Raw genomic sequence first — 144,179 nt, 5'->3', positions numbered from 1 at the left:
ATACCCGCCACTCACCTATTACACAGAGTGACACTCCTGGAGATCCGACGTGTCATCTCAATCTTCCTCTTCAGCCCTACTCGTTGCTCTCCTCCACCCCCCCTCAGTTTGAGAAAACAGCTGGCACCCTTTGATGTCTGACTGGCCTCGCACTGGGTCACCTCCACTGCTGTATCTGACAGGGTATCTATTCATGCTGATCTCAAGGCGTTGAAATCATTTTCTATATGGCACCATGCTACAAATAACTATCATTGGTTTCCTGTGTTGCTTCCTGACACCTAGAAATTGATACCCCTCACCCTGGGACCAAAATTACAGAAACTGTTTTGACCACTTGGTCCATTGGACACCTTATTTATTATGATTGTAGCTTTGTGTTTCCTTTGTATTGGCTAGGATAATATGCAAATCATTACTGAACAGTGATGTCTGATGGGGCAAGAACCAAGTAGTCACATGATCAGACAGGTTTTAAACCAGTTTAGCCAGACTGTCTACACCAGTGGTTCCCAACCAAAGGGTTGCAGATTGGTACCAAGCCAAAGAGCCCTGGCTGCCATGCTGTGAGGAAATAATATGAAAAAAAATCTAAATAATTAGTACAAAACTTTGCATGCTATTTGTGTGGTAATTATCTTGATTATGGTCTGTCTGTACTGCATCTGTCCCCATCACTCACATAGGTACTTGATCTGCATGTGCTGTGTCCCTATTATTTTTGCAACTAGCTACCTAAAACATGACAATTAAGAGGAATGTTGTCCAAGAGTTTCTGAGTTTGGAACAAGTAGGGAAACTGAAAGGCCAAACATATGATATCATTTCCAAACATTTGATATTCTAATGACCTAACCTTCAGTCATGATAGACAGTCTGAATTAACATTCAGTATGTTCACATGCACTTACTGTGCGTAACCAGGTTACCAAGTTACATAGATAGTCAGAGAACATGTTTACAGTAGTAACCTGGTTACTGAAAATCTCTATTGACACACAGCAATAATCAAATTTCTCACCTACTCTGACCTTATTTTGGAACCACGGCTTTCTTTTTTGAAACAGCCGTGATTGGAGAGTCTGTGTCGGTCCTGGGGTGCTAACTTTCTCAAAATTTGGGTCTGTGTTTAGGAGCAAACTGACAGCGCAGTGAGAGAACAGGCAGACAAATAGTCAGACAGCTCAGCTCTTCCTGACCAGTGTGAAAGTGTGTGCATTTAACAAATAGTCAAATGTTCACCTAGAAACAAATCTATTTAGCCTAGAGGCTACTTTGTGTTAGTTTCAGATTCAGTCTGACTTTGGATGGAATAATTTTATATATTAGGATGCATTGTTTGTAACAGTCTCTCTCTTACTTTCCCTGTCTGAAGTCTTTGACTATGTCCATACTAATATGTTTTCATTTTAAAATGAAAATGATCTCCATCCACACAAGCAGTAGTAGCATTATGAAATGCAGAACTTAACTGCACAACAGCTCCAAGCATAGACAACAAGGTCAGCAATGCTTGTAATTCGTTATCCATGTTGAATTAACCACTGGTGTCAAGGTTGATGTCATCTGTTTTCTTCAAGAAAAGGGTCACATGATACGGGTGTGACGAATCAGGTAAAGACATATTGTGACCCAATCAGGAAGTGAACGTGGGTGTCTGCGTCATCGTTTTCAAAAGTCTTCATTTCCGCCTGTCCAGATGAAAATGCAATGCCTGAGTTTTCAAACTAAAACAGGTTTTTTTTAGGGGTTTGCAAACACCGGAGTAGTGTGGACACTGGGTGTAAACGTAGCAAGAGTTGTGCGTTTTAAAACAAAAACATATTAAACCTTCTTCATTCCCAGTGGTGTGAGAGTCTCTAATTCAGTAATCCAATACGCTTCAGGTCTCAGGAGGGCTTCCTTTAAGTTACCTCCTCGTCTGGAAATTTGAACTCTCTCAATACCAGTATACCAGTATGAGGTCGGGGATGTTTCATATGTGCAAAATGAAGGGCAACTGGACTGTCTTTGTTTGCATTTCTTACAGAAGAACGATGTCCTGCCATTCTAGTCTTCAAAGATCTGGTTGTCATGCCGATGTATACTTTACCACAAGTACACTTGATGAGATATATGACTCCAGTGGTTCTACAGGAAATTGTGCCCCAAATTTTGTACTCTTTTCCTGTTACAGAATAGAAGAAGGAAATGCACTTAGTTGTGTGTTGACATTGTGTGAATCAGCCACATTTGAAATTATCCTCTGTTAACTGTTGGGTTGGTTTAGTATAGAGGCAATCTGAGTGTACCAATATGTCTTTAAGGTTTCTTCCTCTACGAAAGGTCACCCTGGGAGGTTCACCAACTTGTGGGTCACTAGTTAGGATATGCAAATGTTTTTTGATTGAATATTTGATTTGCTCTGTTTGACTATCTAAGGACACATATCATGGAAGATTTGGCTTTTTCCACTTTTATTTTAATCTCCAGTATTTTATTTAATGCTGTGTTTAGTTTTTCATAAACATATCCTCTCTCCTTGAATCTCACCTTCATAATATCCACTTGCTGTTCTAAAGACTGGTGTGCTACAGATCCTTTGTAGTCTGTGAAATTGACTAATGGGGATGGCATCCTTAATATACTGTGGATGGTAACAGTCTGTTCTGAGAAGATTATTATGATCTGTGGGTTTTCGAAAGAGATCTGTAATGAGTGTGTTGTCTTGTTTGATTATACACAAGTCCAAGAAGTTTACCTTTTGAGAGTCAAACTTCAGCTTGAACTTGAGTGATGGACTTCTGTTGTTCAGCCATGTTGTGAAATCAAATAGTTTTCTGTTCACCATCTGTCCAGAGAAATATTTTTTTCTTTGGAATTGGATCTTTGGGGGACTTAAGCAAGTGGTGTGCATGTTGCTTACTACTATTGCAATGTTATTATTACCAATAGAAATGTTTGACATATCTGTGAGAATAAGACCTAAATTATACTAAACTGGACACAGACATATTATCATTTCATAAAGTTGCTATGGCAAAAGTGTTAGTGAACTGTTGCCTATCTTCACATCCACAACACACACAAGCCACTTCAGCATTCATTTTGAGTCATGTTTCTGACCACCTGGTTAGTCCAATATTCTCTCCTTTCACCAATTCAGGAGGGAAGCATCTGGATTTTTTGCTGCTAAATGCTCCACTATTTTCATCAACTTGTCACTAACTTTGTCTGTATAGTGTTTGGTGCTGAGCAGTTAGTGTATAGCGGTTGGAGTGGTGAGACTGAACCAAAACAGTCAAGTTGCATGCCATAAAACCAAAAAAATGAGCTGAAAGAGGCTAAAAGTCTCTGTAGTAATATGCATCAGGGCAGCTTTCAGTAATATGAAAAGCATCTCAGTTACATAGTGTTTTTGTTCTGCTACAGCTGGATGATAGATTTCAAGATCAAAATTCACTGAACGCTTATCGGAATATAAATACTTTACATTTCCATAATGAGTCCTGAACAACACACATAAATGCACAGTCAAAACATACTGTATGCCATCCAGAGCTCATTTCCTCTCATGTGAATATGCACATATGCATTCCTGCTCAATTCATCAACTTCTTTTCAAGGCCTCGGATTCTTAAATAGACCATGAACACTGTATTTCATGGCATTCAATCAATGCGGCACAAAATTATAATAAGATAAATTGGAACATTTTGAAAGCTGTATGAAGGTTGGCACAATTTGACCTGGTAGGAAAGATGCACACTTGATATTTATATGAACTTAAATATCTTTTATTGGTTCAAACAATAAGGCTTTAGCCCTTCAGGTTGATTTTCATCCGCTATCTTACTGCTGCCGCGGTCAAAAAGCATGAGAGGTAATTGACAGAAAAAACCCCACACACACAAGAGCATGATGAGGTCACCTGTAGGTACTCCATATTTAACTCTCAGGTGGGATCTTAAAATGTTTTGATTGTATGTCTGTTCGTGTGTGTGTGTGTGTGTATATATATATATATATATATATATATACATATATACACATGTGTGTATGTGTGTGGCTTCTACCAGAGTTTTTCTTGTCATAGCGGAAAATGTGACCCTTCGTGACCACACGTGCTTAGACTCACACACACACACACATGCACACACACACAAACAAAACAGCTGTGCGGGTGGGCCTTGTCATTAGTCCTGCTTGTTTTTCTTTTGATTGAGGGAAGTTGCATTGCGGTGCAACTCTCAATGCGTGTTTGAGAGTGAGTGTGTGTGCCATGTGGATCCGTTCTCAGTGTCCACTCGGCACTGGGACTAATTTGCATTCCTTTGTGCATGAATAAAGGACACCTATTCTGAGGACAGAGTTTACCAGCTGCTATCCAGAACTAGTCCTTATTAGAGCCCTGCTGTTCCTCTGAGAACGCCAGCACATGTTCAACACGTGCTGCCGCTCACACACGGGCACACAGCCTATACACACGCACGCACACACACACACACACACACACACACACACACACACTCAAGGACACGTGCACCCCCACAGCCATAATCTATTCATACACAAATGAAAACACACTAACACAGATGCACAAAAAGAAACAGACACACAATTTACACAGAGACACTTGCAGAGGGTCCAAGCAGTGATTACCAACACCAGTGGTAAATTTCTGCAAGTATCAATGGAAGGGCAAAGGTGACTGTCTCACACACGAGTGTTTTTTCAGATCAGTTCCATGTTTACACATTTAGTTTTTACTGTTTGCACAGGCTCAAATTTACATGGAGTTACAGGTAAATGCATCAAAAATAATGGTTGCAAGCAGTAGTCACTGTTACGTTTCCTAATGGCCTCATCATTACATTTCTCTGAATTAGAGGTAACCTGCTGTTGCTCAGTCAGAGAGGGAGGGTGCATCCTTAAATAAATAACAAGTGGAGCCAGTAAACAGGGTTACTCTCTGAATGTAGCTGTTGACAGAAATCTATCATATTGTCTCGGGACAACATTTTTCACAATCTTCATAGAAAGTCTCAAAATCTAAAATGAGACAGGGGGATGGTAAGATGTAAACACCACACAATTCCATCTACTGTGTTTAGGATTTCTAAGGAAAAAAACAACTTCATGGTCATTTTGTGTGTTGTGTGTTTACTGTGTTTTGACACAGCCACAAACACTGTTTAAATACTTTAACACTATGTTATCCATTTAAGAAATTCAAGTATAGAAACAGAAACTTGTTCAAGTATGATTTTAAAAAACACCTTTCAATAAAATAAATTTATGTGTGCATGTTTGAGGAAGATATCTGAACACGGTGATGGCAGTGGTCAGGGTGGCATGTGTTCATGGACCTTCTGATTTTTTCCCCTCAGGGTTGAGATTAAGGCTTCAGGCACTAACATGCATCTGTTCAGAAGAACTGCTCTAAAGCATCTGTGATTCCTTATTTTTCTCAAACAGCAGACATGTAGAGATACACAGAAAAAGACAAAAAACCTGATGGTTTACTGTAACAGCACACAGCAATATCTGGCAGTACTGTACATGATGGTAGTTTGTTTTGTTGTATGTAAGTTTTTTTTTCCATTAGCAGTACATGACAACATTCAATACAGAGTAGTTTAGTTTAGATTTTATTTGCACAAGTTATATTTGCATAGGTAGATAACATTCAGTAATAGTATTACTGTGGTCACAAATAACATAAATTTACATTATCTGTCAGATCAAATGATGGATTAGAGTTTTTGGGTTATCTATGTGTTTCTTCATATTAAAAAGTAAGCCCTGGTGGGCTAATGGTTAAAGTGCATACCACATAATTGCAAGGTCCATGGCTCAACTCCCGGTCACAGGATCCTCGTTGCATATCATACCCTCTCCCTCTCTCCATCTCTCTCTCCCTCTGTCTCCTGTCTCTCTCCACCAACTGTCAAATAAAGGTAAAAATGCACAAAAAAAAAAATCTTAAAAAATAAAAAAGTAAGTTGGCTACATCAAAGTAGCTTCAATAGCTCAATAATTTCAGGTAATGTATATAGTATATAATAATAACAGATGTTTCTTGTTTTCATATTTTGTCATTATTTGTGGACAGAACGGTCTTCAATGAAACAACATGATTGTCCTGTATTTGAAAATGATTTGCATTTATAATTAAAGTATACCAAATAGTAAAATAGGGATTTCTAGGATCAATAAGCTCATCTAAAAATATGCTCAAAAAAGCAAAATGCAAATTCCATACTACATACTTGTGAGTTTAGTAGCATGTTTACTCTGGAAAAATAACAGGAGTTTGCATATAAAATGTATTTTTCAGTGTGGTGATCATGGACTGTGATGAAATGCATAGAAATAGAGGCATGTTTAACAGGTGGAAAAAAATATCAAATTATAAAATATGTTAAAAAATCTCTGGAACATTTTTTTCTTTTTGCTTTGTTTCTCCAAGTTTTCAAAGTTGAAAGTGGCAAAGCTTCAGCTTGATTGAGATTTGGAACACACTTTCCTTTTAGTACAAAAAAGTCTACAGTACATTTCCTGCATTCTACCTGTGAAACAGTATAGTATGAAGATTGGTGTATTAGTGAATATTTAATAGCATTCATAGGGCCAAGGTTTGGAAATGCAGACAAGTTTACATCCTCTTTGCAACAGAAAAAAAACAGTGTTTATGGGAAATGCAGTTATCTGTAAAAATAATAATAATAATAATAATAATAATAATAAAGCACTACACATAGCACCTTTAACTCTTAATTGCCTGGGGATCATGAGGAGCACTTTATTATTTCATTTCAATGTGCTTGTGTAATGAAGAGCTGCAGTAGGGGCTCTATCAGTGTCACTTGCTGTCACTCCTCTGGATGTAAATGACACTTAAATTAGAGGATGATTTGGGGTTTAAAAGGAGAAACAAATTGTTCAATTTGGGGTAATTAGAACAGAGGATGTAGACAGTGACCAGTGTGGCCTTGGCTTGAATACCTAATTACAGAGTAGAAAAATTATCCAGCTCTCTCTTTAAAATTATAGTCAGATTTAATAAACACAGCACTCTCACCATCATCTGAGCAGACTATCAATTTGTATATTTTATGTTGCTGATTTAAAGCATGTACTTCAATCCTGCCTGTGCTCATATATCTATGTGTGTGAGAAGCGGTAGCTGATATTGCGGTCCGTATAATGTGTTTTTCAGCCAGTATCATCCCACTATTGTCCTCCTTTTCTTTATGCCTTTCTTTTCACCAGTTCTCCTTTATCTATTTTGCATTAATTGTATCTCTCTTAATTGTTCATCTGTTAAATAGAGAGTTAGCATGGTGCACAACAAGTGAGGGATAACAATGGGACTTCAGAAATGTTGCACACAAGCTAACGCTCAAGTACACTTCAGCACGATCACAAAGTGCAGTTTTTAGTGCTTGATTAAAAAATCATTTTAAAAATAAAAGATATGCTAATTATGTTATTATTACATGTTAAACAGTTGGTTTAGACATGCTGGTTGCTGAAAAAGGGAAGATAGCGTATAAGCGAGTAAGAGCAAACATAAAAAAGAAAAGAAGTAAAAATTTACATTTAAATTCTCTCTAGACTGCCATAGTGATGGGGGTTGGGGTCCTTCTTTTGTTCTCCTGTTTTGAATTTTTCCGAAAACATTGTTGAACTTTGAGGTTGTGAAGAACGATAGATGTTAGCGAGCCACTGAGTTGTGTGGTCAAGAAAGAAAATAAAAACACTTTTCCGAACTGCCCGAACCTGCAGCACCTCAAACTGTTCATGCATCTCTCCAGCCAGCCCGTCACAAAAAAAGACAATATAGGTCGAAAATTCAACTTGCAAAAATGACCTATAATTACTTTTGCGCCATCTAGTGGCCGTAGCAGTTATGACCTGGGGAAGTGATGCAGTTTAGATGACGTCAATACAAGGTGACAATTTACCTCATTAGAAGGAGGTGGGTTGGGTTGATGGCTGGATAGTTAGATGGCAAAAAGTGGACTTAGCTGCAGGAGACCAATGTTCACTTCCAAATTCCAACCGCAAGAGTCAAGTTTCCAACTATGAGTTGGGACGTTTTTTTAAAAAACATAACAACGATTGTCAGGGTGTATGCTGTTGCCATGACGGCAAAGTAAAAACCGAGTTTCAAGGAATCATTTTAACCCAAACCATGAACTTTCCCTAACCCTAACGAAGTGGTTCTTATGCCTAAACCTAATCAGACCTTAACCATAGCGTTGTCACACCATAAAACATAATTATTTTTTAATAGTGATTTGTAACGGTTTTGAAAAGTGGCATATTATGGGTTGTTCTGAAAACGCTCTTATGGGTTGTTCTGGAGTGCGGGTACAATCGACCTATGTGGTTGTTTAATTATGAGGATGTGTTGCCCCAGCACAACATCTCTAAAGGTCAAGAGGTCTGCAGCTACAAAGACGCTTCACCAATGTTTTCTGCGGAGGTCAGCGTACATGACAGAAAAGTGAGTTTTTCTGTCTTGTTTCCACAGAAATCATTTCTGAAAAAAAAATTAAAGGACTTCTGAGAACTTTCCACATTGAGTTATTGAAAGCTTTTTCTCATACAATTGGCCTTCTCAGAGTTAAAAAGAGTGCTCACAGGTCAAAGAACAAATAGATACCAGTAATCCACAGCACATGTCTGGCTGCTTGAAGTTTCCCTTGTATTATTGAATATAAACCATCAAATAAAAGATTCAGAAATTTGTCTTGACAGAAGGAATCGGAAAAGAGATTATTACCTTGTGGCAACACCAATGCTGCAAAAGAATAATTGAAATCCCTCAATCCAATCATTTAATTAAAAATGATCTTTGAACTACCACTGAGATGATAGAAATGAAAAGTAGTCATTGAACCAAACCTAGTCTTCTATTCATGAGCTAAAGGTGGTATGGGACTGCACAGTAAATAGGCTGTTTCCTCTGCTGTGATTTTTTTTTTTACCATTACTCCGATTGTGGGATACTCATAGCTGAGAGAGGGGCTATGTGATGGAGTATGACCGCTGTCACAATACAGACAACAGAAAGGCTTGGTGAAAAATGTAATTTCCCTCTGTGGAGCCGCAGCAAAGGAGGGTGGGGGTGGGTGGGGGGGTGAATAGACCCGGCAGAATTATTTGCCTGCAACTACTAGAGCTTGTGGTAATTACTATAATGATGTCTCCAAGTCAAGGCAGAGCCAGTGCCGCGATCACACAGAAGCTGATCAGAAAATAAAATTTCAGGGGGCACACAAGGCAGCCGCAGTCGTCTTATTAATGTATGCTAAATAAGGTGAAATGACAGAAAAATCCTGTTTGGCCTTTCATAAATATACAGCCAGGTAGACAGCTTTGTTATTGTAAATATTCTTAAAAATTATATTGCAATTTGTAGGTTACATGTTGATACATGATGATTTTGATATCTTCTTCAAATTAAATCACTTGTACGACTGATAACATGATTACAATGCAGCAGGGCTATAGCCTAGACATTTGGGGTCATGTCTTATGAATTTTTTCAGGGTATTGGGTCGGGGTTCAATTATGTGAGAAGTTTTTATTTAACAATTACACACATATTTCACATGCTGGGTTAGGGTTACAGTTCTTACATCTTTTTAGAATAAATTGTTTAGAATTTTGACTGTTTTAGGCACAAACATTAAAAAAACTAAATTAATTAAGTTAGAATAAAGGGTTTTGATGTCTACCAGGATCACAGTGTTGAAAAAAGTTTTGACACAGCATATTGATGAAAGTAATTAACATAAAATATAATCGAAAACAATTAATATAAAGTGAGAATTGTATTTATTTATGTATTCATTGGCTAGTCAAAAATTCCTAATGGGGTGAAGTCTTTGGACTCATGAACTTAGTATTTCTAAAACCCTAACTACAACCATGATTGCCATTGAGGACAGTTTTCTGGCAATTTGTGAGTTTTAGCTGTTTGTGTAAACAAAATTACACAACTATGTAATTCCAGTGATTTTAGATTAAATTTGACTACTTTCTGAGCCAACAAAATAAAAATAGAATAGGTGAAACATTCAAATCCACCAAAATGTTACTATTAAAATTATGTTAAATTTTCATTGTTATGCAGATGACACCCAGTTATATTCATCTGTTGTGCCAGACAATAGTGAGGCCCTAAATCCTTTGATAAATTGCCTCTCTAGCATTGTACAGTGGATGAGTGGTAACTTCCTTAAATTAAATGAAGACAGTACAGAAGTTCTTATAATTGGTATGCACAGAGAGAAGAAATTTTGAGCAGGCTTGGAAATCTGGCTCTACAGATTAAGCCGGAAGTTAAAAAAAAAACAAACAAACAAAAAAACCTGGATGTTATCCTTGACTCTGAACTGAATTTTGAAAGTCATAACAGCATTACATTACAAAGATAGCTTTTTATCATTTAAGAAACATTGCAAGAGTCAGACCATACATAAGATGCTAAGAAACTGACTCATGCCTTTGTATTTTCACACTTTTTTTCCTTTTTAGGTTTTTATTGTTTATTGTTTTTTATTGTTTTCCTATTTTTTAAATATCTGTCTTTTTGTTTTTAATACCTTTTCTTGTAAATCACTTCGAGCTGCATTTTATGTTATGAAAGTTGATATATAAAGTTATTATTATTATTATTGTTGTTATTATTATTATTTAATCAAATGTCTGTGGCTAACTGTTAGCTAACGTGAACTGTCAACTGAAAATTTAAAGTACCCTTAGATTTTGATGTAATTTCAACAAACCATTGGCATGTCACCAAAAAGCACATGAAATGTATAGTAATGTAGAAATGGCTCCAAGTATCTCATCTCTCAGTTTTTATGAAAGATATTTTATTTCAATTAGTTTGGCTAAAGTTAATGCTAGCTAGCATTAGTTATACTCATAAGATGGAAGCTATGTGGGTTATCATTCATTTTACTGATGACATGAGTAATATTAGTCAAGGAAAAATGAATATGTTATATATTATATTATCAAAATAAGCTGTAGGACTACTAACGCTGCTTAAAAACATACATACAACTTATAAAATTCAAGCTGATAAATGGTGTGCAAACAAAGACCTGACTAGATAACTATTAGTCAGAGGTTGACAAAACTGTAACTTTTCAGTTAATAAATCTGATTCAGTTTTCTGTGTTTCAGTGTCTATGTCTATGTTTTTTTCAGACTGGCAGAAGAATGCTGCCCTTCTACCACTATTTCCCACTTACCAATCAACCTTACAACAACAATAATTTTTCACAGCCAGTCATCAAATAAGCTATGAAAAAAGCAGTAAATCCTCACATGGATGAATGTTAGGCATTTCTTCTTGAAAAATGACCTCAACAATTAACTGCTTATCAAAATTTTTGAGCATGTTGGATTTTGATGTTTATCTATTTGCATTTAATTCATTTATTACTTGCCTGTATCTGTGTGCCTTCAGGTGCTTTTAAAGAAAGAGAAGAGACTCTTTAAAAGAACTCTCCTTTGAAGAACCCTTTTGTTTTAAGAGGGCTCTTCAAATAAGAGTTGTTTTAAGAGTGAGGACAAAGACATTTGGGAGCGTGCAGATATGGAAGCTGTAACATGCAGAAACTAGGCTTCTCTGTGGAAGACAGTAATCAGAAAACAAGCCTTTTTGAGCAAAAGTAATTTCTTTGTGACTATGCAACTGGCCCGAGAAGACATGGTGGACATGCAAAGACCGTAGGCTGCTGATATGCACAGATGTTCCCCCTCATATCCACAAGCGTGTGACCACAGTCACTGGTTCGCCCTCGCCTGGCGCCCGCTTACGCAGCTTGCCTCTTGGTCCCTCCACATTACACACACAGCCCTGTTTGATTCTGATGGGTCCTGAAAGCCAGGAGACATACGTAGCTGTAACAACATCAATGCGCTTCGCCAGGTTTTCAAGTCAGGGACATGTCTTATTATAATTACTACCTATGTATTATTTATTTTGCTCAGGAGAGACAAATCGTCATGGTGCTCTTTGGACGGTTTCGTGTTTTCCTCTCCTTCCTCCCTCCCTCCTTCTTGTCCTCCTTTCCAGTCCCGGGAGAGAAGAGAAGACCACAGTTTGGGAAAAGGGACAGGGTGAGGACGGGGGGGGAATGGTGGGGGCAGCAGTGATCTGCAAATCATTTATTTACATTTGGCATCTGCATAATGAGGCAGGGAGCCAATGGCAGCCTTGGCTGGCTGGAGACAGGGTGGCATGCCTTCAGTTTTAATGGGCACACTGAGGAAACTTCCAATCCTTCTTGACATTTCTCATAGCGAAATAAACGTGCTCTGGGTCAGAGTGTCTATTAGGAAGATAAGAGACGAACAAGTCAATTATACTTCAATGACTGCATAGCCAGGGGACCTCATTAACATGATCAGGGAGGTCCATGCTGCAGCAGCCCTCTCCTGTGTGTAGCTCCTGATTAAGTTGTGGAAGAATGACATGGCCCTTTTTTCTCCTGCTTTATGTAGAAAAAGATAGAAAAAACACAAAGACATAAATATATTCAAACATATATAAGCAAGTACAAACACACACCCATAGATGGATATACATATACACACAGTGGCACACACACACACACACACACACACACACACACGCACGCAACAGACATCGCCAGGACACAGTGTCTGGCCAGCCAGCCAGAAATTGTTGACACATTCAAAAAAGTGAGAGGCACACTCCATCAGGGGTTGTGGGGAGGTTTTATCTGCTGATAGGGTCACGGAAGTGGATGCTTTGGGAAAACATTTGTGGCAGGGGATGTTGCGAGCTGTCATGCACAGCCTGGACGCATGGCCTTGGGTTGCAAGTGGAGGGTGGGTGTGGGGGGTAGCGGGCGGGCGGGGCACGGGCTGAGGCGGAGGCGCGGGTTAAAAAAAGCAGAGCCTGGGGTTTGGTGGGCGGAGTGGTGCATGTTTTTTTTCCCCTTTTCCTCTTTGCTGGCTTGTTTTCTCAGTGAGGACACTGCGATCTGTTGACGTTGATGGGATGAGTGCAGACAGGGTACAGGGAGCATGGCTTGTCTTTTCTAGTGCTTGCATAGTGTGCATCATATCCAGCCACAGCTTGGCTAAGGCTCTAATTAATTAATTTAGGTGCCTATCTGGACCAGTGGGAATTGATCACCAGTCATCTTATCAGTGACAAAAGTGTTCGCTACTTTTCACTGAAAGAAATACATTTATCCATCCAACACTTACAGCTCCACATGTAGTCGAACATGATTTCAGCTGTTTTAGAACCATGATTTATAGGTATTTTTAGCTTTTGTAAATGTATTTGAAAATATATATGAAATTAAAAGCAATACAATTTTCTTGTTGAGCACTTGCTGGCAATTTCAGTCAGAGTTACTAAATGTTAACATTGGCTGAAACACCTTCTTTGAGCTTTGAAAATGCTTTGGCTTGTTGTTTTGTCACATAAATGTTGAAATTCTGTGATACAAATTGTCCTCTGACACTAGTTGTACTTAGAAATGGACCTAATGTGGCTATGAGATGGATCTAATTTTGATCAAACAGCCAATTGGCATTCTTATCAGAATCAAGCTTGTTTGCTGTAATTTTTGATGATCTTCTTTGGTTTGAATACCTCAATGTGTGACCATGAAGAAAAGAGGAGAGGAGACAGTAACAAGCCTTTGTCCACAGGCACACCAAGCACACACAAAGGCATCCCACTAGGAAAGGTCCTGCACATATCTGCTCACATACCTCCATTATTGCTCTCTGAAACATGAATGATTTGATTATTTGATGACAGCTTATTTCTTAAATCTGTTTCGGCACCATATGTGTCTAATATGCGGTTCGCTCGCCATATGAATGCCTTGCCCTGGGGTCTGTGAGAGGCCAGTGCAGTTTTCAAACCTGGAGGGAGGATTGGCTTGTGAACTCAGACAGGCATACCGCACTGTGCAAAAGCGCAGCGGACTGAATTCAAGTGCATGTTCAAGGAACAATCTTCCTATTGCTATGCATCTCGTGTTCTCTCTCTCTCTCTTTTTTATTATGAATTAATAATCCTGCTTAAGGCTATACGTGCTGTTTTTAAATATCTTGGCCTGAGCCAAACCAACCAAATCAAGCAGAACAAAGCCATGGAAAGACTCTTTCATTATTTCCATTGCCTTCCTGAGGAAGTATTCTTGTTATCATAATTGGTTCCCCAGATTTTTTCCTTGCAGGAATTTTAAAACATGAGAATGCTTCACAACTCAAACTAAGTTTAACCAGCTTTGCAACCTGTGTCTCATCACTCTAATTGGCTCTTTAGTTGATCTGACTGGATGACAGTGATGCCCTGCATGTAATAATGTCCACAGACTTCAAATTAATTTAATTAATTTCTACTTCTTACAGAATGTAATAATTATTCCATGCCAAGGAGTTTTACTTTTTTTCAGTCCTGATGCAGAAAACAAATGCATAACACTTTGGTGATTGGATGTTTTCATTTTTTATGTTTTATTTCATATTTTATGTTTTAGTGCATTTTTAGTGGAACTATCTATATTTAATGTGGTTTATTTTACAGCTTTCAGTGATGAGCCATTACATATTATGAAAATCTCAATAAATACTGGATGCCAGGCAAATTCTGAGTTTTCTGCCGCAATGTGCTTCAATTGAGGTTGAGTTTTTATAAAGATTTGCCATGTTTTTACACATACACCACCTAACAACAGTTTTGCAAATCATCCTTATGTACAAATACATGGCAACACCTTAATAAAAACCAAACTTGTAGACTGAACCTTTAAAATTGTTGTAGTGTTACTCATGCACAGATTTTAACTGTTAGCAGCACTAAAAAGTTAAATAATATTTGAATAATGTAATTCATCCGATAATAAATTGTGTTTTTGTGTACTGCGTCAACACTCAGTTTGTGTATTGCCTTTTGGCTTTAAGAGTCACTGCTGATGAACGCAGCAGTGCAGCTGAAGGTCATGAAGGTCAGAACATCGAGGCCACAGAGTTTCTCACTCTAACGAAGGCCCTGTATAAGGATTGTCCGTCACTGCATCTTATTCACACCTTGTATTAAGTAGTATAAGTATAAGTAGTAACCTGACCACTCACCATTAGAAAACACTCGAATGCAGGGATATCAAATGACTGAAATACAGAATCCTACTGAACTGGAAACTGAAAGGATTGGTTCTAAGTAATGCAAATGACCTCAGGAGCAGTCAGAATCATGTAAACACATTCATCCCTATTGAAGTGTGCCATACAGTGGAGGGAATTGTATAGTGGTATGGACAGATTGCCTCAATAATTAAGAAATTGCAAGGCAAATGGGCTATTCTGAATATTTTTCTGCTCTCTCAAAGAACTTTTCCAACAATTGAAAGATACTGGCCTTGCTAATTCTCCACTTTTGAATAAAATCAATTTATGAGCTATGAAGGATGTCATACTGTGGTCTTGGGATACAAGTCTTCCTTTATCTAACTGCAAATAAGCTGCACCACCGCTTCAAGGTTTGTGCCACAACAAAATTTCCAGAGGAGAAAACTACAAGGGCACATTCAGATACTTATTTTTTTGGAGGATATTTTAAAATTATTTTTAAATATAAATAGACATGGGACAAAGAAAAAAATTAAATATAAAAGTAAAACAAATACATTACAGCCCAAACCATATCATATTATCCTCTTAACCCCACCCAAACCAACCTCTCCCTCAGACTATTCTGAGCAAAACAATACAAACTACTGGTAACAAATAGCAAGAATTCATAGCACATTAACAATTCATACTGAGAATTCATACCAGAAAGTTATCAACTAACATAGAAACACAAGGTAAGAAAAGGAAGTCAAAGGACGAGAAGGCAAATAAACAAACAAACAAAAAACCTCAAAACCTCCTTCCCTTTTAAGAAACTGTACTAAGGGATTGCATATTTCCTTAAATGCCTCCTTTTTGTTTCACAGTATATATGTCATTTTTTCTAATGCCATACAAGACGCCATCTCCTTAATCCACTTACCTACAGATGGTTTATTTCTACTTTTCTAATTAAGGGCTATCAGACTCTTTGCTTGCAAAATACACATGTTGATAGGCACATATTGGCCCTTTTTTATATATAGGTCCTTAGGGTATAAATTCATAATAAATACTCTGGGTTCAAAGGGGAGGTGTACTGAAACCAACTGTGCAATAGTATGAGTATGATCTACCTCTTTCCAGAGACTCTTTATCAACCTACATTCCCATAAGCATTTTGACAGGTGTAACATATGTACGCATCAGCCATTTCTACTGATTTGACTCTTTTCTCCACGCCTGTAAAGTTTTCTCTGAGGAAACTTGAGATCCTTTGACTAGAAAATGATAAAGGAAGGAAATCAATCCTTTGTGGTAACAATTCTTTAGTGTAATTTCTTCCAAGGAGGAGAGGACAGGACATTCATATTTTTGTTTTTGAGCTATATATATATAAAATTTTATGTTGGAATTAAAAAAAAAAGTCTTTGCTTTGTAAATCTAATTAAGCTGACAGTTCTTGAAAGGACATAAAATTCCCGTCCTTTTATAAATCTCCAATCTTTCTGATGTCACTTCTGAACCACATTTGAAAACCTTTATCTGATCTTCCAGGTATAAAGTCTGAGCCTCCCTATATAGGGCTAAATTAGGAGAGGAGTTGATGTATGTGCATGTATTTCTGAATGTCGTACCATACATTTATCATATTTAATACAATTGGATTATATGTGAATTTTTCTTAAAACCTTCAGTTTTAATGAATATAAATATGAATGTAGTGGTAAATTAGCATTTCTCTAACGCTATCCAACCTGAGACATTATGCACAGAAAAATAAAACATAATTGTTTGTAGCTGAGTTGCCCAGTAGTACCACTGCAAATCTGGAAAGTCCTCCCCTGTCATAGTGAAGGCACGTCTTTGGTGTTTGTTGTTCCATATAAAATTTCTAAAAGCTTTCTTAAGCATTGGAAATACGTATCCTGGGGATGGAGGTATATTCTGAAACAAATATAGAAACTTTGGCAGAATATCCATTTTTAAAATATCAATTCTGCTGATTAAAGAGATTGGTAATGTCATCCTTCATGCCAGGAGTTTGGTAGCCTGCTTCTAACACTGGTTCATAATTAGTTTGTGCTATATTATCTATATAAGGGACAATCTTAGTAGGTTCCGAAGAAGGTGAAACAATCGCATATTTTAAATTGTGCCACATTCTGACAAGGATTTTTCCTGTACCTTTCATTTAATAACATGATGGAAGATTTATTACTGACCTTGTATCCTGATATTTTCCCAAAGATTGAGACAATATTTAACAATGATGGAATTGCCAACAAAATTCATAAATCGATCCGTATTTAGCTATAACTTAAATCAGCTCTCATCTTATGTAAAATGTATATCCTATCATAACTGTGCAAGAGTTTTTAAGTTAAACCATTTTATATTTAACCCAAACCATAGGAAAAAAAAATCAGCTCATTCAAGCATAAGAAAGGTTCCCTATCTGGGAATAATTGTCCCACAGCACAGATATAGCCTATTTTATCCATTTAAGAAGAGTCACTAATGCAAATAATACCTTAACATATCTTTCGATAGAGAAAATCAAGAATCCATTAACTTAAAAAAGAGGGTTTCTTCAGTATTTAGCAGTTTTCCCAGATTACCGAGATTCAGTGCTGTTTAGCCCTACGCCATAGCAGTTGTGGCTGTGGTCAAAATTATTCAGATACTTGCACTTCCAACAAATTCAGTTTGAAGGTGTCATGTAGGTGAGAGGAGGCAGAAGAAAAAAATGAGTCTGCATAAACGTGTGTGTTGACATTGAGAGGGGTTTGAGGTTTGCTCGCTGGCATTCTTTCTGGCCATTTAGCCCTGCTAATAGCCTCTTTACCATGCCAAATCACGCTTCTCTCCAAATATTTAGACCTAAACTCCCAACATCCCTTCAAGCGACAGAACACGCTCTTTAATTGATATACTGTGCGTCCCCAAACCTTTGAATTTGGAGGAGGGAGGAAACTGGTAAACTGGTGTAAATAGAAGAACAAAAGACTACAGCATTTATCTTCTTCTCTGCGTTGCTGGTGTCATACTGAATGTCCCTGCTCCCTCAGATCTCTGCTGAAGAGACAGTGCTGGCTGTGCCCTAACAAGACGTACAGTTATGGTTGACTTCATTCCTCTCAGGTCTTCTCACCAAGGCGGAAGAAAAAGACAGAATTTATTTTTGAGGAGCCTCACTTTAGATGTGATAAGGAAACACGATAAACACTTTGTCGGTCTGGTTGTTCATCTGACGTGTAAGAAATAAACATGTAGGCAAAGAAAACTCAGATGTACAAAAGACAAAAATCACCAGCAGGAATTAATACGCTGCCTCTCTTGACACAGACTTTCATTTGGATCATCGGCTTGTCTGTGACTGTTTCACATTGCTTATTACTGTGGTGAACTGAAGCATATAACATTCATCCCTTCAATAACCTCTGAGCCATACGAAAGCTGTTATGTTTGGAACAGAGCACAGCACGTGCGCCACTATGCTCTCTCACGGCAGGTTATTTTACTCTGCCGCTCCAGCATAACTAGATAATTAAGACATTAATTTAGAATATTTTGAAGCTCAAAAATAATAGTAGTTTAGGAGGAATATGGCTTTTGTTTTGATATTATTAGTTTGCTTTTCTGTGTATGGTGTGAAACTGGCCAGTAGAAATAAATGCATAGTGTGTAATTAGAATATGGCTTCTGTTAAATGCATGTTGACTTCATTGCTCTTTCTGAAATAATCTATACAACTGTATAGACCCTGCTCTTGTAGGGTGGAGTGTGGGGCATGCCATACATTTCAGTCAGCCATACATATAACATATTACAGCCACTTGAAAATAGATTATCCCTTCAAGGTTATTCTATTATTTTCTTCATGATTTCCAAGGTTATTCCAGCCCACAGTGAATGGTTTTGAAGCATTTGATTTATGTATCAAGGTAATGCAAGATGATGTAAATATCTACTGGGACCAGTAAACCATTTCTCTCTCTCTAGTGGGACAGGATCCCTACAAATAATTCTCTTCTGTTGTTCATAGGACTTACAATATGGCTAATCTTCCCCAAAGACTTTCCCTTTATTTTACCATTACGCCCTAAATTTACCAACTTATGCTGTGCAGCCAAACTAGTTTTACATGTATTTAGTCATAAAACCAAATTCAAATTTTGACCTGATGGTGGCACTACATGAAAAGTTAGGGCGTCACCGAAGTCATTACAATTCATTCTGTTGGTAACATGAATGCTAGATTTCATGGCAATCCATACATCAGTTGTTGAGACATCTCATTCAAAACCATAAATTCACCTCATGGTGGCAATAAAGAAATAATCAGGGGATCACCAAAGTTATTCAGATTTATCCTCTGGGGACATGACTGTCTGTCAAAGATGATGTGCCAGCAGATATTAAGATATTTCACTGGATAAGTGAAAACTTTGACCTTATAATGATGTTAAATGAAAAGTCATTATTATTCATCATCAGAGCACCATGAATGTCTATTAAATTTCATGGCAATATATCCAATAGTTGTTGAGATATTTTAATCTGAACCAAAGAGGTGGACAGACCGACAAAGCGAAAGACCGGCATTGCCATACCTGGAGCCACATCATGTGGCTAAAAAGAGTAAAACTGTAAGTAAAGGGGACAAACTTGATGCAGCATTAAATTCACTTAACTGAAATTACATTTCACACTATTTGTATTTCTTAAGTTAATCTATACTGAGGTGGAAAACAGTTGAATCTTCTAAAGCTCAAGTCTGCCAGCTCTTCCTGGTTCTAATTTGTATTTACTATGTAACATTGGTATATAGGTTTGAAAATGGTAACTTGTAGATCTGTATTTTGTAATAAACATTTCCAGAGAGTTAAATGTACTTAATTTTCAATGTGTTTAAGTGTGTGTATTGTGGTGAGCAGTTTGTCCCTGCACCATGGACCGCTCCTAAACATTCATTTGCCCCCTGAAGGCAAGAACAGGTCACAGTGTCAAAATGCTCGTTTGAGGCTAAAGGCCTGGTATTATTTTCACACTTTTCCACGTGCTGGCTAATTGACCATAATTGCCAAATTAACTGGTCAGTAATTTAATTTTAATTATTCAGGATTTTTTTTCCTCATCTTGTTCCTTCACTTCCCTCCATATTGTTAGATATAAAGACAGGGCCTGTTAGGAGTGTCATGTTCAATCAAGAGGACTGGGACGGGACCCAATTAATATCATGAGCTGAACCCTCAAAGAGAAAAGAAAAAAGTGAGCCTAACGGGGACATTTCCTCAGGACATAATTGAATCTGATTACATCAGTTTTAATTTGAGCACGTTGCCCTGAGGCTATAAGTTTGTCTTGAAGGTAAATGTCCTAAATTACTGACCATGCTCTTATCCTAAACTACTCACCTGTAAATGTCCATCACATGATAGTGTTTATTCACTATAACTGGCACAGCAGGCCACTGCTGAATTGGTGACAAACATTTGAATACCATTGATGTACTCTTAAAAAGCTGGTGATACTCTGGAGGAGTACTGAAATATTACAATATTCATTCATTTGACCCATTTTAGGACCAGAGATTGTTTGAACCAATAAAATATTCTTAAAACTGTAGTACACTGAAATACTGTAACAATTAATATTAAAAAATGTAAAGGGCCAGTTCACACAAATGACAAAAACAAACAAACATTTCAAGTACCACCACTGGTATATAGACACACAGATTTGTCTGGTTTTATTTGTCAGGGTTTTGGGACTTCTGCTGCCAGAGGCATCTGCCATCTGTGGACTAATCTGAGTAATGCTGCAGAATAATAAATTAAAAATACAAATTTCCATGCTCCTCCATTGTATTGGTGTGGTAGCAGATGTCTCACCATGGACATTTCAAAACGCTGGCAAATAAAACAAAAAACTATTGATGGGTTCCATCAAAAGTAAATGAAAAAAATGTTGTTGTTTTTGGGTTTTTTTTTAAATACCTTGAGCTTCTAAAAATACTCTGAACATACAGTAAGAGTGTTTGAATAAATAAAAAAATATAAAGTCAAACATTTTATAGATGTTACTGTAAATGCTAATATTATATACTTTAATCTATTCTCCACACCTTGCTCACATTGAGTGTCAGTGGTAGCTAGAGCCTATCCCATTATGCACTGCAAACACTTCACATATTATGTCTGTGATCTTCATCAAAACTGGAGCACTCAGAGGAAACTTTACTTATTCAAACACAAGTGAGAACACACAAACTCCACACTCACTGATAAAGACTGAGACTCAAAGCAATGACCTTCTTATTGTACATGTAAATGTAAAGTATTACTTAAAACCTTGCACTTGCACCACCAAACACCCTGAAGTGCTGTAATAAAACACCTCTAGTTAAAAAACCCACATGGATTCAGTAAATAATAAGTCCAGAAGTGTGAAGTTTGTACAAATGCTTTTCTTCTGGGCTTCCAGGCCTGAAGAGCTCTCTCATCTCCTCACCCTCCCACCTCTCACTCTGTCTGTCACTCCGATAGCCTAATAGCTCTTCTCTTCCCTGGTAGTCCTATGAGGATCTCTGCGCCGTGGACCTTCGGTTCACATTACCCATGGCTAGTCCAGACTCTTGAAATTGTAACCTTATGATCCTCCAGGCCAAACTTAATGGGACACCAGAGTCCCAACCCGCCCCAACCAGCCCACTGGATTAGTGCTACTCGGATCTGATCACATCCAGACCCATCACAGAGGCCCTTCAGACCAACTAACTGCAAATCTGAGGCGGCACCTCTGGGCCTAGGACCTGCCTGAGTTTACCCATAGCCTCAGGTCATGTGGCCTTACTGACCAGCCTTGATGCCCTCAGGGAACTGAAACAGTAGCAGCAGAGAGGCAGAGAGAGGCCGACCGACCCAGAAAGACCAGCATGGTCAGACACATGATGGTCACATGATGACCCCTCCCCGTTTTCAGTGGGCAAAGATTCTGACTAAAGAACATCTGGAGGGCATCGCCACAAGCAGTAAGGGGAGGGTCTTAGTTTGATGTAGGGCTGGTCAACAGAGGAAGAGGAAGGAAGGAATTAAAGACAGGCAAATAAGGAAAAAAAGAGAAATAGACAGAACAGGACAAATTGATAGATAGAAAGAGAGAGATCTTTCTAAAAAAAGGTCTTGGTTGTGTTCCAATTAAGGGGATGTCAAATGCTTTTTCTACACATTTAGAAAAGTCTGCTCGAAAAATACACGATTTATGACACAAACACTACTGTTTGAGCATATGAACATTTGCTAAGCCCTGCTCCCTTAAGCCAGCCTCAGACTACAGGAGTTTTAAAATCCTAACCAACAACTTGCTGTAGTTAAGCTCTTCTCTCTGCCCGTACGGTTAAGATATGTCTTGAAAGACACGTTATATAGGCAGTTGTGTTCTTGCCACATATCGACAAGCCCTTCTTCCATCTCAGCAGTCCAATGCACCCGTAGAACAGCTTGTTGTTGTTTCTTCATGGTCGCCATTTCAAAAGTCTTCTCATTCACTTCCGTCTCCTTGTAGACTTGTCTCTCTCATTGGCTATTGTGGTCTCACTCAGAGAGTAAAGTAAGTTAGTTTAAATCCTAAATATCAAATATGTTTTAAATTATCAGGGCGGCCCCAATGAGCCTGTGAACAGTTCTGGAAGTTTAAAATCGGATTTGACCTGAGGTTAAAGCTACATGTCCCAAGCAAAAAGTATGCATCCTCACCAGTTGATGATTCATGTAGGAGACACAGAATTAAAGGTGCAGTATTTTTGTATTGCAGTTACTGAAATTCATTCAATAGGCAGTATGATAAGGAAAAATTTAATTTCACTAGATTATTTAGTTCTGATATAACCTTGTCTGGATGCTTATCTTACAGAAAACCTTTTGTTCAGAAAACAGAGGCAGATATCTGAGCCTAATCTTGTGTTTGGGAAATGTAATGCTAACTTGGGTAATGGTTGGGCTGGGGTTGCTGGAATGTAACTTCCATTACTTAACATGTAACCCCAAAAAATAATGTAGTAAACTGATGATATGCTGCTTACCTCCGACAGAAAACGTTGTAGTAGAGTAGGTAGTAAGCAAATTAGCTTGATGTGGTAATTTGATGTTAAAGCAGACAAATGAACCACTGTTTCCCTGCTGCTTTGAAAGGTTAAAGACACAAGCCTCCAAACTCTGCTGAATATCACTACAGCCTCACATTCACTTACATTCTCACTGCTGCAGCATGAGGAGAAGTCCAAAGCTTGACGTGTGCTATGCCTGTGCTCTCTGAGCTATGATTGGACAAGTGCTGTTGTGAGGAGGAGTATAGTGAATGGTCAGTCAATCAGGAATTCCCAAAACCATTTCGTCACAATCTGAATCTGAATTATATTATATAAATTGAAATATAAATCTTCATGCTGTTTTTATGTTGTCTTCTTGCCAAGGTCTCAGTGACACTTTCACTTTTTTAAATAAAGGAAAAGAAAATAGAAAAAGAAGTATCATTTAAGAGCTATTCCTGGGATTTAGTAATGTAATTCTATGAAGTTGCAGGACAAGAGACAGATTAAAGAAAGAAAAGTCAACACAGGCCGAGTTCAACACCCATGTTTTTCAGACTCCACTTAGACTTTTTATAAATATGTACTTTCCAATATTCATGATTATCACACATAGCCACATACTGGTTGTATCATATCTATAGTACACTGGCAGAAGTTGGAATTCGATAATTGCAGTTTATTTTCACCTTTGTTTTACAAGTGTTTTTTCCGAACGTCTGTCCATTTCACTGACTTTCAAGACAACCTGTCTGTGAAGATGAGCAACTGCATCCGTGAGACATGTGATACCACAAATAACCAGCCCATGGCTTTGAAAACAGGCTCATTGTACAAACAAAGACAAATCAGAACAAGCCTAGGAGCCACTTGGTGAGAGAGAAAGATATATTGATAGAGTATGGAGACAGAGAGGAAGAGAGAGACAGAAGGAGACATGGCTGAGGCTCTTCATTGCGCATGAGAGGAAACAGAGGCAGATATCTGAGCCTAATCGCAAAACCCACTTAAAGAACAGCGTCAAAAGAATTAGGTCCATAACATCAGAGCTCAGCGTAATGGAAGCCAACAAGTTGACAGCGAACTAGTGAATTTGTGGTGGGCACACAGCGGCTGAGATATCCGGCAAAACTTGTATGTTGACTAGTCTTTTATCTGATTGGATTACTGTTACTTAGCCCATACACAGCCAAGCGTGAGTAACGCAAAGCTCTTTTTTTAGATTGACTGCCTCCCTCTCTTGTTTTGTTAAAGACCATGGTGGGTGGAGGTGATGGATGGATGTAGACTTAGTGACCTATATGACGGACATTTCCACACTCGTCATTTAAAGGACGTATAGGCCTCATTTGGAACATACAGGACTATTATATCTCTGATTTCAGTGCCTTGAGGCTGATGTGTGGGGCACATTGGTACCAATCAACATGAGGGTTAAATGCATTAGTGAGCTGATGCATAAACATTTTAAAAGCTACTCTATCAGATCAATGCTGTGCATCATCTGAGTCATGTTGGCTAACATGTTTATTTACAAATGTACAGTTGTCTGAAGTTAGTGGTTTCAGTTTTTTGTTTTTTTTTTCATTTTAGTGCATCCAAACAACATCCACTCTGAAAGCAATATTAATAAGAGCACCTGCAATTTGAGAACCAGTCAAAAATAAATAAATAAAAAACAGACATGTTTGAGATTACACTCGATAACGTTCACTGCTGCAACCTTTCATTTGGAACACACTCCCACCTTTCAACAGATAAAGCTTTTCTTTTTAAAAGCCCACCTCCCTATTCATTCTCTTTGTCATTGTGAGACAACATGGTGATGCTAGACTGTGTTTTCAATTAGGTTGCTCGTTGTTTACAGGTATTGTGCTTGGGGCTGTTGGGCAAGCGTAGCCTGGCCTCCAGGCCATTGTGCCTGCTGACAATAGATAATGAGCTATCCACCCATATGCAGACAGCAGAAGACGGGCACACTTATACACACACATGCATGCACACACTCAAACACATATACACACACACTCGCCCACACATGCACACACACACACACACACACACACACACAGTATGATTTTACTAAGACAGGGACACAAACACTCGGACAGTGTTGGCCTCAGTTGTCGATCTATTCTGCTTGTGTAACCCCCATAATTTTATAAGAAAACAGTCAAGTTGAATTATAGGGTTAATATTGCTGTTTTCAAAACATCGCGTAGAGAGTGCTAGGTGCCTGCAGAAAGGGTCCATATTCAGCTGAAGTCAAAGGGAAAACGAAATTGGAGAGAGAAAAACGGAGAAGAAATACCATGGATGTATTGTATATGTATGAAGAGCGAGATGTAGCACTACCGCTTAGCCTTGCAGCCAGTTTTTCCCAGTGGTCACTCGCTGTATTGCAGTGAAAAATCCCCCTGCAGGGGACCACTATTATAAAAACTGTTGACAGGACACCTCGAACTGCAAATAAGGTAAATTATGATTCTTTCTATTATGAATTTTTTGTCACATCCTACCTGGCCTTTGTGTGTTTTTTGAACTCTTTGTGTTTTTGTGTTCTTTGGGGTTTCCTGTGTTGCACTTCTGTTGAGTCCTTCTGGTCGTATGTTTTGCTTGTTGTGTTTTGTACTTGGGTTTGTGTTCGTGGTTATTCTTGGATGGGTTAGTGTAGGTTGCGTTAAGAGTTTGTATTTTCTGGGTTTTGGTTTTCTCTTGCTCTGTATTTCCCTTGTGTGTTCATGTACTCCTCCTCACCTGCCCTGCATTTGGACTCATTAGCCCTGCCCTGCTCTGTTTTCCCCACACCTGCCCTGTGTTAGCCTCGTCAGCCCTGCCCTGCTCCCTGTGTTTCCCCAGCCAATCAGCTCCCTGTCTGTTCACTCCCCTCTCCTTGGTTCTCCACCCATCTCCCCACCTGCACCTCATCTCCTCGTTAGTTCAGTTACTTTTTAAGTCCTGGTTTTCTGTTCAGTCTTTGTAAGATCTTTTTTTTTTGTTTGGTTCTGTTTTGCCCTGTTCGGTCCTTGACCATTTCAAGATTAAGGAGATTTTCATGAACTCTGCATTTGGGTCTATTCCTGCTACCCCACATGACATTTTTGATCCATTGAGGTTTTATATTTGTAAAACTTTCCTCAAGTTGAGACAAGCTATTTAAAAATCTGTGATGTCATCATGTTAAGTATTGTAATTTGATGGCACCCTTACTCCCTGTATTATGGTAGACTGATGTACTGCGCTGTTGTATTGTGTAAGGTTTATGTACAGGACATGACGTCCAGTTGTTCAGTCTGTTAACTACGGTGACGAGACGACATCATGACTCTCCATACCAGCTTGCGCTTTATTGTTAAATAAATATGCCAAGAGGCTAAAGATGACCCGAGTATGTTCTACTTATCATGCATACGCAGCAGAGGACTGCGCACTCCAGTAAAAACCTTAACAGGTTATGGGCCCAGGCAGAGTTGGACACAAGATAACATGAAGTATAATGTGAAGTATTACATGGAGCTTCTATGGACTATGTGAGTGAACCAGCTTGGAGATGAATGAACAATAAAATCTCGGAAGAAGTTTTGCGCAACGTATAACGTGAAAGTCAGTAAAGCTAACAAGCTAGTTAGTCAAAGGCCACAACAAAGGACAGAATGGCAAGCAGAGCAATAGGAGCCCTAGCACCCCAGCTTCTCTTCGACAGATCTGAAGATAAGTATGGCCTCTGGGAAACAAGGTTCCTTGGCCACTTACATATTTTGAAGCTGAAAGACACTATCCTAAATGAGCCAAGTGGCAGTAATGAACAACAGCCAGCTGAAGCTAGAGAGAAAAATGCATGACCGCTATGCTGAGTTAATCAGACTGATAGATGATAAAAGCCTGTCACTGATAGAACATAAAGCAGCTGATGATGGCAGAAAAGCCCTGAAAATCCTGAAAGAACATTATTCTGGAAAAAGTAAGCCAAGGATAATAAATCTGTACACGTCGCTGACCAAGCCACACATGGCAGACAATGAAAGTGTTACTGACTACCTCAGAAAACATCATTATGGCTCTGAAAGATGCAGGTGAAGCTATGAGTGATAGACTAATTGTGGCCATGATATTAGGTGGCCAGAATCCTTCAAACCTCTAGCTGTCCATGTAACACAAAACGAAGATAATGTTACATTTACAGATTCTACAGATTCTACAGAGTCTACAGATAATGTGATAAAGACACATGTGACACAAGGTAAATGTCCCACTAAGACACATACTGGCAACAGAAAAGATGGAGATGCCAACGTGACATACTATAGGTGTGGAATTAAAAGTCACAAAGCAAGAAAGTGTTACAGGAAAGTGTGGTGCAGTTACTGCAAAAATAATACACACCAAGAATCCCTGTGCAAGAAAAAGGGAGGACAAGACGACGCCAGAAAGATTGTAGAAGAAGAAAAGGACAACCGATATCATCTCTTCAAAGCTAAACACACAAAGAATGAGAGACCACCAGACAACGTAAAAATGAAAGGCATCATGGTGGATGGAGGAGCAACATCCCACATCGTGAATGACATAGAAAAATTTAAAAGCTTTGATGACACCTTCCAGCCGGAGACCCATTCAGTGGAGTTAGCTGACGGCACCAAATGCAGTGGGATAGCACAACGAAGGGGGACAGCGATGATAAATCTACTAGACAGCGCTGGATGACAGCACAGAGCACAGCTACAGAATGCACTGTACATGCCCTTCATACCCCGATGACATATTTTCAGCGGCAAGAGCAACAAATGGAGGAGCGACAATCACCTTCAAGAAAGGAGACAGTCGCATGGTTACCAAGGATGGTAGCAGGTTTGACATCCATGAGAGTGGAAATTTGTATTACTTGTCAACTGTTCATCCAATGTAAACAATGCCATGACATGCAAACTTGGCATGAGATTTTAGGTCTTTGTAATTATGAAGATGTTCAAAAGTTGCAAGGTGTAGTGAAAGGCATGGAGATAAAAGGAAGTGCAGTCAGGCCAAATCAGTTGTGTGAAGTATGTACACAGGGAAAATTCACAGAAACAAGAAATAGGGAGCCAGACACAAAGGCTAAGAAACCCTTAGAATTGGTTCACACTGATTTAGCTGCCAACAACAAGCATAGAAGGACACAAATATGCAGTCTTTTACAGATGACTATTCAGGTACCATGTTGGTGTATTTCCTTAAGTCAAAAAGTGATGCTGTGCAGGCTACTGAAAAATTCTTAGCTGACATAGCACCTTACGGAGAGGTAAAGTGTATTCGCTCAGATAACGGCACTGAGTTTACAAGCCGAGACTTCCAGGGACTGATGACCAAAAATAGGATTAGACATGAGACGCCTGCACCCTGTTCACCCTACCAAAATGGCACAGCGGAGAGAGGTTGGTGAACCCTCTACAACATGGGCAGATGCTTACTGTTAGATAGTAAGTTGCCAAATAAGCTATGGAATTATGCGGTGCAGACAGCAGCCTATACGAGGAAAAGGTGCTACAGCAGGCGCACAAAGAAAACGCCATATGAGCTGTTCACAGGCAAAGTACCAAACATATCCAAACTGCAGAAATTTGGATCAATGTGTTTTGCTTACAAGCAAGAGAAAGGGAAGTTAGACTCTAGGTGTGAGCATGGTATTTTTGTTGGCTACGATAAAAAGAGCCCAGCTTACCTAGTGTACTATCCAGACACAGAGAGAGTCCAAAAACATAGGTTGGTGAAGTTCACAAACAAAACAGTCAATGAAAAAGGAACACAAACATCTGAGTCATTCATAGAATATGAAGATAGGGAGGTACACCCCAAGGTCAATAACAGTGAAGAAAATGTTGATGATAAAATGCAAAATGTACCAGGTCAGGAAATGCAGAGTGGTGTTTCTGGGATTTTACCTGAACAGACTGAGAGTACACAGCCAGGTAGTCACTGAGACTGTGAACAAAAGGAACCCACAAAGAATTCGAAAGAAACCTGCGTATTTACAAGAGATTGAGACTGAGGATACAATGGACAAACTACAAACATGTGTGGACTCTTGTTATAGAGCAATATGTGACATTCCTCAAACTTACCAGGACGCCATAACATCAACCAAGTCAAGCCAGTGGAAAAATGCCATGAACGAGGAGATGCGATTGCTGGAGGAAAACAAGACCTTCAGCCTCACCCCGTTGCCACCAGGCAAGCAAGCAGTGGGGGGCAGATGGGTCTACGCATTAAAGACTGACATAGATGGATCAGATAAATACAAAGCAAGATTTGTAGCGAAAGGCTACAATCAAAAACCAGGAATCGACTACGAGGAGACATTCTCACCCACAGCTGACATGACAAGTATGAGAGTGATCATGCAATAGGCAGCGCAGGAGGATTTAAACCTTCATCAGATGGATGTTAAAATTGCCTGTTTGCACGCACCAATTGACTGTGAACTCTATATAGAGCAACCAGAAGGGTATGAGAAAAAGTCAGAAACAGGTGAAAAGCTAGTATGTAAGTTGCAAAAGTCTCTCTATGGTTTAAAACAGTCAGGAAGAAATTGGAATGCAATGTTTCATACATATCTGACTGAGAATGGTTTTGTACAGGATCCTGCAGATCATTGTGTGTGTATACAAAGGAAAAACATAACGAAAAGGTAATATTACTTGTATGGGTTATCATTGCAGCTAGCAACGAGAATGTACTCAACAGTGTAAAGATGATGCTCACTGAGAAGTTTAAAATGAAAGATCTGGGAAAATTGAAGCATTTTCTGGGAATAGATTTTAACCAAACAGATGGTCAAGTTAAAATGTCACAGAAAAAAATATGTGACAAAAATATTGGAGAGATTTGGAATGCAGGATTGCAAGTCCAGAGAGACACCATGTGAACCAAAATTAGAGTACATAGAAGAGGCTGAAAAGATGAAAGAGCGTAGAAAGTACAGAGAAGCAGTGGGAAGTTTAATTTACTTCTCCACATGCACTAGACCAGATATTACTTTTGTGGTCAGTAAACTATCTCAGCATTTTGCTGAACCTTCAGAAGAACACTGGAACACAGTAAAACATGTCTTCAGATACCTCAAAGGTACAGCAGAACAGGAATTATGTTTCAAAAGGAGTGAGACAGAGAAACTAGGTCTCAAAGTGTATCGTGATGCTGACTGGGCATCGGATGCAACAGACAGACATAGTACATCAGGATATTGTGCCAGTTTGAGTGAGGGAAGTTCTCTGATCTCATGGAAGACAAGAAAACAAGCAACAGTAGCACTGTCTACTTGTGAAGCAGAATACATATCCTTTAGCATCAGCTATACAGGAATGTATGTACTTAGAACAACTACTCAAGGGTATATACAAATATCAATATGCACAAACAAAGGTGTACGAAGACAGTCAAGGTACTCTAGCACTAGCCAAAAATCCAGTCAACAGGCAAAGGTGCAAGCACATTGACATTAAGTACCATTTCATAAGAGAGACTGTAAACAGTTTAAGGGTAACTTTGGAGTACTGTTCTACTGTTCTACTATTGTAATTTGATGGCGCCCTTACTCCCTGTATTATGGTAGACTGATGTACTGCGCTGTTGTATTGTGTAAGGTTTACGTACAGGACATGAAGTCACCACGCTCCAGTTGAGCGCCAGTTGTTCAGTGTGTTAACTACGTTGACGAGACGACACCATGACTCTCCATACCAGCTTGCACTTTATTGTTAAATAAATATGCCAAGAGGCTAAAGATGACCTGAATATGTTCTACTTATCATCCATATGCAGCAGAGGACTGCGCACTCCAGTAAAAACCTTAACACATCACAATGTAAAGTCTGTGCGCCAAGCGGGAACTTGCGGGTGAGGCCAGTGGGAGAAACACTACTGTGCATATTTAATGGGCCACGCAATGCGGAAGCCAACCCGGACGATAGAAACTTTTCTGGCATATGAGCCAGGTGAGCAATCCTTACTGGACTGAATAGGCACCATTTTTGTTCCGGTATCCAGCTCTTATAATACACAAGATACTGAAAACTATGAGTCCAGTATACCATTTTTTTTTTTTTTTTTCTACGATTCTGAAGTCATGACCCAATTTACTCTGCCTCTGATTGGCTAGTATTCATTGCATTCTTTTGTTGGGCGAGTTAGGTTTAGGCATGAGGAGTTAGACTGGTTAGGGTAAGGATATCAGGGTAAGCCAATCAGAGGCAGAGTAGGGTGGGTTTATGACTTTGCCATCCTAGGAAAAAAAAATGCGTCCAGTATGCAAGCTACACACAGTAAGAAGAAAGAGTTCTTTTACTACTTAAAAGTTGATGTTAAAGGTGTTCAGCACAGAGGTACCGTGTTTCAGTACTTTGTGGTTCAAAAGAAGGTTATAGAAGACCAGAATTTGATGCGTTTTGATGATTATTCTCCAATTGGTTTTTTGTATGATCGATTTCTAAGAGAGGACGACTGAGGATTTTTAGCAAGCGGGAGGCCATGGGTTTGGACACAATGGATTCTTCACTTGGATTACAGATAAGCTATAGGGGGGCCCTAACAGAACTCAAACTACATAGTTGACTGGAAAAAAAACTTATTAACTTGACTGAATGGAACTACACCTCAAGAAAAATGAAATTTGCATCCAAAGAGGAAATAAACAAGGACTAAAGAAAATGTAACACTGCCCAGGTATTAACAGAAACTGAAGGGCGAACAATTTAATTCCTTTTCTTTCTGGTTTGGTATCTGAATAAGAGCTCTGAATGAAAGGGACAAATTTAAGTTGCTTTGTTTTATTATTAGGGGTCTATATTTTTTTTCATTTAGCCAATCTAAGTGAAATGTGTGAAAGATGGATTTTGGGGGTTTTTTTGGAATAAATTTATTCTGTCTATTATCACAAAGTAGTATTTGTGTCTTACTTATCATCCCTCACTAGAGAGTGAATGAAGAGAGGCAGCAGCACTGGCAAGAACACAGCAGTGAATCAGATACATAAAATGTTATTTTCTCATTGTTTCAGTGGTTATGTTCTGAAGCACAAATAAACATATCCACACCTCCGCACAACCCTGCGGGTAAGTGCCTCATTGGTGAATTTGGTGTGAATGCAGCCGAAGCACACACTTCATCCCGTCTGCTGTGGCCTCCCTGCTGTGTGTGCGTGTGTGTGTGCGTGTGTGTGCGTGTGTGTGTGTGTGTCCTGCCCTTGGTCAAGCAGACACACAGAGAGCAGAGGAGAGAGACAGAGACAGTGATGTAACCTGGTCTCTACATCCTGACCTCTGCAGATAAATACACCACCACACACTTTTAGTGGGTCATGAGTGATGATTTAGAGGGATTATTTTTGTATGAGTCTATATGTTGTTTTTTAGGAAAATCCTTCATAGTAATCCTTTAAGATGCTGGCGTATAGCTATTTAATTGGTTTTTAACCTATTCTAATATAACAAGTAGTTACACTTGCACCTTTTTTTCCATGAAATACTGACCTGGGCTACATCCTCTGAGCATTTGTGTGGAGATTTGGGTTTGTAGTGGAGGAAAGCAGGGAGCATTCAACACAAGGTCAAGAGCCTGATCAGGTGCTCTTAACAGGCCTGTGAGACATTCAAGGATGAATACAACACATGAGTATTTTAAACAACTTCTGTGGTTACTCCAGGATTTATGTTTGTAAATTATATTTGGATAGTTTACTGTAGAGATACAGTAGCTGCATCACAAATATTGGTACAACTGTCTAGCTTCATGATGGTGGTCCACTGGAGAGTTTCCATTTTCTGGCCACCGTGGAAACACCACAACATTGTCATATTATCACTTTTTAAATGGAAACTTCATTATTTTTCAACCTGGATCCCTATCTTTTTGTGTCTAAGGACCATACAGAGAAATAAATCTTTTTTCTTTACCCTTTGCTGGATCCGGTCTGTTTGTTGAGAGTTGAGTTTTTGTCTAAATCAGCTAAATATTCAGCCATTTCGAAAACAACTCAACTTCCCTTCAGAGCAAGATTTCTCCTTGAGCGAGACTTGGTTAGACACAATAACAAACAGACCTGATTAGGCAAAATGTAAAGAAAAAACATTTTATTTCTCTGTATGGTCCTTTCCATAATGTTTTCAGACACCAATAATAACAGTCTGAGCCTGTCAGTGGCAAAAACAAGCACTTTAGTGGATGTACATTGACGGGGCGCTATTGCCCCAAAGGATTACATTGCAGCCCATTTTGCGGCTGCTCAATACTGGACCAGTTTCAAAAATTGTTGTCTTCATTAGTCACTTAGACACAAAAATATTGGAAAATAGGGTCCAGGTTGAAAATAATACAGAAGTTTCCCTCTAAGTGTATAGAGATGATATAGAGATGGAGTCGTGTTTCTGTCCACCTGATGAATGTCGGTTAGCTTTGTTTTGGTTTCCACCAACTCTTGAGGGAAATATTTGGCATTTAGCTGCTAAATGCTTCACTTTGTCACCAGCTAGTTGCTTTGTCTGTCTGCAGTTTGCTGATGAGCATTTAACATACAGTATGTGTTTGGTCTTTTTTGTGACAGAGGTCACTCCTTGTGACCACATGTAATAACCTGTTGGAGTTGCATTATGGGATATCCAGTGTCCAGTTTTTACTTGTACTTGAGACTAAACGTTAAGATATCTCAGCCTCTGCTGCTTTGATTTTGATGATCCTTTCTTAAATCTATCTCTTGTGAGTCCCCCAACTTTATGCAAGTGCGATACTAAATCACTAGAATGCCCCTTTAATATGCAACCATTAGTCATCTTTCAAAAAAGAGAAATTGGCCTCAAATCCAAGGCATTCAACATTTGTCATTTAAAATGGACGCAATGTTTCCAGCATTCATTCGGTGCAACTTTTACACCAGACTGTCACTGTAGATGATACTGGGATGGTTCAGAGCACTGTGACACATTGATCAAAAAGAAAAAAATACACCCTTTGTAGCTTCTTTAATTTGTCTGTCAGGTGGACAAACTCAGGCAGACCCTTGAGCGGTTAAGGAGATAACACAGCAAGCGGATTTACATGCCGCAACTGATGAAAAAAAGGGGCCACCTCGCTCATCGTGGCCACATGAAAGGGAACCTGGTTATTAATGGACAAGGAGAGCACTGGAGGCTGCATTACCATCACATGCACCTCGCTGTCCTCATTTATAATCAGCAACACACACATTGAACATACGTACGGCAGGATGGACACGCACCATAGTCACACAAGCTAAGAGGGACAAACTACTTTCTATACCCATAACAACCAGAAGCTGTTATTGCCTCTCACAATTAATTAGGCAACTTATTGAGCTCAAGATGCAATATGCATGTTAATTTAATGGGTTATGTCTGGTTTCAGAAAAAAGGGAAAATGCTTTGATGTTCACAAAACTTGGCAGTAAATCACTGGCAGCAAACAATTACAGAATTAATGAAGATCCAGAAAACAATAGCAAAGGCTATTGTTGCAAATACATGCATGTTAATATCTTAAAATGCATGCATGTTAAATTTGATTTCAGCCAACAGTGTGCCTCTGAGTATATTCAGGCTTATTATCAGTGCTCTCTTACTGGTCTTGAGTTCATCAAGTGTGTTGGTAGGCTTACCTGTCTATGTCAATCAATCAATTCAATTTATGTTGGACTATATGTATTTGAAACTTTGAACATCCATAAATAAATAAAATAATACATTTTAACAATGCATTAATTAGAGTTTTATGATTCAAACTGCATATACAATTATAGATCATTTCTTCATCAACCTCTGACATGTGGGAACATTTAGTGCAACAATCATACATCATGTATGGTGTAACCCAAGTCACAAAGAGTGAATAACACAGAAGTACCTTAGCCAATCAGAACACAGGTCCACAGCACCATAGCTAGGGCACAGCAGTCAGGCTAGACCATAATACATCCATGGGCTAGACAACTTACCCTAGTCAGACGCTGGGGGACACTGAATGTTGTCAAATCAGAATGATAACAGCCAATACGTCGCTGTCAGCTCTTAGGTGTGTGTTAGAGAGGCACTGCTCACTGAAACCTGCCACGTGAAAGAGAGGAACTCCCAAATTGGTGAGTCCCGATAGGAATAAATAAATAAATGCTGCGCCACAAGGTGCTAGCTCAACTAAGGAAAATCTGCTTTGAAATATAGTTATAGAGAATTTAATTGCTCAATGTCAGAGAACAGAAGACCACGATAAGAAAAACTGCCTGTCAAGTTTACATTGTATAGTTTTAAAAATTCACATAATTATAAACTTTATTTATAATTAGTATAAGTATTTTGTTGAAGTTAAAGGAATGAACCGTTCCTGACAATTCAGAAAGACAATTGATTAATGATCAATACTGGCCATGTCAATGACTGCAGGTCAGCTTTTTTGAGTTGATTTGAAGTTGATGGCGAGCCAACCCAAACGAGACCTCAAGATTCCTGGATTTCTGAATTGAGGAACCCAGAGACTCTGACTTTAACCTCCTTTTGAATTGACTTGGAAAAGACACTTAAATGCATTCCCTGTGACTGTGGAAGGGGTCATAACCATTACTGACTTGAGTGGATGGACTGAGTATTTACATTATTGATAGGGTGTATTGTGTACCTTAGTTACAGTGATTTTGTTATTGCTGATACTGTGAATAATGAACTATTGTAAAGTTGAACCAATTCATGGAAGTTACGTAGTTTATATGGGATAGGAAAAATATTGTGATGGATATTGTGTTTTCATATTTTATTATATTTTCAACAGCTCTTTGTCTCACATGTGGTCATTAAATACAGCCTTTTGTGCCTCCTGTTCAAGTCTAATATCTTCTAAATCTGGTCCAGTGTAATTGTAATCTTTACTAACTCTACTCATTATTAATTATTATTAGTATTAATTTATTGTGTTACCTCCACTACCAGCAGTATCAGGAGCCATGTGCCACAAAAACACATTTTCATTTCATTTTCCACATGAAAACTTGAATCAAGCATACTTGCTTTGAGTCCACATGTAACTACATTTGAAATGACAGCTAAAATCAGTTGGAAAATGGGAAAACAAATCATATCGTGCAAATGTTTCAATCCAGGGTCATTAAATAATGCCTTTGGAATGACTTGTTTGCATGGTGGAGCAGAAGTGAGGGATTTAGGTCAGATGCAAATGTCTTGCTTGTAATATTTTCAGCATGTGTTGATCCATCTGGAGCTTGCAGCAGAATAATAAGCACAAGACTGGCTAGCATGTGCCGACATTCAAAAGGCGGCAAAGACATGCTCAACAGCTAAAGGCAACGTACTGGGTAGCTTAACTAAACTAGGCTAAAACATGTTAAATTTCCCCTTTCTGAATTTTTAGATGCAGTAGGTGAACAGAATATTTTTCTTAAAGACCAAAAATATGGACCTATCACTTGTTGAATTTTGCCTAAAATACAGGTTCAACTCAGCAAACCTACATGTGATTGCTCGCAAATGCTACAAAGTGGCCTATTTTAGTAGAACGCACTTGTTTTTTTAGTGCAGGGAGCTGCAGGGAATGATGTCTGTGTTCCCTGTGTTGCAACAGAAATTAATTAAACACGACTTTGGGTCGTGATCACACATGTCACTTTAGATTTCAGTGCAAGAATCCCACACTGAGCGCAAGGCCTCATCTAATTATGGAAAAGTTGTCAAGGCGTTGGCGCTCCTGCTTGGTATCTGCGCGTGGTACCCGCCCGAGAAACAACAGGCTGTCGAAAACCTGCGCCCACCACTGCCTCTCAGGCTAAAACCTGTGCGACGTGCAGGCCTCACGAACTGTCTGCGAAACAGAGACGTCTCTCTAAATTACTCACAGAATCATACATGAGAACAGCAGAACGGTATGAAGCTGCTGAGCAGAGGTGGTTTTGTGATAATAGTCCTCATTCAGTCCACCACCAGCCAGGCAGGGCGCTGAATTTGCTGAGAAAATAAAGATTGCTTGGTTTAGCAAAATATCACAAAGTACTACAAAAGCTTGTATATTTCTCGGAACAAAGACAAAAGGAGGGAGGTCAGAGGTTAGGGTTGTAGCTGATAATGTGCTGCTCAGGCACACTTCAGATTAGAAAATTTACTGTTTTTAAATGAAAGTGAACATCCACACCATGCTACGCTAAATACCCAAGCCATCTTTTAGTCAAAGCTAAAACTTTAAGCCTGTATTTAATGTCAAGCTTGTATCAGGTACCACAAATGTCAACTGTAAACATCCAGTTTAAAACTCAAGAATTTACATCGAGGTTCAGGAATCATGAAATTAAAATTATATTGGACATAAAGATTTGAAGATGTCTCCACAGACAGTAGAATGCATGTAATGTTCACTACATGTTTCTCTCTTTAAGATAACATTGCTTGATAACATTGCATTATTGGATATTTCAGTCGTTTTTCTCCCCAAACAATCAATAAGTTGTAAAGCTGCACTGATGAACTGGAAAAGCAATTCACAAACACAATGTCTGATTTAATACAGATCTGCCATAAAAGGTATGTTAAGAGGAAAAAGAGGACTGCATAATAATATCAATCTTCCATTTAATGTAACAGTGCTTTTTAAAGGTTCATTTGTGAATATTCTGATAAGAACTACCTTGTTTCAATTTTTAAACTGTAGAAATTACAATTTAAATTGAGTTGATCTCTAGAGCTATTTAGTAGATGCTGGTGTGGTTATACAGAAGGGAAGCTTTACAATGTACAATAATCTGGACATACAGTAGGAGCACAAGGCCTGATTATACTGTGTCCTTTCCATATAGTATCAGCAAGATGCAGAGGCATTATGGATTTCAATAATGTCACTCATCCAACACTCTGCTTTACTGCCATAATGGCTACTGTGAAACTTTGATTCTTGTTGGCCAAGTTGTGCGTTATAGCTATTCAGCAAAGCTTCAGTTAGAGTGAACGGGACAATCATGAAAAGTGGAGGCATTGGATAATAGTTTATTCTTTCAGGGAGCTTTTGTACAGTGATCTTTTTACACCGACATACAGCCAACCATCATGAATAAGTTTATTTCAAAAGGCATAGAAAAGTTGCATGTTGGTTGCATTCTGTTCATTTTTACTGGTCGTATTCTGCAAACAATACGTTTCAACTCTTCATGCACCCACCTTTAGCACAGATACATATTGCTCTTTGTGAGAGAGAAGTTGAGCACCATATTGGTGTGTATCTGCAGTCCAAAATCCTTGAGGTGTAAACTGTTTACAATTTAAGAGACATATGTTAGACAATAGACACACTTTTAAAGCATTTTCAAATAGTTAAGAATCCCTTTATTGGTTATATAGTGTATTTTCCAAGGCATGTGGCTCTGTAGGTGAAAACAAAGTTTTTATACAGTTTCACTAACAGATGCTTCAAGGTTTTTTTTAACAGAAAAACCAATATAAAGCATTATTTTTGTACTTATTTTATTTATTCATCCTTGTACTCCTTATAGCTCAGGTTTGACTGTTGTAATTGTTAATTTAAAAAAGTCACAATAAGCCAAAAAGTTATGGCAATAAGATACATACAATAAAAACCCAACATATTACAAAGCCTTTTGAAGACAATTATGTGTAAACAGTAAAATTGTGCTTGGGTTGTAAAAATGGCACATTTTTAAACATTAAATGTAGTTAAATAGCTCCCAGAGTTTATTCTTTGTGTGATCTTTGTTCTTGACTAATGTGTATATATAGTACACCAGCTATGGGAAATATAATGTTACCATAATTACATTTGTTCCATTTAGCTTATTACAGACAATTATGTTATCCACATATAGAGTTCAGTTTTCATCATCATTCACTGGCCCTATCATAGAAAACGTAAGAATAACACCAGTTTAAACAATTTTATGAAATAATAGCTGGTTTAGTGGTAATAATTAAAATACCAGGGTATTATTGTGTGTATTGTGTCATTGTGTGTCATTATATTGATTCATTAGCAACACAAGTTTCCTTAAACTTATAGGGAAAGGACATGATAGAAGAAAATGTGCTGAGGAAGGGTGATGATGATAGACAAATGCATTCAAATCATTATTGTCACAAATGTTGCACTGGTGCCCTTTCAGGCCTTTTATGATCTCTGCTCAAACTACATATTAGAGCACCCTCTGCTGGTCTTCTGGTCTGAGGTTGTTCTTCTGCACAGACCTGAAAATTTCAGCTTGTCCACCAAATGAGAGGAGCATCACGGGGAGCATCAAGGGAGTCAAAGTACACAGTGAATATTTGAAATATCTTCACAGAGAAGATATTGAGACCCTGTCATTTAAACACTATAATTTTATGTAATGTGTTCACAGCTGCGACATGCCCTAATCTGAAATATTTGAGCTGGATTTATTGATATGTTGAATCAGCATTAGTCATGAACAGAGAAAGTCATCAAGCTCAAATAAATATGAAGTCTTCAAAATGCAAAGTTGAGTAGCAAATAAGGAATTGTGAGAGCAGAAAGACAAAAAATGTAAACAAAAGGGACAAATTGTGGGTCCTGAGAGGAATGGAAGTGCTGCTGTCTGATCTGTGCTGCAGTTGCAGGATGCTAGCAGGACAAGCTGTGTTGAAGTTGGTGGTCGGGCAGATGGGAGAGGGGTTTTTTGGGCTTATTAATGTCAGACAGGCGACGGGGAGGATGGGTAAACAGTCTCACACAGGCGACATTCCCTCAGGGACTTTACTGATTGGCACTGATCACAAGGTCTCAGCAAGGTGCCATTTAATGTGAGACTGTAAACAAGGTCAGAACGATGTCGAGTTACAGCTGCCAGTCACCCGGCCTGTCTGTGACCAGCAAGGTGCCACAACGGGCTTCAGCATGAGGACAGAAATCTAGGTAGAAGATACGAATACAAAGTGTGGTAACGTCATCTGCAGTTTTTACTGAAAGTCAGCATTAGAAAAGGAGCGCACGTTATTGGTGACATGCAACCTAAAGGGTGACATAACTCAAAAATCTTAGACATGGGATTGTCCAGTAAAGCAGAAATATCTCTAACACAAAGTTGAAATAAGATTAATTATTGTACACCTTTTATTATACTGATAATACCATTTACAGCTGATGGCTGTAGACAGCTAACTGACAACTGGATGGTGCTGACATTGAGACATATTGATCATCATGTCCGAGCAGCAGTTGCCCAGGGCTGTTTTTTGGGCAATTTAAAGGGAGCGTGATGCAAGGAAAGTGAGGGAAACCAATGTTTCTCTCAGAGTCCTGCCTGGGGCGGGACGCTGAACGCTGAACACTGACTGGTCCGGTTTCTTCTCTATTGATTTCAGACTGGGATGGGCAGCGGGCCCGCCAAGGCCTCTGGTAGTGACTGTCTGGTCAGTGATCGATTAATTAAATCATCCTCAGTTTAAATCAGACAACACCAGACAGACACAAAATACACTGTTGGAACATACTAGTTTGATTCACCTGCTGCTTCTATTGTGGCCTGCTTGTATATTTGCACACATATGTTTGTGTGTGTGTGTGTGTGTAACTCTATTTGTGGGTTACTTCTACCATAATCAATGTATAATTGCATGAAAATGAAAATAACTGAGACTGCTATTGTGTTATGGTTTATACTGATTAAGACTCACAAGTGTTAGTTTAAATGCCGTCTATTATCTTCTTCATAAGAGTGACGGGCTCCGACATTAACACAAAAACATCTGTCAAAGTTGCAACAGTTTGGGTTATTTCACATGAGGTTTCTGTATTTGTGTTTTTCTCTGTGATTTTGCAGCTTAGCAACATTTGAATCATAATCTGATGACGGTTGACATGTTGTTTGGTCATACGTCAATCAAATGTGATGAACCACACCCAAACACTACTAATGAAGTAGACTGGCTGAGAGTGTTAATACATTTTGGACTTGAATTGTTGCTTAAGAATCTTATGTTGTAGAGAAATACTTCTTAGGGGTTTTAAAATTTGAAATTTGATGATAAAAAATCAACTGTATAAAAAGTAAAACACAAATATACATATGCAGAGTTTATAATAAGGTCACATAATAAGTAATTTGCTAATTGTATTGCAATTACATAAGTTGACCTGGTGAGGGAGCTAGAGCACCATATAATGCCTTTCAGACACCTGGCTTCTGGTTTGTCTTTCAAGACAGTAATATGAAATCAAGGCAAATGGTGCCAATGGGAGACTAAACATCGTCTGTAAGTTCTGTTTCACACAGATGACAAAAAAATAGCACAAAGATTCCCAAAGTGTACGTCAGTAAGAGGAACATCTGTGAGACAAACTGACAAATATCTTTATCCAATATTCCAATACTCACTGCATCATTTCCTTTTGTCAGTACAAATGTAATAATCAGTCATGGAAAACATTAATCAAAAACATTTTTATTTCACAATGAGTTTTTGGATATTTGTTGACACAGTCACAAAGTAACTCCCTATTACAGTACAATTAAAAGTAACCTGTGAAGGATTTTCCCTATATATATATTATTGCAACATGTAATGTGATAACAGCCATTAGTGCAATATTTCATAAGTTCTGCAAACTGCTATCTGTTTCACATTTCATTAACTTCCCTTTTGTCTGTACTTTATATATTATGAAATATTTAATAACTTAATTTAGTGAAGTGCATTGCTATTTTTTTGGGGGGGGGGGGGATTACAAGACATAAAGCTGAATACCTCTTTCATAAGGCCCAGCAGAAGCATGAAACATCACTGGTGAACACTATTGGCTCTTTTTCTTCCAGTAAAATGTGTCGTCATCATTAATTTCACAGTAATATATTAAAGAGAAAATTCTACACACATCCTCTTTCAAATGCCAACATCACGTCTCGTGGTGATATTGGACGTCAGTAGTTATCTTGCCCCTCGAGGGCACGTTCTGTCTCTGTCAAGTGAATTAAAGTTTGCATGACTGGACCACCATGCTGTCCTCTGGCCAGCGGTACGAGTCCACAGCAAACTCGTCATAGTCAGTGCTATAAACAAGCGAGTGCACATATGCTTCTTTGTCGGACGGTTCCGGGCGAAGTGTCGCCATGTTGTGCTCATAGGCGTACTCAATGATCTGTAATGCACAAGTTTTGGACAGTTACATTTTTTGCAGCTTCATTTGGTGAAATATCTGTAATCTAACCAGTTAAGAAACACAATCCTCTAAAAAAATCAACTCAAATTGAAATGATGAAAGAAATCTAATGTTCAGTGTGTGTCTGCTGAGCTCTCACCTTGACTGCCAGTTTGAGAGAGACATCCCTGATAGAGCTGAGAGGAGGATACAGTCTTCCCTCAGCGAGGTCCTTCTCTGTCACCAGTTCAGCAAGAGCCTGTGAAACAGTAAACTCACAGCTCAGGTAACAAATGATAGAGCAGGATATTCAATAACATGCTTATATGTGCTGCACAAGTCAAATTTACTGCTCAGCTAAATGTATGAACTGATGCAGAGAGGCCGGTGGTCTGAAGAGAATTTCACATTTTGGCTCAGAAGATAATTAAAGGATTATAGGTGAACCAAAATGGGAAAAAGGAATTATGCAGGTTTAAATATGGCGGAGGAGATTATTATAACATATAAAGTTTCAAATATGATCTCAGAGATCAGCCTGACGGTGGCATTAGTGTGCTCGTAAACATGCTCAAGTTCTTCATTTGTTTATAGCTATTTGTTGTTTTTATACCCACTTATATAGTAACAAGTCATCAATAATCTACCCTGAAGGGCTCAAGGCACACAAGGTTTTCATTCTATTATGACCTGAAAGAGTTTGGATGACAGCATGAGTGATTGATGATGTAACTCGTGTAATGTTCATGTGTCTGTGGTGTAAATGCCAGTGTGTTACCTCTGCTGCAGTAAGGAATATTTCTTCAGTGATACATCGGACGGTGCAAGCGGTGACGCCGAGGCCCACACCAGGGAAGATGTAGGCGTTGTTTCCCTGACCGGGGTAGAATGTCCTCCCATCAGGCAGGGTGACAGGGTCAAATGGACTGCCACTGGCAAAGATGCCCCTCCCCTGCAGCACAAGGTGGTATAGTAATGTATAAATGTATTGTTCATCCATTTTTCAATAGAGATGAATGACAGAATTTGTTTGTAGCCAAGTATGGTGATATAACGAGACACCAGCTGTCCTCTGAGTACCTCTGTTAATGTGTAACACTGCTCAGCAGTGCATTCGGCTTTGCTCGTCGGGTTGCTGAGAGCAAAGATGATTGGACGTTCGTTGAAAGACGCCATGTCCAAGATGATCTCCTCAGTGAAAGCTCCAGGAACAGCTGCCACACCTGAGACAGAAAGTCATCAATATGCAATATATTCCATATTTTCTTTTTCTTTTTTTCTTTTCTAACTTTTTTCTAACTTACATCTTTGAACTTTAGATATATACAACATTTTGGGGGTGTTGTCTTCAGTAAATGACTTTGCGCATGACTTTAAAGTCTCTCTTAAAGTCTGAGAATGTACTATCACCCTCTCCTTTCAACAATCACTTGCCATAGGCAGCACCGAAGATTTTTTCTTACTGGGGCTACTGTACTGGGGACTTATTTATTTATTGTTGGGGCTACGGATTTTGTGGTAAATACAGGACTTTAATACTTGTGATATTTGAAAGTCAATTTCTTGTGTGCCTACTGCGCAAAAAAAATATTCAGCACTCTAATCTGACTGGAGAATAGAACCCATGTGTGTTCAGTAGTGACAGCAGCTGCTGAAAACAAGAAGAGAATACATACTTTAGGTGTCCAAGTGAAGGCCCTTAACTTTAATCAAATTGTCAGTATATACTCATCAGTGTATTCTTAGGTAAGTGTGTATGTGAAACTGTGTCTTCAGCAAGAGGCACTTTTATTTATGTGGGAAATACAACAACTATAGATAAGAGATTTTATACCATTACTGTAGAAAAAGTGGCTCATATTCGAATCATTAAGCTATTTTGCCACTGTGAAATCACACGGTGTGAAAGCTGCCTGTATTTTGTATGAACTGCGTAAGAAGACATGGCCATAGAAGCTACCAAAGGTGTATTGCCGACTGTCTGTTTAACTTGTGACCACTTAATGTACACAGTTTCTTCCTGTTTCAACTATAAGCAACCACGGATGCATTCAGCCAACGGTCACCAGTTAACAGGGCCACTCATTAATCTGAAACACCGACCAGCTAACATGGCTAACAGCACTGCCAGGAGTGGGCAGCACTGAAGCTACTGTAGCTTGTCACAGGCGGTCTGCCTCCGCTATCCTCTCTCTTTCTGCCTGTCTTCAAAGTCTCATTTTCATAAGTTTCTTCCTCTTGATGAGGTCGTTTGATGGTGAATGTATGTATTTTATAACACTGCTAGCAAACCAAAGCTAACTCAGCAACGTGAGCAACAAACAGTAAATTCATCCATGTAATTTCAGTGTATAGGTTATAATGGTAATTTGGGACACAACTGGACCAGATAAACTGGAGAATGGGACAAAACAAGCAAATCAGACATGATTTGTCAAAAAAATCTGTTAATTTCTTGTTGAGACTGCCGTTGGGCTTATTCTAATTCTTGGTGGGCTATGGTGAGGCTATTTTCCTTCCTGGGGCTAATGCCACGTTCATGTCATATGGAGTGGATGTTCAGAGACGGGAAAGATTACCATTTTTACGATTTGCGAGCGTTCATGGCATCTATTATTACAGAGTTGGTGGAATGAGGCTTAAAATACTATGTAGTGACAATATAACACGATATCCACTTTCATATCTTGAAACTCCAGTGATAACTCTGATATGACATGAGCCCCACCCAGTGTCATCTCTGAAATACAAATCCTTTTAACAAGCAGTTGTGAAAATGTCAAACTGGATCTTATGATCACATTAATGCTTGATGTTTTACCAATGATAGCTGTGGGTTTCAGGTCCTTAATCACATCTCCCAGTTTCTTCATCTGTGGGTGCTCATGAGCAAACCTCTCCTTCTCATGAGTCAAGTGGTCTCGACCCTAAGGATTTGGAGAGAGCAGAGGAAGAGGAGGACATTAAAGACCATCTGTGGAAACATCAGACACTTAGGAAACATGGTTGAGTTTTAAGGTGTGGAGTCTGTGTTTTTGCTCACAATTATGTTTAGCACTGACATTTCTCATAAGTGCTCATATTGGCATAGTGACATAAAAGGACCCAGACAGAAGAGATGAGGAGAGTGAAGAGGAGAAATCGAGGGATGAGAAAGACAGTTGATGCTTGGATAAAATGGATAATGTGAACAAACCAGAGGTATAACAGATGCTAATGTTCAACCTCTGGAGAGCTTTTTGCAGTGAATCCAAGGAAAGACCTCAGTCATATAAATTAATGAACCATGGCAAATTAGCTCCGATGGCAAACTGCTCAGGAAAATCCAACCTCAGATATTCCTAACCTAACCAATCTGTGATGTTTTGTGCATGTCGGGACTTGTTTTTGTGATTAATTCTTTTTTCTATTTGCCTTTTCCACTCTACTTCCTGCAACATTTTTTGAAGATTCCATGACACATAATAGCAACTCTAACATTATTGGAATGTTTATTCTAGTCAGATCACATTAGTGTATTTATGTGTGAATGTGAACATGTGTTTGTACGTGTGTGTGTGTTTGCTTTATTTTATTAAGACACCTTGACAATGAGGCCCTTGGAATCAACCATCCAGATCCTTTTCAAACACTCCTCCTTAGCCAATCCCTCCTTCTCCATGGCCATGGCGATCAGCTCAGCAATCCCCATTGCTGCCTGCAAGAAGAGAGATGAGCTGTTCATAATGACTTCACACCAGCTTTGACAGCTTTAGCATGCCAGTTACAAGCAATTATCAAAGGTTGTGTGATCCTAAATCACAATTTTTTTTATTTTTATATTAGTTTGCTCATATACACATCTTAAAGAAAGCCTTGAGTAATGACACTACAATAAATATAATGTAATTATAAACTGAAATCATTCCACTGCATACAAATGCAATATGGTAAAACATTTTCTTAACAGCATTCAGTATGTTCCACCACCATTAATGGTCTGAATCTCTTGTTAGAAGAGAGAGCATGTTGAGAGCATGAGCAGCTTTTGAAAGAAGAGGAGGAAAAAACAAAAAAAACACTTGAAAAACCAAAACAAGCACACCCTCACTCAACTCAATACACTCAGGGGTTTCACTGCTTTAACCTTACTTGGTCTGGTATGACCTGGTACGGTCTGGTATGGTCTGGTCTGGTCTTGTAGCAAAATTTAGTTAGCAAACTTAATATAGACCTGTTGTGTAACTGAAATTGCTGAGACAGTACACCATTATCAAATTACCAAATGAGGGAATATCTTTTTGAAGAAAGGTGTTCATCCCTCCAGTAGAGTTCAGAGACTTGTAGAATCAATGCTAAGGCGCACTGAAGCTGTTCTGGCAGCACGTGATGGCCCAACACCTTACGAAGACACTTTATGTTGGTTTTTCCTTTTAATTTGTCACCCATCTGTATATATAGCCCTAGTCCACCAGGGTGCCATTATGCTACTACCAAAAGTTAAATAGTCTTCCTTTAAGTGTGCTACACCTACCTCCCCTGCACCTTGGAACACTATAGTATGGTCACCCATTTTGCTCTTGGTGATGCGGAGGGCAGCCAGGAGTCCAGCTACTGCCACTGCAGCAGTACCTGAAGGAGATTATAAAGCAACATCAAATGACAATTTTTTTGGTACCAAAATTTGAGTTTTTCCTCAATGACTGTGTGTGTGTGTGTGTGTGTGTGTGTGTGTGTGTGTGTGTGTGTGTGTGTGTGTGTGTGCGGAGTTACCTTGGATGTCATCATTGAATGTGCAGTACTTGTTGCGGTACTTGCTCAGCAGACGGAAAGCATTAATGTTTGCAAAGTCTTCAAACTGAATCAGGCAGTCCATGCTGTACCTGAAAACAGAAGAGTTACATTTAATCTGGCTGAACCAACAGAGAGCTTGAAAAGACTGGAAAAATAAAGGAGATAATGAGCCTAATTATTCTAAAGGTGAGGGATAATTTGATAAACTTTAGTGCACAGGCCGACACACAGGAGTACACACATGCAAGCAAGAGCATCTGCTTTCAAAGTATTTGTTTCAGTCCTGAGGAGGGTGCTCTCCCACTGCACTATGCAGCACAGGACGAGAAATGAAAAGGGGTGATGCTGGCTTGTCTCTAGTTTCAAATTAAATAGAAAACAAAACACTCTTTGGTGGTTTTGGGTTTTGAAGTGATAATCAACGTTACAGAATGCTGCACACAGTTTTGTTTAATAGACATTTGACAAGCAGACACCTGTTTCTCCAGCTCTATGACAGCACCTCACAATGGAGTTTCAGTGAGGGAGGTCAATCCACAAAAGAGCAGAATCACAAAAACTCAAAATTTGAAGGAAAGAACACAGAGCCCACCCAGTCTCCCAGTAAACCAGCAGTGTTCAATTTTACAAGATGTTCCTAAGACCACCCATCATATATAGTCAATACAGCAACACAGGAGCCTATGCCAATAACGCCTTATACAACAAAAATAAGCTCAGCGTTATGAGTCTGTAAATTAGATTTAGCAGCGACAAGGAGGAATTCCAAGTTCCCATGGCTTTCAACAGATGGAACTTTTGTTCAGGAATTTATTGGATGTTTGCAGAGCAACTGCTGCTCTATCTCCAAGATGAAAGCCTGGTGTTCAGCAGTAGAAAAGGAAAGAATGACCGGGTGAAGGTGAGCAGAGTGATTCTGACTGAAAAGCTAATGGCAAATAGATGCAAGAAAAATACTGCATATTAAGCTAATGGAGATTTTTTACAATGGCTATTGTATACAGCACCAGTCAAAAGTCTGGACACACTTTTTCATTCAAATGTCACTAGTAGATTTGATCAGCTGTAGTTATCTAAACAAACTAAAGTTGAAAATGCAGTCTCAGGCTGACTTTTTAATCATTCCGGCTGACTCCAATGAAAACAGAATGCCAAATATTCAATCGATATTCACATGATATCGTGCCAGATGCATGTCCCAGGCAAAAAAAGAATCAGCATTCTCACTGGTTGATGATTCATGTGGAAGGCGTTTAAATAGAAAAACAGCATTGTTCTCGTATTGCAGTAGAGAGCTAGTTAGACCCAAGTAACCTAAGACCTAAGGCCTAAGTATTATAAGGAATAATAGAAGATCAGACTTTTTCTTGTAATGTAGCGTAACCCTATTTGGCTGCATGGCTTACATACTTGGACAAGCAAGACAGAGGTCAGATTTTTTCATTGTTCGCAAGAGAACTTACAACTTACAAGAGAAAAGGCTTTTAAGACTAACTAGTGTGTTTGCAAACATAACACTATCTCGGGTAATGAGTTTAGCACGGGTTGGTGGACTGTAAACTTCTCCAAATCCAATAAAGAGTGAAGCGAGCAGACAAACACACAGTTTAATCCATTCCCTACAATTTTGTTGTTTTTGTTTTGGAGAGGCTAAAAAAAGACACTACCCATTAAACTCTTTATATTACCTGGTACTACAGCCCCATTCACAGCACTTCAGCATGTAGAGAAATTTAAAGCTTGCCTGCTGTGACTAGTTATGGTTGCTACCGTTTCAGTGGGGGGTGGGGGGGGGGCGGGGCGGGGTTAGTGCATAGTCAGCTGAAGAGATCAAACAACTTCAAGGTATTCTGTTTAAGGAAATTCTTGTACAAATTGCATTAAAAATAAGATTAATACAATACAAGCAGGAGATATGTGGGATGACTACGTTGATGTCCTTTGGATGATGTGACACTATAGGTACCACATACTTAAGCAGTATAATTTTATGAAGTCTTTTTCTCAGCTAGAAACAATGAGAGGAGGGCGAGGTTTGCTGAAACCTGTATTAAAAACACCAGAGCTCATGTTTCAGTGAGTTAGCGACGGAGGAAATTGGGGACAGGCCAAGCAAACACAGCAAGCTGTCCCAAAACCCCCACACACCTGCAGCGCTGTCAGTTAACTGAACAGAGAGAGGTGAAATCCTTCATCACATTTGTTTTTCACAGTTGAGGTTGCTTGCTCTCTTTTATGCTTTCCTTCAGTTCACTGCCGTTTATGTGGAACTTGTGTTATTTTTTCAGTCTTTTCATAAAACCCCACCTCATATCTCATAGGGAAAAGGAACCTCGTTTGCACTGTTATTGTACAACTCTCTAAAGTGGTTTCCCACTTGTTACAGTGGCTGCTAAACTGCTTAAATCTTCAGCTGCAGGACGATGAAGATGAGAGGAAGTGAGGAAAAAAAAAAGAAATGGAGGATGAGAAGTGACCTGAGTTCAGCTGTAGTAAAACTTAATGTCCTGATGAGAGAGTGCCATCACTGGGTCAGTGTTTATCCTTCCTTTGCCACACTGCAAGACACCAATGCCGAATACAGAGACTGACAGCCTGGCTGACTTTCTGCCAACACAGCAGTGGTGTTGAGGGGAGAAATGTGTTTTCTATCAAGCAGAGAGCAGTACTAAAGCACTGGGAGCCTGTGCGAAGAGGAGGAATAATGAGGCAAAGAAGGGAGCTATAAACTTTTCATTGTGTTGGGGCTTTAGGAGACGGAGACAGGCGAGGATAGATGTGGCCTTGCCCTATTGCCAGTGCAGTGCTCTCTGGTATGGTTTGGTGCAGCTTGCAACTGGAGAGGTCACACCAGTTCATGCAGAACCAATCTCCTCAGGCCTAAAGTCCAAAGAGGTGGATGTGAGAGTGCATGAGAACACAAGAGTCATGCTCACATGCTGCAACTATTCTCATCATACAGCAAAGACAGGATTACAGAATGTGGACTGTCAGACATTGAATTCATAGTTTTCCTTCAGAAAATTGACAGATGAAAAAGATCAGAGACTTTTTACATGACTTGGAGAATGACTGAGCTGTGAATACACACGTATTTATGGGTATCCACTGACCATAAACTACAGAGTGACTATATGTGGTTGTGGGGTTGCAGAAAGAAAGGAACATCTTCCCAATTCAGTAAGCTCTTTGGTCCTTGGCCTGAGCCAGTAAAGATAGGGGGAGTGTTTTACACAGTGTGTGTTTGTGTATGTGTGTGTGTGTGTGTGAGTGCACTGCCTAGAACAAAGCTCTTCTTGGAGGCCATTTGTGTTCGTGGTCCCTATTCTGCCTGAAAGTCTGTTGTCTTTCCTTGACGACCTTCTGAATGGATCGCCAAAATCCCACAAAGCACCTCTTTGCCAGCTGAATAAAAAAAACCCTGGACAAAGAAGCAGGATTTGCTTTTGTATCTAAGCTAAAGTATCAAGGGCAGTAACCCAAGCAAGACAGGGCACACCCAAAAGATGAAAAACACAGACCTTACTCCTGACTGTGCTGTCAGAAATGTACTAATATCTGAACAGTGGACAGAGAACAGACTCAGGGAGAACAAGAATAAATGATTGAGAGAGCAATTCAGCTCACATAAAATGTACCGTAGTTTGCAATAAACAAAATGCCGAAACTGTTTTATTCCAATGTATTTTATTTAATATCTTAATTGATACAGTAAAGGGTAAAAGGTAAAACAGATAGATTAAACCGGAGACTCCTATCATGAGTACCTATGCCATAGGTTTGATTGGTGGACTGTAAATAAATTATTTATCCGAACTTTGTTTATTTATTACTATTACAAATTATACATTTTTAGAAGTTTAAATTTACACAAATTTGGCAATGAGTGCATTATGATTTCAGTCTATAAACCAAAGTTCAGGACTGGTTGGGACTTCAGTCAAGACTTCAGTCTTGTAACTGTAAAACAGTCCCATCTCTCATGGCTGTTATGAAAAAAGAAAAGAAACTATCTAACCCTGCTGTCTAGATTTGGCAGTGAGATCACTTTCCGTCTCTTTGTCCAGTGCTTTGTCAACAGCAGTGTCTGGTCGGTGAGCTGCGAGACTGAAAAGGGCCCGGTGGGAAAGCGCTCATATCTGTCACTGGGATGAGAGAACAGGCAAGAAATATGCTCCCTACACCTGCTTAAGTATGTAAACAGTGACAGTGAAAACCCAGTGCAAACTCTGATAAAGCCACTCAGGTTTCCCACTTTCAGGGAACAAAACAAATGAGACAAAAAATACATGATGAGATTACATTCGATTTCCATTGAGACCACAGATTAGAGTGGGGACTTTAAAGTTTTATCCTCTTGTGAAAGGCAATCATTTTATCTTTTTGTGTTTTAGAACAAGTTTGAAATGAATGAAAGAGGTCTGGAGGTTGTGAAAAGCAGACTGTGACCTGGAGAAGGCATGGACTGAAATATAGCCGGTGACATAACAGATGATATCATCAGCATAAAAATGGATGCTGTAATGCTCATTTGGGAAATATTATTTATTTATAGTAAGTAGCAGGGGGCATAATGTTGATCCTTGTGGGACACCATCATCAACCATCTCGAGACTTAATTCAAAACCATCAGCAACAACAATCTGAACTGTGAACTAGCTGTGAACAATTATCGAACAGCTCATTTAAATGCTTGTTTAATCATTTACTGATAGTAAACCTATTTGTCCCACAGTGGGAGGCATGGTATATACATTCAGAAAAGCATATAAAACCAGCCTCATTGTTTCACTGCAACTCTACACGCAACCTCACATCTACTGTTTCTCCTTGTGTTGTTGATTTGCAATTCGTCACCTCCTCATTATGAGCTGCAATTCCTCCCCTGTGAGCATATCATCTCTTACACTAATGTAACATTTTCCATTACAGCACCAGTTTCCACTCATCATTATTCATTCACATTAGATGATCATATGAAAGCAGGTATTCTAATGGATAGATTTGCACACCTGAAACCTCTGGAAACAGAAAACAACCAGACGGGCAGCCAAGACACTAGTCAAACCTTTTCTGCCATGAGTCTGTTAAAACTATCTGATCAATGCCTCCAGAACAACAGAGCTCCTTTGTGCTTAAAACCTTTATTTTTATGTGATTTATGACTTGCCACAATAATATGGGTGTAGAATGAAAGAAAAATACTTAGATTCATTGTTTTATGGAGCAGTACTTACTGTTTTTTGGGGGGGTTTTTTGGTGCTCACTGCCAAACCAGTCCAATATATTGAGTGTAAATGCTTGTGACATTACTATTAATGTTTGATAGTATGAAAAAGAGAGATGACAGGCATTGTCCCATGTGGAAAATCACTCAGACATTTGGTGTTATGTCTGGGCCAATCTGTAGGACGAGGGAGTTAACGAGTGACCCAGCTCCTTCAGGAAATGTAATCACTTCATCTGAGACTTGATGAAATCTGAATTTCCAGCTAATAGGAAGTAGGTGTATGTCATATATACTTCCGGCACTGAGGGGGAGACTAGACACAGAGGAGAAGGAGTGAAGTGTTTTTCTTTTAGTTGGAGTGCATTCATGAGGGCCACAGTGAGCCAGGGAGGACCTCTGCAAAGAAGGTCACAGACAAGGGTGCTCTGTCCAAACACAGCTGTCGAACCTGTGTGCATATTCCTGTTTGTGTACACATACAGGCTGTCTGTTAACCGCCATCCCCACGGGGCTTCAGGGCTGAGGCCTTAATAAATCCCCAGCCCCCCTCTCGCTCTCCAGAGGGCCAGCATCTCTCAGCACACATTATTTCTCAAATCCCTGAGCCGTCATTAATGACAATGACGCATTCTGCATTCTTTCTCCTCTCCTCTGTTACTCCTTTCATCCATCCATCTATCCGTTGGTCTGTCTGTTCCTTATTCTCTCAGTGCCAAGAGTTTAAAATAGTTGATGGCATTCCTGTAGTCTTTGTTTGCTACTCAGATTTGTATGGGAGAACACACTTTCTGTCAAATACTGTATAACCATTTATGACAGTAACGGTTGTGACATCATGACACAGAGTTTTGAAAGTGACTGAAATGTGCTTCAGCTAGTACGTAAAGCACATTTTTGCTGCCTTAAACAATACTTTTGATGGATTGCTTCAACATAAGTTCGACAAATACTTTAAGTACACTTCCTTTAAACAATAAAGCTGACAATGTTATATCACCACAAATGGCTAACAAACCACTAACTAGCCAAAGCCTGATATTGCTAATTCTTCTGTGCCATAAAGCTCCACTGCCACATCACTGGACTGGGTGACATGTTCCCTCAGTACAATGAACATGGTTACTGTAGTTTATTTTGAGGCAGTGCCACACACAGTACACCATCCTGTTGCTGTTAAACACTCAGTAGAGCACCAAATGTGCATTAATCTCCAGCTGAATATAGTCCTCCACAAATTTAGAGTGTTTGCTGAAACCTACAGTGCCCAGCTTTTAATACTTAGCCTTTTTCAACAATGAAAATATGTAGAGTATTTCTGACCTATTTTCACACAATTACATATTCAGTAGAAAGGAATGCATTTGGGGCTGAGTGGCACGGACAGGGTAGAGAAGTAAGAAAGTAGTGAGAGGACAAATATATTGTTGGTTTTCATTAAATTTGTTGACAATATGAAAAATATAGAATGTCTTATGCTTTAAAGGGATAGTTTGGCATTTTGGGAAATATACTTATTTGCTTTCTTGCTGAGAGTTAGATGAGACGGTTGATGCAGCCCTCATATCTTAGCATAAAGACTGGAAACAGGGGTACTGAGATACCGCTTGTTGCCTGGCAACCTCATGGTGACCAGAATCCATGAAGCTATACTCGTCAAACACATTACTCCCTGTAAAACCAAAAGTTTATATTTTTAGACTCGGTTTTTGTATGGATTAAACAAACTAGATACAACATGTTAATTTATTAGCTGTGGAGGTACTGGAGGTCAAATGATGGTACATTTGGACAGAGCCAGGCTGGATGTTTCCCCTGCTTCCAGTCTTTGTGCTAAGCTAAGCTAACCAGGTACTGGCTGTTACTCATATTTAACAGAAAAGTCATGAGAGTGGTAGTCTTCTCATCTAACTCTGCAAGAAAGGTGAAATCCTTTAACATATTTTTATTCTGAACACTTAGCTGGAGCCTAAAAGTGTCACTGGAAAGTTATTGGTTTAAATTCCAGACCAGCTGGGAAAATTCTGCAATAAAAACTGTAAAATTGCACTTTGCACACATGTGTTGGGGATTTCTCCTTGGTTAAAATATGGGTTCAAAACAGATTCATGACACTAGTGAAGCTGAAAGCATAAAGGTAACCAAGGGATTTAAAAACTGCATGCTCCTACTTATGTAACTAAGCCATATTAGAAACAAATAGAAAGGCATTTAGAACAAAAAAAAAACGCTGATGTGTTACTGCTATGTGACTTAAAGCACTGCTGCTCTGTAAATTACTATTTGTGTAGGGTTTTCAGTTCCAGCACATCCCTCCAGTTTCATCATCACCTTTGCAGAGAAATCCAACAAAATTGCATTTGGGAATTAAATGTGATGAAATGTGACAAAATGTTGAGCCTTCGTTCATCCTTCTCAAAGTGTCTTGGGTGTGTTTGGGAACTATAAGATTATGAGATAATTCATTTCTGTCTGAAGACAAAAGCAGAAGACAGCACCTGTTGACTATATTTTACTGGAGAATGGGCCCTGGCCTGAAATCAAATGCGCAGTTGCATCACTAACCATTCAGTTTCAGCTAAGAGGTTTTCTTGAATGGTGGATTAAAAAGGTCTCCAGGCTTCTGCTTACTGATGATGAGTCAATCTGGAGTATTTGAGTTCATGTTTAGTTTCTTAGAAAACTAAATGTGAATATTACTTAAAAGACTGTAGAGCTGTAATCATTCATTCAATCTCTGAGCCCATAATTATTCATTTTCCGCCAATCTGGCTGCTTTTGGGAAAAAGCATCGCTGTTCCCTGTAGTTGAGAAGCCACCCGGTTATTAGAGTCATGGCTTCCTGTTGCCAGCTGGAGGGGGCCCAGACCCAGGCCTCTCCCTCTGGACTCCGGTCCCTCTGGGTTAGGATGAGGCTTAACCAAGCCCATGTGTGTGTGGCTGTGATGGTTCCATGACAGAGAGGGACACAAAGACATGTCTGCATGCAAGCAAGTCAAAGGTATACACAAGTTTCATCAAGGTCAGGACTGTAATAAACTCATAAGGTACGAGCCCTGAGGGACAGTACATTACGTGACTCATCTAATTTCATCCCAGAGAAAAGGAAAAGATAACATCAGTGTACACAAACCAAATGAGAGAAAATATGGAATATTACACACTTGAATACCTTGCCGTGCTTCCAATTCAAACAAGGCAAAGCTAACCTCTTATTGCGATCCAGGGTTTAGCATGTCAACATGACATCACAAGTCTGAATTATGCATCCACTGTTCTTGGGGACTGGAACCACTGGAGTCAACATAGATAAAAAAACAGACTCTTCCACAAACCATGACTCCCCCACTATTCCTCCAACTATCTCAGTTTACATGATCATATTCTCAATGCTTGATCAAGTATTACATCCCTAAATATCCTGTTTCAAACAAATAGAGAAGCAAATCATCTCACCCCTGAAGAATGTCAACTTACGTGAACTAATAAACAAGTCATATTATTGATAGATCGTTGACAAATTCAGAAAAGATAAATTTATGCTGCCAAGAGTTAAACTCATACAAGTGGTACAGTTGTTGACAGTTCAACAGTCCTCTGAATAGCTGGTTAGCTGTCCTCAAACATCTGTCTAGAGAGATTCATGCCAATGAAATCAATAGCTCTGATGGTTACCAAGACACTCTGATCACTTTTCAATGAGCCGATGTTGCCATGAAACTATTACCGGTGACTTACGTTCCAGACCCATGACTCCCACAAGATTTGGCTGCATCATACTGCAAGCATAACAATGCTAAACTGCTTAACATGTTTTCTTTTAAGAGCTCCATGTGCTGTCTGTACTGGAATTACAATAACAGATTGCCTAAAGGAAGTGGGCAAATGATGAATTGAAGACCAATACGATCATACCTGTCAGACACAGCCTTCATGAATTCATCCAGCAGGTCATCATAGGCCTGGCCTCGCACTCTCTTGTGCCTCAGCCCGATGTAGAGAGGATCATTCAGCAGCGCCTGGAAAAACACATGGAGGCAGAGGGAAGATTGACAGATGTGAGACTCCATGTTTCTACAAGAAGAAATGTTTAAAATCTCACAGAAAGTCTGTAATGTAATGCAAGTGAACTGCAAACAGACCACTAAATTTACCAAACTGTGCTTACATATATTTAGACTTCATTATCAACCTTTAAGACTTTGAATTGTATCGCTCTTGCGTGTCAACTGCACTGTAAAGCCTTTTTATGGAACCTCAAGTGAATAGGGAACAAAATTAAGACTTAAAAAGGGCAGTCCTGGAGTTTAGTATTGCACTTCCATAAAGTTGTGGGACTGCGAGAGATCCAAAAACACTGGATCCCTTACTTCCCATAATGCAACTCAAAAGCATCTCTTTATAAAATACTTCCTGCCTGGTAAAGATCCAGAGGCCTGTTTCACTAAATTTGTGAAATGCAAGCTGTGACTTCCAACATGACATAATTTCCTCTCATGTTCATTTGAACACATTTTACCAATTAAAAGGAACACCAGGGCATGCAAGAGGACTGTGAGGCTTTTTTTTCTGCAGGTAGGTGACGTATCTTGTTCAAGGATCTTGCAGGTGCATAATAAAAAAACCTGTGAAACCTAAACCTGTGGGCAGCGTACGCTTTTACATCTTTATTTTGAAACAACCTTGTTAGCCTTATTCTGGGAGAAAGGTCAGAGGTCAGTCACTCTATCCTTAAGATTCATTTAGCCCTGTACTCTCCCGCCCACTTCAGTTTACAGGCCGATGACATCAGGGAATCAAATTATTGTATTGTACTCTAAAGATAGATACATCAATGATCAATCTATCAATTAAAAAATGAGGTGTGTGTACTTGTGGATCTCATGCATGCTCATATAGAAAAGAAACCCCTCTGTACCAGGAACAACAGAAGAACTCAGGGAATGAAACAGATTGAAGAGTCTGTGTCTGTGCTTTGTGTCTAGTCTTGACATTTGATAGATGTTAAAATTAAAGAGAGAGGAGAGATATATACAGTATATGAGCACATCCTCACACAGATGTACCCGTGTCTCTGTAGACCTAAGACCTCTGCTATAATGTGAACCACATGTGTGATCCGACTGCTCCTGTTAGTTCACACACAATCTGCAGACACGTCTTCGTGTACAGCAAACCATTACCCTGATGCAAATGTTGTTATTTTTACTGTAATGTCAATCACTTTCACGTGCTTTATAGGAGAGATCACCATTACAATGGATGTGTGCATTGCTTCATCTCTGGTAATAATGAACAATTGGTAGTAGGTATAATTTTACAACATTCACAGCTCATACATTCCTAGAAAACAAAACATTTTCTGGCTTTATTCAATAGTTATTTTTCTCTAACATTTCCGCCACTCCATCAGCCAAAATAGAGGAAAGTTCATTGAGTTTCTACAGGTGGATGAATGAGAATGAGGAATGTAAATATGTGACTATAGAGGTTGTAGCAAACAAGGTTGGGGCACTGTTTTTTACATTTACATCAACAAAGCAGTCCCTCAAAGGATGAACTAACACTCAGCTTGAAGGGGATGAAGGAGGAGCACCAGTGAACTTTGACCTTTGCACCACAGTATTTTGAAGAACGAGAAGGATGCAGCAGGGAAGTGAGAAAATTAAGAACAGAGGTTGATGGGAAGGTGTGTGTGTGTGTGTGTGTGTGTGTGTGTGTGTGTGTGTGTGACACAGAGATGAAGAAAGACTGATGAATTAGGTGGGAGTAAATGCCTCCTAGCATTGATAGACTGCTTACAGACTTTGATTTAGGCTGTCTGTACTTATTTCATCAGATGTTTGACATGGTGCACCTGCCTGACATAACATGGCTGTGTCTCAACCGTACAACAAGCAGATAGATAGACTCACAATATTAACTTTGGCTTCTAGGGAATTTCGATCCCAAAGGGTGGAGAGCTGTTGTCATGCCTCACTAAGACAGGCAACTTTTACTTCCCAGAGATTTTGACGATGGATAATTACAGGGTGCCACTAAGATGAGCATGACTTGGAGAAGGCAGCAGCCACCTTTCCATGGCAGGGTCAAGAGCTGCCATGTCCAAGAAGGTTTATTTAAAATGTTTATTTAAAGCAATATTTATTTGAAGCTGATGTCTCATTTCCTGGCAGGCAGTTAGTGGACAGTAATAGTCAGGGGATGGCTAAATTAAACTTACAAAAACAAGAAAAACATTTGCATTTGATCCCACAAGAAAGTGGGCAGATATTAGAGAGAGGGCTTGGTGGTAATTTCACAAAATGATGCATGCAACAGCATGTGAGGAGAAAGAACAAAACTGTTGTAAGAGTCATGAGAAGTTGCTCAGCTCTGCGGTGGAGTTTCATCTCATGCTGCTAATGTGTCTTCAATTGGAAACTGTGGGACTAAACTGCCTTTGGAGCTGCACTGTAAGTGACTTGTTCACGAAGGAGATTCAAGTGGACTGACCTCGTTGACACTGTGCTGAACTGTTGACATGAGTTGTCGTTGTGTCCCAGATTATCTACTGTTGATTGGATAAGCTGTCCTTTGTGTTGTACAGCCCCTTTTCTATCAGAAGGGATTAGTCCTCGTGTATGGCTTCACAGTTCATGCCTGCTGGAGACACAGAAGCTCCGTTTTCACCTTCCACTTGCACCTTTTTCCGAACCGATGACTGTTAAAGTTCAGGAAAATAATATATAATCTATGTTTGTGGCGCTAGACTTTTGATGAGAGGGTATAAAACTCAACTGTCTGAGCTAAGAATATAACTGCAGCTTTTTTTAATTATGAATTAAAGAAGCAGTAAAACGAGACCAGAGATCAAGACTAGCCTGGACCTGTGAAAGCCCACCCACTGCACACACACACACACACACACACACACACAAACAGCATATTGTCCAGGATGACATCAGTGGCTCTTATTTCAGCATGAGTAAGTGTGTGTGTGTTGAGGTTACGCCAGGTGACATCAGGCCCAGGGATACAAAGACAGACAGAGTCCAGGGAGATAACAGAATGCTGCAGTAAAAACTGGACTTCCTGCTAACGTGTTTTGAAGAAGAAAGTTTTTGTACATGCAGCGTCTCTGTGCTTCTCTCCCTGCAGATACATCTGTGTCTTTTATATGCACTGTATGTGAGAAAGAGATAAGAGCTGTCCAGGTAGTGAAAGTTTATTGCTGTGTCTCACATGAGATTACACAGCTGCCACATTCCTCTGCAGAAGAAATAACGACTAAAGAGTCGCTCGCTTCATAAACGTCTTAAACCAAACAGACATTTCACAGGCGTTCAGCCTCCTCATGATCAGATAATGGATTAACGGAATAATGTGACATTTTGAAAATTGTTTCCTTTCTCGCAGAGAATTAGATGAGAAGATTGATACCACCCCCATGTCTGTATAATAAATATGACGCTGGAAACAAGCACATAACCTCCCCATAAAACCACTAAGTGTTGTTTTAACACTTCTTTTTTTTATGAATTTTTGTAGGGGTGAAACAAATAAAAAATAATGTGTTAATTGGTGAGCTTTAGATGTGTTGTTAGGTGGATATTGTTACTTTTGGCAGGACAAGGCTAACTGTTTCCCCCTGCTTCCAGTCTTTATGCTAAACTAAGCTAACTGACTGCTAGCTCCAGCTACATATTTACTGCACAGACATAAGAGTGGTATCAGTCTTCTTATTTAACTCTTGGCAAGAAAGCGATCATAATTCTGACTGTTTTTCATATTTCACATATATAAAAAACAGACTTCAACTCTTTATGGGCCATAATTTGATTAAACACAATATCTTACACAAATGATGCAGGCATATAATTACCCACTAGTGTATTAGCTAGTAATGATCACTAATCTAATCTTGATCGTGAGGTCTGCCTGCCTGCCTCTCTCTCTACCCCCATATCCACTCAAGGACAAATATAATCCCATAATAACAGTCATTTTAATAATTATCTTGAGCTACTACTACCTCCTCATAGCCTCCTACCCCCATCTGTTCCTATCATGCCTTCACAGTCAGGGCTGCAGAATGAGGCGGGATACCAAGGGGCAGTGGGCTAGTCTGCCTCCCATATGAAGCCAGTCACTCCACATGGCTTAAGACACATACACACACAGCCGGTCCATTTATCCCATTACATCTCATTTAGCCTGTCATCTCTTTAGAATAATAGAAAAATGGAAAGTCAGATACAGCCAGGCGGACTACAGTAAAATCTCTTTTAGAGCTAGTGTCTTAAAAGTTGCAAAAGCAGCAATAGTACACATGCATATGTGTGTGTGCTTGCAGGCAAGTTTGTCCCTGTGCATATGTGCAGCAGTCCTCGCCTTTTTAAGATATGCAATATGACATAGCAAATGCATTTCCAGCAATCAGCTGCGCTAAAAACAAGGCTTACCTCGTCTGTTGCAGGCCATATTTTGGCCTTTGTCATGGCTCAAAAACTGACATCAATGGAAAAGTTTGGTCTCATCTTGAACTGGAGCATCTGCTGATTAATTCCATACCCGGTATGTTATGATCCACTAAAGTAAGGCAAAGAAAGTCAATTTATGATTTTATTGTTGTTTGCACTAATGACTATCCTCACATTGCTGTGCTTTACTTATTTTTTAAATAGCCTATTTTTATTTTAGATATTTTATATGGTCTTTGGGTGAAGCAGCATAAATGACTATGAGGGGGATACATTTTTGTCCCCACAAGGGATAAAAATAACTCAGCAGAGGCAGGAATATATAGACCAGAGGGGGGATAATCCCCACCATCCCCCCCAGCAAATCAGACCTTACATACACTGTGAAGCGTCTGTGAAGCGTCTCCAGCTACAGTATAATGATTCACTCACTGAGTGCAGGATAGCAGGTAACCTGTCCTAAAACCACAAATTGTAATTTTATATTTATATAACATATTAATTAGTGAGCTTTAGACATGTTGGTTATTGTATTTCTGAAGACGGGCAAGCTGTTTCTCACTGCTTCCAATCCTGATGCTAAGCTAGGCTAATCACCTTCTGCCTCCAGCTCTGCACTGAACACACAGAACAGACAATGGATAAGCATATTTCCCAAAATGCTGAACTATTCCTTTAACATTTCAACATATTCAAAGTTACAATTGAAGCCCATCAGTGCTACTGCTATGGCTACTGACTGATCATCCATGAGCTCTGCATCATGCTCACTAACACACACACACACGCACGCACACACACTTCCTCCTCCTTTGGCAGCCGGTATAAAGCAGATTGAGGGCACAGGCAAGTATTGATCAAAGACTCTAAGGCAGCTTGTTAAAGTTGTATTGTGATGGCCATAAATGTCTAAAACTGCTGTCATGCACCCAAGAATCCAATCTGCCACTCTGCAGATATTATCACCCTAAACCACACTCATTCAAACAGAGCAGTAGACTCAGCATGGAAACTTAGAATGCTTAGAGATGCCAGTACAGGAAGAGGTCAAAAGGTAGAGCTGCAGTAAGTCTGCCTTTAAAGATAAAGAGTTGAGGTGGAGGACTTGGATGAGTGGGAGACAATTTTGCTCACTAAATCCAGTTCCACGAAGAGGACTAATGTAATATCTTTTATGGGCTTTCCGGGAAGAGTGCAGTGTTTCTTTATTTATACTAAAAAAGATTTCTGCTGTGAGCCCGAGAACTTTGATGAAGTGTGTAATGGGTAAATGCTGTCTGAGAGTGACCCAGGCTGTCCAGGATGCCACTAACTGCACAAACCTAATATTGGTCCCTGCCCAATCTAACTATTCTTCCATATTCTCTCTGCACCTTACATTTCTGGTTTTCTTTTATTAGAAAACTCATCCAACCTCAGAAACATCACTCATCCTTAATCTGCTTGAGACATGTCTTGGATTGAAAATGAACTCCAGAGTCTGAGTCATCTGAAGACCGTCTTGGAAAATAAAGGACTGCTCCTGACAGGCTTTGCTTAGCTGTGTCGGGCGCACAGGCATCTGAGGCTGCCACGCCCTTGGCCGAGGCCGACAAGACATGGATACAGTACACAGAGAGTTGTATATAGAAGTGTGCACAGACTATTCTTAGTCTGTTTAGGGCTGCAGACACACGTGCTGCCCTGCCCGCAGTTTGGATCATCTGTCCAAGACTCAGAGAACAGGGACCATAGGTGGGTAACTACAGCTCTGTTGGCTGGCAGAGGGGAGAGGTGCTTTCCCAGCTGACATCCATCAATGGAGCTGCTTACCTCACTTATGTGAAGGGTGTTTCCTGGTTGTAAAGTGTGAGATTTGTTTTCTTTTTCTTGGCTAATTTCTGAGGCAATGCCTACCTGGCTACACTGGATTAAGAGAATTTCCCAACTGGCATATCATGTACTCGTGGCATGTTAATTTGCTGTAGCAATATTTTGAGTTTCAAGGTCTGGGGCAGTGGAGTTAAGTGGTCAGCAAGAAGACTAAGCACACTTGACCATTACTGCTTGGGGCAATAATGAGCCAGTTGCCCCACAGGGATAATTTCCAGCTTCTCTGTAGTTACTACTCTATCTCTGACCTTGATGTGGAAGATGAGAAAGAAAAAAGTAACGCAAAACAAAAAATAATACAAAAAAGTATTCAGTGTACTTCTTATCAGACTAACAAAAACTACATTACGACTAAAAGTTCTACACTCCAACTGTATTTAAAGTTCAACAGTTTGGAAAACACACTTTCTCTCTGAAAAAACATGATGAGAGTATCGTGCCCTCTCATGTCTTAAAGGTAAACATAAAGCTACAGCCGGCAGCCAATTTGATTAGCTTAGCATAAAGACTGAAAACAGAGGGAAACAGCTAGCCTGGCTGCGTCCAAAGGTAACAAAACCCGCCTAACAGCACCTATAAAGGCCAACTACTTAACATGTTCCATAAAAACTTAACAGCACCAATAAAGGTTCACTAATTAACATTCTATAAAAACCTAAGTGTAAAAATGACAAATTGCAGTTTTATGGTAGACTATGTAGCAGACTAATTCTTGGCCAGGTGAGTAACCTCAAGTTGCTTTGTGTACATGTTCAACAAACAAAATATTAGGTGTTAGTGAGCTTAAGAGGTGTTGGAGCTGAAATAAAATGAGATGAAATTGTGAATACCTCATACTTAGGTAAGCAATCTGAATCCAGCACAGGAATGCTGGACTCCGTCACTACCAATAAAAACTACTCCACAGAGACATAATTACTGAATGGCTGTTGCAGAGAAAATGTTGAACATAAATGAACGTAAATAGTATCAAAAATGGGGTTTGGATTTTTTAAGCATTATAGCTTGTAATATGTAATGATGACAATCATTCCTCCTGTTCATACTGACCATTAGAAGATCCCTTCATAATGTACTTACAATATAAGTGATGGGGACCAAAATCCACAGTTCTCCTGTGCAAAAATGTATTTAAAAGTTTATCTGAAGCTAATATGAAGCTTCAGCATCCAAATGAGTCAAATCAAGTAGATATCTTTCAATGTTAGTCTTTTTAGTGCCAAAGTCTTTTTTTGTTATTATACTTCCACTGCAGCTCAATAGTTAAACACTGTCTGAGGAAACACAAAGAGGGAATTTGATGCTAAAAAGACTGTAAATGTGGCAGATATCCACTTGATATGACTAACTCAGACTGCTGAAGCCTCATATGAGCTTCAGATAAATGTTCACATGCATTTTTGCACAAAATGACTGTGTGGATACACTGTGGATTTTGGCCCCTATCACTTACACTGAAAGCACATTTGAAGGGGATCTTCTAATAGCCAGTATGAACAGGAGGAATGATTACAGCGAGGAAAACCTCTTTTACTGTTCATATGGACACAAGACTGTTGTTTTAAGATGGACTTGAACAATGATGCACCTTATCCTTTAAAGTTCTGTAAGTAGTCTGCCGCTTATTTTGACTTCAGCTCTTACCTCGTTGTCTGTGCCCACATCCAGCATGACAGGCAGGCACTGCTGTGGCGGCATACCTCCACAGGCTGTGTAGAGGGCCAGCTTGCCAACTGGGATGCCCATGCCATAGGAGCCCAGGTCTCCCAGTCCCAAGATCCTCTCTCCATCCGTCACACACACGGCCTGTCAATCAACCAAACGGTCAGCCATCAAGTGCAGAAGCCACACCAACAACCTTAATCATCAATTGACCAGAAAACTGTGTCATGTTGATTAGAGGAAATCAGAGCAATCTTTTCATAATATTTAGATATCACATTAATAATAATCAGATTAGATTTATTTAAATATGAGATAAATAAAACAGCACTGTCTCCATGTCCTTTTAACTCAAAACTTTACCAAAACAAGTCCACCCAGCTACCCAGAAACATGTTTTTTTCCTCAGAGTAAGCCAGGCCCTCCTACACACTCCTGGATTTCCACTCACTCCACAGCATGAAAAAAATCAATTGTGTAACACTTAATATCGCCAGCAGAAGCGTTTGATTTGAATTTGTTTTTCCACAATCAGTGTGACGCAGATAGATCTGGCTCAATAAATTTACAGCCTTGTTCCTCTCACAATCTAAGAGGGTTTAAGAGTGTCATTAGTTTTCCCACAGGAATGTTTAAAATGCCTAATGACCATAATTTAACACCATTAGCAGCTTCTTTTTTTAACTATGACTCTGTTAATATGTGACAGAAAGGCTGCCAAGGCTTATCAGTGGATGACTACCTTGGCTCCCATTTGCCCTCTCTCTATTGAAATGTTAAAAGTAGGGCATATTAGGTGAATTTACGATAAGACCACCCTGACAATGAGAGGCAGCATGTCAGCGCTCAGGTAAATGCCCTGCTGTTGACAGCTGTGAACAGGTGGCTGAGGCTGCAGGTATATTTGACATGCCAGGAATGCCTGCTGGTTTCGTCATTCTGCATATGACTAGATTATGACTTGCACATACAGTACTTGCTCTATACACAAGATTAAAAGAATATTTCAGGCTTTTGGGAAATTGGCCAATACATCAGGTCAATTTACCCTTACAGTGATGAGAACCGATACCAAAATCATCCACATGTCCCCACGAGATCACTGCTACATTCACTATTGTGACTGACTATCTGGTGTAAGGTAACTGAGCTTTTAGGAATAAAAAAATAGAGTTTTTTATCAACATTAAATATAAATCAAAAAAGCTAGCCAGGGTTATGCTTTTATCCTACAGTGTTTCTATAGTCAACTGCCTTCAGTTCACAATGTAACGAGTAAAGTACTGATAGTTTAAACGGAATGCTCAGTCATTTTAGATAACTATCTTCAGTACTTTTTTAGCCACACTAGCGAAGTGGTTCTAGCAATGGAAATGTCAGTTGGACTGAAATATCTCAACAACTAGCCCCATTATCGGGTTACAATTTAAAACTGTTGCATACCTTGATTTATGCCAAATACCTGTAATGGCATTCCCATCAGCCTCGGTTGTATTTTGTGTTTAGCACTAATTAGCAAATGTAAGCACGATAACACACTACTAAGAGGACGATGAAAAACATTAAAACCTGCTAAACATCAGCATGTTAGCATTCTTAATGTGTCCCAGTTAGCATACTAACATTAGTATTTAGCTGAGTATTTAGCTATGATGCCAGACCACATCTGTGTGTGGAACCTTCTGAGTGTGAACTGACCTGCCTCTCTTGCTTCCAGCAGAATTCATCTAATTAAACTTTGACATGTGAAATCGTGAGGCTCTCCTATGGGGCTTTTTTTCGATCTAGTCAGGAGCTTTTAATTTGAGAGCATGATTTATTGATTTTACACTCAGATTTTATAATTCCTCCCCTCAAACCCTGCCCTTGCACTCAAATAGCCCCTGCTTGCATGCAGCTTTGCTCGGCTTCCACTCAAACTGTATTTTCGCACTATGATATATTGTTGCTTACACAGATTTCCTGCTCCAGCTTCAGCCCTTCTCCTTAGTTAGTTGCCTAGCAACAGTGTTCACGTAACATAAAACACTTGACAGCCAAAAAAATCTGAATTTTTTCACATTAAAATTTGAAGGAAGTAATAGCATCATTAAAATAAAAAACATAACGAGGTCCTTGACTTTTGCGATCCGCTAGACTCACACTCCTGAGTCATGAAGGTGACGTCGTTTTCTCCTTTAGCACACCGACAGGAGGCTGTTGGGCTAAACGACTACTATTATATGTAACTATTAAGTAAAAGAAAACACTGGTATATACATTAACTATGCTTTTATTCCAAAAGTCGTAAAGAAAGACACATACAAGGAGGCAGAGATCACTTCATTGGTCAGCACTACATCTGCCATTCTATTGGTCGGGGGATTTTGACGGGGTTGTTGCACAAAAAATCTGAGAGCAGAACAGAAATCTGAGAGCAGACATTTGACGAGCGCACAGAAGCAGTCTGAGTGTGAGGGGAAGGGCTGAAGCTGAAGCAGGAAATCTGTGCAAGCAACAATATATCTGAGTGCAAGATTACAGGTTGAGCAGAAGCAGAGCAAATCTAATCAAAAGCAGGGGCTATCTGAGTGTGAGGGCAAGGTTTTGAGGGAAAGAATGACAAAATCTGAGCGTGAAAGCAATAAATTATGCTCTCAAATTGAAAGACCACACTTGAATAAAGATAGGAAAAAAGCTCCAAGCTTCCATTGTTCTTTGAGAGAAGGGTTAGGACTGACCTCTCATTCAGGAAATAATGAAATATTGTTGGATACGACATTACTCTATGAACTCCATTATCATAGTAATATGTGTTGTTGCTGGATGTGTTGTGCACTTCTATTGCTTCACTTTTCACTTTTTTGCAAACAATTATTTTGAAGTTTGATGTGTTTCTTGTATCCTGCTGTTTATTTTTGTGTGTAAAAAAAACTAAACAATATGTATATATATATATATATATATATATATATATATATATATATTATTTACTTGAGACATGATTAGTTTTGTATCTTTGTCCTCAACATTTATATTGACCAACAGGCCAAAAATTTCAGGTATTGTAAGGACTTTTGATTCTGCATAAAGAAAAACATAGATAGACTGAATCTGTAATGTGGGAGTGCTGCACCAACATGAATATTATATTATTATTCCACAGTTTGAGTGATATGATTTACCCTGATGTCCTTTTCTGGCCAGTTCTGGAGCAGTGAAGCGATGTGGCCACGGTCATGAATAGTGATGAACAGTCCCCTGGAACACAAGAGTGACAAATAGAAAAAAGTTAGGAGGTGGGTGCACTGGTGGCCTAATGGTTAAGTAGCATACCATATAATCGCAACTTCCACGGCTCGATTCCCAGCTGGGGGACCCCTGTTGCATGTCACAACCCTCTCTCCCTCTTTGCTTCCTGTCTCGCTTCACTGATTCTCAAATAAAAGCAAATAAATTAGACCACACATTTTACGTATTTAAAAGGTTTCCTGTCGTGCTCTATTATCTCAGCTATCCAATAAAGTAAAATGTCACTGAAATAATCTTTGCAAAAACAATAGCAACACAAGAATTCAACTCATGAACACTTACTTACTTTAATAACTGCTTATCTAGGATTTAAAAGGAAAACAGCTTTTAAGCTCTACCTCAGAGGCTGTTTGAAGTTAAGCTGCTATTTCTTTTCTGCCTTTCTTCTGACCAAGACTTTATTGAATACTGGTGGCACCTGGGATTTTAATGTTGAGCCCAGAGCCCAGGGCCTCAGCCAGGAGTTTGCTTAGGACCCTTGAGGCTCCCCAAATATTCATTCATCTTATTATCACCCCCCTAAATTTTTCCTTTTCTTACTCCCTGGCATCGATGTCCTTTGCTCCAGGACAATCCCAGGATAAAAAGATAATCTGTATGTGTGGGGTCCAGCTGCAGCGTCTTTCCTTCCCAGTAAACCCATCTGGTTATAGTATGAGGGCAGCATCTCCTCCATGTGCCACTGACAGTAAAAACATCACTATTTGCAAGAATCAGTTCATAAAGTAAAAACCCACCTCAGGTCAATACCAGAGGGAGAAAACAATCGGGAAACGTCAAATGAAAACAGTATGAAACATTGTTAAAAGTGTGAGGAAAATAAAGTGCGCTGAAAGGAAAGACATAAAAGTGTCACATAAAAATGCTTTGATAATTCAGGGATGAGGTAGGGTACACTGTCTGCATGGGTTTCCACTTAACACGCAGAACCACAGTAGAAGCAGCCACGTAACACTAGAAGAAATACTGAATGATGATCCAAATACAGTGAAGAGAAATTTTAAAAGAACTCTACAGTGCTTAGGTTCAGTAGAAAGACAAGGTAAGGTGTGAATTGAGGTTAGGTTAAGGTTAGATTTAGGCTGTTCACAACGAATGGAAGTCAATGCAATGTCCTAACAAGGATAGCTGCCCAAACTTGTGTGTGTGTGTGTGTGTGTGGGCACAGTTGATGGGCAGTCGGTCAGTGCCGTGGCCAAATGACTCCAGTTAGATGGTTTGCTTTCCATAGGTAAACACTGTGTCCTCTCTCTGATCTCTAATCAATTAGGCTGAGCTCACACACGTTTATGAACTTGAATATGCCTTCTCAGCCATTTTAGCATTTACAGACACCATGCTCAGGCTTCAGTTTGAACAACTCTTAACTCTGGTTATTCTATTTTCTATTCTGTAAGCCACATAAAGTGTGATTACAGTCCTAGAAATAGAAATAGGCAGTATTATCTTTTGGACAAAAAAAAATTCAGTAGAAAGATGCAAAGAAACCACATCTCCCATAGCAACAAAAGTGATGTCATATTCATTGCACCTTTTTGCTCTCTCTGTTACTACCAATGTTCACAGTAGTGTTTGCATTTTAACAGTGCATTTCAGTAGTGCTTGCATTTAAGTGCAAAACACATGAATATAGCAATAGACATAGCTTTAGAGAACTGTAAGAATGGATACAAATGTTCCACATTGGACTCAATAAAGGGAAATAAAGAATGTGTAAGAAGGGATAGAAGAGACAGAAAGATAGTATGACTGATCAAAAACACTGACTGTTGTAAAACTTTTCAAAATTACACATATTTCCCTGCTCTGCAGATCATATTGAGGTTACTAGGCCAAAGACATCTGGTATATGTCATTTTAAACACCTTTTAACTTTTCTGGCAGTATGACACACATCTGCACACATCTCATGTGTGCACACAAATACGAGCTGCCTGAGATGCACCATGGCCAGCAGGGCTCAACATTGCGAGCATTTTGCTTGCAAAACCGGGTGACAATTGGTGTGTAAATGTGAAAACTTGCTAATCAACATTAATTCCAAGAAAAGCTTGACGGCAGACCACAATAAAACTTTGCTGTTGTTGAGTTTGTGTTTTCTCTGCAAGCTAGTGGCTGTACTTGGCCAAAGATTCAACCAAAGAGTGATTTTGTAGTTCCAACAAATCCAAAAGAGTGATAAGTCTTTGTCATTACAAGGTCAGGAGTCAGGATCTCCCACTAAACTTGAATCATAACATATCAATGATGTAATCCTATCAACTAAATAGTTTTGGACTAGGACCACAGGTATTTGGAATAAGTAGCTCATGATAAATAGGATGTGCTAAATTTCTTTTTTCATACTTGTTGTGAGGACATTGTTGTGAAATGAAGTCATTTTGGCCTGTCTGCACTTCTTCAAGGGGTTTTGGATAGTTTAGGGTTAGGATTTGAGTGATGGGTTAAAGGAAAATTTTGCGTCTTAATACATTTTGCGTTGTTAAATTACAAAACCACAACATGCACTGCATAACATCTCATCTATAGACTGCTGTCTATGGAGAAACTGACGTTACTTCATGTTCTACAGCAGCAACCTCTTTTGTCAGAAGTTAGAAGTACCCCTACACCTACATCTACACTGCCAAAACCATTTATCCTACTTTTAGCTAATTATTTCAACCATTGATCCATTACTTTTAGTGATCTATTTTAACCATTTATCCATACTTTAATCTAATTTCTTGAACCTATACATTACTTTTAGCTGGCTATTTCAATTGAATACTGGTGGCACCTGGGATTTTAATGTTGAGCCCAGAGCCCAGGGCCTCAGCCAGGAGTTTGCTTAGGACCCTTGAGGCTCCTCAAATATTCATTCATCTTACTATCACCCTCCTACCTTTTTCCATTTCTTACTCCCTGGCACTGATGTCCTTTGCTCCAGGACAATCCCAGGATAAAAAGATAATCTGTATGTGTGGGGTCCAGCTGCAGCGTCTTTCCTTCCCAGCAAACCCATCTGGTTATAGTATGAGGGCAGCATCTCCTCCATGTGCCACTGACAGTAAAAACATCACTATTTGCAAGAATCAGTTCATGAAGTAAAAACCCACCCCAGGTCAATACCAGAGGGAGAAAACAATAGGGAAACGTCAAATGAAAACAGTATGAAACATTGTTAAAAGTGTGAGGAAAATAAAGTGCGCTGAAAGGAAAGACATAAAAGTGTCACATAAAAATGCTTTGATAATTCAGGGATGAGGTAGGGTACACTGTCTGCATGGGTTTCCACTTAACACCCGGATCCATGGTAGAAAAAAAATATAAAATTCACATGTGGACATTTCACATGTACACATCAGGCAGCCACATAAAACTAGAAGAAATACTGAATGATGATCCAAATACAGTGAAGAGAAATTTTAAAAGAAAATTTAAAACATTTGACTCTACAGTTGCTTTCCACAGGTAAACACTGTGTCCTCTCTGATCTCTAATCAACTGGGATGAACTCACATACTTTTATGAACTTGACGGTGCCTTCTCAGCCATTTTAGCATTTAGAGACACCATGCTTTCAGTTTGAACAACTCTTAACTCTGGTTATTCTATTTTCTATTCTATAAGCCACATACAGTGTGATAATAGTCCTGGAAACAGGCAGTATTATCTTTTGGACAAAAAATATTCAGTAGAAAGATGCAAAGAAACCACATCTCCCATAGCAACAAGAGTGATGTCACACTCATTACACCTTTTTGCTTTCTCTGTTACTACCAATGTTCACAGTAGTGCTTGCATTTTAGAGCAAAACACATGAATATAGCAAGAGACATAGCTTTAGAGAACTGTGAGAATGGATATGAATGTTGTGAAATGTTTAGAAGTGACTCATTTCTCCCTGCTCTACAGATCATATAGAGGTCACTAGGCCAAAGACATCTGGCATCTGACGTTTTACACAACTTTTAACTTTTCTGGCAGTACAATGACACACATCTGCATTTGTGTTTTCTCTGCAAGCTGGTGTCTGTACTTGGCCAAAGATTCAACCAAAGAGTGATTTTGTAGTTCCAACAAATCCAAAAGAGTAATAAATCTTTCATGTCATGTCTGTCATGTCAGGGGTCAGAATCTCCCAGTTGTAATTCATATATTCATAACTGTAATTCAGATTATTTCAATAATATAAGCTAATCAACTTAATAGTTTGGACTAGGAGCTCAGGTATTTGGAGTAAGTTGCTCATGATAAATTTAGAAGGCTACACCTGTTATTTCAATGTGTCCAATATATCTTAAACAAACATTTGATATCTTGTGCTGTTATGTCTATATGTATTTCTATTATGAACAGTATACTGAGCATCTTTGGCACAAAAAGAAACTTCAGGATTAATTAAACTCGATCTTATCTCATTTTCAGATTGTAACTGCAGGTTGTTAACAATATTTAGGCTGCCATTCAAAACCATGTATGACTTCTTAGCCAACAGATTTCAACTAAATCTTTTGAGTTTTATTTATTTTAGATTTCAGTTCCTTTCAAAAGTAGAATGTTAAACATAAATAGATTCAATGAGGGATTTGGTACTGGATTCAGATTGGATAACATGCTATTAAACCCCAACAGTTCTTGTAAAGTCTCAAAAGAATTAGCAGGCTCTATGGTGTTTGAAAAGGGATGCACTGGTGAAGCACAATACGCTCCTGTTACTTTTGGCTAGGTCCCTAGCACATACTGGGTTTCTAAATTCTTCAGTAATCTCTTAGTTAACCCAGTTTGCCCCTCAATCTTATGCATACTTTTTGTTAAGTCTAAAAAAACGATGCATTAATGTTAAAAAAGAAAATAACTGTACCTAACTTTTTTAACTTAATGTGTGGCCTGCTGTGTGTGTTTATTTGGAGCCAGGAGGACATGAGCCAACAGCATTATTTTCGGAGCAACAGCACAGAATTTTGGGAGGAAAAGCGACATTGTGATTGAAAGATTGACCCCGCAATATGACTGTTGCAAAACAACCTTATGAGATAGATCAAAGCAGACAGGCAGGCTGGCGGTAACTCCTAATCTTACTCAACTTGAATGTCACCAAAAACAGTTCAGGTTCAGCTCACTGTTTCTCCCTCTCCTACTCCAATTCTCATTTTCTGCCACTCTGTGCATTCAGGGGATCCGTCGACCTCATGACCTTTGACCCTGTCAAGTACAATGAAGTAGAGCTGCAGGGCTGAGTGTTTTGTAAGTCAAAAAACATACACAAAAACCAACTCCTTCCTTACAGAAATTCTAACATGTGTACAGTACCCAGAGCAGCAGAGAGCTTATCTACAGTATCTCACAATGTCAGGAGATGCTGTTTTAAATCCATCATCAGTGTTTGTTAGATAATGGCAGCAGTTTCAGAGCAAGAATTTTGCCATAGTGAAGAAAAATCTTAATGGCTCATTGACAGTATACAGCAGCTGTCAAGGGTACGTGTATAACATGAAAGCTTTTTGTCCACAATCTGTAAACATGGCCCTGTGTGTGAGACAGAGAGAGAGGAAAATGAAAGATGAGAGAGAGAGAGTGAGAGAGAGAGAGAGAGAGAGAGAGAGAGAGAGAGAGATGTGTTTCACATACTTGTTGTGAGAACATTGTTGTGAAATGAAGTCATTTCGGTCTGTCTGCACTTCTTCAAGGGGTTATGGATAGTTGAGGGTTGGGATTTGAGTGACGCGTTAAAGGAAAAATTCTGATTCTTAATACTTTTAGGGTTACAAAAAGCAAAACCACAACATGCACTGCATAACATCTAGTCTATGGAGAAACTGACATTCCTTCATGTTCTTCATGTGCAACCTCTTTTGTCAGAAGTCATAAGTACCCCTACACCTACATCTACACTGCCAAAACCATTTATCCTACTTCTAGCTAATTATTTCAACCACTGATCCATTACTTTTAGTGATAATGGTCTATTTTAACCATTTATCCATACTTTAATCTAATTTACTGAACCTATACATTACTTTTAGCTGACTATTTTAACTGAATACTGAAGGCACCTGGGATTTTAATATTGAGCCAAGAGCCCAGGGCCTCAGCAGGGAGTTTGCTTAGAACCTTTGAAGCTCTCCAAATATTCATTCATCTTACTCTCACTCCAGGGTTGTTAAATTACATGCACTGTATAACATTTAGTCTATAGACTGCTGTCAATGGAGAAACACACATTTCTTCATGTTCTACAGTAGCAACCTCTTTTGTCAGAAGTTACACCTACATCTACACTACCAAAACATTCAGCAAGGATTCAGGTGGAAGACGGACAAATCACACACACATAAAACACTGCAAATTGTATCACAATTTCTGAGAAAGGCCACTGAAAAATCTACTCAAATCTTAATTTCTACTTTTTCAAATTAGCTGAGCTATCCACCACATACCCCCAAGCAACTGTGGAAGTACCCCATGCTAGGAACCACTGTACTACAAGACATTTCCCCTTATACTGATGCTTTCAATAGGTGAAATGTGTGTGTGTGCATGCGATTTAGACTGCTGCTGATGAAATAACAACAATGACTAGCAGTCACCTCATTTTGTAGATGAGAGGAGGACCACAAAGCATTGAGCAGCCATGTCTGGCTCCTCCTGTACGAGAGTGTGGTAAGAACAGAGAGGGTAAAGAAAACAACCTGATGGCCTGAAACAGCACTACCGCTGACCTGCAGCCCAACACAAAACATACCCCAGAGACTGTGGAAAGGCTGCAGGGGCTGCCAGGAGGAAAAGCTGCTTTCCACACTGTGACCCTAAAACACACTGAGCCCCATGAGGAAGGCAGCCTCCAATCGTTGACCCGTGTCCACACAAAACAGCGCCAGTCACCATTCTTCACCCCCATCTCATAAACTTAATCTTCACTGCGCTGGATACCCTCATTTAGCAAGCCACATAAGGTTCAACTGACACAATGGACACAAATCACTGAGAAAAGACTGTGAAAATAGTGTTGAAGGTCACAGTCACGCACTATGAGATTTCTCCAACTAATTAAGCTCCAAATCTGCCATGACAGACAAGTTTTTATTGTTGGTCTGTGTCCCCGGAGAAAAATTATGACAAGGTATTTTCTCCTTGATTTTCTAAATTTGGAAGGGCCTAATTGGAGCTGAATGGAGCCAACATCTTGCAGTGTGACTCTGCTCAGAGGGAGGAGGTAAATGTCAACTATGATAACAGACAATTTATGTTTTGTTACTGTGAGTAACTTGAACTTTTTCACTTGAGGTAGGCCTACCAATGCCTGAGATTTTGTAAATGCTTCAGAAATGTCACAGAGAGCAAATTTAATTGTCTAGAAGCAAAGCCAAAGTTCTAATTCAATTTTCAATTCAATTCAATTTTATTTTTATAGTGCCAAATCACAATACAAGTTATCTCAGGGAACTTTTCACATAAAGCAGGTCTAGACTGTACTCTTTATTTACAAAGACCCAACATTCCCCCATGAGTAAGTACTTGGCTACAGTGGCAAGGAAAAACAAGGAAAAACAGAACCGGGCTCTAGGTGGGCGGCCATCTGCCTTGACCAGTTGGGTTGAGAGAGAAAGGGGGGGAGGATACAGAGAAGCTCAACAACGACAATAATTACAACAATAGAATAAAGAATAGAACAAAACAAAAGAATAGAAATATGACTATCCCAACTATGGGCTACATTAAAGCCATGTCTTCCCCAAGCAGCAACCTCTGGAGCTGAAAAATTAAGCAAACGCGGAAGTGCCAAAAACTGCAGTTCCTCAAATGGCTTGAGGCTGGCTCCAAAAACGAGTCAGTCCACATAGACCTCCATGTTAAAATGCCCAACTTTACAGCAGAAATAAACATGTTTACAGCCTTGTACAAAAAACAGTTTTGGTCTCTATAGCTAATTTTTCTGTTCATGACAACTGCATGGGGGTAAATTTTTATATAACTCACCCATTTCAATTTTATTAAGGGTTAAAGTTATGCATAATTAAGGACATGGCCACTCTGAGTGACAGGTGGGTGCCATCACAGGCAAGTCACTGCCACAGCGACAACGTTGGTTAGGTAACGTAACCATGGTGTAACCCCAGATTCACAGAGTACAGACGTGGCCGTAGCCATCGCTATTTCAGTGTGTTTTCAGTTCATGAAAGTTAACTGTAACATTTTGGGCACCTAAAAAAGTCTTGTTCAGTGTGTGGTTGTAATAAAAGACTCTCTAAGGAGTTGGATGTTCAGTTTTTTTCCGGTAATTACTTTTTGTTTCAATGGTTTTCAGCCTGTTTTTAGCTTGGAAAAAATTACCATTGGCATTAGCATTAGCAAAGTTAACCATGACTGTAAATACACCATGCTAACCAAGCTAGCAGCTAGCGTTAGGGTCAACTCCCCTCTCGTCCAAATGTGGTCACTTCTGGCTCCAAAAATCCAAGATGACGACGGTCTAACGGCAACCTTGAGGCTTCAAAACGGGAGTCCACAAACCAATGAGTGATGCTACAGTCTATGTTTACAGTCTATGGTCTTCACATGTTTTTATTTAGCTATAGTATTTTTCTATAATCAAGAAAATAAAAACAAAAGATGAAACATCTATTGGATATTCAAGGAATATTAGATATAAAAGTTTTTAGGAGATTGACTTGCTGTCTGTGACTGTTAATAATTGTGTGACTGTCGGTAATTCCCTGGCCCCAAAGGAGCTCGCTTGTGACAATATGGAAGGAGAGGGGCAGTTGAGGCTGTGTTTATGCAGATTAGGCAGCGCGTTGCAATTTTGGTGCTCATTTTGGCATGAAATTTCGTTTTGCGATAAAACCTACTCAGACCACCTCTTATCACACACGCAGGGCAATTACCTTGGTTTGTGTTGGCAGAGGTGCATGAACGCAGATGTCTCCAAAATCACAAAACATATTCCATTTCTCTTAAGCTTTGACCCTTTCAATTTGCTACATGCTTTTTTCATTTACTGCAGATTGACATGAGAATCAAAACACAATTTCTAAGGGAGATTCTTACTGATAATATCATCCACGAGTGTGATCTGGTGACCTGGGGTTCAGAAATACGGTCTGTTGGATGAGTGACTTTCAAACAACAACTTGTAGAATGTGGATCTTTTCCATGTTTATGAAACAGCTGTCATCACACAGCAGCTGGAATGATCCACGTGTTTCATCTCATTGTGGGGTCATCTCATTTGAGAGAGGTGCTGTGCATCATCATGAACAGTGATAGAATTTGCACAGTTTTCTGACACTTACTAGCACATTTCCAAACATGATTTTGTATGTTTATTTAAGAATATTGTATAGACTAAAAAGCATAAGTGAGGGCTTTCAAATAAGCAGAGGAGTAGAAGTGCAGAGTTTGAAATGTATAAATTATCCTATATTAATTGTTTACACAAAATATGCGGTGGGACACTTGAGAACACATCAGTTTTATTTTCTTTCTACCACTGACATCATATTTGGATTGATGTACAGTAATATTTGGGGTGTCCTGAATTTGTATTTTGGAACTTCTGGTGCTTTACAAAGGTGAACTCTCTCCTGCGTTTCACCTGTTGATGCCTTGAGAGGGAATGAAAGGAGCTCCAGCTGATTCTGTATTCCTCCCACTAATACTGTATTCAGTTCACGTTGCGCCTGGCTGAGCCCAGAGTACGCCAGTGCTGATAGTCAGGAAAATTGCAAAAATGTGTTGGTCACACCCACAGGCGCCATATGCCATGAATTAAGACTTGAATCTGCTCCTGCACCCTATTTCAGGAAAATACGGCCCATCATCTCCTACGACTATTAGATTATTTGGTTCCCAGCCTGTTTGGCTTGTGAGCCCCTAAAAGTAAGCAACTTGCACTTGTGACCCCTCATCGTAACTTGTGGTCCTTAAAGGAATAGACTGACGTTGTGGGAAATACGCTTATTTGCTTTCTTGTTAAGAATTAGATGAGAAGATCGATGCCACTCTCATGTCTGCATGCTATATAAGAAGCTACCACCAGCAGCCAGTTAGCTTAGCTTAGCATAAAGACTGAAAACTATTACTTAGCCGGGGCATTTGCACATTTACGTTTCCACAACTGAGTAAACTCAGTTTTCAGGAAAGTCGTGTAGTATGTAATCAATTTCTTTGTACACTATAAACCTTAAGTCAATTTATAGGGTTTATTTCTGTTACAACACAGTATAATTGGATCTTACACAATTTTAAATCTTCAGACTTTACAATTAACTGTGCTGTGGACAGAAATAGCAATGAGACATATAGTTTATCTCTGTACCTGTACCAGCCATCAGCCAGCTGGAGCTGTGTCTGGACCCAGAAAACTGTTACTGTTGGACTAATTACTTTCTCATTAACTCAGAGCCGCTGGACATTGTTGACATACTATACTGTATCTTAAAGATTATGCAACGAGAAAGGTTATGCAAGCCACCATATGCTATGTGTCTTTCAGATGGAGGTATGTCAGTAACTGTACACCAACCGTCACTCGCACAGTGATCGTGAGACACATTTAGCTCTCAGTGATGTAATCCCACGTCACTCTCATGGGTTGTCTTAGTGATACACACTCACTCAATTAGCACTTCCACAGTAGGGTGCACGAACAGAAGAAGCTAGTGCTGCGAACATGGAATTAATATTCTATTAATAACTCCTAACACCGTATGAAACTTACGGTATATAACAGCAGAGGTATTTCCAAGATAGACTCTGTATTTGACAGAAAAAGAAACACATTTATTCAATGGGAGAACTCCCTTGTGGAGATCCATAGCTTTTCAAAACAGGTTCAAACTGGAGCATCACTCCAAAATTAACACACTGGATCCTTATGCCAGGCCAGCTGCTGGGATATTTGAGTTATTAATTCATTAAAGCTGGGAAGTTCAACTGACCTTCACAGAAACAAAAACATGTAGTTGCCAATAACAAGACATGAATATTTAGACTTTCATTAGAATAGATTACTAAACTCGCCACTTGGTTAGGGTTCAAGTGGTTACAAACAAAGACAAAAGAGTTTGAAACACAATAAGAAACCACAAATTTTTATGTGCCACCATGTGTTACCAATAAATGTGTTCTGTCCACCTTTTATAAACTGTGTAAAAACTTCGGACAAGGCTTTATTAAAGGCAGAGTCAGTCATTCTGGAGGAAGATGTTGATATTTGAATTAAACATCCAAATACACCCTTCCCTTCATGCTCCTTCAGAAGCTCCGCCCCCCCAAATTCATGGACACGCATTGCCATGGCAACGAACAAAAGAGAAATAGAGTGATAATGATGTAGAGTCACTTCTGTTCCTCTCACACATTATCATGAGCGGGAAAAAAATTCATCTTATGTGAGCACGGACAAACTGGCCGGACAAACTGCCTTCACCAGGCTGACTGACAGCAGAAATTTACTGAACCAAAATAGTTTGCATGTCGGCCCCATGGGAAGAAATCAACAGTGTTTGTATTCATTGATCTATTGATATGGTTAATAAGTTAAAAACATATACAGCAAGAAATGTATCTGTTCCCTGAGAAAACACTTTCTATGTGAATTGGCCATGACCTCTCTTTCTCCAGTTTGCCAGCCATACCCCATCATTCAGCAGGTGCTGGAGACGGGAGACCTCACACAGACAGCTGCTCTGATGACTTCCCCCTGTCCTGTGCATGAGCATGAGCACCCGTTGTTGCTGATTGGCTGGAATAGCGTTGTGTGGCTCGCTCTGAGCCACTGTGTTTACATACCCATTTAGAGAGCCAGTGCTGGGTATTAACACCAGATTATTTTCAGCACACACACAGAATGGACAGCTAGCAGAACATGAGGAGATATTCGCTGAATTTGACAAAAAGTGTATTGGATTAGAATTACTGACTCTAACTTTAATGCAGTCTGACAGTTTCAAAATCATACATTTTAAAAATATTATTTCAAATAATTAAAATAACAATATTTGACAAATTCGATCATTGCACAAATTCAAATGTATCAATTCTACTAATCTTGCGATGTGGCGTCCAATCAGTGGATTAAAAACAAACTGATTGATGAGACACTTTCATTCAGTCAAACAACACATCTGCTCTTAGTAAAAGTTTGGTCTCAAAGAGATACTGTACAGACAAACAGAACTATGGATGGACATTTTCAATTTTCTTCCAACCAAAACTTTCCAAACTTTCCTCAACTCCCAAACTAGTTGAAATGTCTAAATTAATTCAAGATACAACAAATACAAAAACAAGCTGTAAGACTCAAACTTAAAATACATTTTGGGTCACATCAGGAGGGATTAGGTTAACAGTTTTTTTTTTAATTTTGAGGATTTCATCACCTTATTATGGTCACTCCCCACTCCCTGGTGTACTGAGCTGAGCTTGCTGCTTCCTTGCAGGGAGTGACAATGCCAGAGACTAAAATGTAATATATCAACACTGACTGTACATCAGTGCCTCTCTAGTCCTTTGATTTTGAGTTAGTTCTCACGTTTAGTTATAGTAAGGAGCGTGGGAACATGTACTTAATACCATGTATAACAACCATCAACACTTTAATTCCACCTTGGTTTCTCTGCAGTCAAAGTAGGGACAAATAGAGACACGAAGGGATCTTAGCTTCTCGGTGGCAACAATGGAGTCCTGTTTACACTGCACAGAACGCATAAACAATTTGGACAAACCCCTGTCAAGGTAAACCAAACATTTCATATCTGGCCATGATACGAGGATAAACAGTGTTTTGGTTTTGGCTCTGTCTTTTAACTTGTATGGAACTTCAGCAGCACACTTTCCCCTGTCAACAGACATAATTCTGTCTTCCTGTCAGGTGAGCGAAGTGCCTGAAGCCCAACACAGCACAAAGTGAGACAGCCCAGCACACCAACACATGCACAAACACACATATATATAGAAGGAGACGCAGTAATTTCTATGGCTGGATGTGGTATCTGACCACAAGCTGCAGAAAAGACTGACAGCACAATATTTAAGCAATGAGACCACTGGTTTCAACTCTCTTGCGTCCTTTCCTGAGTGGTATCTAATACGTTAATGCCTTTCCATGGAAACATTTTTTTTCTGTGTAGATTATATTCCACAGAGACGACAATTTTTCACTGCAATGACTTGATCATATACATATTTTAAGACCAAGTGAATTTAAGCTAGAAGTATCCATATAATAAGAGAGTGAGTCAGTTTTATTACTTAGCTTGTATCCTTGGTTTTGTTCATACTAGTCATTTCCAAGGCAATTAAGGAAGTGAGGCCAAAGCTGTTGGAATCACAAATAACACACTCATGCTGCAGTGTACATAGGAAGCGGCCAAGCAACTGACTAAACCAATAGAGGAGAAGAAGAAAACTCAGTGAAAACCGGGGTCCTGGCAGTACCAATCAATAACCATGTTCATGCCACAGCCTGAGCTGACGCAAACCTTGCCCAGTTTAAAAATAACTAATTGCAATGGAACAGATGATTGTCAAGAAACTAAATATGCAACAGAGCTCTGGGAATAGGAAAAAGTGCTCTGTAAACACAAAAAGAAAAAAAAAAAAATAGCAACGACAAAGGAATCCGAATAGTGGGTGAATAATTTGGTATCAACTCAACAAACACAATTATCCAGCCCATAATCCACCTCTCTGTTTTTATGTTTCTCTCTGGATAAGCACATTTAAGCCTTGATTGTTCAGTCAGGAAAAAGACGCTTTAGTAGGATGTCTGCGGGCTGTGTTTTTTTGTGTATTTCTTCAAGGAATTTATCATAGCAGCAAGAAGCAACCCAGTAATTTTTGTTCAACACAGAGCTCTCATCACTTGGAAATGAAACGTGACGGGCAGGAATTCTCTTTCCAGTCCCTTCTCTTTCCTTTCCCTTCACACCCTCCCCTCTCCGTACGACCCTCCAAAGACAATGCACTCTTCTTCTTCCTCTGCCTCCCACTCTCCATGGCACGTTCTGACTTTGACGTTATTCCATCACTTTGCAAGTATTCAACACGTTGCCTGAATCAGCCTCTCTTTTTACACAAGTGAGAACCAGTTCCAGTCCTTGGCCTCAGAAAACCATAACCCACCCCCACCTCATTCCACTGCAGCCCACTGAAATCAGCCCAGGCTTCCACACAACAACTAATCTCCCCTCGTGAAGCCTTTCCAGACGAGAAGGAGAAGGGAAACTCAAGAGACTTTGAGGCCAAAATGAACACAGTTTAGCCAATCTGATCGGCTTTTCATGACTTTTGGTAACATGCTGAGACAAAACATAAAAAGACACGGAATCTTTGACACACGCCAACCTGCCGATGATGAAAATAGCAACCAGACAGTGCAAGATTCTGGGGGTTCAAAGCCTGCTGTCTACTGAAGCTGTTTGGGTGAAAGAGAGACAGTCGGGTGTCCAGACAACTGCTGTGGATGTCAAGTTTCTCTCTCAGCGATCTTTACATAACTCAGGGTCAAGAAGCAGCAGGAAAAGCCCCGTTCCAGCACAAAGGCCCTGCTAAAGGAATCAGAGCCACAGACCTGATGAACCCAGCTGGCTATTAGATGATTTTCAGCCTTGTGCAACCAGGTTTTCCATTCATTCGCCTTTTCACACACGTCAACAACATTTTGAGCATGCCAATGACTTTGTGTGGGATGCAAACTCACTTGCAAAAGAAATTGGTTTAGTCTCGGCAAGCGACTGTACGAAAAGCAGTTGTAGCGTGTTTATTAGTAACAGCGGTCCAGGCTGGATCACAGAATGCATATAAAGGAAAACTATATATCCTCTTAAATTCAAATAGGTCATCCTTTCATGGAAAACAGACACAGAGCTCATTGAAAATGGCAGACACATTATAAGAATATTGTAAAATCATTTTGAACTGTATGGATGACAATGATTTATAGCCTTTTGTACTCACTTTGACATTCACACAAAAATATGGATTCAATTTTAGAGATGTCTGGGGTGGCAACAAGCGAGCTGCTGGTCCCAACTGTAAAACAGATTGAGAAATGCTTTAAGACTATCATATTCTCCATGGCTTATAGCTGAGGAGATAATTCATGTACTATATGACACCATGTGAGAAGCTAAAACCGTCATATTTTACAATACAGACAGTCAGTATTAAAATACGTGTAATTTACTGTACATTTTTATGCTCCCATGACCATTGAAGTAGGTTGCAAGGCCCAGGTTGCCTTCACATACATCGATACATACATTGTAATCATTTGTTACACTCCAGTAATCCATTAATCTGGATAAATGTCTGAAGAACCTGAATGTCAGGCCTGCTTTTCTGTAACAGCTCCTCCTGGACACTGAGGCTCATTTACTACAGTTTTTTTACTGGATACAATCATATTGAATACGAACATTACTCATGGGATATTGGTGATATAAAATGAATATTCACTTATCATATTAAAATGTACAAATTAATTAATTTAAGCGCCCAAACCAGGGGTAGGTTTTAGGTCATATTGAATGGCACAAGTTAAAATGAACCAATTTTGAGAACTTCATGAGCTAAAAAGTTACTTTGACTCACTGTCACTCCCCAATCTCTGCTATGTTGAGCTTGGTGCTTCTTTGTGGGGAGTGACAAGGTCAATATAAGCCTATAAGTGCAAAATATCAACACTGTACATATTCTACATTTACATAAGAATTCATTTCATTCCATTAAAATAGTGTGATTATTAAAAGGTTCATAATGATTTCTACTACGATTCTACCTCCATCATATAAGAAGAATGTGTGCCCTGTTAACATGTAACTGCCCTGACTGTGACTTTTTTCTACTCTCTTATAAGGAAACTAGAGCTGTAGCTCTCACTGATGTAATGCTGAGGCCTAAATTAAAGTGAATGTTCAGGGTGCCAGGGGAGAGGTCAGGTCTCACGTAATGAAACAGATCAAAGCGAGTCAAAAAGGGAAGTCACCTTGGGTCAAACCTCATTCATGTAGAGGTCAGACAGAGGGCTGGTAAACTACTCTGCATCACCACAGAAAAGAAAACAATCGTCACGCAGTGAGATCAGACATAACAAGAATGTTGGAGTGCTTATCTTTCCAAAGAGCCATTGTGTTTATTAATAGTCTTGCAAAGTAACAGTGAAACCCTGCATGCTCACTGTGGAATAATGTGCATGAACTTAAATGTACATCTAGAACTGTCAACCATCCCATGTCATGAATTTCTAGTCTGAATAACAAACATTTTACACAACATAAAAGTCCAACTGACCTCAGACACCGCCATGCACCAGTGGAAATATGAATACTACGAAACAGCAGAATAGTTTCAGTGATCTGACTTAAAATGCCATGTGCTCTGCCAAAATATCCCTATTCATGTATGGAAAATCTGCTAACAAGCACCACAAATTTGCAGACCTACTCACTATGAAAGAAGCTGTGCTGGAAACATTGCTGTTGCACTAATGTATTTAACACAGAGAGAGCAGGTCTTAGCATCTGAACCCCTGCCTAATAAGCCTATTGTGTGTTTAGTCTCATTGTACAGTGGAATTTGAGTACACAATGATTTATTTAATCATTTACATTATTACAAAGCCTGTAAAAATCTTATTGGATTAGCAATTAATATTCTGCAAATTTAACCTTTTAATAGCAAATCCTTCCGGCACATGAAAAAGAACAGACTAATTATTGCTTTATTCTTTGATTTAAAACATGGTCAAACAATATAATATGAAGTACAATATAATAATGCATGCCAGTAAATATGAATTATTGTATTTTATTTGTATAAAGCATGCGATTTGTGATTTAATATACAGTTCAAAGTGGTGGTTTGTAACCTTTTTAGTAGATCATCTATTAGCAGACTGCAATTAGTTTCCTTTGAAATGAGTATAAAAGTATATTAGAAGTATTAGTTGTCGGAGGCACTTTATTATCTCACTTCCTGTATGTCAGATATCAGTATTCCCATTCATGGAAGTACTGGGGGGAAGCTGCCAGCACACACAAGCTACTAAAATGAACTGTTTGACTTTCCACCAGTTATATGTATTGCCGTGTTGTTACTGAGGATATATACAATGCTCTCTAATGTAAGCACCAGAGGAACTAACAAGAACAGGTCACAGAGTGCAGCTAATATGCGTGCATTCTCACAGAGAGAAGACTTACCACTGAGCAAGAAACCAAAATAACAAAGACTGATGTATTTTACACACTTGAATAAAGCCAATAAACTATTCAACAAACAAACAGTTCCCTGATTGTCTTTGTTAGAGCTCAAGTGAAGTAGAGCTCAAGAAACGTGTTTGGAAACTTTCTGATTGATTCAGACTGCCTGTGAGTGCAGATGGATATCTTCACGTGTTGAGTTTCTAACCTCAAGCCAAATGCATGACAGGACTGCAAGTGTTCACAGCCAAATCTGAGCTGTGAGCTGATGAAGCTGTCAAAACTAAAATTAATTAAGGTAGTTTTTAGAGCTTTCTCACCACATGCATTAACTAAGCGGAGAGAACTGACAAATAAGAGGCAGAGCCATTAAGAAATATTAGTGTCAGATACTGGAGATCTTTTACAGAACTATGGCCTTATCTAATTGCAGATATGGAAGTGGTGCATTTGGATGGTGATTGCTGTATGATCTGTTGACTTAGTTGTTATCAGCGTTGAGGAGTGTCCCATGTCAATATGAGGCTGACCCAGTTTCAGAACTCTGAAAAATACTGGTGAAATTGGCCTAAATAGATCATGCCTCCATGTACTTAATAAATGGCTTTTTCTAAAATGTCTTTGAAACTCCCATATTTCCCAAAAAAAGACGAAAAGTCCTCAAAACTAAAAGACAAAGTACCTTGTTCACAACAACCAATTTAAGCATTTTCTGATCCTCCACCACTTTGGTTAAGGTTTGGCCAGATGTATGCAAAAAATGACTTCATTGAGGTCAAGAAAAGATCAGGGTTTAAAAATACTATTTGGTAACAACTAGGTTTAAATAATAGTTTGACATTTTTGGAGGAGCACTTGCTTGCTTTCTTGCCAGGAGACAGATGAGAAGATTGCTATCTGTCTATGTTCTACACTGAGCAGGAGTTAGAAGAAGATTAGCCAAGTAAAGTACAAAGACTGAAAGCAAATAGAAACAGCTGGTCTGGCTGTTTTTTAATTTCTGTTTGTGTTTGTATTAAATTTAGAAAAAGATCAAATAAATTGGTGAGCTACAGAGGTGCTGCTAAGCAATTTTTTTTTACCTTGACACAGAGCCAGGTTAGCCATTTCCCCCTACTTTCAGTCTTTATGATAAGCTAAGCAAATCACCTCCTGGCTCCAGCTAAATTCTTAGTATTCAGACACATTGATCTTCTCATTTAACTCTCGGGAAGAAAGCTAACAAGTGCATTTCACCCCCCAAAAAAACAAGTTGTTACCAAATAGTGTTTTTAAACCCAAAGCATCACCTTCACCTTTGTTTTACTATAATTTACAGCTACATAAATTGACATGATATACATGTTTAGTCAATCTAATTTGTGAAGTCTCCTTCATTCTCTGTTTGGCTCCCATAGTAATCCTTGGTAACAGAACTAAACAAAGTTGCATCTGAAACTGGGGCTTGAAGTTGCCACACCTGGAAAAACAGGCATTTCAGTAAATCAGATGGGCAGTTAGGCTCAATGACCACAAACTGTCAAGCTTCATCATCTTCACTAATCCACACAGTCCAAACAGCTCCATCGTGCCATTACTGAAATTACATGGTGGCAGCAGTTTGCATCTGATTGGGCTGTTGTTGCATTTTTCATAATATTTGCATCAAGCTGTTATAGTGTTTTACACCCCATTCAAAGGAGAAAATGAACACCAGAGATTGTAGATGACAACGTGCCAATAAGGTTGGACTGTGACTGGGGGAATTTCTTGTTTGAAGTTTCCATTCAATCCAGGGGGAAACAAAGCTGGATTTAACAAATTACTGAAGCACTTTTCCATGCATGATGGTAGTGGTGTTTGTATGTGTACAACTCAGATGTAGCAGATGTAGCACTGGATTTGCCATTCTAAATGTTATCAATCTTTAACTCAATCTTTTATCTTTCATGCACATTATTCCTTTTATAAAAATGGTGAGCTGTGAGTGTGAGGGAATCGCTTTTTAACAAATGGTGAGCTACAGCCGGCAGCAAGTGTCTTACTGCACCTGATGTCACTTTTGTTATTCATGGAAATTTTCAATTCTTGTGTTTCCTTCAATTTTCTATAGTGATAATGGTTAGTCCCAGCTGAACACAGGAATGGGATTTTGATACTGTTGTGACAGAAAAGCAGTCTGTCCAAAGTTATGATAAATTTGGTCTTCAAACTTAGATCTTCAATTACCCCTACTACTACTACTACTGCTGCTACTACTACTACTACTGATAATGACGTTGCAATACCCACCTCTAACCACAAATCTGTCCACACATGACCAAGATCCGACCTCCGACAGTGTGTGTGACTCTCCATACCCCTCACACATACCTATGCATTAAATACATACACTGTATTACATCACACACACCCATCTGGATGTTATAAGTCACACAGGAATGAGGCCAGGGCAGGTCAGTGGCGTGAAATGACTGCTGAGCCTCTGGCAACCCTCCTACACTAGCTTTTAAAAAGCCACTCTAACATGTGCTTTGGCACCCAAGCAATACGTACACATTTCAGCCTTGACAGGGATAATAAAGAAATGATATAGCTTCAATTCAATTTGTAGTTTTTGTGGAGTTTTAGGGACCTCGCAGCAGTAATTGTGGGGAAAAGATAACATTGTTAAAACATACAGAGTGCATAAGAAGAAAGCAGTGGAAGTGGCCAACATTTGCAAACACAGGGTTATTCCATAAGGCATTGTATTTAACTCACCAACATCTTTCTGTGTTTTATAGCTCTACCACAGTTACTCGAGGCAGGGAAATGAAATCTACATCCATACTAGTTCAGGTTATGACTGTAGAGGACAGCTTTTGTATTTCTAATGTACAAATGATTGCATTTTGAGGTTATGATGAGTATCCAATCCATCAAATTTCTTCCTCTAATTTATTCTTCTTCTTATAATGCACAATAAAATTCAGGCCATTAGAGACAATCTAACTTTGTTGCCAACTTGTGTGCCATATGCTGAATGAATTTTCTGCTATGTGCTCCTAAAACACCTTCAGGTTTGCTTTAAAACTCCAAACCAGGTTGAGTGTGATTTACAGAGTATCAGATAAGCTTCACTGGAAGATCAGTCCCATTTTCCAGAGTGGGCTGGTGAAATATTACTACCGTGTTCCAAAAGTTGACCAGTGGAGACCATGTGGAGATAGCAGCCAAACAACTGTGCTCTGTAATTTGGTCTCTAGCAGTGATGGAGAGTTTTGTATTCATGCATCATTCAGCAGCTCTTGTTCACTCTGTCTTAAAGTCCAAAAAAGGGGGGGAGGGGGAAATATTAGAAATGTTCCTTTTTGTGTCATCCTCTGGAGGGGCAGCAGCCTAGAGACAAAGTAAACAAACTTTATAGGTGGGTATATGCTTGAAACAAACTAGCAAAACCAATCGGCCACACTCACCGAAAAACCTGCTGTCATAGAGAGGAAGGAGACATGATAATTGTTTAAATATGGAAATAACGGTGCACACTGTCAGACAGTCTTTCCTGGAAGACATTCATGGTGTTGCACTCATTTGTACACACAAAAAATGACACAAGTGGCCAACACCTGCGCAGTGGGCATCAACGTCAATTTGTCGGTTTCTACAAGTTACAGAAATTGCCAGACACAACCTCCCAGTTTCAAAGTTGTAAAGGTTTGGGTGGGGTTCACATGCTGTTCAACCTTCCAACAAGTACTTCACTTTGAGCATGTAAACTGATAAAAGTTACATTAGCTGCTAAGTTTTGGCTATCTAGCCTATAGACTGATGTTAGCAGTGCAGTTTTCTCAGGTGAATGTTAGTTTGGTGGCTCGTTCAACAAGCTAAAGTGCAGGATAGCACATGTGTCCTTGCTGGTTCATCAGATAAGAAGGACACATTAGAAGGCATTAGAAGTCTGTGGCTCTTGTGTTGTGTAGCAGGCTGCTGTCTGGCTTTTAGTTTGATTGCCTGCCTATGATAGAACGGTGACGTTACTGCTTTATGCATGTATGATTTAAAATGACACAACCAAAAGGCTTTATGAAAACAAGTTCTCCATCTACGTATACGGAAAACAGCCTGTCAAGAGAGTAATGCAGAGATAGGGGGCGCCATCATGCAGGAGAGCACAGGACATGAGATTTGCAGAACAGATATTTATGCTGGAGCAGACACAAAACATGCAGTTTAATGTAAGCCTGACTTTGGAGCAATCACACATGCTCAGAAAAACAGAGACAACTAAATTATGATAATGCATATTACGCAGTTTCAATAAAACTCTCTGCCTGTCTGGCATTCATAGGGTTTATGTAATGTTTTTAATAGCAGACACTCAATTCATCTCATTTAAAATCTCAACCTGAGTGACAGCAGGTCAGTTGATGAAGCTGTGACGTGACACCCACTGTTTTCATGGAACCTGTCTGCATCAGACCAACGGAGTCTGACTGAGGCCAAACATCTCTGAGATGAGGAGACAGAGACACAGAAGCTGCCAGATGGGCAGGAAGCCGTTTTTAGACTGAAAGCCATTAGACCAACCAAAACCTAAATTAATATGTTTGCAATGATTTCATGGTTGTTCCTTAGAGACACAATGAAACAAACTGGATTTTCTCCCAGAGAGCCAAATCCAACCACCTTGCTCTGCAGGCATGCTACACCACTCTAAATCATGGAAAGTTATGGCAGTTTGAATTAGCAGTGGCACTGTGGGTCACAGGCAATTCAGCCAGGTAGTTTTAGTCAAGAAGACAGTTATTCAAAACATATATTTAGTTTGATTACTTTCCATGTTTACACAGTAAACCGTAACACTGCTGTGGATTTAAGTTGGGAATCAACTAATACACTCATTTATTATACTAAGGGATACAGCAGGAAAGGTCTACTGTGCCCTAAAGTTTCTTTGCTTTAACTGGCTCTACAACTTAGACCTCGGACATGAGCTCCATATTGTTATACAAGGTCCTCAAAGTCCAGGGTGGAATTAATCCCAAATGTTTGCCACGTTTCTCATGAGGTCAGTGTAATTCCACTCCGTCTCTCTCCTCCCAACTCCTCCAAGGCTTCTCCTATTCAACAAAGGCAAATTCTGAGCTTCTCTCATGGTCTACCAAAGACTAAAAATGTGGTAAACAAATACATCAGTGAAAGTCATGCAATCAGTCACAATGAGGGAACAAACTCTCTCTGGTCTAAAGTTATATGGATGGTTGTTTCTTATTCATGGTTGTAGTCAGGTCATCACAGTTCACCAATTATCTGTAGATTAATGATCTAGAAGGCGAGAATGCTCATCTATCCAAGTGAAAGTTTCTCTCACACTTGCAGTGTAACACTGTGTGTGGGCCTGAGTGGTGTGAGGTCAACGCTCAAAAGCCCTTAATCTGCAAGGTTGGAACGCTTCATCATCCAGCACGTGCCACTTCAGAGGTGGCCAAGGGCGGCTTCAACTGATGCCTTTCATTCAGCCTTTACAACCTCCAGCAGCTTATCCTGTGTTTTAATCAAACACCAGCCTCTCAAAGTACAGCTGTATTCAGGATATATTACAATACATCTTTTATTTAGTTGATAATGAACCAAACACAGCTTTACTTCTGTGTGGTTTCACACAGATATATTATGGTTTTCTACATACATGGTAAATACTAATATGATACAGCATGATACTAGGGTGCTAATGATACCAATATGGTCATTTTGTGATATGAATCAAGAAAAATTTGTCTTGCAGAGCCAGTGTACAATTAGGCTTTACTTTTTGTGGTCTGGCAAGGCTCAATAAGCTCAATTTGCTTGGATAAGGGGTATAATCAATGTACACAATTACGTGTTGACTTTACGTGTACTAAACATCAACACAAAACGTTCCAGCACATAAGTGGACAAACATTCCACTTAAAACACTCTTTAAAAAAGTATGACGACTCCTCTGGGAAGGCTGTAAATTTCACTCAATCTGTCCATTGATCTCAATTTTTGTGGAAATCTGAGTTGAGGCAGTTGCTAAATCAGTTGCCTGGCAGTGCTCTGGGACTTGGAAAAGTGGAGATGTCACTTCAGTTCAAATGAAACATACAAAAATGCACAGAAAAATTACAAAAAGGCACACAGTCTGTAACTACCACTAAGGTCACTGAGGTCATATCCTCTGTATTTTGGGAGACGTGGAAGGTTTGGCAACTGGTACTATGTGTAACTTTTAGTGAAAATCTGCCAGAATAATTATCAGTGATTACATCAACTTTTATTTTGAAATTTAGGCCTTGTCTCAAGTATGTCTTATCTCTTGATGTATTCCATGGTTGGTTTTTTTTTGTTGTTGTTGTTTTGGTTTGGTTGCAAGAAATTGGTCACACATGCCATATTTTAAAAAAATAAAATAACATTAACAGCATAAAACAGACAAGTAAGTACAAAATGTAGCTGCAGCCCATTTATAACATGAAATTTGCATCTTAGGCATTAAATCCAGAGGTGGAAAGTAACTGAGTACATTTACTCAAGTACTGTACTTAAGTACAAATTTGAGGTACTTGTACTTTACTTGAATATTTCCATGTTATGCTATTTTATACTTCCACTCCACATTTCAGGGGGAAATACTTTACTTTCTAATCCACTACATTTATCTTACAGCTTTAGTTCTTTTTCAGATGAAGATTTGACACAATGGATAATATAACAAGCTTTTAAAATACAACACATTGTTAAAGATGAAGTGGTTTCCCCCCTTATGGCTTTCGACATCTTACAAAAAGTCGGGGTCACATTTCAGATGTCTATGAGTTGTTAACAGCTCCATAAACCAGTGATTTTTTCCCTCAAAACTTCTCACATGGTTTCATTTTAATGAATGTTCATATGATGCAATATTTCACCAAAAATCAAAGATTAGAGAAGAAGTCCAGAAACTGAAAACAGATTTGTGTATCAGAATCTTGTTTTTTCTTCTTTCCTCTCCCATTAATCATCTCACATTTATCTGGTGACCCTTTGGAGGGGCCCGATCCCTAGGTTGGGAACCACTGGAGTAAACAAGCTAACTGTATATAAATTAGTTCAAACTAGCTCCACCTCCAGCAACTACAACAGTAACATTCTGCTTACACACTGATGTTTCAGTATTAATAATCTAATTATGTCATATATAATAACATATCAGTCAGAGGGACCAAACTACTACTTTTACTGCAATGCTTTAACTACGTCAAGCTCATAATACTTATGTACTTTCACTTAAGTAGGATTTTTCTTGCAGGACTTTTACTTGTACTCACGTATAAGTATTGCGTAAGTTTTACAAATACTTACGTAATGTAGTGTTTTTAAATTTCTGTATTGGTACTTTTGATTCTGAATATGTCTTCCACCACTGGTAAAATGCACAGCTTTTATACAGTAGAGATGGAAGAAGAAAAAGACAGCATCTGGTCTTTACCCTCCCTCTCAAGGGAGTTTAAGAATGCCTACCTCTTACTTTGCAGCTCCTGACAGACAGCTGTAGTAGCACAGAGTTACTGACCCTTGACCTTCAACCAGGAATCCACTCATGGGCTACCAATGATCATCTATCTCCATCAGCAAGATGAATTGGTTTATGTCACTTACCTCAAGAGCCCCTTGAACAGCAGGACTTACTTTAAAAGGGCTTATTACTAGTTTATTTAGACACTCTGCAGCAATGCACCACAGAGGGCACGGTGACACTGGAAATGACTGAGGTAAACCTTAATTACTTTCATGCAACACTTGGGATCATTTTTCTGCAACAAAACATTATCATTTATCACAAATAAGTACTTTTAGCTGTCAAGCAAAGCACACAACACACATTTATGGTGAAAACAGAAACAAACTTTGTGTGATGAAGACAGACCAACTTTCTCTGCCAAACACTGCATCCGCTCATGAGCTTACAAACCAATAAAATTAAGCATGTCCGCTAATCTTTTGATGATGTGAATGTGTCCCTTTCTCCAGCTCTCCTTCCTGCCTCTGCCCCATCTAAAGATCAGTGAATCAGCCGTGTTTTGACACTTAATGGCGCTTGACCTTTGGCATCTGGTACAGAGCCCGGTGTCGGAGTGTTTAGTCTCCATGAGGCAGATTAACTGGTAAAGTCAGACAAGACAAGGAGAGGCTGCTGCTTCCACACAGAAAGCCTTTATACCTGAGAGCCAGTGATTAGAGACCTAATCTGCTGCTATGGTGGTCCGGCTAGAAGACACGCATGCACACACACACGCACAGTGGCATCAGTAACTCATTATGAGGATTTCTAGAGAATGCTGGTGAGTAATAAGCCCTATCCATAGATTTAAATGGAAACAGAACAATACTTTACACCCACCCAGCAAAGATAAGAGACACAAGCTGATCCTTCAAGATCATATGAAACTCAGAGTCTACAGCCACACTGGCAGCTCATGTGTGTCATGGTCCGTGGCGTTTCCCTTTTCATAGGCTTGGTTAGCAGAGAGAAAAAAGCCTGGCTGAAAACTTAAATAGATCACAGATATTGTAGAAGACCCCCTGATGCACATTTCCTAGAGGCCCAACTCCCAATCCAGGGGCTCTGGCAGCAGGTCCTGGCCCACTGTGCTGTGAGACTCAGGGAGTGTATAAAATGACTCCTCCAGCCAACTCAGTGTGAGAGGAAGGGAAGCATGCTAAGAATATTTTCCACATAGTTCTGCGGGGATGGGGAAATGGGGAGCTGTTGGGTAACAAAGTTATGTGCATGAGAGAACTTAGGTTTCCAAGTATTTTAAATATACCCAAGGTAAGCATTTATAATAAAACTGCTGGGACACAATTAGGAAAACAGGGGTTTTACAGCTAATCAGAAACACCAGTGGTGGTAATACAAATGAAGCCATCGTTGAATGAAGTGTTTGGACAATTCTGGCACTGCTGAAGAGTGGGTGCACGACAGGGGGAAATACTCAGCAGAACTTTATAGTTGCTCTTTATGTCATTATGAAACCGGGACAAACACATCTTTCTGATATAGGCTGATATCACTCCAACAAAATTACCAAATTCTTTCATCGTAAAAATGCCAAACAGCTAAATGCTTGGTGGTTAACTACGCTAACTAACCTCTGTTGGTTGGCGTGTGGATTAGTGGATTATACGTATCCTTTTAGATTCTTAAAGGAGTCAGTGAACATAGCTAAAAGCAGTAAGTGAGCTTAAGAGCCTGTGAAGGGCAGTTGACCAGGGTGGTCTTCCTCCTATCTGGTCTTATTAGAGTAAAAACAAACTGAACACTTGTAACCACCTGAGTAAGGTTAAATGCAGGGAGGCAGGGCCAAGCAAAACAGAGTGTGGCCTTGAAGGCAGCACTGAAAATGAAGGCTCTATCAATTCAATATCTACTACTTACTGCTTAGGGAGTGTTGCTGTCAGATAATGAGAGATTGGACCTGATGAACTTATTTGAGGGAAAACAGATACCAGCAGAGAGATGTGTGTGTGTGTGAGAGAGAGAAAGAGATAGATAGAGAGAGAGAGAGTGTGTGTGGAAGTGTGTTTACAGAAGACAAGGAAAGGAAACCAATGAACCTCTGTCTGCTAGGATCTGAGCCAGATCCACTCAAGGTGAACCCTGAACTGATTTCAACAGCTTACAGCGGTTTGCCTGCAGCTGAGCTGTCTAACACAACTCCAGCTAAAAAGGGCTACCGCAACCTCTAAAATTGGTTCAGATCTCATAGCATCAAAGACCAATTCCAACTTAACATACACATGCTTTAAGAGTCCTTGAGCTTGTGGTTTTGTTGCAATGCATCAAAATCTTTTGACAACTTGCTGCTGGCTTTACTAGATCTGCTTGAAGAGCCGTACTGTACAGTCCACTTGTTTCTGTGGAACCAAGACCAGAGTTTTTTTCACAGATACTAAACTGGTTAGAAAATTATTATCTTCTGTCTATCTATTGCTCAGTTGGGTGCAAAATGTTTTATTGTTGGTACAGAAGAGTAAAATAGGACTTTTAACTACTTCTATGAATTAGTCTTTGAAGCATATACAGTAATATTACAGTAGTTACTTTTGGTATTAGTTTCTATAACTTTACATTTGTTCTTAGGACAATATTGTTATATTGTTGGTTTTTTTAACAATGGTCACCTGTTAATTTATAATTCATCATGCTGTTATCAGTGTTTGTGTTCTCTCTCTATAGGGTCTGTTCAGGTGGATCTAGTTATCCTTTAGTCTATTTGGATTGTCCCTCTCTTTTTTGAAGATTTATTTATGCATAACAGGTTTGGGTAAGTCCTCCACTGGCCTGTTTTGAATCTGGTCCACTATTTTGAACTGTTAAAAATTCCATTGTTCAATATGTTCTTGGTGCTTTTTAGTGTACTCTGGGTGAGAAAAACTGTGGAATACTGGGGCCACAGAAGTATAAGAAAATATTGGCTGATACAAAGTGCAGTAACAAAAAAGAAAAACAACCAATACCATAAAACACGTAATAAATAAGTAGCGGAAGACCGGCTGGGTGGAAACAGAGAGGGAAAACAGAATCAGCAGCTCCCTTTAGGCCTGCTGCCTGTTCACAGCAGTGTGAAATGAGCCAAACCAATTTTTTTGTAGTATTTGATAGTTCAAGAGGGCAAAATTGTAGGTGTGTGTGTCTCTCACCTTGGTCTTCTAAATATCAGGCCATACTGCTGGCAGGCGAGGCCCACAGTGGGGGTGTAAATGATGGGCATAAACCTCTCGATGTTGGACATTAGTACCCGATAGAACAGCTTCTCGTTGCGGTCCTGGAGCCCCATCAGAAAGACATATCTGGGAATGACAGGGAGGAGCAGGGAGGAAAACACTGTATGTTAATCTTTAACATCTTGAGGATTCATACCTGCTGAACCACAGAGGCGTTTATTAAAGTCAGATGTTAAATTCTGTGTTTGTGAGCGAGATGTACCAGGCAAGATCAGAGGAACTGTAAGGAAACACTTGAGGGAGAATATGTCAGAGAACAGAGAGAGGAATGGTGGGTAAAGGTAAAGAAATCCCCTAAAAGGGTTGCAAAAAAGTGTGGAAGAAGGAAAACAGAAGAAAATAACTCTGCTCTGAGTGTACAATAACTACGATTTTTTTTTCCTATTTTCCAAATGATTGGAAAAATTCACAGACTAAAATTCAGCCTCTCAGATAGCCAACAAACTATTTGTTCTGATTGTAGATTGATCAGGAACTGAAGGTTTGCTATGACCCAAATTAAGCAGAGTATGCCAGAAAGGCAGAGACTTCTCCTAATCAGAGAAGTTTCCATAAAGCCAAGAGCACAAGGTGCCTCTTGATGAGGGGATGAAAAGCATGCATGCCCTCTCTGCTATAGGTGAGGCCACAGCAGCTGCACAATACATGGTGGTGACAGCAGCTCTTATAGAGAAATGTTTTCATATTGGTGAACCAAATTAGCTTCTGCCACATGCAATATATCACATGAGGGGTCTCTGTATGCCTTACTGTAAGGAGGTGAAACTAATTTTACCACAGATTATACACTCAAGTATTACTTCTTACTTCAAGGTCCACTGACTAACTTTTCTGGAGCGTTTACCCACATTGTCATGGAAATGAAAACTGAGCTATCCCAAGACAACTGGGCAAACTCCATCCACTGAAGAAGTCTTTGATGCGATTAAAAGCTAATAAGTGGACCTTGAGTTAAGTTGTTGAATTTTTGCTTACTTTGTGAAACACTACATTATTAAAGTCCCCTTCATTCAGAAAATGTGTTTTTCTTCTTGTCCCTTCAGTTGGATGTTTGCTCTTCACCATGCTGAATGATGTATGTGCAGAGTTTGACACTAGAAGGCTGTTTTCAAATTCATCTGCTGAAGAGGGAAAGTTTCTCTGAGCTCAGTTAAATCTGAGTTTAAGGTGTGTACATGCAAGCATCATTTGTGACATCACAACTAATTTGGAAGCCAATTGTGGTCCAGTATGCAACTTAATTCATGTGATTTAGACACTTGAGGCCTCCAGCGCACATACAATGAGAATGGACTTTACAGTGAAGTAGGAGACATCTTGCGTCCAGCAGTTAAACTTCTGAAATTAAATACATTTGCATATTCATAGATTGTGGATTGTGGAGGAGTAGATGTAATTTTAAAGAAATTCTAACCAGGTAAATGTTTTTTTTTTTATGGGAAAACCATATCAGATACAAATTATTCTTTAAAACAGAGTCTTTTTACATCTTACAACATGGCTAGAGGGGATCTTTAAGTTTTACCAAGTTCCCTGCCTCCTGGGTACCTCCCTCTGGAGGTCATCCAGGCCAACTGAGAGGAGAATCCAAGGTAGACCAAGAACTAGCTGGAGGAATTACTGTATTCATCCAATCTGACCTGGGAACATTTTGGGATCACCCAGGTAGACCTGAAGGACATGGCTGAAGAGAGATACTATCTGGGATATCTGGCCTGTTGCCAGGACAACCAGGCAGAAAATGGAGAGATGGTTTCACAGAGAATGTGAGAGTTTCACTGTCATTCCTATGAAACATGAAAAAATAGCCATGTAGGATACACTAAAGTCGCCTTTTATGATGCAGTACAGTTCCTTAAACAAACTTGAGAATGAAAACATAAAAAAAGATATTACAGAGAAAAGGGTTGAACTGTGTTGACAACTGGCTTGAGTTCAATGCTAGATTTTTTTTTTGCAAGATTTTTTCTCTCAGATCAACTTGGTTGCAACACTGATTCACTTGTCACTGTCAATCATTGTTCTGACTCATCAAACAAAACTATTTTTAAGTCCTGACATATTACCGCAGTGTGATGCTGTTTGATTTTGAGCTGGCAAACATTTAAGATTCCCTCTCCCTTCTTAGCCTTAAAAGGCGTGAACACTCACCACACCTAGGAAACAGGATTATTTAGAGTACACACTGCTTGTAAAGCTGTAAATTTGCTGTGTTACTGAGTGCAATGTTTCCTTTATAGTCAGCCTACTGTGGCAGCCAGGACATAATCTATCCCTATCATATTCTATTTTAGCCTGAGTGATCAACCAACTGTGCTCTGTCAGGCTCATTTTAAGTTTGTTACTGTTTTCTAACAACCTCATTGAAAACGAGGTTTGCCTGTCGCTGTACCATTTTACATACTGCAGTATTTTAGTTGGCTAGGCCTCGGAACATCCATTTCCTCTGTTGACGACACAGTCACAGTAGGTACTTGAGTCACTCCATCATCTCAGATCATAAACCATAATGAACTTGTAGTGCTGTTCTGCTTGCTATAATTTGTCACAATAATTCAAAAACCACAACAAAATTCCTTTAACAGCGAAAAAAGTCTGAGTCTAGATAGCTGATGAAAATAAAATGGGAAGCAGGGAAAGCTTTGAGTTATGCTCATAAAAAAGAAATGACAGCGCCCAGCAGTAAATACCAAAGAAGGGTTTGAGAGTTGGGGAGCAGACTGTATGTAAACACATTGGACTTGAGCAATGGCAGGCAAATAGCGGCCCTTAATCCACAAGAGCAAAGCCCAAAGTTGGAACTCACTTAGGGCCCAGAGACAAATTATCAGTGACACTGATAGGGCATGGGAATGACACTGACAAGCTCATAATGACAGTCTTGAGATGTTGACGCTGTGGTGTTGCTATGCTGGAAAATTAAGTGGCTATAAAGAGGCTATCCAGTTCCTGTTGACTCTAAATTTTGTCTCCTGTCAAGCAATCCCTCATCTTTGACATTGGAAATGACAGCTGATGGAACGGCTGTCTGAGAGATGGCGACTAGAATAAGAGGCTCTTTCGCAGACAGATAATATTCAGCACCGGACTCATAATTCAAAACAGTGAACCAGGCTATGACTTCAGTCTGAGGCCCAATACAGCCATGTGGTGCCTCGTTGATCAAACAGCCCAGAATGAAATGTTAGCATGTGGCACATTCATTTCATAATGCTAACAGCTACAACTCATAAGTGCCTAATGAAGCGTGCAAAACTGAGCTGAAGTTTTCATTTGGTCACTGTGGAGGTTATAAAAACACTCATGAAGGAGAACAGGGAGGAGATGGAGAAATTGGAGGGGGAACAGAGGAGAGGAATAGAGATTTGTTCAGTAAAATATATGGTGTTAGGAGACGGATGTAGATCTCTGAGGGCTGATCGCTAATCTGTCTCTCGTGCTTTGAAGGCTTCCAGATGTAAGATCTCTCAGTGTGCACGGAGGCAGGGGAATCCTCTACGGGTTCATGCTGAAATTCAACTCTGCAAAGACTGCTGTTCTGACAGAAGATAAGAAGGTAGTACATCATGGTAGTTGCACCGTGAAGAGGTTTTTGCCTGTGTTTTATGCGTCAGCCCCACCTGTCCAGGTCGTCCCTCTTCATGTCGTAGTTCTTGAGCACTCGGAGCAGCTGGATGTCCTGGCTGATGAAGCAGGGAGGAAGCAAGCCGTGGATCCCCAGCTGGTGACGCTCCTCAAGGGAGAATGCCATGCCCTGCAAACAAACACAAAACACCCTTGATATCCTTCACCATCCTAATATGTACAGGGATACCCACAGTGGGCAAACACCATGACTTGCTCAATCAACTATTGATGGTTTCAGTGTTTGCTAGTCTTGCTGGGTCAGTTGTGTTTTGAATGCCAACTGTGTTTTCCAGCTGATTTTGTGTCTGAGCTAGTGAGCCTCAATACAATTCACTGACCTCTAGTCAACGGTCTCCCCCATGACTGACAGGGTGATATACAACACAGGACTGTGGAGCATTTTAATATAATCTTTGTACAGTGGTCACACAATCTGAGGCTAATTTGAAATGACAGGATGAAGTGACTTGGGATCAGTCATTGCAATTGTTGATATCCTTTGAAGGTGCAAAAGATTCTAAGCAAGATCAATTACACAAGTTTTGCTATTTACTTTCTATTTACTATTTCTTGTTTGTCATTTTATGTGGGGGTTTTTTTGGTTGTTTTTTTTGGACATTTTGGGGTTTTAGTGAAATATCTCAACCACTATTTGATTGAATGCAATAAATGTTGGTATAGATATCCACGGTGCCCACAAGATGAACTGACTATTCCTCTAGTTTCACTGGATCCTAATGACTTTGATGATACCTTGACTTTTCCTCTAGTGCCACCACCAGGTTTACATTTACAGTTTTGAGTGAAATATCTCAACAATACTTGGATGGATTGCCATGACGTTTAGTACAGATATCCATTGTGCCCAGAGGATGAATCCTAATCACTTCAGTGTTCCCCTGACTTTTCATCTAGCATTATCATCTGGTCCAAATTTTAATCTGGCCAATACTTTCGTTTATGTCCAAATATCTGCAAAACTTTTGACATTCCCACCAGCCACAGTTACACTTTGTGTTTAGTGCTAATTAGCAGATGTTAGCATATGAACATGCTAAAATAAAATGGTGACCATGGTGAACATAACTGCTACCTAACATCAGCACGTTAGCATTTCCATTGTGAACATGTTAGCTTTTAGCTCAAAACACTGATAAGTACAACCTCACAGAGCTGCTAGCATGACTGTAGACTCTTAGCTCTGTTAAAACTTGTTTTATGTTTTCTGATAAGTTATTACTTTTGGTAACAAGATATTTAATTTCCTTGTGGTAAAGCAGTCCTAATAATGCTCATTCTTGTTGCTCTCTTGGTATTTAACACCCCTCGCTCAGCTATGTTCTGAAAACTCTGTCTGAACTTTGAACAAATGAATATTGAGGAAAATATCCACCAATCCTTTCTACTCAAACATTCCTGACTGATGAGAGAAGCAGCGTGTCAAAAATGTCCTCTGTTCTGCCGGGGTGTTTGCTCTCAGAGGGGCTCCCTCTCGGCTAATCTGTGTTCAGAGAGGCCGCTGTTAGCTCGTATTCTGGCGTGATGTCCGCTTCCACCAATGCACATCCTCAAAGACACACACGCAACAAGGCCCAGACTAATAACCTGCTTCACTTCACTTTACTTTGGCTTTTATCTTGGTCACCCCTGACCACCAAAAGGGAATATTGAAAAACATGCACATGTTTAGTGTCAAGGTTGTAACCCTGAAGAGTCTGAACTTCGACCTATGCGGTTACTCCATAGAGAAGACAATGTCTCCACTGGGGAGAGGTGATGTGAGTTGATATGACACAAGAAAGTGGTGACAGTGTGAGATTGAGGTATTTCAGCTATAGCTCCTCTGCTTTAAAAGGGGGAGATTGATCCCAAAAGCACCCAGCACTAGCATTGTCCATATCTGAAACGGGCACAGCATCCCCTTCTATTCTCTGCAAGTGAGGCATGATATGGTGGGCATTTTCATCCTCTCTCTCTCCATAAAAGACCAGCGACCCGGTGAAACCTCATCCTCAACATGCCAGCTACTGTTGCTGACTGGCGAGACAGAAGTAAAGCCACGCTGTGAACGTCTCTGTTTTGGACCGAATCCAGGGATGCTTGGTCCGGGCCACCACAATTTACAGCCTTTCCAAGCCACTGGCACTTTTGAGTGTATCGGGTTGTGTTAAAACCGTTCTGAGGTTGTAAAAAATGTGCTCAATCACACACGGCGCAATACTAGAGGGAAGTAGAAAAGCATACGACACAGATTAAAGCGTTTGGAATTTAAGTTTGGTGGTCTTGACGTCAGACAAACCATCAGCGCTGACCACAGACACACTTCCAAATCTTATAAGAGTTACATAATGTTAAATAAAAAAAAACATACGGCCTCCAAACTGGTGATTTTAGATTAAATCTCAATGAATCCTGATGGTAATAAGGCTAGTAAGAAGGGAATGAGGGGATGGAAACAAGCCAAAACATGCCATTTCCTGTTTGGCACAACATCTTAAAGAAATGAGTTTGTGTTTGTTTACTGTCCTCAAGCTATTAGCAGGAGGTACTGGATGGCCTTGCATAAGTTAACACAAAACCACATGTCATTAAACCACACAAACAATGTCATTTTTTGGTTGACAGTACTAAATTATCTGGGAATGATTGCACCAAGAGCATTGGTTATTTCAGACACTGAAGTACGAGTCCCGATCCGTCCGCCGTTCACTGAGGCTCAACGCACTCTGTACTTAACGGACCTCAAATAGACAGAAGCAGCTCTGAATTACAACCTTCCCCAATTATCACAAAAAATTTTCTATTTTCCAGAGAACCAGCTGTTCACTTAAGACTGTGTGTTCGTTTGGCACAGCAGCTTGCCCACGATGCACCACCGCTCTGCTCTCTTGCAGCTGACCATGAGGGATAGATGGGAGAAAAGAGTCTTAAAATACACGAGGCAAACTGAGCTTAATATGAGGCTATAAAATAAGATTCAGTCCTCACACAGACTCACACTGCTCTTTCATTAGCTGAGATATACTCGGAGTAGCACTGAATACTGACATTCTCTCTGTCTAATTTTTTATGTGTGAGGAATGGCCGTCTCTGACACAACTTAAATTTGGACACTGATGCTAAGATGCTAAAAAAAAAAAAAAAACACAGACACATTCACCCACACAAATGGGCATGCATGAGTCCTTAATCAGCAGAAACTCAATTTATTCATGTTCACTTTCATTTCCTTTGAGAGAAACAGCCCTTATTATGCAGGACATGGACATGCTACTCTATAATTAGCACACATACACAATTTTGCCCACATTTTACTTTTCAAGTGTTTTTAACTGTTCTTAAACTTTTTAGAGTCATATTGACTCTGCAGAAAACTGGTCCCTGTGACTTATATATTTAAGACATTATTAGATGGTTAAAGCTGATGCAATAAAGCGGAGCTAGTTTGAACTACATTATATACAGTTTGGTAGTTTAGTCCTATGGTTCCCAACCCAGGGGTCAGGCCCCTCCAAAACGTCACAGTAAATCTAATGGGTCATGATATGATTGATAGGGTTGGAAAGAAGACATCTGTGATTCATTTGTGATTTTATTTATTTTTTACTTTTCTCTAATATTTGCTTTTTTTTTTTTTTTTCAAAGTTTAATGAAACCATCTGAGAAGTTAAGAGGAAAAATATCTCTTTGATGGAATTGCTAATAACTCATAGACATATAAAATGTGACAACAACTATACTTTTTTTTCCCTCACAAGCCAACCACTTTGTTAATATTGAGCAATGAATTTAATTTGTTGTTTTTTTTAATGTAAGATTCTAATATGAAAAAGAACCATTAACTACAGCTGTCAAAAATGTAGTGGAATAAAAAGTACTATATTTCCTCTGAAATGAAGTGGATTAATAGAGCAGTTGCATAAAATGAAGTACAAGTCCTTAATATTGTACTTCAGTTAAATGGTAAAAGGACAGCACTTATTTAGCGCTTTTCTACCTTAACAGACAAGGCACTGTGTCAGAAACGGCTCTGTATCAATCAATCAATAAATTTCCTTTATGTCAAACATGTGGTCTAAAAAAGAAAAATATAGAGTAAGATATAAGATAGAGAGAATAAAAACAGATGTGACATCCAGTCAGTGAGAACAAATAGACCCATGAACCCAGAGCGCACTATGCCTCATTAAGAATAATTACCCACACAACTCCATGGGCCCTCAAAGGCTGCCAGTGTCACATGTGAAACAGATACCATCCATGGAGTTGGGCCCAAAATGACCAATTAACATGCCCCACAAAGGAGCAGGCAGCTTGGCCGTCCAGTGGGGGAAACCCTGGCCTGCAGAGTGACTTTATGATTGAAGATACGGCTGGTTGGGTTGGGTCAAGGCCGGGCACTGGTGAGGAGGGAGAAAAGAGCAGGGGATGGGGGGTGCTTTCATGGCAAGAAAGGATTAGCAGTGCACGGTTCATAGACTTTGGCTGGGCAAGCGTGGGAACCTTTGACGCCAGTTTTGACGTCTCTGACTTTTGCCTTGGGTATTGGCTTTGCAACACCCTTGTTCTCAGCATGTAAATAGAGCTGCCAATCTCTTCAATCACAAGGTCGGTGTCTGTTGGACCCTCTGTTTGTCTTTCAGTCAACGTGTCTGTCAGTCAACCTTCTCAAGCATCAAGACAGGACATTCTCTCAACATCGGCCAGCGTAAATACACTGCAAGAACGGTAATCCAAGACTTTCATCTTACTATTGAAAAGTTAAGAGAGCTTCAAACCAAGAATATTTGAAGCGGTGCATTCAAACTCTGGCATGTTTCATCCTTTAGTTTGGTTTGTTTCACCAGTTACAAGCAATGCTATTTTTACTCGCACATAATAATTCCTAAACATTAAGAACTGTGAGTTTCACTTCTCTTGCTACTGAAATGTGGTTTGTTAGAAATGAAAGCATTTTGGTTCTTGCTCCCCAAGAACCAAAAGTCTCTAACCCACCACTCATACTGTATACATTTTTAACTCCTTGTTAATTCTGTCAACAGTCACTCATTGGCTTGTAACCCAAGTGTGGGAAGTGTGAACCCCAACAAGCCAAAAACACAACACTCAAAGAGTTTCCTTCTAGCTTTATCAATGCTTTTTAGCAATGAAAAATAAACTGCAAACCAACATTTTCCATGACTCTGCTTTTTGATATATCTTCTTCTACTAGTGTGGTAACAAACACCCACACATCCACAGCCAAAAGCTCAAAAAAGTGCACACACACACCCACACACTCATGTATACACACAAACCATCCCTATGTTTGTTTGTCTGAATACAGGTTTTCAAATGTTCGACTGCTGCTCCGCTTGCTCCCTCTCCCCTTGGGAGCCCTAAACTGGGCTGGGCAGGATAAACCCAAGAAAGCTTCCACATGTCTCTGACCACTTCTGAAGTGCCCGCACCCTCTGCCAACACATGTGACGCCCGCAGCTTCATGTTCCAGAAGCCGTGGTAACAACCAAAACCTGTAATCTACCCACTGGGCAGTGCCACCCCTTAACCTCGGACTGCTGCCATGCCCAACCCAAACATTCGGAGGAGAGGAAACAGCCAATTAGTTCACCAGATGGCTAAACAAGAAAGATGAAAGTACACGTCCTTTGAAACTGATAAAATGCCTTTCTGTGCTTCCCAGGGAGTTCAAAGGGTGAGTTTGTAGCAATTTTTCAGTGCAAAGGTTTAGAAACTTAAACATTCTGCTACCTCAACCTTTTAATTTCCATGTGCCACAACCACACATAGCTCTGTCTAACAGTGGCCCTGTAAGGAGGCTCCAGTGCAGCCACTCCCTTCATTACAGTTAGGCTACAGTTTCCCCCGATCTGGAAAGAGTTAAATTCCTTAATTCCACTGTTTGGTTAACTTCACCCAAAGGAGTAGGTTCCTTATCACAATATTCACACTGTTCTCAAACTTTTCTCACACATCTTTCTCCTTTGATGTGTTTTTTTCATATTTCACTTTCTGTGTGAAAAGTATTAAGTTTATCTGATGCAAATTCCTACAGCACCAAAAAAATCTATACGTTGACCGGTCATATAGGCTAACATTAAAGGAGCACTGCACCAATTTTACACATGTTCAGTTTACTATTCAGCCTGTGAAAACAGCTGTATTATGGGTCCTGATGCTCTTTCTAAAGTGAAATGATGATGTCATCAGGGTTATCTACAAATTATTACTGAACGCCTGAAAGCTCTAATATATCAGACTTTGCACTTAATAACACAGAAGAGAATGAAAACCAAACAAACCCAAATTTTTATATAGGTATATAATATAGATATGATATAGATATAAATGATATATATGATATAGATATATAAATGGTATATATAGTAGTAATATATTTTCAATGCAGTGTTTTTCACAAAACCAACTCCGCGATCATAAAAGTTGAGTTTTTGATAACCTGAACCTTCGCAAGTTGTAATCTTCGAAATCTTTCCTCTCTCTACCATCCATACCTTATGATGTGACCACAGCATAACAAAAGATGCTATCATGCTTGCACTATGGGAAATGTAGGATCAAACATTTTCAGAACGCGAGCCATACTAAAAAAAAAGTCACGACATCTCTGCCTATGCTGCTTCAATTTTGACCATTATTTTTAATATACGTATGTCGCTCGCAAGTCTCCCTACTTTGTGGCAGAGCAATAATAAATTGCTGGCATACCCCTATAGGACATAAAAATGCTGACTTTAGTCAAAAACTGTAGAAATTGCAAACGTAGCAATATACCTGACAAATCAAGGTACTTTGTCATAATGATGCTAAAAATCCTGTAAATGCAATATTGCCAATCTTGCTTGCTCATTGATTAGCAGAATTTCCTATGATGACCTAAAGCAACCGGAGATATTGAAGGGAACAGCTACGTCAGTATTAACACTATGACAAAATCTTTACAACGCTTCCAAGTGCTGAAATCAAAATAATTGTACAAAAACTCCAGTAGTAAGGTGTAGTTATCAGATTTGTCACCAGGTTGCATATACCTAGAGCTTGGTGAAAGTAAAATTGGGACTGAAAGGGAGAAGATTTGCCGCCATGGAAGAAATCCAGGAAGAATCGCAGGAGGCACTGGACACAATGACAAAAGATGGCTACAGGAAATGGTTCCAGGAGTGGGAGAAGCACTGGTAGTGTATCGCATACTTTGAAGGGGATTATAAAGGTACTACTGAAAGATTTATAATAATAGTTTTTTGTAACAGTTTGGGAAATGTTTGGGTTCCCCCCTTATATGTTACAGGCATAATTAATATGTAATGAATAAGGCAGGTTTCCAATCAGCTCCGTACAATTTCACCATTATGGAAAAGAACTTATACTGATTTTATTATTGAATTATCGTACATTGAGGAGTTTTCAGAATTATTGATTGTACATTGTACAAAAGGCTAAATTATCGTACAAACAGTAATTATTGTAAAACCTGACAACACTGAATCTCTACTAGTTGACAAGTGAAAAAAAATTGAATGAAAAAAACCCTACTTTCAATGCAATTCTGAGACTTTTGGTAGTATCTTAGGGAAACACAAGGTCATATAAGGCAGTTAAGCACAGTGGGAGTACATGAAATCATCTCTTTCCTTTAGCAGTTATTTTTCTGTCCTCTTTTAATATAAATATGGTTTGTGACTCACTACGAGACTAAATAACTGGTTTCAATGGACAGTTTTGTCAATGTGCTGACAAAGAAAAACTTGAACCAACATCTTAAACCCTCAAAAACCTTTCCACTTTCTGGGAAACTCTAAAATTATGTAATTCCACACAAAGCCATGATTGATTGAGCTTGTGAGATTCCCAGATAAAATGGGAGGAGGGGACCTTCCTACTCATAGTCATAGCCTCAAACACACAAATCCTACTCCCAAATAAAAATCTGTCAAAGTGTTGGATGTTCCCCTCACTCCACCCCTCTTCTTTTCTTGTGTGTTCTTCAATGGAAATGCCCTCTGCACCGGGAGAAACAGCCCCTATTGAGAGAGACCTGAGCTAACACGATAGGGAGGCCTTTCCCCATTGAGCCACTCTCAGCCACAGTCGCAGATCAGACACGGAGACAAAAGCCCACAGGCCTTCAACAGGGAGAGGGCTCAAATGTTTGGCACTGAGATATGGCCTGGCAGAGATGTGTGTGGCCACAGAGCACTTCTCTATTCAATGCTGTGTGGGAGAGGGAGTGCTTTCTTTTCATAAGAGGGGGAGCCGGAGCACTACAAGAGATGGCCTTCTTGTATGACTTGTTTATCAGTAAAACCACTTGCTGAAAGTGATGTATAGTGATAGCCATCTTAACCCCGCTTCCCCTCATTTATCTGCTTTGCATTCACATCACATTAGTGCCACCACAGCTTTTTTTTTTCTCAACGTTGAACCTAATAATTCAGGTTCACGTCTGCTCTATTTATGAGGCGTCTTAAATAAAAAAGTGTTCCAAAGTGTTTTATGACGTTAAAACAGAACAATGAAAAAAAGTAAATGGAAAAGCAGATTACAGTAAAAGTAGGTAAACCACATCAGGCATACTGACAAGCCATAAAAGGAATAAAGTGGTTGAAAAAGTGTTAATGCAGGTCTTTAATTAACATTTATTTTAAAGACAGGAAATTGTTCTATTCTTGGTGAGTTTGATCCACAGTCTAGAGGACAAAGATGGGACAAAGCCAAGTTTTAAGTCCTGGTGAAAGTACCAAGTCAAGTCTTAAACTTTGTGTTTGGAGTTGTAAACCTTTCTATGCACGCTTCACCAAAATGTTTTCTGTTATTAAACAGATAGTTAATGTTGTAAATTTACAGAAGTAATGAATGTTTTTTCCAAAAAAAAGTTATTTATTACTTTTAAATGAACTTAAGAGCATGATCAGTTTTGCCTCGGTGTGTTATCCCTGTGACACAGAGACAATCATTCCTGAGCTTAATATTTTGCTTTTCATTGTCTGATTTTTACTGACCGCAGCAAAATATTTATATCTGAATGTGATGATGTCTGTCTGCTGGTCTACACTGCCAAACACACCTCTCCTCTTACTGGCACAAGGTGATTGGCTGTTGTGGGATTGAATAAAAGTATATCCATTGAAAGGAAAATGAAGAGTTGGCTGAGACATGTGACTCAAATGCTAGAAGATCACCTTTAGTTTAGGCAAGATCTCAAATCCCTGACTCACACTGTGGATGTTCAAGAAATATCTCATGATTTAGGACCACAGAAAGCCACATTTTAAGAAATACACTTTCACATTTACTTTCTTGCCAAGATTTAGATGAGAGGGTCGATAGCTTATCTTAGCATAAAGACTGGAAGCTGGTGGCAACAACCTAGCCGTATCCAAAAGTAACAAAATCAGCCTACAAGAACCTCTAAAGCTCACTAATTAACACAATATATCTTGTTTACCTTTGGACAGAGCAAGGCTAGCTTTTTCCCCCTGTTACCAGTCATGAGAGTGGTATAGATCCTCTAATCTAACTCTTGGCAAGAAAGTAAATAAGATTATATCCCTGAAACTCAAACTATTCCTTTACTGAACAAACAAGGTTTTAAAGAAAGTGCTGCACTGACGAGCTGTTTGGATTGCAAATCTCTGAAACAACTAAAACACATCAGGAGGCAAAAGTTCCCCAAATAAAAGAAACCACTATGCTATCAGAAAAATAACATCCTGTTACTTCATTTGTTGCCTTTATTCAACTGTCACTTACAATGACATAATTTGGGTCAGAGGAGATTAATTGTACTGCATTTTGTGTCATTTGGAGGGTATACAGCAGAAAATATTTGTGCTGGCAGTAAAATATAGAGCTCCTCCGATGGTTGCCAACACAAAAGTTGACTTTGAATAAACCTGAAATGAAACTGGTGGGGGGGCTAAAAATTTGCGGACAACAGGACTGTGAGAAAGTCGACTATACTGGTAGAGTTCGCCCACACTGCTGTTACGCCATAGACCACTGTATCTGGATTCACTTGTGCTAGTGATGTCAGACCTCCTCAGACCAGCAACCTCTCTCTGCAGCTGACCAAACAGGGAGCAGAGGAGTGCTGAGCTTCTTCCCATAAACACTGCCATCAGCGCCATCTACTCTACCCCGCGATTACTGCCACGTGTTCTCCACACACTGCGAACAGGACTCCAGCAAAAAGACTGCTTGTTCAAGCGAGATGTGCAGCATATATTAGCATCTCAGTTAATCAAAGCAATAGGTGCAATCAGCAGAAAAAAAAATATATCTATGCAAGAACAAGAAACAAACACGCATAGAGATAGGAATTTGGATTTGGCCTGAAAGTAAAGAAGTTTCTTGGATTGGAAGGTTCACTCATGCCCACGTAAACATTTTTATTCTTAACTCTGAATACAATATGTGTCCCAGACATGCAAAGTAAGCTCATTTTGGAAACTAAACCATGCAGGAGACTGGTAAATATTGAGAGTCAGCAGAATCTGAATGAGTAACTTGCTATCACAGGAAGCCTCCTGATGAGTTCACTGGTTTGGTGACCCACACTGGGGGAGACTCTGGCCAACAGCTGGAGGAAAGACTGAGTCATACGCCTCTACGCCTCCATCCCCTCTCCAGTGTTTATAAACACACACACACACATACATTCAGGCGCCCGCATATACACACAATAAAAAAAAAAAATAGTGATGTTAATGCAGATTTAAGTCAAGTCCTCACAAACAAATGCAGCCTTAAGCTTATGAATGCAGTCACACAATGTATACACAGGTGCATTCTTCTGCTGCTTCATAAACACACTCACACACACACACACACACACAGACACACAAAACTGTCCTGTTTGTGTCCTGATTCAGAGTGTAAATAGATGAGCTGTGAGTCTATTTAATCCTGCCGCAGAAGAAGAACCGCACGACGTCCTCATTGTCCAGCAGCTCCTCTTGTTTTATCAATAGCGGCATGTGTGTCTAGACGTTGTGAAAACAGCTGGTGGGGGTAAGAGAGTGGATAGCCCAGTGGAATGACAGATTCATCCCATAGTTATCATAGCTGGGATTAGAGGATAAGATCCAAAGATGAGAGAAACAGCAGGGAGAAGAGTGACAGAAACAAAGAAAAGAGCGGGAAAGAAGGAAAGAAACAAAGTGGGTAGTGGGAGGCAGGGTCGCTTTTTCATGAAGGCCATAGAAAGACTGATCAGGCCGCCGGTGTTTGGCTGGTGGGGCGACCGGTTCACTGGATGTAACGGGCCGCTATTCACGGCTCTTTTAGGCTGTGATCAGGCTGTTATATAACAGCAAAACCACCAGACCACTCACCACCACACTCAGCTCAGCCTCTGTACGGTGCTGCCACGTAGAGAGAGAAAGAGAAAGAAAAGACAGATCTACAGTGCAGCAGAATCTATCAGAGGCAGTTTCCTGCTCAAATGTGGTTTGAGCCGTGAGCAAAGGAATCATTTAAAGCTGAACTAGGCAGGATTGTTTGGTAAAAATAGGCCAGCTTTACTTGTAAAAGTTAGAAACTGTGACTCGCACCGAGAAGAGCATCCCAGCATATCATGCACATATCTGCCACGGAGTGAAGTTATTAGCAGGTAATCTTCCCAGAACACAAGAACCATTAACCAATAAAAAGAAATGACACTGTCGTCTCCTGTGAGCATTCTTTCCAAATCATCACTGAACGTTTTGAGTATCTCCAACCCCAACACACGTTTACATCCCTGCACATTCGATCCGCACTGGACCCAACGATATGAAGTTCAGATTTCATCAATGTCATATCAACTGATTTCTGTGTTTTGGGCCCCCTGTCATAACACAGCCAGAATACCATACAGTTTGTCATGCGAGCTGTGTGGAAGTCCATACAAATATCCAACAACAACCACTCAAGCCCGGTTAGATATATATCAGACCAATCAACAAACTATGGAGAGCATTTCCCAAATTTCCATCCCACATAAACAACTAGATTCCGGTGTTGTGGATAAACTACATTATTCTACCATGGACTGCCTCATGCCTCAAATATTGTTGTCTGATTAAAGAATAAAGACCTGTCAGAAATGGAATCTGCATGAAATTCAGAAAATGAATTGATACTGCTATCAAAAAAGATCTTTCTACATAACTCTCTCTTTGCTATGTGTGTGTGTGTCACTGAGTTCTTCTACAGTACATTCAGTCTTATGGTTAGTTAGTCTTCTACTGGTTTCTCTAAACAATGCGAGTGTATATGTGACAGGATATAGTGTTGTTTTCATCCCGTGTTTTCAGCAGGATACCCCAGAGGGAATGAACTGAATGACCTTGAACTGATCATTATGGAACATGGGGGGAGGGAAACAGGGATGACTCCTTGACACCTAAACACAACAACACTGGGTTTGTCCAGAGTGGAGTTCTTGTGCTGATAATACCCCTGTGAGTTTAGGGATTGCTGTCATCCTTTATTCACAATTACTACAAATGAAATGTTGCATGATTTTAGTATTAATTAATCATTATGATAGGAATGAGACTTACTGAAAACAAACAAGACCGCCAACGCCAGAAGATTCATTTACAGTAAAAATAAAGGTTGGTTTATTGATACAAAATGAGACAATGATGCTTCACTTTTAGTGCAGATGCAGCTACTTTTCCAAGTTTCTTGTTTGTGGCAGTGAATCCCAGTATAAACATGAGAAAAATACTAAAAATATTCAGAGATTTCACAACAAATCAACACTTCATAAATGGCTGTAAACTGAGAGGCCCAAGAGAATTTTACTGGAGACACATGACACCAGCCAGATCACAGTCTATTTTTTCACCACTAGCTAACCAGCCTCCTCTCAACTGAACAAAACAGCCAGCTCAGAGCTGCTATGTCACTGTTTTCACATCCACAGCAGAAGGGTTTGGTCTGCCCCCTCACAGATTACCATAAAACATTAACAGAACTTTTTTTTAATTTTTTTTAGTTATTGCAGCTTTGCGGAGGTGAGAGGTGATAGAGCAAGAGTGTATGAGGGGAGAGAGGTGGAGGGAAGGTGGAGAATGAGAGTTAAAAAGAGGAGAGACGAATGAAGCTTGGGCAGATTGCAGCCTTTTATCAAGAACCTGATCTGTTCCTGTCAGTGTCTTTCACCTCTTACACGTTATTGCACAATCAATCAACACAACATTGGTTCTATACGGGAAGCCCTTCTATCAACCTGATTCTAATGTGGATATTTTGGAGGATCACATAAAAACAACCATTCTGAGGTAATCAATGAATCCTTGTGATTCTTTTGTAATTTCCCACATGAAAATGTTTATAAAAGCTGAATATGTGATAATCCCAAATGTTGGTGTTGGCCTTCAAGATCCCATATTGGTCAAACTCTTAAGGAGGTGGAAAGAGAGAAAAAGAAAGAGCGAAGGTTTTAAACCTCAATAGTGTCTTTAGTGGTTTCCAGCGCACAGCGGAGACAGTCAACTATAACCCCGCTCAGTGACGTAGGATGTGTTCTCATGTGTTCTCTTTCGTTTTACATTAGAGTAGGTGGGTAAGTGTGTGTTGGAGGGGTGATAAAAGTGAGAAATGAATGCATTCATTCATGCCAGTTTGTGCACGCATGTGTGTTCATGCTCGCTCTGCGTTTAATCTGCAAAACATACAGTGACCATGATTCTGAACGGAGGTGGACTGGTTCTTGTCCAACACAAATACTGACTCTCGTGCTCAAACCGTTGACCCGTCCCAGAAATATTTGTCTCTACTTTCTTACAGCCCCTCCATCCATCCACCCCCTCTCTTTTCTAAGAAGCACTTAGAAAGACAGTGTGTGCGCCCAAGAGCACGGTTGCCGTCAATCATCCACTGAATGATGGGATATCTCTCATACCATGGGGGGTCTCGGGATCGGTGTCGGTGTCAATCATCCAAATTATACACCCATATGGAGTCTTCCTGCACATGCTCTTGGGTTTCAAAAAGTCAAATTCTGCAGGTTTCATGGTAAACTTAAACCACATCTTTTTAAAGAGCTACATATTGGGCCTACGCTTCACAGGAATGCATTTCCTGATTTTGAGGAAGCAATTCCAATGGCCTCACTGCACTCATTGTTCCAAATGGTCATAGCAGTCATCCTACACTATATCAATTCTATAGGCATCAGCAATCAAGTGGAAACAGTAGCAACATAAGAAGGCCATCCATCTCGTAGCAGAGTCATCCTGCTGCGGCTGCAAAGAACTTGCATATGCCTTCAGAGAAACGTGACCTGAGCTGCGTCTCAAAACCAAACCACATACTGCTTCTAACCAGGGTTTCATGCTGAGAAAATAATGTGATGACTTTTTGTTCATCACATACAGTAGAGCTGAGGGTGTAACAAAGTCTTTTGCATTAACAAAAACTATGAACAAAATGGTGTTACCATTCTGCATGTCTTTCTAGACTTTTGTGCCAACTTATCACATAAAGCTTTACAGTAAGGATACTCTAAGATGTTTTCCTGTTGTCAACAAATCCCATGAAAAGACTAATCTAGCTAATAATGGCAACAGTCTGTTTCTCAGCACTCTCTGACTTCCATACCCTGTCTGTGGCACTCAGCCTCCAGCTCCTTTTGTTACTACTGGATGTAGATCTTTAAAAATGTGTTGCACATACATAGTTTTATTTAAGTAAAATGCTTAAAGAAAAAAAATCCTAAAAACAGCTGGGCACTGTAGTTTTTAGCATATGTTACTGAAACTGGAGTAAATGTATGTGTTTGTTGGGGACTATTTTTCGCAGCGGAGCAATACACATGTTGTATCCCAAGTTGTATCTTTGAACTTGCTTGCTTTTTTAGCGTGCCTGATGAAGATGGAAGAGCAACTCACAGCTCTGTAAAAAGTTTTTTTTTTTTTTTTAAATTGTGGTGAGACAGCTCCAGAACATCACAGAAAACAACCAAACAATAAATCAGTTAATAACTAAATATTTGGAACGGAAATATTTTGCTTTCTTATTGTTAAAATTTCGAAATTGGAAGTTTGATGGATGTCTGTCATTGTATTATCTGTATTATTTCTTGTTATTACAAAATTGTGAAGTACATTATTTTATAATCTTAAGGATATCTTTCATCATCAACTGTGACACATTAAACAGTTATTCATTATTGCTGATTCCAACTTTTTACTGCACTGGCTTTCTACATACTTTCATTTCCCAACAGAGAATTCACCTTCTGCAGCCAGGTTGAGTAGAGGTTAAGTAATTTCCTGAGGTTATTTTAGCCGAACGGCACCCTGGACCCTTCAGCTGGGATGTGACCTCACTAACCAATTCTGCTGCCTGGTTGCTTGTCACTTTTTTTACATCTGTGTTGTCGAACAGCTTTAAATCTATGCCCATCGCCTCCCCATGCAGCAGTGATTTCTCTGGCCCACTCCCCTACAAATACATGTCCTTTGCTTACAGTGCTGGCTGATCTTATATCTGCTTAAGTTTAAGACAGGGACAAGCATGAAAAATAGAATCGTAAGTGTGGCTTTGCTTTGGAAACAGCTCAATCAGGGATTCCTGTAAAAGTAGAGCCAGGAAAGCACATCAGATTATTTAGAGGAGCAGGCGGAACAGTTAGGCCGACACACGGTTAGCACATGTTCACTGGGAGTCCGTCAGAACGGGTCAAACACAAATGTAAGCACACGGCTTCCAAAAATGCTTATAAACTTGCGAGAATGTACACAATGTGTCAAAAGTGTCTGAAAAGTCAATTGAGTTAGACATATACTTCAGTATATTTCAGTCAAAGCAAATCTGAGCATACCAAGCTTCAGTCTCAACATCCAAGAGTCTGAAAGAGTCTGAAGCAGCAATGTGACAATGAAGGTCAGAGACGTGTGTGCTTAATTTCCCAAAGAGGTGAAGCACTGTCACACATCCTAAAGGCATCGCAAAAAGGCCTTCAAGTGACCCCTCCCTCCCGCCCCCCCCGACACACTCCTCCTTTTTAAAACTCAACGCATGCCAAAGAATCATACGCTGACTGACCCCTTCCCTCTGGCTTTCTGTTCAACACATGACAGGTGCAACAGTTTACCAACCAGTGCTGACCATTTTCCTTAAAAACCACTCCTCTGTCACCTCATTACTTTTCAATTCATCGTCGTGACGATAGAGCGACGATAGACCTAAAACTAACAAACCGTGAAGAGGTTCTAACCATTTCATAAAGGCCGCTTTGAGGTAAAGTGTTTTCGCTCTTTGAAAATTACGAGTGAAGGTTTTGTTAAATGGTCTTAATTGTATACAGAAAGTGAAGGGGAGGTTCATCGATGGGTTGTGGCTCCTGCCTGCAGGTGCAACATCAAAGAATGGAAAACCCTGCACAGCCTGGCCTAAATTAGTTTGAATGTGCATGCCTCTTCTATTTGCGTGTATAAGAGAAAGTGAGTATGTGAATGTGTGTGTGTGTGTTCACTTGGCTTACTGAGGAGAACCTTGAAACACTCCAGAGCTACATTGAAGCCGGTCTACATCTTGTTAAAGGGGAAGTTCCCTCTCTATTGGAAATTCTATCACAAATGGCCACAATGAATCTCCTGTAACGACTTCATGGTTACTCAAATGTTTCCTCAAGTGCCATAAAGACCACCATATGAAAGGGAGAGAGATGACATTTTTGTTTCTGCAATCCATTTAACATCTTTAACCTATGAGAGTGTCGACGAACAGCCATGACACACATGGGGATTTGGTGAAGTATTACTTTTCAACCACAGGTCCCTGCAGGAACTTCAAGTTTTAAAAGTAGTGACTTTATTTAAAAGCTTAGCATTGTGCTAACGGTTCAACGGATGTTTGAATGGAAATATAAGCAGGGTTAGGGTTAGGTAAAGTAGTGGGGCAAAGGAAATGCTTGAAAATGGGCTTTGGGATACTGTTAATGAACTTTGATTATGTGGTTTTACATAAAAAAATGAAAAAAAGAGGTGTAGTATCAGCCATTCATGTCATCAGTCATTTATGATGACGTGATGTTATGTGTCACATGAGGTAATTATTACATTACCAGCTTTTATTATAAATTTCACCCATCTATTAGGTCATCTATTTTACTACATTTTGAAAAGATATAATGTCCTATTGACATCTGTAATAATACAAATGACTAAAGAACCAACAATACTGAGCTCAACAGTATATGTGTGGTTCACTCCACATGTTTAGTTAATGACAGTCATTTTTTTTTAATAATCTAAGTGTTTGTTGTTTATTCGATATTTCTGCTCTTTAGTGGCCTTTGACAAACTAAAGTGAACTACAGTTCTTGTTTTTCCATCTAGCCTCTCTTCCATAATGACATACTGAAGTGTCTTATATCCTGCAGTGGCTTAGAGGCAATCAAAGACAGCTCATTATCTCCTGTCTTTCTCCTCTTCATGTTAGTAGACCATCAGTGTTCAGTGACCGATAGGAGTGCACACTGAGCTCAATAAACCTGCCAGAGGGAGAAACACCAGACCACCTGTATGAAGTATCAGACAAATGGGTCATTCAGTACAAGATGTGAGACAACGGTGCTGAGGATGATCATCATCACCAGAGAAAAACCAAGTGAATAGGCACAGGCTGAATGTAAAGTTAAAGTTTTTTTTTACATGAATAAATGCATGATACAGTACGCAGTGTTTAACATACAGTATGTGACAAGGCCTGTACATTAATTTAGTGAAAAGTGGGTCTGGGTTACAATATCCCCATACCTGCACAGTAAATCATGGGTCAATGATTTGAACCTGTTTGCTAAAGGAAGGTTAGAATTTACAGTCCGTGTCTAATCTTTACATTCACTATTTGTCCATCTTTCATAAAAAGCACAGGAGAAATTGCAGGAACGTATGGGGCATGGACATCACATGAAACACACAAAGACACTATTAATCATTTGTGGAGCAGAACGGAAACACCTCAGTATAGAAACTATTCAGTGCCTCAAGGAAAATGCAGGCTAATGAGTTCAGCAAATATTTGTCTGCAAGTTATTTTGTGTTTATTCTTGACAAGACTCCGGTACAGTACATGTCTCACAATGGCTAATCTCGATCTGCTTCTGAAGAAAAGATAATGGTAAGGTTCAGCAAAAGGCCACATGCCAATAAATATTTGAGGGAAAATGACTAATAATAAATAAAATCAAAGGTGTGATAATGCTAACTGGAATGTAACTCTGAAAAATGACCTCACAAGTCATTTATTCTTGTGCTAAACACAAAGATACAACTTGACACCTGATAAATCAAATAAAAATCACTTTGATATGAAAATTTGGCATTTTCCCACATGTGAATCATGTTGTTTAAGAATTTTTGTTTAATCAAAAGTCATTTTCCAGCTTGTAGTGGAAAAATCTGCTGTATTCTGACTTGTTAAGACTGAATATGAAGCTAAATGATTGGCCAGTGTCATTCATCTGTCCATGTAAGCTCTTATTTCTGAATATGTAGGTATTCAGTGTGAAGCCACAGAGTAGCATGTTGCCCTATTGTGTTCAAATCCTGTAGATTTTCTCAGCAAAGGCCAGATGCCCCCCATCTGTTTCCTGCTAAAAGGGGCAGCATAGGGTTCAAGAGGATTGCCCTGTGAATAAAGCCTGTTAAATCCATCCCTTCCTCTCAGGAGGAAGAGAAAGAGCAACATCAGCTCCCATCCGTCTCTTCTCAGGATCTTACAGCCTGACTAAGCTTTTCCCAATGAATGCCTCTCAGTAAATGTGCCGTGTAAGGCCTGCATGTGCACTCTCATTCCTAAACAAATTTGGTCATTAGCAGGCCGCGGACTATGGTGCTTGAACTTTGTTCAGAGGGCCAAACGCATTAATCAAAAGATAGCTAATGTTTTCTCTATCAACATACTGCAGTGTGCTAATAATCCCTTCAGATAGAGCCCTGAGAAATAGCTTACAAACAAAATGAGGATTAGTCAAGGCAGAAATAGAGCTCTGTGTGCTGTTAACTTTATTTTATATGTTTGGTTTGGAGAAAGAGCTTGACCCCCTAGTCTACCATTTGTTTAATCTAACTAGAAGTCTACATGTCTTCTTCTTGTAAAAAATGTCATCACAATCCATTTGTGAGTATACGAGGGACTGAGTTTGCCTCAGTTTATATTAGCTAAGTGCTGTTGCTTTGGTGTAGACAAGGTTACCCTTTTGGCCAATGTGGGACTAAGCACTTGATGCAATATAGCAGCAATTAGCGGTTATTTCCAGCGGCTTCCATTAGTGTAAAAAAGGTCAATAGTGTGCACATCCAACCCCAGCTGGTTACAGGTACAGGACAAAAAGCAGCTAACAAAGAAAAAGGAGAGGTTGTCCACAGAAAACACAGAAAATTGCAAGCTGATGAAAACCTTACAGGCCATTGCATCAATAGAAACTTTGGAGAGCTTGCAAATATCAGTGTGCTGAGTTATACTAGCATACCCAGGTGAAAAAGCCAGGTAACAGAAAAAGCTAAATTCCTTATTATTACAGTCCTGATGTGTGGTTATCTAGAAATCAGGGGCAACAGGAAAAAAATCAATGGTCTATAATGGCTAATTTTTTTTACCTTGAACACTGCTGTTGCTAACAGTGAGAAAAGTAGATGAATAATACTCTTTTGTAAAGGGAATATCCACTGAAATACTACTAAGTTGACTTTTTCTATGTGTGTGTTTGTGTTTGTACCTAATAACTAATTCTTTTAAATTCTGAACCAAGTTAAGTTTGCTGTATGCCATATTTTTGACTGTATGTTTGCAGCATATTTGCTGTACTTTAGATCTATTTTTGCTTTACTTTTACTTTCACTGCTCTTCTTTGTTTTCAGTAAACAGAATGGTCAGTAAACAGGGCATGTATGCTGGGCTATAACTGAGCAATCTTGGCATGACGAGAAAGAAAGACCCCCCAAGTGTTTGATGTTTGGTGTGTCAGTTCCCCTGACTTCACTTGCTATCTATTAGAAAGCTTCAAGATGAACTACAGCAAATCTCCAAATCTGCCATTAGAGAGCAGACAGCAATTCCTCCTCTAATTTACTCCTCATTTTCATGAGTCATGCTATCCAAACCGCCCTAGCAACAGCAAGCTCCAAGACTGACCAAAAGGAGCTTCTTAAATTCCTTATCCTGAGCAAATATGCAAGCGCAGGGCTCCTTAAATCAGGAGGTGTCAACTTGTGAATGTACAGACACGCTTGTTGGTCAAACAGCCTTGAAAACTGAGCTACTGTTGACTTAGGGTGGGCAGCCTTGAGTGGGTGGAGGTAGCAGACATGTAGGACTCCTCAAATGCAGCCGATCCCCTTGAGGCAGCCTTTTCATTCTCAACAGTCCAGGTCCCTTAGGAGCCTGAGTGTTGCTGGGAAAGTGTCCAAGCCTCTGAAGAAATCAGCAAATCTGTGAAGCTTACAATCCTAACATTCACTTACTTTAGGCCAATGTCACTTCAGCATTTGTTTGCCTTGTTTAAGTGACAGCTTATGCCTCGACAGCCCTGTTTAACATTTCAAGTGGTCACAACTCTCTCCTAATTCTGTCCTTTCTCCTGAGCAACAATATTCTACAGCTGAGTCATGTGGAGAGAGTATTACTTAAAACAAAATAACTAAACGTAACGTAAAATCCTTGTCACTAACACAAGTATATAAAAAATGAGCAAACTAAACCAGCACATATGTCTTTACTTGCACGGTGAAGTCTCCTCTGGCTGAACTGTCTTAATAGCAGAGGAAATCTCCAATTAATCTCTTTGTGGTCTCACAGAAAGCCAATCCAATTTCAGAGGCTGTCTCAAAATAACAGTCTAATTCTGTAGTCAATACTCAGAAAAACGAGGATATTTCACCGAAGAGGGCAATTAATAATTTCATATTAACAGGAAAAACAGCTTCCTCTTACTGTCCACCCCACTCACCTCTGTGACACTGTAACGACCAGGGGCGTGTGGTCCATTAAGGGCGCTGCTACAATTCTAATTGTGAAATGCATATCTTCATGAAAAATTGTTTTTGTTATAGTTGTGTTGTGTGTGTGTGTGTGTGTGTGTGTGTGTCTGTGTGTGTGTGTGTGTGTGTGTGTGTGTTTCAGTTGTTACTCTCACATAAATCATACATAATTACAGAAACGTGTGATGACTAATGAAAAAGTGCTGGCTACAATCTTTGTCTGTGTGCCGAAGAGCATAGGCTTCTTTTCTCTGCCCGACAACAGTATGTGTGTCATATGTTTGGCTATTCCTGGTGGCCCCTGATTGGTTGATACCGCATGCCAAAAATAACTGGATCTAGGGAGGAAAATTTTACAAAAAAATGTTGTCAGATTGGGCGATTTTTGGCTCAATTGCTGCTTCCTTTTTAGATGACATTTACCTCCTGAAGGCAGGCGAAACGTACACAGATTGTGGTGGTACTGTGGTGATGAGTTGAAAGCAGTTAAGTGGCAAACAAAAGATACTTTTTTAAACTTTTAGAAACCGCTAGCCTAGCCGCTAGCCACCAGCAGCTGGCTCTCTGCTACACTGTACCACGCATGCTCATGGCCAAAATACACAGAGCTACCTGGGGGCCGTAGCCCCACCTCATGGAAAAGTCATGCCACATCACTGGTAACAACCCCACTGAAATGTATTTCCCTGTTGTCACTGCTAGTTTCTCTGATGACAGAAATTTCTGCTGTCCAGATGACCACCTACATGGCAGCTGGCCCGGTGAATGTAACCAGACGTGAAAGAAAAGAGCCCATCTCTTCACAAAGCAAACATCTCTGCTGTTGAAAAGCAGGACAAGGCCGTAACATTGTCACCAGTAATGCTGTAGTTCATGCTTAGTGGTAAAGGTCCAACTCTTCACTTAAGAGAGAAATAGCCATAAATTTTGCCAGCCTTCTTTGTGTTGGATCTGTTAGTGATGAGAGTAGAGTTAGGTCATGGCTGATGGTAATGTTTTCTTAAACTGTTAAACGAGATGAATTAAAGGACGAGTTCACAATTTTTCAAGTCTGTCTTGAAACAATAGTCAGGTGCCTAAATGAACATTGAAATAGGTTTTTCTTGCTGTAATCATTCCATCTGTTCATAGTGACCATTAGCAGATCCCTTCATAATACATTAGGCCTAACTCTAACCTCCTTCTCCTTTTTGTGAGGCTGCAACTACACAAAACATGTCAATCAACACAGGATCAGTCATACTGATAGCCATCCCTCCGACCTTGGGAAAACCATTTGTACGTAATGCTTATACATATGTTGTAGAACGCTGAAACAAAATACTGCCTTAAATTCTTGCTGTTGTATCTTTCTTAAAACAAGCCAAGACCTCCGCTGCTCTAATATTAAAGACAAAAGCAGCATTGAGGAGAAGAGGAGAAAAAGACAGGAGGGGTTGAAAGAGGTGGGATGCTTGAGAAGAGCTTCATAGTAAGGTGATGAGGCGCAGACTGTCTCCATCTCTCTGTCTGAGACAGGCTAATGGCTTCTCCGTTGTCCTCACATGAATGAGAGCTAACTTACAAAAAAACACAAAATCGGAGCTGGAGGAGGTGGGGCCATGTGGATGGAACTGCTCCTGAATAAACAGCATCACAAGTTAGTGTGTGTGCAGAGACAGTTGAATTGACTGTTCGATCATATTACGCTCAAGTTTATTTAACACAGCCTTGAAGAAAACACTGATAAAGTACGTATGTGTCTGCAGGTTGACAATCTATTTGTTATGAGCATGTCACGGTATGTGTTTGTATGTATGTGTGCCTGCGTGTATATGTGTGTGTGTGTGTGTGTGTGCTCGGGTTGGCAGGTTGGTTACTGGAGGGGAACGAGGGTGCACTTTCTTTCTGTCTGGCCGATTCACTCCAGTCCATCAGAGGAATGTCTGGTCACCAGCAATGCGTGCGGTCGACCCGAAACACCTGGCCACACCTGGGACAACCCACACACACACACATACTCATATATTATACACACATTTCCATGGAGCTCTGCGGTCCACCTAGTGAGGGGGTTTGACAAGTGCAGCTGCTCTGCATGAAGCCTGAACAGAGAGACGTTTGTGCCATTTTCGACGCTCAGTTAAACGAAGGCTTGTAATCTGACTGTCAACATCATCGGGTTCAACCTCACATAACCACTGTCATCCACCTCTAAACAGCCTGTAATACACATACATATAATGACATTTCCACAAGATTTCTACCCAGCCCAGAGACAGTGCAGTGATGTCAGACTCCCTAGTGCAATGGTACTTCTTTGTGTAAACTCACTCACACAACAACATGATTGAGATTAAAATCGAGTGGCAACGTAACCAATGTTTCCACATACGTGTGGGTATCAGATTCTATTGAAATCTATTAAAAGAGTTGATTAAAAGTTTAACATTTGGAAAATGCACATACTGACTTTTTTGCTAAGAGCTGAAATACACCAGATACACACGCGGCACGTTACGTAGGCAGGGCAGAGCGAGGTTTTCTACCTGCTATACCAACTCCGTCTCCATCACTGCATGCATATTGAGTTTTGCCAAGTGATAATGTAGTTGGTTATGCAGGGTTTGGAAGCGTAGGCTATATTAACTGGTACTGAATTAATTAACTAGATCGTTTCAACTACAAGATCATGGATACAAATTGATTTGACTGATTTATTTTAATGTGCAATGTAAAAAAAAACCCACAAGGTTGCACTGCTGTGTCGCATTCTGGTACAATGAGGTATTTATTTTAATCATTTTTAAACAGTTTGTACTCGTTTTTTACACAGTTCTACATAGTTTTCACCTGTTGGAGGGCCACATAGCTGCGTGTACAGAAAAAAAAATAAAGCGTTCTGCTGTGGCCATGCTATGACAGACATGTCGCACTGCGTTCGTGACTTGAGAATGGTATTGAGCTTCTCATCTAACTCTTGGCAGAAAAGCCAATAAGTGTATTTCCCAAAATACTGAACTAATCCTTTGAGGACTTCTGGGATAAAACTTGACATTCGTCAAAATTAACATCATTAAGGGCTTAATGTTTGTGCCTGATTTTGTCAAGTCACTTCAGACTTAAGAAATTAAATTATTTTAAAAGCATTTCTTTAGCACAAACATCCATCAGAGGGCTTTCCCACACTGTGAAATGTTGATTGTATGATGGGCATGGGAGCCTGAAAGTTGAGAGACAATAAATTTAGAAGGACCTCCAAAGGTCCATGGGAACCTTGGCCAGCACAAACAGATCATAATCAACAGTGAGAACTGTCAGAGCAAAGCTTTTAACATTGTGACTATGCAGAAAACAAACTTTGTCTTCATGTCATGCTAACACTGTGACTCAGTGGGAATCAAACTTGCAGACTCAGTCTGCACTGGCAAAAGTCAGCGCCAGGTCATCAAGCTGTTTTGAGTCCACCTGCACCTTTTACCAATTGTGACCTAATTCTATTAGAGTGCATGCGCTGCTATAAAGGCCTTATCAGGCCATACCAGTGACGCAGAACGGCTGGAGCACATTATGTCTTACATAAGAAACTCAGAAGACCAGTCATTGTATGGTAACCAACAAAGCATAACACATACCCAAAGGCAAAGACTCAGAGAGCCACACAGAAATATTTCCATTAGAACTGAAAGCTAGGCATATTTGTTGCCTGTTGTTTGTTTGTTGCTGAATATATTTATCTTGGTCTTGGTTAAAGGAAAATGCAAATCTAGTGAGGGGAAAAAAATCTTTTCTGGGGGCAAAAGTCAATCAGTGTAGCATCCAAACCAGAGTAACTCTAACAAGAGACTAATGACTTCCAGTTGCTACAGAGGGTTATCAGGACCGTCGCCATTTGGCATACCAGCACATCCTCAATGCCCAGTCAGATATACTGCTGTTCAGCACTCGCCAAGAACACAGATCCTTAATTAAAGTCTTTCATCTGAGAGGCCCTCTTACAATGTCATATGTGGAGCCTGTGGTTACAAATGGGGCATCCAATTGCAGTGCTGTCTGGACATGGGCTCACTATTTTATTTACCATTCGTAGGGTCAAATGATGCATAATGTTAGTGATTTTATAAACCTCAATAAACAAACTGTTACTGTGTAATCAAGGGGATCAATTTGAGATTTCTCAGGATTTAGCATTAAAAGCATGAATGACAGCACCATTTCTCACTCAGGGGCCATCTGTTTTTTAATGCAAGTCTTTGTAAGTCTACTATTCATTACTGTAAAGTCTGACGTGTCTGTGCAAACAAGTAAAATGCGCCTGCCAGACAGTTGCTGTGAAACTGTAAAACAGGATAGCAAACAGACAGGAGCTCCAGCCCTCATTCTCCTTCACCTTTATGATTGACTGCACTTGTTGCACCTACCTTGGCCTACAGTACAGAGCCAGTGAATGGGCATCTGTTGGTCGTCGACACACCGACTGCTCAGTTCAGTGTTTGAGGTGAAACAGCATCCCTGATTGGGTGCTAAGAGCGTTTTTAGAGAGGTTGTTGTTGTTGTTGTTTTTCAAGGCCGCGGCAGGCGGAACCAGCGTCAGAGAGACGCACTGAGGGCCGGGATTCACACAGATGCCTCATTAATGTGTGATCAAGCAGAGAGACAGAGGACGTCTGTGGAGCGTGGCCAGCACTCTCGTCCTCGCCACAGAGAACCCTTTCTACAACATGCACCCCACTTCATCTCTTTATTGCACAGCAAGCACACACAAAACACACCTATAATATCCGGTTCCACCTCTGGAGAGGGAGGAGGCGGTGTTAATCAAAGAGTAAGGTGAAGCTGTATGCACATACATCTGCTGCGCATGTAAACGTGTGTGTGTGTGTGTGTGTGTGTGTGGGAGTGGAAAGATTAAAAGGAAATCGAAGCCTGTCAATGTGAGGACAAGCTGCTTTCAGCGCTGCGTCCCTCAGCATCAATTAGCAGGTTGTGCTGTGACTGGCTCCTGTTAGAGGTGAAGTGGGCCAGCTGAGGGAGGTAAACACACCTCATCCCCAGGGCTCGCTGAAATCAGAAGCAGGGCAACAATGTGCCACTGCCTGCGCCACAGAAGCCTGCCTGTGACTGGCCACTAACATGCTTTAGCAGTCATTTCCTACCTTCTTCTCCAATTTCCTCGCCCCGGTTCATGCACAGGGCTGACAGTGGATGGTTCACCTGGCCGCATAAGAAACCTTTCTTTCTGCTATTACTCTAACCCTGTGTATTTGAGGGAGCCTGTGTTTTGGGTAGCTTTAGCTGACTGACGAAAAGGCCAGGTTGATCAGACAGAACCACCAACCAAGATTAGCAAAATGTCTGCTTGGCAGCGCAACTTTATAATTGCGTAAAATTATGGCATAAACTTTAAAGTTTGTCAAAATGTAGAAAATTAATAGAAAAACCTCATTATTTTCCTTTTGTAAAGCACTGAGTCGTGGTTTTAAGAATTCCCCCTCATAATTCCTTTCCTGTCTGAACAAACAAGTGTGCTGAGTACAAACTATCAAAGCAGGCTCCTCAGATCCTCGCTGCCGAAAGTTTAAAGCCCAGTTCTTGTACTCATGTAATTAATCTTATTAAACTCCACTTTTATTCCAAAACAATGTAACAATACAAATTGCGAGCTCATTAGGATAGCTAACTTTAAAATGAGATGAAAAGCCGCCTCATAAAGTGAAGAACAAAGACCTACTGCTCTCGTAATATTCACTCTTAAACACCACTCGCAAAAAAGACTGAGGAAACAGAGGAAGAGAAAAGAGAAAGAAAGAGACGCTAAAAGACTTAACAATGACTTCAGTCGTGCTCTAAAGCCCCCGGATTTGAATGTCTGGGGCTAAGCTCACAACAGACCTTCATTAAAAGAGACAAAACATAATGTAACATCCAAGTGGTAGACCGGTCATGCTTCCACATGAATTTAGGTCAACCTATCTAGCCCCCTTTAAGAGCCCTCTTGTACACTGGGTCCATTCAGGGCCCCAAGGTGTAAATTGAGATGTAAACAAACAGTTTACTGGGCCAGGTTTAAGCACTGAAGCTATAGGCTTCCAGATTGTCCTCAACTACAAACAGCCGTCCTCATAGTCTGAAGAGAGAGTTTAAAAAAGAAACTATTTCACATCGAATCAGTTAGGACAAACACAGATGAAAAATGCTGTCCAAATTCAAACTTTATCAACGGAAAATTAAAGGATAACCGAAAACAACTTTACAGAACTGGATTTACCAGATGAGAAACAAGAGATTTTTTTGGTGTGAATTTCAAAACATCAAAACAATGACCTTTTAGCATCACAGACAAACAAGAATTACAACAAACATAAATAGAGCCTTGCAGAGGGACCTGTTAGGCATTGCACTTCATGGTTGCATGAAGTTGTGCAAGTTGTGCAGGCTGTGTCATTGTTAGAGAAACTGTGAAATCCAGGCATGACTGCAGGCTAGTGTGTCTCCATATTGGAACCACATTTCCCATGAAGCTGTTGCTCTATTTGCTCTATTTATGCTGCAACAACAGAAGCTCCACCTATTTTGTACTTGAATGAAATCAGCTGACACACTGCTAAGTGTGACACGACATAAAATGTAATGTGGACGTGTCTGTTTTATCAGTTTGTTTTTAGCAAACATATTGCAAAATGACTTATTTGCTAATGTTATAATTCTGCAACGTCATTTTAGGTTTAGTGTACTGACAAAGTTGAAGACTCTTTGCACACCTGAATATGTGACAGGTGCATTGGAGGGAAATATAACTTGAATAAAAATGAGAAAAAAAACCCCATACACCATCCCATCATACATAGCAATATAATATCTGTCTAAAATTCCTTTAGGTGTTTAGTCAGACCTACCAAAACGCCATAAACTTAAATATTCCACCAGTAAATGAGACAGTGTGCCAGTGTTTTTCCTCATTTTTATTCAGGTTTAGGTTTAAAAGAAGAATAAACCTGGTGGTCAACAGAGCATGACATTACTATCTCTCTCTCTGAACACACCTGGGTAACAAAGGTTGCCTTAATTTGTTCTGATTAGTCATACAGCATCTGTGTACACACCTCACCTCACTCGCAACACTATACACACTTAAATTCATGAAAACAAACACACTGGGTTGATTCGCAACATGCAGTGGTCTCAGGGGTGGAGTCATTAACTTGGCTAACAAACAGGGCTCTGTACAGCCACCAGCTCGCCACCACTCACCCCACAGACACTGTCCAGTTTGAACTCCACTATCTCACTTATCAGCTCAGTGTTGACACCGCCCAAGCTGCCAGCTCCATGGGCTGTCCCAAACAGACTGCAACGTTTATCAGACTGGAACAGCTTTTACACTAAAAAACTGTGCAAGATTGGACTCTGGATAAACATTTGAACAAGTGATAGAGAAACAAGTGGGAACAAAAAGACAAAATTGTATGTTCTGCAGCATCTTGGTTGTTGATTCTGAGAATTTATAAGGAAACATGTATAAAATTTGACACAATAACCGATAGATTATCCAGAACTAGACTTATTTTTCTCCAATGAAACAAAATTTGCAAGTCAGAGAGCAGAAAACAGCTCAGAAGGGAAAAAAATAGACTGTACAAGTGTTCTAAAATTAGCCTGACTTTGACTAGGAGCGCCAGACTACACTCATTGTTTGCAGGCCACACTTGACGTAAGAGTGACCCTGCTCGAATCCAACCCGTTCTTTTGATGGTCAGCACCATGGACAGAGACCAGACCCTGTCACCACAGCCTGGACCGGTGACCTCTGGGGCCCCATCCCTGCACACAAACCAGGAGAAAACACTGGAAAGGCTCAAAAGCTGCCAGAGGCTCTTTTGTAATAGATGCATTTACAGTAAGGGGGTGAGGGTGGGGTGAGGGGATACATCAGGTTGATTGAACAGCAAAGTCTGGGCAGAGTAATCACATTAGAAATCCCAGCAGACTACAGTGACAGGCTTTTCCCCACAAAATGCAAAGTCATCCCCTTACCTCATGATCTACCAGGAAGCTGTATTTTCAGTTGCATGATTAAGCAACTTCTTGCACTTGTTCCTCATTTTACATTAAGAGGAGAAAGTAAAAAACAGGCTTTAAACTGATATATTTAGAGAGTTTATGAGTGCAGTGGTGACTTCATTTATTTGATATGATATCAGCTCCCACAGTGAGCTCACAGCAGCTTGTCAGAATATGCTGAATCACATGTTGCAGTGCTTGTGGAGGGGAAGATGGGCCTGACTCACCATTCATTATTAATAATACACGACGACTACACAGCTACAGTGTAACACAAACAAAAGCTCCCCCCTGAGTGCCAGCAGCGTTTGGTCTCTTTAAATCTAAATATAACCGCGTCTAAAGCTGATACCTAAACCTCCTAGCTAATGCTGCGTTCACTTACACCTCGAGAACTCCGCACACGGGAGTTGATAAGTCAAACAGAAGCCTTGTGTATTAAATAGAAGTAGTAATAACATATATTTTTGATGGTTTCTGCTTATGGACTAAGGTGAAGAGGAACGTCTCTAAATTGGAGGCAACATGTAACACCCTTGGCTATCAATAGCATAGGTCTTTAACATTAGAACTACATCCGGGATAAAGTTGTGGTGTGGCTTTAATTCAGTATTAGTTGACAGAGCGTATCAATCTCCTAAAAACTAGCTAATTCTCATTAATTATACTACTAAAGAAAATGTATATATGTCCAGGTTCGTGTTTAAACCGTGCTCCTACATAAAATTCTCATATTTCCTACAGTCCCCGAAGGCAGCAGCTAGCTTGTCAACCTAGTCGTTCACAGAAACAAGTTGAAACTCTCACTATAGTGTAACCACACGTACCTTGTTGAGGTAAGGGTTTCGGGTAACATCGTAGCCCCTCTTCTTGGTGTAAACGAAGGCTTTTCCTTTGTCTTCGGACTTGTGCATCTCCGTCTCCACCGACTCCCGTCTGACCAGACCGTGTGCCATGTTGTTGCCTCTTTAAACAGAGCGACGGTGAACTGTTGTGAACTCAACAAGTGGATGCGCAGGTCCAACCACACATCTGACCGCGCGCCTGCCTATAGACTCTGTATTTAAGAAGAGCTACAGTCTCCTTATCAATGAGGCTGTTTTATTGTTCCCAATAATTCATTGAAAGAATTACTATGAGCAAAGTCCCTGCGTGTGGTGTCACCTGGCAACAGGTGGGAGCAGTGTGTGGAGCAGCCTAAACTAACTAAAATACATAATATTTTATTTTAAGTGCTCTTACTTGCTCAACTGAAACGAGATTAAAAAATAAGTTTAAATGATATTATTTCAAATTGTAAGGATTTTGTATCAAGGGCTTAATTTGGTTGATTCATGGGAGCAGTAGTTAGTTATTAAGGGATTTTGTATGCGTTCTGTATATGGATTGCATGATTATTGATGTGAAAATAGCCATTATATCTCTCTAAAATCCATTAAATGAAACCTTACAGTGCCTCAATAAGACTACAAGCCTCCTAATAGCCATATGAGAAATCATTTAATTTCCAAAATAAATAATTTTAAGGGGTTTGACAGAAAAAGAAATAGCATACATATATAGCTTAACTGAGTTCAAGTGATCTTACATACCATTTCCTTTTTGAACCACATACTCATATTCATGTAGGCAATTTTTGCTTAATGGAGTAGTAATAGTAGTAGTAATAGTAGTAGTAATAGTAGTAGTAGTAGTAGCCTTATATATCATATTAGCAGTAAGTATAATATTAATAGCAGTTGGCTACAAATAGCAAAAGTAATAGTAGCAGCAGGAGTAGCAGAGCAAGTAACATTCTCAGGAGTGAGAGTAAACTTGGTAGGTTTACAAACATTTTTTATACTATACATGATTGAGATTACTCCAAATAGTTTTTGATAAGTCATGACACTTGTTACAAACACGTAACTAAGATGGTTTTATGGCGCAGTGTTTCTGACGGCTGTGACAGGAGTGAGGATATTTGAAGCCAAGGTCAGCCTTCAGCCTTCAAACTGTTACAGCAGGAGAGTTATGCAACATTAGGCAGCAGTGAGTTTGAGTGTCTGTAATACACTGTCATTCTGGAGGGAGTGGGAAAAAGGTCATCCAACCCTCAGTCCATATACCTCGTGTTGATGAGGTGACTGCTACAAAGTCACTTGAAACCAGATGATTTGTGAGGATCAATAAATTCTGTTTAATTGTGGCCTGTTAGAGAATTTGCGAAAGGGAAATGGATTTCTCCTGCATCTGGATTGTCTTATCTGTGTAGAAGAAGAAAAGTATTTAAGTTTAGTTCCTCAATTTATTTACTTATTTGGATTTCTTTAAATTGTTTTGAGGCATGTTCTCAGTACCAAGGATTCCCTGTCAGTGTGTGTCACTCAGATAAAGGGAGATATATGGACCCTGGGTCAGCACGTCTGGAGTATGGTTTTATGTCAAGGTTGAGTTCATGCCAAGTGTGTAAAGATGATCGGACTGATAAAGTCATCTCTGCAGAACAGAGAGTGAGACTGTGAAGGTAGTTGAAGAAAAAAAAATCCAGCCTTGGCTCTTCATACACTGTTTTACAGCAGACTGTTTTGTGTGCCTTACTCCCTCATTTATCTTAAATCAGTCTGCAATGTCCCAACAGTGATTTCTAAGACTGCAGAGAAAATGTCTGAACTTGCAGCAGACATCCTTTCTTCCAATAAATCATGCCATGCTATGTGGCTGTATTTCAAATGTAGTCACACTGCTATTAATGGAGAGATTGATATCTGTTTTTTCTCTGATAAATTTATCCATGCACCTTTGAACATGCAGGTTTACAGATAAGATAAAGATAAAGATAAGCCTTCATATTTCTATGAATCTTTTGGATTGTTCAAAAAAATTCTCCTATTCAACTTCTTTTCAGCTACACTGGAAATACATAACTGGTAGGAATCAGTAACATAAGCTACCAATGCAGTAGCAAAAGGCTGCTGAGGTTTTTATGGGGTCACATGGGGTTTGCGCTGCTTCCCTCTGATAGCAGCCTCAGTGGCAGGGTGCTTTGTTCTCCAGATTCAGAGTCAACATCAGACTGCTGCTGCTGCTGCTGTTATAGACAGACCTGACTGAGCTCTGGAAGACCATCTTCATCTCTTGTCAACAGCAGCTTCTGATCAAGACAAAGTAGTAGTAGGGCTTGGATATTTTACAGCCACTGAAAATTTGGATTCAAACCTCAAGTATTTCTCTATGAAGCAGCGTGTTTCCCCCTGCTCTATTTCTCTCAGTCTCTTCCGCTGTCCCACACAGTCAGAATCCTTTCATGCACAATTCTTACGTCACCATAGCTGACCAATAATCTTTCTGCCCGCGTTCCTCAAGCCAATCAGTCCCCAGATGCCGTTCTTTAGATATCGCTGCACCTCTGCCGTTTAGTCTTTGAGACATACTATTGCGCAACCCAACTCCTCCCAGTCACCACTATGACCTCCATAGTATGTAGAAAACCTTGTTCATCAACCATCTGCTATCTTCACTCCACCACCATCAGGGTCTAGACTCCAGCGGGATCCTGTCCTACCTCCTATCTTCATATGGGCTTACACTTTATGAAGATTCTTCACATCAATGGAGTCTAATCGCCAAAAACTCTTTCTGTTGCTTACATTAATCAATTACATTAAATATTCATGACTAAATAAGTCAGAGTCATCCTTATTTATCCAGAGTTTAACTGAGTTTATCGCTTCATCTGGCCTGTGTTTGTGTGGTATGATCAGGTTTGATTGATAGTGGAATACAAGTATCAGCATATAATCCACCACCACCTGTCATCACACTGTGATTAAAATGTTGCCAAATTCTGATTGGAAAAGGTGATGTCACCTTTTTTCAACCCAATCCTGCCCACTTCAAACCAGTGAGAATAGCACAGATGAAACAGCACAGACAGAAACCAGTTCATGAGAAATAATCAAAACTGTTTTTGAATGAATTTGGCAGACGATTGTGTAATAATGTAGGATCCAATTTGATTGAGAAGTCTTGTTTTCAGGGCCTTTAAAGGAGGTGCATTTTTGAAAAAACCCATTGTGTTTTGGGAGAACAAAAGAACATTTGAGCAGTGTCCTAACTGGTAAAGGTTCTTTCAAGTGTAAGCCTTCACATTATCTACAAAATTTCTCAAACCTGAAAACAATTTAGTGTGGAAAGATGGAAAACGGTATCATTGGCTGAATAATGAAGGTATAAAAGCAACCGTGGCAGCTATGTAGCAGGAGTCAGTATTTGATATTGATCAAGCAGTCTAGCCAAAGTGGACCCTGATACAGCAGTAGCCCCTCCTAGTTTATTAGGTTTTCATTGTGTGTTTGAATGACTCATCTGGATGACAAACATCTCCCATCTGTTTGTGTATCAGGAGCTGGAAGTTATTTTTGAAGTCTAGGCAGGACGCCAGTTGGCAGTGGGAGGGCACGAGGAATGCTGAGAGAGTTTGGGAAGCACCATCAGTCCACCCAATCAAATCAGTATGTTGGTATCAAGGAAGGGAAAGAGGTGGTCACAGCACTGGAACAGTCAACCTGAGGATAATGTCCGTGTGTTGTACAGAGTGAGAGAGAAAATTGAGATTCTAAAACGGTTTTATGATCAACAGCAAGAAATTGGCTAAAACTACACTTCTCCACAGGTAATCTGTCAGTAAAACAGGGAGAACAGTTTGTGGTGTGTTTTACTGGAAATTTTATTGAAAATCAGTTGAAACGTGGAAGCAATTATTGATCACGCTCAGTTCTCCTCTGCTCGTTTCAGTTTAAGAGCTGCCACTGATGCTGAAAATGTAAAAGCCTTCACTTCCTGTGCCCAAGGACGGGACTACCAGACGACAGGTGTTTAGAACACCAAATGTATATTAAAGGCTTTCATGAACCAGGTACAGGCCCCATTTTGCAAAATACAGCACCATGTTTAAGCAGGTAAATCAAAAGAAAAACCCACCCAGGAGATCTTCCAGTGCAGGCCTTTGTATGATCATTTCTACCCCCACACTGCACTGAATTCTACTGTCACCTGCCACCCCTAATATGGAGTTTGCACCCCCAGCTTTCCAGCTACTAAAAGTGTAATTGTAGACCAATATAATTTTCAGTCATACTTCAAGTTCAACAGCCTGCAGTTTACTAAGTCTCAGTCTTAGTATCAAAGAGCTGCAGTTTCGTAATTTCAGTGTTAAACAAACTATTCCATTACATGTGATCCAGGAGTGTTTGCTTTTTTTTTTTTTTTTGAAAAGGCTTAAAGCCATGAAACTGCACTACCAGAGGATCATTTGATTTAAACTGATTATCAAATAAATATATAGCATTTTTCTAACACTCATCTGTTAATTTGAGTAGGAGTCTGCGCACAAACTTCAACTTAGTAGTTTAAATATCACTCACTGTTGATTGATTAAACATATGCTCCTGTAATGTAGAAGAAGAGATCCTTTCAGAGAAGTGGGATTAGCCTGCCGATAGAAAATGAAAGGGAAGGGTAAAAGTGTTGATATTTCCAGCTTTTTCTTTAGTAAAAAGTACTGAAAACTGAAGAGGAGGACGCGATAGAGAGAAATGTAAAATGAGAGCAGAGTGAGAGGCAGGAGAGACTGGTGAGGAGAAATCAAGGATGACAAAGTGACAGAGGGAAAAGATCATATAACTGTCATATAAGTTGAGTATATTAACTCGCCATTGCAAAAACCTCCTGCCACTCCATGTTTTCTAGAGCAGCCACTCCATTTGAAATCAAAAGTTGCTGCACAGGTACAGCAGTGATAAGGCTTCAATTGCATGTTGAGTAATGATGGAAGCTGGCTTGGTTTTCAGTGGGTGAGTGGCCAACAGTCAAGGCCATGATCTGAAACACTGACAAGGATTACTATTGAGCTGAACTGCTGGATCTGATGAAAGGTGATGAAAGAGAACATAAAACATGGCCATTACTTATGTTGTAATGGTATAAAATAAAAGGCCCTCCAATCGGGGCGCCGTGGTGGCCTAATGGTTGAGGCAAATACCATATAACCACAACATCCACGGCTTGATTCCCGGCCATGAGACCCCCGCTGCATGTCACACCCCCCTCCCCTCCCCCATCTCCCGCCTCGCCATACAAACTCTCAAATAAAGGCAAAAATGCCTGGAAAAAAAGTCTCTCCAGCCATATCTAGCTGTTATATTAACAGAATGACTGGTGATTATGTAATAAATGTGCTGACTAGTGAGGCTACATGCAGCTTTCCTTTGATTTCATCATCCCTCTTAATCAACTTTTCATGACACTGTTAAACCAGATGTTTTATAGCTGTAATCTCCTGTTATGGTATCTTAATAACAGACACTGTCCCGACTCTTTCACACACACACACACACACACACACACACACACACACACACACACACACATATAGATCACACATCATACACAGCCATCTTTTTTTTCTCGTCTGTATTTTGACTCTTGTTTATCCCTGTGGGGCTTTTCTGGTCAGGAAGAGGAAGAGGCAGCAGACAAAGACAAATACAATTACTGAGAATCAAATCAGCCACAAACACATGGTTTTCTCTCTTACCTCCATTTATTCTGCTACACACTGATGGCAACACCTGGTCATACTTCCTGCACTGTAGCTGATGGTAAAGGATTCACAAAGGTGGTCATTAAATGTAATTACAGCCAGACTCTATGGAGAAACCATACCTTTCTGTTTGCATTGGCATCCGCCTGCATAAACTATAGGGAAGAGAGTTCATGTGAAGGTTCCAGCTGATATGAAGAGAGAGCAGCGCGCACCTTCTTTAGGGTGGGTGCTGCTAAGAAAAATAAAATTAAACTCTATCACTACTTTTATGTTGCCGTTGTCAGAAAGGAACCTCCATCATCACTGGACGACATGACTGGCTGTTATCCAATATTTAATTAAAGGTCAGTTTGCTTTGATATTTGAATTGCGGTCTGGGATTAGAATTTTTTTCAGTATTATTCAACAAAATATCCCAAGTATAAAAAAACCCCCCAAAAACATGAAAAAAGTGAATAAAAATAATGTGAAACCATGAAATTACCACAAAATTAAAAGCAGATGTATATGTATGATTAAATATGATTGTTGTAACCTGAGGTAAAGGGCTATTGTCGCAGCCACACATCCTCCAGTACTTGTGCCCAGTGATATGTACTGCAAAAACAGGATTAAGGTAAATAGAGGTGCACCTCTGTTGGACTTCCTGGCCATTGATTGTCACTTCAAAAGCTGTTGACTGATGGGGACGTAATCCTGTAGCACTTGCTCACATGAGAGCGTAGCGTCAGAACAGAAACTAAAAACTGGAGCAGCGAAATGGAAAAAAAGTGACAGCAAAAGAGAAATCCCAATCAGTGAAATGAAAGTGGAGAATATTGTAATCATATGGGGCCCTCTTGTATTGTTTTATTGTAGGTTTTGATTTTGAAATCATTCTCTATGTTTCAATCAATTTTCATTCACTCTGTTTCTTTTGTGTTTAAGTATTGAAACAAATGTAATCTTATACTTCAGCGGGTTTATATCTGCATCATAAAGTTGGCAGAGTGAGAACAGCTGGAAAAAGGAATAGAAATGTGAAACTTGCCTCAGTGGTTGGAGGAAAAACTCCAGTTGAGGAACATGAATATGAGACTATGAGGAGTCAGACTGCAGGATGAAAATAGAGCCAATGGGTGAAAAGACACAAAAGGTCAAACGTCAATGCAACACGAGAGCTTGAGGTGAAACAGCTCCTCACGTGTATGAAGGTGTGCTCACCTGCCATGAGCTCTAGGGCATTTTGACCTTTCAGCCTCTTAAATTATAAGTACCTTGGATCAATAAACTCTATCTACAATGAACGCTGTGTGATTTATTTCCGTAGTGAGTTCACAGAACAACCTTTCCCATAGTTAACCATTCCACAATTCCCTGAGGTTTTCAAAAAAGAACTGGCAGCATCCACATTTGTTTGCTGGCAGAGGAAAATGTGAACAAGAACCACATTTCCTCCCTTTAGGTACTTTTATTTAGCTATAACTGTTGTTGTTTGGACCCTGAACAAAACACACACAAAAGCTGAAAGGCGTTGGGCCCACTGAGCACCTACAGTATCGCCGGAGGAAATGGGTGGATGTTTTGGAAGAGTTCCTGAGGGACGCTGCACTTCCAAGTCCGCTGCCATACATACATGACTGCCCTCAGCCCTTTGCTTTCTCTCTCTCTCCTCTGAGTCCATACATGACCTTCCCCCAGCCCCCCAAATCAATGGGCCCTTTCACTGATCACTCTCCATAATGACCCACTGTTTGAGCCCATGGATATTTGGGGAGGTGGAGAAAGAGAGAGTTTTAAGCTGCAGCCTTTCTGTCTTGCATTATTAGAGAAAGCTGAGTTGACATATGTGTACTGCGAGAAGGAGCTTGATCATAATAGGCCAGATTGAGTTTAGGAAACCCTCAACATATCCTGAGGAAGGTGCTGCTGAGCCTTAACAGACTACATACTGTAAGAATGTGTGGGATGGTATTGCCCTAGTTTTTTTTTATGGCAGCTGGTGACTACACATGTTAGTTGTTTAGGTAAAAGGCTCGTAAAAAGATTTTTTTATTTTTTCTCTATTTTTTACTTTCATATTTTGTTTATTTCTGCAATTAAAAAAAGTAGAGGAAAGTCCAACTATTGCAGCATCTTGCAATTGAAAACACACAAACATGCTGATAAGAGATTGGAAAACTGTTAAAAAAATTAAGAGACTGAAACAATGACACAGCAATATACTAGACAGCACAGTATGTTCTTAAATTTGGCCATTTTAAATTAATTTTATCCAAGAAATCAGTACATAATGTATATCGTCGGTTGGGCTGCCTGTTTTGACTTGTGTACATATTTGGTCAAAATCGTCTTTACCAAAAAGATCAATTAAGTTTTCCCTGATTGGTGCAATATTATTTTGTAATATCGCTTAAATTCCAATAGCCACACAGGTAGTTAACTAGCTTGGGGCTGATGTTTTAAGCTGTTGTTAAGCCATATCTGTGATTTCAGCACTTTCTACGTTTCTCTTAGACTCTGTTTGTTAATTCCACCATATTGAGATTCGAATTACTGGGCAACATAGTGACAAAGTGAGGTTACAGGACTTCTCGTTGGCAACTGTACCCATTAAAGAAAGACAACTTACGCTAGCTAGACTCCCTTTTTTGTATATGACCAACACAGCACTGAGGTGTGCAGGAGCTGCTGATGACTTATAACATGAATGAAAAATAACATTGAGTGGGAGTCAGTGCTAACGCAGGCAAGCTAGGTTTCCACTTCCCAGTGGAAGTTAGTTAGCCTAGTTTAATAGCTTCCACTTTCTGAGCAGAATACAAACTTAGCTGTACAACAGATCCCAAATGTTGAATGTTATGAAGAGACTGATGGCTTAAAGGCCAAACACTAATACAAACTATCCAAGGGGCTTGAAGTTTTGCCACTAAAATATGTCCGAAAACAGTTTTATCCTCCATTTTAAAATGGAGAAATATCATAAAGTATCATTATAGTTTATATTTACTTTCACAAAAAGTAAGGAGAAATAAATTTCATTTTGACTTTAAGATATCTGTTTTAAAAGTAACTCCACAACATAGTTGAACCTGTAAACAATAAGTCTACCTATTCTGGCACAGAGTATGGGTGTGTGTGTTTCTTGCATGCATGAACGTGTGGTGTTTTCGCTTTCAATAATGACTGAAACCACAAAACAAGGTGTGCCACTGACATGAGTATGACTGCAGAGTGAAATAGCAGTACAGCAGGCAGGTCAAGGTTTGCCAAACAGAACTGAACAAGGCATTGAACATCACAGAGCAAAGATTCGGCCAAAGAGACAGCGGAGCTTCTCCAGTCAAACTAAATGGCATTTGGCAGAATGAGCCAAAGAGGCGTCATCATTGCACTTCAACAAAACCCCCTTTCTTCTCCAGGAAAGAGGACAGAGATTAGTGTGTTAACCTAGTCACACAGTGTGTTTATGTAACCTTTTTGACCTCGCAGAATATGTGAGTCCCTCTGTCTTTCACCCTGCAAACACACAGACTCTTTTCTGCTTTCCTCACTTCATTCTTATTGTATGCTACCAAAGCAAACATGAGAGCATTTGTTTGCATGCTTATGCTTGCATGTGCGTGTTGCCTTACACATGTGAATTTCATGTTTGTACAGAAATGTAATGTCAGAAATGTCCCAAATTCTATCAAATAAAATGTTAAAAACCACATACATGGATTAATTACATGTCAAATGTTCAAAAACTACACAGGTCTATTTGTGAATTTATCACAAATTATTTATATTTTCTTAAATGTTAAATTAATAATAAATTCAAATGAGCTTTTTTCTGAGGGAGTCTTCAGTAGTGCATATTTGCATTTAAGGATGAGCTATGGTTCTTCTTAGATTATATCCGTTTTCCATCTGCAACATCTGAGTTCAACAAATACCTTTATCTATCTACGCCTCCCTCCTCTCACATGTCTCCAGTTCTGGCAGCACGCTGTGAAATGAAAACACTTCCTCTGTCCAAATCCCCACTATAAACAGGAGGTCTGTCAGAGATAAATGTCACATTTCTCCTTGTTTGTGTCTTTGCGTCCAAACAGTTTCATCTCGGTGCACTGATCTGTTCCCCTCGGCTCAATAACAGGCGTGAATTGTTGGTTCCATTTTCCTCTGTTTTGCCAAATGAGGCTTGCTGATGGTGCATCTACTGTATAATCTGCAAAATATATGTTTGGTGTACAATGTTGAGGCTATTTCAAATGAAGAAACTGATTTAATGTGCTCAACTTGTTATGCAACTTTTGTTTAAAACATGACTTTTTTGGTGTGTGCACATTATTGTCATGATAAGAGACAGGGTTGGTCTGTGTGATGTTTGTTTTGCTTCCTCTTTTTCAAGCACTCATTTCTCAGCTGTGCTAAATGTTTTGACAATGGTTGGCTAGATGAGAAAAGAAGAGGTTTCTAACCAGAAATGAATTAAGAGCTGCTTCAAACATGAGTCGTCATCTTAGAACTTCGAGGAACATTTGGCAGTGGTGCCATGTACAGTATGTACAGTAGCATTATAAGAAGATCTCTGTATGTGAGAGAGGGGTCAGTAAAAGAGCACGGAGGTAGACTCCTATTTTTAGTTTAGTTCCTTTTCAAAGATGGCTCATCTCCCAAATGTAATTTCCTTCATGTGCTTTTGGCTTCTGAACCAACCATACTGTACCTGAGCACAAATTACAAGACCATCAATCATGGCTAAAAACCTCAAATGTCCAAATACTATCCTGAATCATGAAAAAAGCAAACAGGCAGTCTGTTTCTTACCTGTAGTACAGGAGGCTTTTATGAAGAGAGGATTAACAGCATCTGTAGTGGATGTTTCAGGTGCAGGCAGGCTTGTGATGTGGAATGATATTTTTATGTTTTTCTTGCAGGAAGGGATTATAGGCAGTCAGTGTAAACATAAGGCCACACACAGAGAGACTCCTGGATGATGATAATGGTGTACATGCTGATCTGTTTTAAAAGACAGGCTCAGTCTAGTGTATTAATCTGCATATCAAAGAGCTGCTCATTACATTTGTCAAGGAGGTTTTATTTTCATGGTAGTTAGCTTATCGGTTTGGCTGCCTGTTATGACCCGGCTCTTTGGCCACAACAAAATAGGAGACACACCAAGCAGAAGATACGTTTATTAACACAAATTAACCAAATTAAAAAGCTAACTAAATATTCACATGGATTGTGGAAATCAGTAATCAAAATCAGTGGTAACTTGCTCCGGAGCAGGTTAACCTCAGAAGATCAGATCACAACAATTTCACTGGAAATTAAGAGTCATCATTCCTATAGGATCCAAACATGGACAAAAGTCCTGAGTTTACAATAAAGTGACAAGTAAAAAGGAGGACAAAATGTTTCTACAGGTCAGTAGAAACATTTTATTGTTCCAGACTTTCTATTCCTACTCGGGTTTTAAAAACAGAGCTTCTAACAAACAGAGACATTGTTAACGACACTAAACACATAATGATGTGCTGCATTTTAACTGTGCAAACTTGATTTTATCCTCAGAGTGATAACTGACAGTGTGGATGATTTTACACTCTGATTCCATCACTGCAGCTAAGAATAACATGAGACAACTGTAAATAAAAACAAAATATTGTCTTTTATTAGAAAAATAATCCACACACTGTTAATTGGCTCCCATAATTATAAATGCAACATTTCAGTCAGATAGACCTCATCAATCATTAACTACTTTTCCACTCTTTGCTCAGTAGCAAAAACAGTCTGGCATTACGTTTAAGTTTTTTATGTGACATATTCAGAATGGTTTCTTCATCATCCAACTAAATAGCAAAAATTATTCACTCTATAGTTAGGTCATATATAACAATACCTACATGCATTTTAAGACTTAGCTTACTTTTAATATTTGGAAATTATTTCTAATGTTTCTACATCTTCTTATTTTGTTGTATGATTACGGGCCATCGTTTACATTTCAATTCATTGAATATGACTTTTTGCTGTCTCTAAAACAGAATTGTTCTTACTTCATTCATGGTTCTGATGATGTTGCTCTTAATTAACAACCCCGCCTCTTCCACATGAACGCACTCGTAGCTAGATAGTAAAACCCCGAGTTGACTGAGCTAGTTGATAACCAGCTTCATAGTACTGGTTATCTGGACGGTTAATGTTAGGCTCAGTGAAGCCAGCTAACAAAAAGATATCCTGGGTGTCGTCCCCCACCCCACCCCCACTTTAAGACAGGGTCCCAACAGGATCACCGCCAAACTAACCTAAACTAAATGACTTACTTAATACTCATAAAGTAAAAGAGAAAAACACGCAAAGTATCCACACATAACTTCCTTCCTGGCCTTAGACGGCCAATTGCCCCCACTTATCCTCAGCAACCCTGGTACCTGAGAAGCAAGGTGAGGCAAGACCAATCCAAAAATCCAAAATCCAATCCCATAACTAAATCAAAACCCAAACAAATTAGAAAACAAAACAGAAACAATTAACAAAAACTAAACAATCCCTCACTTAATCCACTGAGGCCAACTATTCAAATCCAGTTGGAACAAAAAGTTTGGCCAACAACTGGAGGACCTGAGGCTTTAACAGTTGGTGGCAGGCACAGATCCCAGCCAGCAGCGTTAAGTGATACTTTCTTATCCTGTAACTATCCATGTGACAAGAACATCAGGATCAGGAGTTTTTAGGTCCCTCACCGTCCAAATGCACAGCAGGAACCTCAGAATCTGCAAACACAGAATCAATCACAAGTACAGGAGACAGATCTTTCACATCAGCCTGTGTAACTTCCAAATCTTTTCATGCCACTTCACACTCCAAGATCAAATGCCCAAATGGCTGTCTAACGGCTGGAATAGGAGAAGACGGAGCAGGCTCAACAACCTGACTCGGTTCCACAGTAAGCTGGCAGGTATGACATGTCCTGACATATGTGGATACATCACTCTTTAACCATGGCCAAAAGAAAGCTCAAGACACGATCATAAGTTTTCTTTATCCCCAAATGTCCACAACCACCATGCGCCATTTCCAACACCACATCACGGAAGTTCCTTGGCACAACAGTCTGAATAATTGCTTCACCACCAAAGTCGCCAACACAGGGCACCCACTTTCTCTAGTCAAATCTCCCTGGACAAAATGACCATGAGCAATGTCTCTTATTTTTTCAACCGGCAAAGCTTCATCCCACAAACCAGACATGAATCAGCCTTCTGACTCATCACCCAATGCTCCATTGAAACAGACAGAGCAAGATCAGGCAGTGTAACCACATTTTCATCAAACACCATACCTTTACTACACCCTGAAACAGGTGGGTCTGAATCAGACACGTCACAGCCCATGGCACAGAGCAGGCTGAGTAAACACCTGGATCAGGCAAGTCTGGAGCCAGACACGTTAGGGCTCTGCGCACTCGTCATGGTACAGGCTGGAAAAACCCCTGCATCACTCCAACCACTCTCATCCGGCTACCCAGATGCTAGCAGCTTGGAAATAACCACAGGAGCCTGTGGCACATCAGCCCACACAGCACTACCAGCCAGGTCGTTGCCCAAAATCATAACCACGTCATCAAGTGGCAACAAGGGGCACACCCCAACAGGAGCAATACCCTGTACCAGCTCACAATCCAGCACAATATAGTCACAGCACAGAAGTTAAGCCCAGCTCCATAACCTTCATCAGTACAATATCCCTTGTTTCTGTAGCAGGAGAAAAGGGCAGCACCAACTCCACAATAAATGAATGTTTAGCACCCGTGTCATGTAACAGCTTTATGGGTAATTCTTAATTGGCTTGTCACTTCCAACCAAGGACACAACAGTATCGACGAAGAACAGCTCAGAACCAGAACCAGTTTTTGGAATTAGGCCAGAACCAGAACCAGTACTCAAATCCACACACAACAATCTCTGCTCCAAAACTGTAGAGCGTAGCGCAATTGGAGCATACAACTGTGAACGACATGAAGACAAAGGTGAATGATGCGGAGGTTACGGTGACTGACACTTACCTCTCAACAGCGGACACGTTCTTCCAATGAGCCTCCCCATGGCAGTAATTACATATTCTGGCACCCTCAGGTCACCCCATAAATGCAGGCTTACACAAGGAACCAGGCAAAAACTTTGCACCACCAAGGGAGTTACCACAGCTGTCATCCCCATTTTTTCCTATCACTCCAGGAGCATGTCTCTGAAAAACTACCCTTATGAGTCTATACAAAATCAACTAATTCAACGGCTTTAAGCATGGTAGAAGGCTTCTGCTCATTTACATAAGTAGCAATATGTTGAGGGATAGCATTTTAAACTGTTCTAGCACAATGAGCTCACAAAGACAGTCAAAAGTTCAAGGTCAAAGTTTGCAGCTGAGCGCCAACAGTGAAAATGGGATGCCAAATCATGGACAAACTCCACATATGTCTGCTTATCACACTTCACCCAATTTCTACACTTCTGGCGATATGCTTCAGGAACCAACTCATCTGCTTTTAATACAGCCGGCTTCACCGTTGCATAATCCAAATCATCCTCAGCACATAAAGTTGAATACACCTCCTGAGCTCTCCCAGTGAGGACATACTGAAGCTTGAGTATTCTGGCTGAATCTGGCCAATTTTTCGCATCTGCAACATGTTCAAAGAGTGAAAAAAAGGATCAGGGTCTCGCTCATTAAATTTCAGCATCTAATGCAGCTTAACAACAACACCAACACCAGAACCAACAGAAGCAGAATTCTCTGTACTTGACCCACCGGGAGAAAGCTTGCCGTCTCAGATTAACTGTAATTCGGGCTGCTCTAACTCCATTTTCATTTTTTCAGTGCTCTGCCACATTATCTCCATCTCAACTTGCTTTTCCAACCTCTCCAACTCAAGCTACTTCTCCTTGTCCTTCTCCAACTGCTGAAGTTTCTCTAACTCAAGTTTCTCTGACTGCTAAAGTTTCTTCAACTGTAGCTTCTCCCTGTCCATATGTCTTCGTAACTTCTCCTGCTCAAACTGCAAGGCTAACAGCTCCTTCTCTTACTCAAAAGTAAAACCAGCTGTCTGCACAACTGCTGGTGCAGACACCAGCACAGGCGCTGGCTCCACCACAGCTGGACAAAGCTCACTTTTATGTAACACCCCTTGTTCAAACAAAGATGACAAAACCTCATTTCTTATCTCTTCCTTACATTTTTTTCTCTGCAACAATAACACCATAATGGTCATCTATTTGCACTAGCTGCTCCTTATTACAGCCATTTACAAACTCCACCGTAGCTACCCCTAAAAACCCTGACAAGGAAGCCATAATTACAAATTACCGATACAGACAGTA

At 39.7% G+C, this 144,179-nt stretch overlaps 1 protein-coding gene across 1 annotated transcript; it reads right to left on the bottom strand.

Moving 5' to 3' along the window:
* Positions 1-41,916: 41,916 nt before the first annotated feature.
* On the bottom strand, positions 41,917-129,334 carry me1 (malic enzyme 1, NADP(+)-dependent, cytosolic). The gene is made up of 14 exons (XM_067602327.1): positions 129,068-129,334; positions 99,192-99,325; positions 95,488-95,637; positions 67,501-67,576; positions 64,319-64,480; positions 56,256-56,359; positions 47,093-47,202; positions 46,854-46,951; positions 45,924-46,037; positions 45,162-45,267; positions 43,421-43,563; positions 43,119-43,292; positions 42,501-42,599; positions 41,917-42,340 (listed from the first exon to the last, which is right to left on the bottom strand). The coding sequence occupies exons 1-14, from the start codon at positions 129,194-129,196 to the stop codon at positions 42,173-42,175; spliced, it is 1,767 nt and encodes a 588-aa protein (XP_067458428.1). The 5' UTR covers positions 129,197-129,334; the 3' UTR covers positions 41,917-42,172.
* Positions 129,335-144,179: the final 14,845 nt, after the last annotated feature.

The sequence above is a fragment of the Thunnus thynnus genome, chromosome 10 (genome assembly GCF_963924715.1).
Source record: "Thunnus thynnus chromosome 10, fThuThy2.1, whole genome shotgun sequence".
NCBI classification, from domain to species: Eukaryota; Metazoa; Chordata; class Actinopteri; order Scombriformes; family Scombridae; genus Thunnus; species Thunnus thynnus.
Note: the sequence above shows the minus strand (reverse complement) of the source record. Positions and strands in the feature narration are given on the sequence as shown.

Bases quoted from the DNA above. Each gene is read 5' to 3' on its own strand.
- me1 (XM_067602327.1), bottom strand. From the start codon at position 129,196: ATGGCACACGGTCTGGTCAGACGGGAGTCGGTGGAGACGGAGATGCAC. The intron at 99,326-129,067 runs GTACGTGTGGTT...GTTTGTTTGCAG, and splicing joins GAAACCCTTACCTCAACAAG to GGCATGGCATTCTCCCTTGA. The intron at 42,341-42,500 runs GTGAGAGCTCAG...TGTGCATTACAG, and splicing joins CTCTCAAACTGGCAGTCAAG to ATCATTGAGTACGCCTATGA.